At 45.5% G+C, this 132,926-nt stretch overlaps 2 protein-coding genes and 1 long non-coding RNA gene across 5 annotated transcripts; all 3 read left to right on the forward strand.

The window, feature by feature from the left end:
• Positions 1-394: 394 nt before the first annotated feature.
• Positions 395-47,457, forward strand: LOC142584924 (venom serine carboxypeptidase-like). 3 transcript variants are annotated; one of them, XM_075695272.1, is made up of 6 exons: positions 395-529; positions 11,626-11,768; positions 16,606-16,786; positions 29,793-30,144; positions 33,226-33,472; positions 45,660-47,450. In XM_075695272.1, exons 2-6 carry the CDS (start codon positions 11,668-11,670, stop codon positions 46,219-46,221), a joined length of 1,443 nt encoding a protein of 480 aa, XP_075551387.1. In that variant the 5' UTR covers positions 395-529; positions 11,626-11,667; the 3' UTR covers positions 46,222-47,450. The 3 variants fall into 3 exon arrangements, with proteins under 3 accessions (XP_075551387.1, XP_075551389.1, XP_075551388.1); XM_075695273.1 differs by lacking the exon at positions 395-529 and adding an exon at positions 5,672-5,810 and having other exon boundaries at positions 45,660-47,451; XM_075695274.1 differs by lacking the exon at positions 11,626-11,768 and having other exon boundaries at positions 413-529; positions 45,660-47,457.
• A 25,032-nt stretch (positions 47,458-72,489) lies between these two features.
• On the forward strand, positions 72,490-83,452 carry LOC142586212 (uncharacterized). Its single transcript, XM_075697463.1, has 4 exons — positions 72,490-72,690; positions 79,805-79,893; positions 81,632-81,748; positions 83,309-83,452. The coding sequence occupies exons 1-4, from the start codon at positions 72,633-72,635 to the stop codon at positions 83,450-83,452; spliced, it is 408 nt and encodes a 135-aa protein (XP_075553578.1). The 5' UTR covers positions 72,490-72,632.
• A 1,236-nt stretch (positions 83,453-84,688) lies between these two features.
• On the forward strand, positions 84,689-101,373 carry LOC142584260 (uncharacterized). Its single transcript, XR_012828743.1, has 3 exons — positions 84,689-84,749; positions 99,188-99,229; positions 101,321-101,373. It is a non-coding gene; the product is annotated as an uncharacterized LOC142584260 (long non-coding RNA).
• Positions 101,374-132,926: the final 31,553 nt, after the last annotated feature.

Here is a 132,926-nt window from a genome sequence, read left to right on the forward strand (position 1 = left end):
ACCCGAGCTAAAGCTTCCTCTTAAGTCTGATGACCATATGCACAGAGCATACATATATGCAGAGATGTAATTTTTGCTTAAATGTCAAATTGGCACCTATACAAACGTTCTTATGTGTTAAATTATAAGCAATCGGCAAACATTTACCGTGGAAAATTCATAAATTAGGTGTCGAGTGGTATAATATGAGTTGATGAGCTACAAATCGACCGTATACGCAAAGTCGTCCGGTAAGAAAGAAAACACGAGCTATTGAGGCTGGCTGTGACGCTGAGAAGTCACATTGCCCCGAGGAAACTGCGCAGCTGCAGCGCTACTCAAACCATCCAGGGGGCGCCCTTGCTGGATGACGGATAGTGGCAGCTGTGCGATAGGCCTCAACACATCTGCGTAAGGGGTGCGATGCAACCTGCTACACATGCGGAATTTTCCTTCACAGGCAGCGCATGCTCGCTGCTGGCAACAGGCGAGAATGCCGACTCAGTCCGCACAGCTTTTACTGCCGTAGGAAAGGCCAAGCGCATAAAACGTGAGTACCGTTGTTACGCATTAGTTATTGAATATCAGTCTGCTGCTACCGATTCATTCAGTCAAGGCTTCAAATTACGTACTCACTGGCACCCGCTTCGGTCCCATTGCAAGCTCTTTGGAAGTGGCCTTGCATGCGTGTTTTCCAGCGCATACTTCGGTATTTACCTCCGTAAGTCTAGATTTCATTAACTGACCGACTGGATTTATGTTTTCCAAAACAACACGTGGGTTATTAATAGCGCTGTAGAAGAGTACTTCTATTAAATTTGCGTGCGCGGTAATCTTCCAACGTGAAAGGGGAAGAGCCTATACAATTTCACTTCTCTGGGAGGGGTTTCGGGGCTTTTCAAACTACGGTTCCCGGACTCTCCGAAAGATTGTCGAGATGAGCCAATGTAGTCTGTGGCGAGCGTTTGCTGAGAAATCCATACGTTTCAAATACCCCAGCTCAAAAATGCTCTGTTGTTATTAACGGTTTCTACGGACACGCGCGTCCCTCACTAAAAGTCGCAGAAAAATAATTTCGTGCTTACCGCCACTCTGTGTAGTTCAAAATTTGCACCGAGGTCACAACTTATGATCCGAGTTTCTTAATATAACTATTTCCAGCGTTATTTCAATGCTTGATTTACTGAGAAAAATCAGCGAGCTTAGATTCGTCTGCGCCCCTCGCAGTGCGCAATGTTTAGAATATGGCGCCGATGTCACTTCGGCCGTTTGCATTACAGCAAAGCATGGCCTCCGAGATCGGTTTTCATTAATCGCATGGTGGTGTGTGTCAGAGAGGCGCAGACGAAGGCAAATTAGTGACTTTTTTCTTGACAAACCAGGTGAATAACAGCGGCAAGTTGTTATATTGAACGTCTCGGAGCATAATATGCGATTGTGCTGCATAATTTGAGCAAGGACAGAGAAGCTAAACGCAAAATAATTTTTCTGCGATTCTAATAGAAAACGTATACCTCTGTTGGTGGTGTCATTGGTAATCGGGTTTCGGAGGATGTTAGTGTCTTACGAACTGTTACTGCCGCATGGAATCAGTGAAACGCGCGAAGAGGCATCTGAACAGAACGCACACGCTCGCATAGAGAGAAAGAGGAAAGGGAAAAGTCGGGAGGTTAACCAGGATGAGACCGCTTGGCTACATTGAACTGGGAAAGTACCACACTGAGGATCTCTTGGATGTTCCATAGAAACCAACGGGAACGCAGTTAAATCAAATGAAATGTTCATCTCATATTGTGGGTACACATGCAGGAACACAGACAAAAAAGAAAGCTGCGCAAAATTGCCTAACTGCTATGTCGTTTTTGTTTCATCGAAAACCTGGAGTAACCTATGAATTAGCTAATTCATAACCAATTAGGTAATGGCGCCATCCTGCACATCGAAATGTAAACGTATTTGTTATGATGGCAGCGAACCTGGTTTCGCTCATATGTTGTTGTTGTTGTTGTTGTTGTTGTTGTTGTTGTTGTTGTTGTTGTTGACGACTCAGTGGCCCAAGTTGACAAGAGTTTAATGAAAGAGCGGCACATATCCACTGCTATCACGCCACCGCTCGCCAATAACGTAATGCTTCGCATTGCGCAGATGTCAAAACGTAGGTGTTATTTGTTGGTGTGTGCGATACCTAGTGACCCAATACGGCATCAAGGAGGTTCACTGAAGAGCAGCACTATACCTTTGGCATTGGCCCATGAAAACAGCCAGATACCAGATACCTGTTAAACTGAGTTCCACGTGCCCTGGATGGTTCGCATTAAAATACATCATTTCCAATGTTAAAGCCAAAAACAAGTTTTCCTTCACTTCTTAAGTTGAGATACATGAAACTAATACGTTATTTCTGGAAGTTCACAAATTAGAAATGTTCTCTAGTAGGTGCATACGTGGTCTCCCTTGAGTGCCACATTACGTCTAGCACACCAGCATCGCATTCAATCAAGGCCGGCGCCTTCACTAGTAATGCGCCTGTCGTCCGGACTGGCTGTCGTGTGCTTTTACGAAGAGTTCTGGTAGAAAGGCCTTGTTTGTGAATATGGACCGGGATTAATGCGACTTACCTCAATGTCTGTATATGCGTATCTTCCGGAAGTCCTTTGGTATTTGCCGCTAGTCGCACCTTCTTTCTTTCGGCGCGCGTAATGATTGATTAATTAATTAAATGATGGGGTTTTACGTACAAAAACCACGATTTGATTATGAGGCATGGCATAGTGGGGGACTCCGCGAATTCGGACCACCTGGCGCTTTTTAACGTGCTCCTAAATCTAAGCACATGGGTGTTTTCGAATTTGGCCCCCCTCGAAATCCGGCCGCCGTGGCCAGGATTCGATCCCGCGACTTCGTGCCTTAGCAGCCCAACACCATAGCCACTAAGCAACCAGGGCGGGTTCAACGCATGTAATGGCCACGCTTAAGATGACGCTTTAGCTCGAGTGCTCCTATCTAAATACATGTAAAAGGAGAATTCTTTTTTCTCGGCAACCACTGCACCAAATTTGACGAAGTTTGTTGCCTTTAAAAGAAAAACATAAAATCTAGTGACTGTTGGTTTCAAATTTTCGATTTATATGCTTAATTTTTTATTAAAAATTTGCAAAAATCGAAAATTTTCAAGAAAAGAAACTATCAAGTTTACAACCCTGTATCTCAGAAACAAATAAGGATAATACAATTCTGTGAATTGCGACTAATAGTACATCTAAAGCGGACAAAATTGATATGCTATACATGAATTTAAAAAAATTTAATATTATGGAAATACAGCTTTTGCAGCACCTTTGTAAACAACGTTACAAATTCATGTAAGATATAAAATGACATACCAAATTTGTCCGCTTTCAATGTTCTAATGGATGCCGTTTACTGAACTGCGATATCTGTTTTTGATGCAGAGTTATGAATTTGTAAACTTCGTTCTTCTATTTTTTTAGAACGTCCGAATTTTTGTAAATTCTTTTAACAAAATCCAAGACCTAAATCGAAATTCCGCTTCCAACAGTCAAAAGAATTTAACTTTCTATCGCAAATGCAACAAATTTCAGTAACATCGCTCCAGTGGTTATCTCAGAAAAACGTTTTTGAGTTTTACTTGTATTTGAATACGCCGCGTCGAAGTTGGGCCCGAGCTAAAGCTTCCTCTTAAGGCATGAATCACTCCCATTTTTGTTGTTTTTTTCTTCTGTTTACAAAAATTACTAATTACTTTGCATTACGTATATATTATTACATATTCATACGTTACATATGGGTTACTGACGAAGCAATGCGCTCATGAAAAGCATACAGATGCAATATTGACACACCAGTGCAGAGAGTGAAAGGCAAGCGAAGCTGCAAATGTCGTAGATACGACCGCAGTGTTCGCTTCCTAGTCTTTCAGTCCAGTTCAAACTGCATCCACTGTTACTTATATTCATACGCAGGTCCAAAACGCATGTTAGGGAAGTACACTGAACCACAATACCGTTAGTCGCCATCTTCTTTTAAATTGTTTTGTGCTCTCGTCATCTGTTATTCCTGCCCTTCGTATGTGCAAGAATGGAGCGATACTAACGCATGCAAACAGCTGCTTGAAACAAACGTGCGATGGTTGTTTGATGACATATCAAAACGCGGAGCAGCGGAACAAGAGAAGCGAGGATATACTGCTACATGAATAACTCCGTTTGCCGTCTGCGAAAGGAGCCTCGAATACAGCCGTGCGTTCGTTCCCTTTGTGTGTGTGTCTGCATTTGTTTACTTTTTATCACTTCTACTTTGTTCCAGAAGACACAATTTGAGAGAAAAATTCGCTCGTATCGCTCGATTCGCGAGTTCACTCAACAAGGGGAGCAGGTGCACGCAGCGTACTTTGCGAGACGAGAAATTGTGAGATGCCGGTCACTGCATTGCCTCGACTCCAGCTTTTTTTTTCTCTCAATTTCTCTTGCTTTCATTTCTGCGGGCGTCCGCAGGCTGGAGTTCAAGAAACGTGTTGTTATTGGAGAATTCGGAATCCCCCGAGGCAAACAACTCGGCTTTGAAAGCGTCGGGCCCCGCTGACGGTCATGGCCCTTTTCTCGTGCACCCCTCCCCTCCCCCTTCTCGTCCGGAAGGGCCCTCGCCGCTTCAGTCTCCTGCGCTACGCACAGCTGTTGCATGTCGCTGCGGTTCGATGGATTGCCGTCGAAATCGAAGAACAATCGCTCCCTCAGGAGTGCGAACCAACATACTCACTCATACAAACCAGAATGCGCGCGCGCGCACAGAAACACCCGCTTGGAAACGCGGCAGGAGGAGCTATAGCGCAGGTCAGCTTGGAATGGCGTGCCATTCTTTTTCACTGTTCTCGCTGGCTCGTTTTTTTGAGAAAACCATGAAAGCGAATTGCGGAAGACAGATCAGGGATTAACCTTTTGTATGATTACTAACACGAGGAAGTACAGACTGGCCACGATGCCAATCTGTACTTCTTCTGTGACACATTTCCTGAACTGGAGGAAGAACCACGGCTGCTGGCTGTAGAAGAACAATCTAGCGCGAAGTTTTAAGAAATCTGGACTTCCTAACGTTTGAAAAGTGATTTTCGGGAAAGCGCAACCGCGATAAATGGAAAGAGAAAGCAAGAAGAAAGGTAGGGAAGTCAACCACACGATTGTCCTGTTTGCTGAGGATAACAAAAAGGAGTAATGGTAAGATGAAAAGAGAGAGGGGGAACGCTACTAACTGCATGTAAAAGAATGCACAGCTGGACTACAAATGGTCCCTCAGGCCAGTTCATTTGAAAAACTGCACTGTAGTGCGCAATAGCTTCGCAGTCTAGCGGCTGATCTGGCCACTGCCTTGGTATTTTCAAGCCGGAAAGTGTCCAGAAGTCCGGGCTGCTCAACGCGGTCTGCAGAGAGTTCCGCTACACACCGTATCGAGGATGTGTACAAAGCCGGTGCTCTACGGTTTCCTAACATCGACAAGAGTCATTAATAAACAGTGCGCTCAGTCATAAGCGGGCAGGAAGCCTACGAAATAAGTATTTCTTGGGTACAGAAACGGTTATTTCGGACAGGAGAGGCTACAGTCACCACTTCTAGACACTTGGAGAACTCAAGAAAGCTTCTGTCCTTGCACGATGCGCAGATGAAATTCTCTTGCAGCATCCACCATCGCAAAAGTAATTGAAAGCATCTCGATTCCTTCAAGGAGCAGACCGTTTAGCCTTGTCAGCGAAGTCACTGCCAGCGATGCGACCGCGGCCTGGAAGCCACAGCAAGAAGTTGTCGCGCCCTTTTCGCAGAGTATGCGATGGTCCATTTCTCTTATGTCGGCTGCTATCCGCTCGCATGTCCTTTGACGTAAACCAGACTGGACTACCTGAAAAAAAATTTCCCGGGCCCCGACATATGAACCCTTTCTGCGCCAAGTAATGCGTGATGTAGTTCACAGAGGAATGCAGGGCTGCAACTTCTGCCGCAGTAGATGTCCTTATCTGCGGCACTTCGAATATATACATTATCAATTTCGTTTGAACAGCAGCAGCTCAGTTTGCCGGTGAAGCCGTACCTTCAGTATAAATGCACGCTCGGTCTCGTTATTGTTGCGCAGTTATGACAGCGTCAGTTGCATCACATCCAGAAACGAATTAGCGTCCTTCATTGTAATTCCCGGAATAGTGAGGTACATTTGAGAGGAAGATTTAGTTTGGGGCTGACTCCGATTTCTCTACTCAAATACATGTAAAACGCAGTAGTATTTTTGTGAAACAGCTGCTGGACGGCTTTGAATTAAATCGGTTCCACTTGACAAAACTACATTAATAATTCTAAGAAGCAGAACATTGATTTAGGACATCAAAAATATTTTTATGAAACTTGCGGAAAATCCGCATTTCAAAAAAATGGAAGCAAGGAGTTTACATATTCGTAGCTTTGCGCCAAAAACCGATATCGCAGTCGTATAAGCTGTATCTGTTAGAGCATGTCGACCGTACAAATTTGATACATGAAGTTGGGACTTACGTAAAATTGTACAATGCTTACGAGGATTTTGCAGAAATCTTACTGACGAATTAGCGATATACTACAATGCTGTGTGCATCAATTTTGTCCGCTTTAGATGTATTATCTAGTGCGATTCCCAGGATTGTTTTGGTTTTTTATTAATGAGTTATAGAGTTGCAAACTGGGACAATCGAGTTTTCTTAAAATATTACAAGTTTCAAGAATTTAAAGAAAGTATAACATAAACTGAAAATCTACTTCCTACAGTTACTAAATTTAAAATTTTTCCTTTAAACGCAACAAATCTCGTCAAAAACCTCTCGTTGTGGCGATTAAGATTTTTCTTTTCACGTGTACGCAGGGGCTCTCGAGCTAAAGCTTTTGCTTAAAGCTGTCGAATGGATAACGTGAGGTGATGAAGGTATTACCGTCGGTATATAAATTTACTTCATAACACTCTTGATAAGCACTGACTCGTCTTGAAAATGTCGCTCGAGGTCTCTGTGCCGGCCGGCAAGCTGAGTGATAGCCGGCGATTCTTGAAGGGCGGCGAATATGCGCCCTAGAAAAGTCAAAAGCTGCGTGCTTTGGAGTCAGCGTCGGGAAATGGCACTGGTCGCTGGTGCTGTGTTGCACCGAGGTAACACCCAACGCGTGCGCAAGGGCTGTCCCTGTATGCTCTCGAGCTATAGAGAGCACGAATGTTCGTCTTGCATGTATATGACAAATACTGGTTGACTAATTAAGGCATACCAAGAACAGGGCCCGGTATAGCTGAAGGATGTACTTATTTTATTTATACATCGGTACATTAAGGTGCTTTCACATGAGTTCGTTTGGGCATGTACGGTGACCATATCTAAATTTGATCAAAAAACATATATTCTGCTGCCTGAGTGCCGTGAAAGAGGAAATAAGCCCTAGGTTTTCCAGAATAGAAATCTTTCTTCACGAAGAAAATATGGAAGCGCCCTTTCACTCAGAAGCGCTTTTTGATCATTTTGCCGAATCCACGTTTTGGTGAGCACTCAAAGAAGAAAGCGTCGTGGTAACAGCTATAAAATATATTTAGTGATAAAGTACGGGTTAATAGCATTGATTCTAAGTAATTATTACAACGTATGATTGCTATGATGGGGAAGAAAAATGTCGGAATAAATAACTGTAATTCTCAAACCCGAGAGTTTTTGCCCGTATCTGAGAAAAGCTCGGTTGTCAAATTTTGTCACCCTGTTACCGTGAAAGTCGCTGACGTTTGAGGCAAATGTCTACGCCCTAGGTGTAACTAAAAATTTACGAGAAGCCCTCAAGTTTATGCTCATTGCTAAATTAGAACTATTTCAAAAAGCTTCTTTAGAAAGAAGGGCAAACCTCAATTTCCTTTAAAATTTCCCAAATTAACTCTATTGATTTTGGTGTTCCCCTGTGTCACGGGTATAAAAAATGCAAGCTTATCTTCCCATGAGAACTACCAGCATTTTACGATTCCTCTCTTGATGGTACTGCAGTAGGAACCACGTACGTTTCTTTATTCTATTCATCCTATTCTCGACTTCCTCCGACAGCATAAGGTGGCCGATATATGAGGTGATAGCCTAGCAAACCATAAATATTGGGCTAGTTGGCTTTGACCGAACATTATCTACCGTAGCGTTATACACGTAACACAATACGAAGGTAACACACAGAAAACAACTACAATCACAGTTAGTTGTGATGGTAAAGCGCTTTGTCTGCGTGTTACCTTCGCATTCTTTCACGTCTATCGTGCTACAGAGTACATTACGTTCCGTGGTAACAGCCAGAGACTGGTCCCATAAATACTGCAGTTTTAGTGTGGCTGAACTGGTAAATATACATATCTTTTATTTTGACGTACATTGAGGTGAACACAGAACAATAGTGAGAAAAAGATGAAGAGCTACAACATCTTTTCAAGCAACGAGAGCCACTAGTTTTCCAGCGATACACTATTAATTGCACGCTACCCAAAATCACACAGACATATATATTGACACGCAGATCCTTTCCACCAGCTTGGGCAATTGAAGGTCACCACAACTTTCTCCTCACTGTAGAGTGTGCAGCTGAGCAGCGGAGCTCTGACGATGACAGGCTTAGGCAGCGAGGGTTTTGATGCGTCATTTGAGTTATGTTAAAGCAAAACAATGAAAGGTTATAAATGAAAGAAGCGGACATGTAATGTTTAGCCAAAACGGAAGAAGTATGATAAAACGCCGACGAAGAGGCACCAACATCTCCACGAGGCACTAAAGAAAAACGTTTGTTTAGCTGCATTTATAATTACCTTTTTACAAGAGCAAGAAAGCCGCTCTTATTGATATAAGAGCCTTGGCAAGCCAGAAAAGGCGCGCAAAAGAGTAAGTAGTAATAGCAGTAGTTAGTTTGTTAGTGGTAGTAGTATTAGTATTCTTAGTATTATAGTATTAGCAGTAGTCGTAGTAGTAGTAATAGTAGTAGTAGTAGTAGTAGTAGTAGTAGTAGTAGTGGCAGTAGTAGTAGCGGTAGTGGTAGTAGTAGTAGTAGTAGTAGTAAGTGTTAGTGCTACTACTGTTGCTGCTCTTTGTTTTGTTTGACTGTACAAATGCCTACCGTTACTGGGTGCCGCTGGTCATTGATTTTATCGCGACTGGAATATTGCTAAAGCGCTATAGTGGGTCGGCACCGGCGACGCACGAAGCGCACCTTACGCGCCCTCTCTGGTGCTGACGTCAGAGCACGCACCCAGCGCGCGAGCGCAGCTGTTGCGAACCAACGAGCTGGGAGAGGGGAACGCTGGGAGCGGAGGAGCGAGAGAGGGGGAGTGACGTCACATCTGCAAGGCAGATGTTCAGTCTATGCCAGGGAACTGTTTCCTTTTAATCAGCCGTTAAAACATCGCGCCGCCTTCATGTACATGACGTCAGTAGTGACGTCATTACTTTCGCTTTCTACTTCCCTGTTTCCAAGAATTTCGCCAAAGTCGTGCGCACATGGCGGGTCTCTAAAGTCTACAATTCTGTGCGTTGGTGCATTGTAGTGAGTCATTTGTAGTTAATTATAATTGTTCCAGGCTCTTCAGTAACTGAACTCGTAACTAAGCTTATGCTCTATCTAATCTATAATGAAACCCATTAATTTTATACTGTAGCATTTTTCATCTATTCTGATTTGTTTTGAATTTCGTCGCCTGTCGTCTCAGGAGGTGAACCGGAAGTACTGCGCAACAAGAGTGTCACTCGATGCACGTGCCACTAATAAGATGTATTATTTATATTAGGTGCTTATCAGTTTTCATCGGCGTTGCACCCTATAGGAGAGAAGTTTACACATTGCGATATTACCTTTTATCATGAAGTTAGAAAACAATGTTGATGTTCATTCTTTCTCTTCAGTTTAGTTATTTTGTCAAACTTTAAAAATATTAATTAGCATCAGTAAAAGTGCACTCCCATGAATCCGTCTAGAATGTTATCTTTGTTAAAATGGTTTTACTTTGCGCGTTGAAACATTTTTTTTTTCATCCTGCATAAATTTGAATTGGGAAACCCCTAGGCAATCAGTAGGCTCATTCCTTTCCTCCTGCGGGGAAAGACGGTCCCTACAGAGAGACAAAGAGAGCCTGTCTGCGTTACGCAGTTGAAGCCTTCCAGTGAACGAACACGAGTTGTTAAACCCCCGAGAATGCCTTCACGAGGGGCGCAAGCGAGGCGTTCATCTCCGCGGCGGTAGCCGAGTCGGGCACAGGGCCGGGCGAGATTGCTTTTGGTAAGCTTAGAACGGCTCCCACGTAGCCCACTTAACAGCGCCGTACGCCTCGTGCACTGTGTTCAACGCAGCCGGCTCACACGCAAGCTAATTCGCACGCTCCAACGCTTCGCAAGAACCGCAAGCACTAGCGAATTGCTATGGCGAACTCATTATCAGTGTAGGATGGTGTCGAAGAGCAATCGGTGCTTTTGAATCCGGACAAAGTCATCGTGAATTCTGCCTGTAATCCTAGAGCACGTTATCACTTGCCTTACTGAATAAGGATACCGAAAAAGCTGCCTTGTTCACAAAGCATTTTGTACGCTATACAGCCCTTAGCAAGAATGAGCGTCGACATGTGCAGTCGACCCAAACATATTATAAACCATGGGATCATAGAAAAACGATGGACTTCCGAGCTGCCTGTAACGGCTGCCGGTATAACCGTGTATCAAAATGTTGTTCACTCGTACTAGTACAAGCTGGAAATGCGAATACCCTAAGCTGCATTGTGAGGCTGCGGAGGCATTCAGCTTTTTCTCAGATCTCGTGGTCCGTAAGCTTTTGTGGTCGACTGTACGTGCACGTATACGTGCATGTGATAGCAAACATGTTAGCAGTCGTGGCCGGTCAGTGGTAAACTGTTGTTACTGAAGAAAGTAGCTGCTCATTAAGCCTTATAAGGGCACTGCTTCCGATACTATCGTTTGTCCATTCAGCTGCCCCACACCCTTAATTCCTCGTCGAAAAGCGCCCGCTTCTTCGAGCTTACATGCAGCGCACTTTCGGCGCTACGTCGGCAACGCCTGTTTCGCAACGCGATGTGGCCCACATCGCGTTGCGGTTTGTCGACACAGAGGCGCGAATCTAATTTCAGCCCAGACAACGGCGCGTTTATCCAACGTATCACGTCACGTGGTACTCGCGCTAAAATGTACGCGCGTGATTCCCGTCACGCGCAGACATAGCGATTTCATAAACACACAGCGCTGTGCCCGCGTAAGTTTTCAAAGCACGACAGGCGTGAAAACGCTTACGCCTGAAACGGGGAAGAAAATCTCATTTAGAGTAATTTACGGGTGCACTTGTAACATATTTACGAAAGGGTGCACTATACAGCGGCGCAATGGAATATCTCTGGAGTCTTACACGACAAAAAAAAAATTAAGTCGGCCTTCATCTCGGATGTGCCGCAGCAGTCGTAGTAAGCTGAAGCACCAGTATCTGCGTTGACTCACAAAAAAGCACGGGCTCAGATGTTATGTTTGATATATCCGTTGAAATTGCCGCCGTTTAATTTATTCTGTTGATCTGTTTCTTAGCGTCTCCTCGTTTGTTTTCCCCTTTTGTGTTTCATTCGTAGCATTCGCCTTCGTTGCGTGCAAAACCCCAGTGAAACGCGGACATGAATGCCGTAATCCTTCTTCTCTTCGTCATCTGGACCGTACTGTTCACGACGCGCAACATCACACGTCGGAAGGACTCCTTGACGGAAGAAGAAAGGCGGTGAGACTCGTGCTGTGCTTCAACCAGCCTAAAGCGGACTAACCTTCACCTTACGTTCAGCATGGGTGTCTAGGACTGTATGCGAACTTGGTTTCCAACTTTTAGCAAACTCTGGTATAAACATTTTTTTTTAACTTATGACGCTTTTTTTTCTCTCTCTCTCTCTTGATCTCACAGTATTAGTCTTAGTATTGTTACTATTATGAGAAAAGGAGTGGCCATCATCATTAAATGGTGACTAAAATGCAGCTTTTTGCAACTGCCTCCTCGTATAGTTAGGGGGAAAATAGGAAACTAAATGTCCTTTCTTTTTATTTTCATTGCAACAGAAGAAGGCATGTAATCATTGAGATGGTTTATTTTTATGTAAAGATGGTTGAAATAGTATTTTCGCAATATTGTGCAGTATTTGGTACACCTCTAGCAGAAAAAAAAAATGAAGTTGTTGCTGTCACCTTCAACTTACGGCACGTAGCCAGGCAGGAAGGAGGGGGGGAAGAAAGGGGGAGGGCGTGATTGGCCATGGTCAAATGAAGCTATATAAACACGACCAGCCAGCATAGGCAAAGAAAAGAAAGAATACTTTAGGGATAACAAAATTACAATGCCGCGTCTCACCATTAAATTTTTACCTAAACAGGTCTGGTCTGGCACCGTCCCCTTTGTGTCCTACCTGCCCGGGAACCTAAAACATTGATCACTTTCTATTAGCATGCCCTCGATTTCTAAATCAGAGGAAGAAATTATAATTTTTATTCCGAAAATTGGGTATTCCTTTAACTACTCAAAATATCCTCTGCTTCGGGGCTTCTTCTTTGGGCTCTAGCCACTGGGACATCTGCGTTGTCATTTGCGACTATCTCTGTGACACAAAGGCAACCATGTTAATTCGCGAAATCACTAATTGTACAGATAATTAAATCGCTGATTGTGTGTTGGGAATTATTCTAATACTAACCCCCCCACCCCCAAAAAAACATTTGCTGTTTGTATATAATTACAAACATCTTTATTTCTGTATCTGCCACGTAAATCTATTTCTTAATTAACATGAACTTCACCCTGATTTACTTTTCCGTTTAGGTTTTCCTCTCTCCCTTTCCCTTTAACCTCTAACCGCCGGCTCCTTGGCCGATCCCCTGTAGTGGTTAAGCGCCACAAGTGAGGAGCAAGCAAACAAGCAAGCAAGCTTCCGGCCCACTTTTCTTACCGGTTGCCGTATAAGCATCTGTAATGAGCTTCATTTCGTGCAGGAAAAACACGGGCAGCGCGCCCAGGGGCTTCAAACTTAACGTTGCCTGATTTTTTTTTCATCAAGCAACAGCGCCTCAGATTAGCATAATTACATGACTTGTGTTGTACGCTATGACTACATTTAGTTTTCTTTTTTTTAAATATCATACTTAGGCAAACAGAATCATATTTGGGGGTTTAATGTCCTCGTACCGCACAGTAGGTCATGAGGAGCGCGGTAGGGGCTGATTATTCCGAATTAATGCTTACCTCTTGGAGTTCTCTACAGTTCACTCCAAACACGGTATACGAGCGTTTTACATTCCGCCCCTATCGCAATGCAGCCGCCGCGGCTGAGAGTCGAACTCGCGACCTCGTGCTCAGAAATTCAACGACATGGTCAGCGAGCCTCTGCTTCGGGTGCGAATCGATCAGGCTGACTAAAGCCAGACAAGATCTGAATAATGCGGCACCTGCCCGCGCTAATGGTGTCTCACTGACAATAACAAGTGTGGTTAAGGCTGTTAATGAAAATATAAGCGCATTTCACACTCCTATATACAAATGAGTGAGCTTATACTGCTGTGGAGCTGGAAACAACATGCAATATATGACTAAAACATCACAGGAAGAGAAATGAGCAGGCGAGAGAAAAGAAGAGAGAGGAAATACAGACAGGTACCCTGTGCTGGGGAAAGGGTTAAAATGAATAAAAGGTCATAGAAGAAACAAATAAAACATACCATTAGAAAGTTCAAACAACAACGCGATGCTACGCGCTGAAACTTTCAAATTCCGGCGCACAATTCACAAGTCCCCAAAAACTTGATCAGAGCGCTTAAAACCTTGACTGCCGAAGCCCGTCAGGAACCAGTGCCCTACTACTTTTTGCCTTTTAATATATGTAGATTTTTTATTTCTTCATTCATTCACGTTGTAACGGAGACAGTCACAAAGGAGGTGCCCGATCGCCTCCTCGCAGCCGTAGTTGCCGAAAGCAGGACTGTCGGTCATTTCTGTTCGGGAAGAATAGGCGTTCGTGAATGCCACGCTGAGCCATAGGCGGCATAGAAATGTTGCTTCCGCTCGCGGTGTCTGGTGGAAGAAGAAATTTGAGACGCCGATCCAATCTGTGTAGATAATTGTTGGCGAATTCACTCGTTTTCCACAGAGTCTGTGTAAGTTCTCGTGCGAGGGAGTGAAGCCTTTGGTTGCATCTGTTCTCGACAAAGGCATTAATATAACATGAGCACCGTCGTGGGTTGATCGGGCAGCGTCATCCGCACTGTCATTCCTAGAAATTTCGCAGTGGCCTGGTATCCACCGGTAGATGATGTTGTGCCCCTTGCTGATTGCACGATGGTGAAGTAGTCGGGTTTCTCCAACTAACTGCACGTTAGGCCCGCAGTTGAAAGGGTACAGCAGACACTGGAGAGCTCCCTTTGAGTCACAAAATATGAACAAGGTAATTACGTAATGTCGCGTGAAAAAGAAATTGTTTTAATTTTTTTTTAATTATGGGGTTTTACGTGCCAAAACCACCTTCTGATTATGAGGCACGCCGTAGTGGAGGACTCCGGAAATTTCGACCACCTGGGGTTCTTTAACGTGCACCTAAATCTAAGTACACGGGTGTTTTCGCATTTCGCCCCCATCGAAATGCGGCCGCCGTGGCCGGGATTCGATCCCGCGACCTCATGCTCAGCAGCCCAACACCATAGCCACTGAGCAGCCACGGCGGGTAAATTGTTTTGCAGGTTTGTTCTCGCATAAAGCTGTACATGTGAATGAGGCACTTGCACGCATTGCCGTGTGTTTCGCGCCGTTCAGTCTCGTAGGAGAAGGGGCCTAAGTAAGGACATTTCTGTAGAATTATTACAGGTCACACTGCATCAACATTGCAATAGTAACGTTGGCTGGACAATACTGAAATTTTCATTACCGCGAAAACTATTTTACTGTACTTTCCATGACAGGCACGCATGAATGCTTTAATATGCATTCACGGCCCTTTTCTGGAAGAAGCCGAGTTGTGTAGTTTCGGGCGGTTCACGTGAAACCCCACAATTTAATTTAACTTATTTCTAAGAGAATTTGTAGTGAACAGGAGAACATGGCATTTTCACTACTCCGAAGCAAATTGCGAGAGTCTATTCGACCCATATGAAAGTCCTAAACGTTGTTCACTCCGGTAACTGAGCGAGAGAAGCACCCTTGATCCCACGAGGCACGATTTATCGCATATTTCCGGAGAGTGAGTATTCATTTTTCAAGCGTTTTAAAAGGAAACAAAAATAAAAAAAAACAGATAATATGAAGAAAGACTGCACTAATTCAATTGGATGTCAAGCGTATATGTGTGCTTCCGTTAAGAATGTCCCGTCTGGAAATATTTAATGCGAGGTACACTAAAGAGAAGGTTAACTTCAGCTGTATTAGTAAACTACATTACTCGAATAAAAAAAGAAAGAAGCCACCGTTAGTTTATGAGGAGACTGGATTAGCCAAAGCACGTAAAGCAAAGCATTCTTGGTGTGAGGAACCACATACATGTGCGTGCATATGAAGTGTGGTTTTCGAGATATAAATATTAGTATCAAATGCTAGCATTTTATGCGAAGGAATTGTATTTGCAATGGATTATAGGCAGGCTGTATGTTATACACACATATCTTCAAGCAGTACATCAGGCCTATATTATTCGTTTAAACTTTCAGTAGGGATCAGCAGTGTTGCGCTGAACTCGTGGTGCCTGCGATGCGTCGTTTCTTCTAGTGCAACGGCGGATCGAAGCGCGCCAAGCGCTTCAAGGCACTGGTTTTCCTGCGAGCACGGAGGCCTACGGGAAACGATGTTCTATGCCGGTTTCCGAAGTACGATACAGGCCAGATACGTACGAGAAAAAATGCGTGGAACTCTGCATTAAAAAAGTGCAAGAACAGAATTTAAGCGCAAGTGGCGACGCTGCCCTCAATTTTCCGCGATCTTGCAGTGATGTCATGAGTCTCTATGGCACGTGCTCGAGCATGGTTTGGATGGACTGCACTGTGTTTGTTTGAAGGAGCCAAATACCGAAATGAACAAACTTCGCAAACATCTACGGCGCCACGATGGCCTCGATACGATAGAAGGCTTCGGCACTCCTGACGTCGCTCTACGTCAAGGTTCCTATAAGCATTGGCGCAAAATAAAATAATAACGCAACTTTCGTCTTGATTTTGTAGTCTAGTGAACGACCTTTACTTCGAAAATAACGAAACTAGATTTTTGAAAGAAAGCTTTATCAGTACAAACAGATTTAGTGTGGTTTTGGTAGCCTTCATTTATTATGGTACTATCAAATCTTGACCTTATTCGCCACGAATCATGTGCTCCTTAAATTTAGCCCAATCTACTTGGTAGGGTAAACGACTTGCATAGTGGAAGTTGAGCTTGTGCTAAAAAAAAAAAAAACAGGATCCAGTAACGGTCGAATACAAGCACTTTTGGCTGTTTCCCTTTCTTTGCCCGACTTATAAAACCACCTTCCAAAATTACTCAGAAACCTGTCCAAGCCCAAACTCGCCTTCAGATTACTCTTTCCTATTGCCCTTTGCTTTCGTAGGCGATTGGATGAACCGCTCTTCCTGACACCGTTTCTGGATGCAAACGACACCGAAACGGCGCGGCACCTCAGCAGAGTCACTCTCTTTGAAGAAGGTTACGGCGTTGAAGCGCACTCGGGCTACATCACAATTGACAAGACTCTGGGCAGCCACCTTTTCTTCCTACTTACAAAAGCAAAGGTAATACGTGACACGTTTTCTTCTGCGTTTGACTTTAAACCATTTTTATGCTCGCGATACCTGCACACAAAAACTGCATTCACTAAACTGTTCTGGCGCAGTGTGAGCCTTTTCGCAAATCCCTGTGATCGAGCGCCCCCAACTCCTGATACCCATCGGCGGGATAGTCTAATGATCGCCGTGGCGATAGTTAATCATGTACGGTAATCGGGTAAGTAGTATGTCTGTGAAATATGAAACTCGAACGAGAAATTTGGGCTAGCTGATCACAATTAAAGAGGAACTCGATATGACGTCCACCAAATTCAGGCTGGATAACGAAAGGTATACGCACAGGGAAAACGTCGAACTAGGTTTAATTACGTAAGGACGCTGATAACATGCAAGTAATTGGGCTACAGGGAGTGCGCACCTACATTACTGCTTGCGTCAATAGTCGAAGAGGGTCATGTTTTTTCGCACCTGTAGACGAGGTATGAATTGGTTCAGAAAAACTTTTTTTCGCCAGGACACTAAACGGCACGTTGATGCAAATACTACCACCTTCTTTCTTGGTAGAATAGACCAGGAAGATACAATGGACTTAAAAGAATTCCAATTGTTTGCGTGTAAAAGGCTCGACAAATGCATGTTTCCGCGAATGTTGACGAATTCGCATTAACACGCACTACTGAGGCTTTCAGACGCATACAAAGATAATCGTTCAAAGTCGCTTGTATTGAGAAAGGCGGCAGAATTCGCATCGGCACCCCGTCTATTATAAAAAGCTTTATCAAAACAAATTGACGCGTCGTTTAGACGTGCGAAGCCGGGCGTCCTATTTGACTGCAAAGGTGCGCATTGGTAATCTTGTGTTCTCTCCGACCACCGGCTACTGCGACGTTATGAGCACCGCTGCGTAGCAAATGCTATAGTGGAATGTAGTGTTTGTATCGTGTCCATCTCCTTTTATTGCACCGGGATTGGGCGCCGGCAAATCACGTTCCACAATTATTGTTGTCCTTCCAGCCTTTTTTCATTAATGAGTAAACGAGTCACGCTGCATATTTGTGCGATTAATATTCGAGATACAAATAAACCTAATGAATGCAATCTGATATGAACCGATCAACTGAAGAAAAAAGAGATTTCAAGACCGACGCCTCCACGTTTTACGGGAGCTCTGGTGAGTCACTGTTCAAGTTTCTCTTTTACCGCAGCCTCAATCATTCAAAACAGTTTAAAAAACACTGTTTTATGTAAAGAAAGAGCTACATTTTATGAAAAACAGTTACTCGATGCACAGGGTTCTCTTACTGAATAGTTTTAACGGTGTTTTGACCCGCGTTTCCATACGGAGACACCGTGACTTAATCCCTCTTTCTTTACTGCGCCGGCGACACATAAGCACTGCGCAAAATTTTAAAATTATCGAAGCTTTCATGGACTTGTTGCGCCATCTGGTTCACTCTCAAAGAATTACATTTTTGTTTTTTACGTTTTTTTTTTCATTTTCGAGTGGCGGCAACTTTTAAATATGGAACAAAATCTCCGTACGCAATGTTTGACCTGGAAGACGATAGACGCTCTCGTTGCCGTACCTTCGAGCTAAAGTCGTCGGTCTGGCAATTATCTGGCGTCTTCTAGTGGTTGTCCGGATATCAATGACTCTTAGTTTTATCCCAGATCAATATAATTTCGTTTGGGTGAAGCAGATCCGCAGAACCGGCCCGGACTGTTGTTTTCGTATTTGAGAACTTTGTCGGCCCTGCAATTTGGAATTGTTTCTTTCAATGTCCTTCCTCGATAGCTCATCTTAGTCACAATTCTTGCCCTAAAGTACTGAGATCAGTTTTGTGTGAGGCGCGATGCGAAGAACCACTGGCCCCAGCAAGCCCAGTGGCCGTTTTGGCAACGGTGCAAGCACGAGAAATGTGTGTCAGGTGAATGGAGATGTGGTAAGGTCGTAATAATGCGCGTCATCGAGGAACGACGCCTTCCCGACGGGATTGTGTTACTTCTGCCGAGTCCTTGTGCAGGCACACAACATCGGCAACCTCGTGTGCCAGAATAAATCGCCAGCACCAGTGACAGCGTCACGACACAAGAAATATAAAACACAGCGTCTTGGTGTATCCCAGCCACCAGTGAAGCTGTGTGTATACGCGAAGGCACACGATCAGATGACGAACTTGACGCCAAAGTTCTTGTCGGATAATTTTCATTACTCTACCGGCATACGTGCTACTAGGGCTCACAGGGCAGGCAGATTGTAATTTGATTTCTGGAATTAGAAGCCGATGGTTCAAGGCGCGCGTATAAGCGCATATCATGTGTTGTAGGCAGTAAGATAAACTAGCAGAAGAGGCTAATTTGGATGCTTATGGAATAGCGTAAAAGAACTTAGATGCAGTAAATAAATCAATTCGAGCCGTAGTTGAAACCATGGCCTTGCATTTTTTTTCCGGATTTCCTGGAAAAGAAGGAAGGGAGAGGGCAAAAGTGGCTGCCAATTATCTATGCCTGGGCAAGTACCCAAAGAAGTTCAGGCCTAAGAGGTGACGTGCCTCGGCAATTGCCGCCTGAGCTGTGCCCCAAATTTGTCAATGAGACTGTAATGACAGTCGGGTAGCATTGCTGTCACTGGTTATTGACGCAGCCGATAGCGCTAGTCTGGAGGAAGGGGAAATATGCATTTCAGATGGTGTTGAATGCTTGCTAGCCCCAAAAAGTGCTCTGAATATTCATAAGTATGTTAAAGAAACAGCTGAATACCTCAACAAGGATGAGCCTGCTTCGGTAGCTGCAAATAACGAAGGTGGTTTTGTAGGCATGCCTCACGTAGTGCACTGCGAGAAAACGCGTCAAGCTATCGAAAATAATGTCGGTTCAGCCAAAGTTCTTATGGATCAAGGGAAAGATAAAACGGAGCAGCTCTGTGATCAGTTGAATTAACCAGGTCTTCAAAAATGTTAGAGAGCACGAAATTTTTTAATGTTTCTTTATTTCTGCAATATCATGAGAAGCCAATAAACAAAGACACTAAGGACAACATAGGGGAAATTGCTTGTACTTCGTAATTGAATTAAACAAATGATACATTAATGGAAATGAAAGTGTATGAAAAACAAACAGCCGCAGGTCGGATACGAAGCCACGTCTTCGCATTACGCGCGCGATACTCTTACGAATTGAGTTACCGCGGTGGCGTTTTCCCATCCACTTTCTGGGGTATTTATGTTTTACTACTAGAACTAACCCTTGGAGTGTTAGCCAGTGCGAGCACTCGCAAGCATTGGTGGCGGATGTGGAACATCCTTTCTGTCGCAACCGTCACGAGCACGGGATATATTTGGGTGAGAAGCTCAACTAAGACTGAGCTTCTCATCGCTGTCAGAGATTTTATTGAAGAGTCTGAAACTATATCTTCTACTAAATGTGTCCCTCTCTTCATTCACAGTTTTTAAGTATTGCTTGGCTTTTATTTGTGCTCTACTTTTATTGCTTTCATGATCGCACTGTGCAACAAAAGAGCTGTGCATGCATCGTTTTTTTTTTCTTTTTTGTGTTGCCTTCTTTTTATGCGTCTTCATTTTAGCTCAACGTTACAAGCGTATAGCAGCAAGATTCTATGACTCCAAAGTGACGTTGATCTTTGGATATCTTGATTATTGCGTGATTGTTTATAAATCTGGTGATTCCGAGGGATGATATTCTTTTAACTGATGTGAAAAATTTTGAAACTAGCACTAGTTCCCCTCTGAGATGCCTGTTCAGACACGCTTACAGTTTATAGATGTTAAGCTGTGAGCAGGTGTATTGAATGTACCAGTCTCATTTTCTAAAGGGTGTATTAAAATATGATTCGACCCAGTCTAAGGTGAATAAGCGTGGCATCATTATCAAATGCCTGCGTGTGGCCCTCAACAAGTCCTGTGAGCGCTGTCAACAAGCGTCAATGGGCAAATACACGGCGCCTATACGATGACTTTCCTAAGACAACGCTGCACATTTTCTTGAGAGCCTCGTCAAAGAGATTCATTTTGCTGGACGATAGAGCAGTGTTCCCACGTGATCGAAGAAGTGCTCAGTGGCTGTGCCTTGCATTCACCAGCTGCCAGACCGCCTCAAACTGTTGGCTGGTAAATGTTGCGTTCTTGTTGTATCATCGGTGCCGAACGAACTTGCATGAATACGTCGTGTGGTGAATGAAAGAACAGAAATAGAAGCAGTGTGTTCAGAGAAGCACACTGCACTCTTCGTGACATGCCGGATAGGAGTGGTTTACAGTATATCCCTGAGGTGTGGCAAGCTGGCCATACTTGGAGGTGCGTTGGCGCTCAGGGTACACTGTGCAGACGCGAGCGTCAGCAGGGTCGAGACATCTTGCAGACAACTGTAAACGATGCCACTACACGTTTGAAGCCACATATGTACTGGGGTAGTATAAAACGTAGGGGTGTGTCAATATTTAAAATTTCGTGTATGAATCGAATAGTTCTTTAGCTATTCGATTCGTGTTCGATTCTAGAACTTCCTATTCAAAGTTGTAGATTATGCTTTTTGTTTACATATAAGGGACAAAAACGCTTACTGCAGTTTCGAGAGACATGGAGAAGTGAAGCAAATGTAGCCCGAAATATTTCGGACCAATCACTGAGGTCTGATTGCAGAAATGGTATAGAAACAGTTCGGAATAGACTTATGTTATGATCGCCCCATGTCACCCTCCTTCGAGTGAAAATGTACAGGCTGACACCGCTGTGAGGGTGCGAGTGCCCGCGCTCCATACGCGCTCCTTGCAATCGCAGTCAAGATGTCTCGACCACCGCTGCAGCTAGACCACCTGCTCGAACTTTATACACAAGCGTGATCCACAGTGTACATGCCGGCACCAAAGTTAACATATATCACTTAGCGCAAGCAATAATCCTAACTACGCCGAAACAAGATCAACTTCCCCCGCAGGTCCCTCGGTGGAAGGTTGACTCAGCCGATTGGGACCAGTACCGAACTCTTACACACATGGCTTGGTCTGAGATGTCCGGTATAGCCATAGATGACGCTGTTGCATATTTTGCAGTTTTTATACTTGATGCCGCCTGTAACTCAAGCGAGCGGCATGGGTTCCAAGCAGTGTGTTCCCTGGTGGAACGATGCATGTAGGCAAGCACGGAGGAACCAGAACAAAGCGTGGGCGCTGTTTCGCGATTCGCTAACAGCAGAAAACTTGGAAAACTTTAGGCATGTCAAATCCCAGGCAAGGAGAACGCGCCGACAAGCAAGACGAGAGAGTTGGGCAAACTTTATATCAAGCATCAACTCGTATACAGATGAGAGAAAAGTCTGGAATAGAGTGAAGAAAGTTAATGGGCAACAAATGTATTCCTTACCTCTAGTAAATAGCCACGGAGAAACCCTTGAACATCAAGCCATCTCATCTGAAGATCAAGATCGAGCTCCTCACACTACTCCGAAACCTTCCTAAAGTACAAAACGCAAATAGAACGGCAAAAGTTAGAAAGAAAATCTGCTAAAAGTGCGGCGTACAACGAACCATTCTGCATAGCAGAACTGCAGGCAGCACTGAACTGTTGTAATACATCCGCCCCAGGTTCAGACCGCGTAATATACGAGATGTTAAAGCAACTACCATCTGAAACGCAGAAAACCCTCCTTTTCCTTTACAACGTTATATGGTTGTCCGGCGAGATCCCCTCTGTTTGGAAGGAGGCTATTGTAATTCCAATTCTGAAGCACGGGAAGGATCCTTCCTCTGTATCAAGTTACAGACCTATAGCGCTAACAAGTTGCCTCTGCAAAGTATTCGAAAAAATGATTAACTGTCGCGTACTACATATTCTCGAATCAAAAATTCCTCGACCCATACCAGTGCGGATTTGGGGAGGGTTAATCCACCAGTGACCATCTCATACGTATCGATCGAGGCACGTATCCGTGAAGTTTTTGTTCATAAGTAGTTTTTTTATCAGCAATCTTAGATATGGAGAAAGCCTATGATACTACGTGGCGGTTTGGGATATTGAGAGACCTCTCACAGTTAGGTATACAGGGTAATATGTTTAATGTTATTGAAAGTTACCTGTCTAATCGCACATTCCGTGTGCGAGCGGGCAATGTTCTGTCACGGAAATTTGTACAGGAAACTGTAGTGCCGTAGGGCGGGGTGCTCAGCTGCACGCTCTTTTTAGTAAAAATGAATTCTCTTCGTCTACACATACCACGTAACACCTTCTATTCAACATATGTTGACGATGTGCAGATAGGATTTCAATCAAGTTCTCTTGCAATCTGGGAGCGACAGGTCCAGCTTAGCCTTAACAAGGTCTCCAAATGGGCTGATGAGAACGGTTTCAGACTGAACCCACAAAAAAGCACATGTGTCGTTTTCTCTAGAAAAAGAGGCCTGCACCCTGATCCTGAAATTGTCTTGCATGGGGAGCATCTGCCTGTAAATAGGGAACATAAATTTTTAGGCATAATCTTAGACGCGAAATTAACCTTTATACAGCACATAAAGTATCTTAAAAATAAATGTATGAAATCAATGAATATCTTAAAGGTGCTGTCACGCACAACCTGGGGCAGTGATAGAAAATGCCTCATGAACTTGTATAAAAGCCTTATACGCACACGACTAGTCTATGGAGCCATAGTTTACCAGTCGGCTACTCCAACTGCTCTAAACATGCTAGACCCTGTTCACCACTTAGGAATTCGCCTATCAACAGGCGCCTTTAGAACAAGCCCAGTCGAAAGCCTCTATGTTGAATCGGATGAGGGGTCTCTTCATCTGCAGAGAACATATTCGTCTTTCATGTATTTTCTGAGAGTGAACGCAAACAGTGAGCACCCCGCGTATTCCACTATAAACGATTTGTACAGTTCTCAACTTTTTCGCAACCAGCCCACAGTGGCACAACCTTTTTCACTGCGTGTTAGAGACACAGCTGTAGAAACAAGGGTTCCACTGCTTGAATACCACCTTATGCCCCCTGCTATACGACCCCCGCCCTGGCAGTGGCAACCTATACACTGTGATACATCGTTCGTAGCTGTTACAAAGCGCGCGCCTGTCGCGCATATCCGAATGTACTTCCTCAAATTACAGCACAAATACTCTTCTCCTGAATTTTTTACAGACGCATCAAAGTGTTATTCTCGCGTGTCTTACGCAGCAGTCGGTCCATCCTTTTCGGATACCGGTGTTGTGCACCCAAGCACAAGTATCTTCACAGCAGAGGCCTACGCGATATTGGCTGCCGTTAAACACATTAAAGAATTGAATATCCCAAAGGCAGTTATATATACAGACTCTTTGAGCGTCGTAAACGCATTGAAAACTGTCAAGAAATATCAAAACCCTGTAATTGTATCTCTCTATTCAGCATTATGCAACACCTATGCGTCCAAACAGCATATCGTAGTATGCTGGGTGCTGGGGCACCGCGAGATTGAAGGAAACGTGTTGGCTGACCAGTTAGCCACATCCGTCCACGCGAATGCTTCCAACTCTTCCACGACTGTCCCTATAATGGACCTTAAGCCCTCCCTAAGGAAAACGCTCAGGGCTTACTGGCAGTGGTCGTGGGATAAAGAAACAGAAAATAAACTGCATGTTATCAAGCCATATCTTGGCAACTGGCCGCCGGTATCAAAGAACCGCCGCACGGAAGTAACACTTTGCAGACTTAGAATAGGACACACATACAGTACACACGCATACCTCTTGTCCAGTGGTGATCCACCCACATGTGACAAATGTGGTGAGCCACTTACCGTGCTTCACATCCTGATGCAATGCAGGGAATTAGACGCAAATAGGAAAAAGCATTTTCCATTACCACACCGGCAACAAATTCCACTTCATCCTCAAATGATTATAGGTGTAGAACCTCTCTTTAAACATCAATCCCTGTTTCAATTTTTAAAAGCTGTACATAGTTTTCATATTATAGCCCCACGAAATCCGTAGCACAGCCTCTTAACAGAGGTGTCTGCTGCGGTAGTTGCATTAAAAGAACGCACCTGCTTCCCAGCCTTTGGGCTCAAAGGCATTAAGGAGACATATGTACTATTTCTATATTCATGCATTTTAGCCCCATGATCAATTATCATTGGTGCTATACCCAGAAACCACTCCACGTATCACTGTCATAATTTTATACTATATATCATTTTATACTTCTACGATAGCGATTAATTTTAGGCCACGTTACAGCCATGTTACACCCCATCATCGTAACTCACCAATCAGCGCTTAACAAATCATTATCAGTCATGGCGCTCTTTGGCCACACCTGGCCCTTGCGCCACTAAACAACGCACATCCATCCATCCAAACAACGGCTGGCTGCATTTGGCTTAAGATAACATAGAGAACGTGATGGCAGCAGCAAAACGGATGAAAAAATAATTTAATTCAATAATAGCCAAAGGAACAGCCAGCAACGTCAAGCTTCAGAAAGCAGAAGAGTCAAGATCGTGTTCCTGCTGCTCCCCAATTGATACGATGCGGCGAAGGCGTATCTCTGTACCACATTGCAATGCCGTCGACGCCAACTTGCAGTGCCGCGCAGTTGCGCTGACAAGGCGCAGACGCTCCGCTAAGCATTGCAGTTCTCGCAGCGTTGCACTACGTAGGCACGCACAATAATAAGGCGCTGCAGGATTTTTTGCCGGCCGAGACCCGGTCGCTTGCTCCATGCAGCAGCCAGAGAAGCTTGTAGAAAGCAGCAGAAACGAAAAAAAAGGAAGACAAAAGAAAGGGCGGCGTCTATGAGCTTAGGCCCCGGTGGGCCACCTCTACATGTGTGCTGCGCTGTGTGTGCGAAACGACTCACATCAAATCAATTATTTTCGTCCGTTTTATTAAAGACACAAAGGGAGTTGTTGTTCTAGACAACTCGATAAAACCAACGACTTGGGTCTTTCTTTCTTTTTGACAACGGCAGCAGATAAAGTCCGGCATCAACTGAAACGGAGAGCAGTGCAGAAGGGTACACACGGAACGTCAGAAGCTAATTCAGAAAGAAAATCGTGAACTGTGAATGTACGTGGCCTACTGCGATGATTATTAGGAAAAGTGTTTCACACCAGTTAGGTTTATTATACGAAAGCGCATCGTTTGTTTACATATGTTGCACAATTCAGACTAGTTTCACTGTGCTTATAGGTGGACAGATCGCAGAGCATAGCATATCATAGCATATAATAGATTCTAAACGCATAGCTAGTGGCTATGCATTTAGAAGCGATGGAAGTACGTACTGCAGACGATCTTTGCTGTATGTCAAACGCTGGAGGGGAATCTTCCATGATTTTCGCATGCCTCAGGAAATATTTACTTTAACTTTTTTCGTATATGAGCTAAAGAAGTGATTAATAAAGTTTGCTGTTGGTTTATCTAACACCTAAATAAGTGAAAGAATCACTGCAATACGTCTATAAACGATTAGGAACATTCGTATAGAAGAGCAGAACATTGGGCAAGTTGCTTAGACTCATACATGGGGGCAGCGCAAGGGATGAAGACGAGGAACACGTCAGCGCCGTGGTAGTCGTCTCACTTTTTTCGTCTTCATTCCCTGCGCTGCCCCCAACCACGAAACTATAAGCATTCGTTATACAGTGAACTCTCACTTGAGCGAACTTCGAGGCAACCAAAGCAATAGGTCACTTGAACGAAAGTTCACCAAACTGAAAGTTCACCAATCAGAATATTCACTAGAATATGGAACAGCATAGGACACAGCAGGCATCGAGCCAAAAGTGTGAAATGCAATTTCTGGAGCTATGTGCATCAATATATACGAAATTCAAGGCAGCAACATTGCTGCCTACCTCATTACCAAAAAAAAAAAATCTGTGATTTTCATTTGCACTGGTGCTCTTAATGCGCAAGAAGTAACAAAGCTGTTCAGAGATTTTATGTTTTTGTGTACTTCCTCTGGCATAGCGTGTTGCTGAGACACGATGTCTCACAACTTTCCAAGGCAGCCTACACCCTCGGTTAGAATTACAGGATTTGAATCTGCCTCTGCCATTGCATCCTCCTCTTCTTCTTCTTCTTCGAGACGAAGCCTGGAAACAATCTCCAGATCTGATGGTTCGGTACAGTTAACGAGCTCACTGTCACAGTGCACGTAGAATCCGCTGGAGGGGCGATTTAGGGGCGGCGGACATTGGCTTCGTCAGCACTGCAGAGCGGAACTGATCTGAAGCATGAGCCAGGGTCCACTGATCAAGTTCGCTGAGCTGAAATGTTCGCTACTTAAAAATTTGTTTAACTGAAACACTCTTTTTACATTATATACATGGAAAAACTGCCAGAGATTTTCTAAAAGTTCGTTATTCTGAAATATTCGTTAAACCGGCGCTCGTATAGCTAAGAGTTTACTGTATGCAAATCTTAATTTTACAACGTCGTCGTGGTGTTCAATGCAACTCAGTTCAAGGCAAAATCCTAATTATCCGTAATTTTCGAACCCGTGCTTGTCTATACATGCACTGAAGAAAAAATTGCTTTTTTCAGCAAGCCGGCTGAGATGCTCCCGGCGCCGATGCATGTCGGCTGCGCGAGGAGTAATTAAGGCGAAGTGAATTTCTGGCACAGACGCCAGACTACGGAGACAAGACGAATGCTCAAGATTAACCACGGCGCGCAGCAGCCAGCCGTCCCGCGAAACTCGCTAGCAATATACCTCAGCAGCCCGTATCAATGGGGACTCCGCATATACCGTTAACTAATGCACAGCGGCAGGACCGAGAGAGGCCTGCGGGCTGTTGAGAGAGTTCTGTTCGACGTTTCGCGGGGGCAGCACCGTTATTCTTGAGCTGCCATCCCATGGCTGTAGTCGCGCCGGTGCCAAAAATTCACCTCGCGCCATTGGCAAGTGCCGGTTTGCGAACCCCTCAACGTCACCCTCGACCACCGGCTACGGTTTTTTTTTATGAATTTCGACAGTATGGGAAGTTAGGCTACTGCAGCGCCTGCTATCCCCATATCGCAGCTAAAAGAAAAGAATTAAACGAGAGAAGGAGGGAAATCACTGCCCCACCCAACGCCTTTAAAAAAGAAGCATACTTTGGGTATGAAGAGCCTACGTGACCTAAAGTTGCAAATGTATATGCAAATTTTGTTTATTATAGAGTCAGAGCATCATCTGTGATTAGGGGCTACTTCTGCTGAAGCGTTGATGTGAAGGCAAAGCATATGAAAAATCATTAACGTGAAAATTCCATCATGCTGGCTTCAACCACGGCTACACTCCACAATTACACATGTACAGCTTTCAAGGGGCGGGCAGAAAGCTCTATTATTTGCTTTCTCTTGCTCAGACCAACGACTACGCTCGTTTCTTCCCGATCGATTTCCTTATTCTGTCTTCCCAACTGTTTTCAGCTAATGAACTCTGTTGTCAGAGTTGGTGGTAGAGCTGGCGTTAGAGCTGGAACCGGGAGTTGTAACTCACTCGGATCGCGGTTTAAGCCGACGCTGAACATGACGGGAGCTTACGGCGTAATCCCGATCAGGCAGCAGCGTCGCTCTCCGGTCGCCTCCCGCTCGCGGAATTTATCGATCGCGCCGTTACGCCACGGCCTTCTAATTCAACGAAATCCTCTAGAGCAAGTGGATTTCGGCTGACCTCACCGCTCGCACGTTCTCTTCGTCTCGTGCGGAGGAGCGTCGATGCTCGGCTATATCGGTTGGTGTCAGCGTGTTTCGCCTCGGAGAAGGCGCGCTTATAGTTTCTGAAAAATATTAGCTTATGAGGTTTTACGTGCCAAAACCGCGATCTGATTATGAGGCACGCCGTAGTGGGGGACTCGGGAAATCTGAACCGCCTGAGATTCTTTAACGTGCATCTGAATCTAAGTACACGGGTGTTTTCGCATTTAGCCCCCATCAAAATGCAGCAGCCGTGGCCAGGATTCTATCCCGCGACCTTGCGCTTAGCAACCCAACACCACAGCCACCAAGCGACCACGTCGGGTGCTTGTAGTTTCTTGATGCGTGATTTCGGCTGAGAACAACGCGAACGACTTTTGCGCGGTTGAGCTTCAAGAGTACCGCGTATTTATGAACGTCATTAGTGTGATTCCAAGAAGTAACGCCGGCATTCTGACCAAAGCCTCATAGCGGACAACATTACGGCATCAATTGAAGTCATAGCGCTGGATTGAGACGGACAAGAAAGGCTATACTGTACGCAAACTATCAAGTGAATTTTATTTCGTAAAAACATGCTGTTTACGTATACCGGCTCAAACGAGTGGAAATCATCGCACGCGCAACCCAGCACTTTCCAGAGAGGCAGTTTCCTTTCTGCTCGGAGAAATCGACGGAGCGCTGACACAGTTTGCACCTTCTTTTGCCATCAAGCTTGCTTCTACAATCTCCCTCGCACTTTTATCAGCATTTCTAAACACGGCTGCATAATCGACAATCATTAAACAGTGGATTAGGCCCCCAATCATCAATATTATCGCGTCGACGTCAATTGGGCGTACAAGTCACGCCCGTCACAAGAGATTCTCATGAAAGGGTTCGAATTGAGTACGAATTCAACAGTGAAAAACAGCGCAAAAAAACGCAGACAAGGGAGGAACATAGGACAAGCACTGAATGTTTTGATATGAACACAGGACAGCGCTTGTTCTGTGTTCCTCCGTGGCGCTTTCTTTTCGCGCTGTTTTTCAAATATATTCTGGACATCTATTCTGTGCGAAGACAATAAAGAAAAAAAAAGTAGAACGGGTAGAAATGATGTAATGGAAGGGAAGACAGAAAAAAAGGGTTCTTGGAGCACGTAACGTATAGCGAAGGACGAAGACCATGTTGTACATCCAGGACTCTTAAAACAAAGGCGCAGCTTTAGAGCCTCTCACAGCTACATAGGTTGGGACCGGCTTCCAAGATCTTCCTCTCCTACTATTCACGCAGATGTACTTATAGGCCTCGAGGCCAGCCTTTTTAACTAGATTTGTCTGCGTTCTTACGCAGCACTCCTCTCCCGACGAGGCCCCTCTGATTCTCTGGACGTTCGGCGGTCCCGGTGTGTCCTCACTGCTGGGACCATTGCTCTTCAACGGCCCCTTTACTTTAGATGTGCAAGGGCGGCTGGCGGCGGCATCTCCGGCGAGCGGCCAGCTGCAGTCGTTCGCGCACGTCCTCTACCTGGACCATCCGGTCGGCAGTGGGTACAGCTTCGCCGAGCAAGAGGGCGACGACAGGACGTTCGCCAAGAGCATCGACGAAGCCGTCGACGCGATCGATGACTTTCTGCACCAGTTCGAGCTCCTCTTCCCCGAATTTCGGGGCCGGCAGTTTTACTTCGCCGGAGAATCGTACTCGGGTACGTAGCGCATTCTTATTTCACTGCGAGCAGCACTTAGGAAATATAGGAAATGCATTTGTTGTGCTTGCTCGACGCGCTTTGATTCGAGCGCGGCACAGTTTGATGCAAAAACGAAAAGGCAGGCGCCTTCGAATTTAATCACGGATCGCGGCTTTTTGTTTGTTTGTTAGCATCAAATCAATCTAACTTAACCTTCTAGTTATTACACAACGGACGGTCTGCGGAAGTGAAGAGACAGTGTTTGCATTGGACGTTGACAAACGACAATGGTTTGCTGCCTGCCAGGCTCAACATGTGCACCGTACGACACGGCCCAGCCATGCAAAGGCAGGCACTTTGCATTGACTGATATGCAGTGATTTGATTTCACTCTAAGATAACGCATACCAACTACTGGGGATTGGCTAAGAATCAAATCGTGCCCAGTAACATCCATGTTCCGAACAAATTGTAGTATGAGGTAATATGTTATTAATATTTCCTTGCGCAGTAGTGCAGAGGTAAGGACGTACAATGCAGTAATTAGAATAAAACAAATACTTGTTATCAATGATTTCTTGTGATCAAAATGTATATTTTTTAATTGCTCTTATGATTAGAATTGCAGTGCGTCCTCAGTTGGACGTAAACCCATTACCAGGTTGGACGGCTTAAATGAAGCTAACTAGTTTGCACGGCTGAACTAGGAAAGCACAATAAACTTCGCTTAAACGGAACTCGAACTGAGAGAAAAAAATTTCCGTTTATCCGAATTTCGTTTTAGCGAAGGACACAAAAATCAATAACAATTGTATTAGTCTAAAAGCGTATGGTTGTGTTGACGTTACCCTGGTTAAAAAAGATATATAGTTTTTACTACGCTCTACTACTAATATTGTAGCTTTGTTTGTGTAAATTGTGTCCATGCATGAAATGATTCCCAACAATTAAACGCAGCTCTCGCGTCCAAAATTGCGCTGCAGACATTAAGTAGCATCTCTTTCAGTCTAGCCCGACAGCGTAACGCAAATCGGAACACCAATATCAATCTATGCGGCACGAACTTGGCAAATATTTTTTTAACTGTTTTCTCAAAGCAGGTAACAAGGGTTTTGTCTGAGGCCTCTTATTTCTGGTGGTGTGAACGAAGCAGCAGAAGCAGCCTGACTCAGGGCTCAAGGTCCTCCGCCTACTACATAGTGTTATCATCTTCCTCGGGGATCAGTACTTGCCTAGCAGAGTGCTAATGATGAAAACACAGTAGGATCTTCGACATGTTTATTGGCATAACCGTTAACACAGCCGGAGGCCTGATTGAACTTTCTTCCTTTATTAATAGCATCGCCACTAGACATCGTTGTGCAATTTTTCCTATTTCATACGTCGATGAGGTAGGCAGCAATTTTGCTTCAAATTCCGTTTAACCACAGTGAACAAAAATGGGTTGCGTTCAACGAAAGTATGTTAACATTGCAGCTATGGTCGGCACACCAAAGTTTATGCAATTGTTCTCTTTATCGAGCATTCCCGTTTAAGCAAGTTTCGTTTATCTGGAGCACACTGCATTAGACTCGCTGATTTGCTGTGCTGTCGAATTTGTTCTCCCGAGCGGCCTTCAGCCTCTTAATACCGTTTATTTTATTACGATTTTACTTACCCTGTTATTAATTTTTATGGACGCAATAATGTCGATGAGATCTTGTTCTAGGATGCGCTTTCCCCACCGGTCCTACCATTCTACTCTATCATATTTTCCATAAATGTTTACCCCATTGGGATACCTCCTTATCGCCCAGCAATAATCGCCATAAATCTTCGCGCATTTTATGTCTTTAACGTTGTGCTGCCAGTACTTTCAGGCCACGGATGGCAAGCGCTATCAGTGTAACGTAACATTCCTGACAGAAAAGTAGCGAAAGCAGTGTTAAATAAAGGAAGAGCATGCAAGACTGATGAGGACTAGCTATTGCTAGGGAGAGATAGATATATACAAACTTCAATGATATGCTGAAGATGTTGGCCTGGCTGACTGCCGGGATTGCCAGGAGACAAGATAGGCTCCAAAGGGCATAATCCTGTGTAGCCTGGATTTCCGCAGTAGAGGGAGGCTTTTATTTTTCATGCGACATTGTCCGAATACTTTTTTTTTCATTCCGTCGTCACGGCAGAAACAACGCTATCCTTCGAAGTTTTCTACCACACGCACGTTTGTTCATAATCATATTCAAAAGGAAATAAAGAAATTCGCTGAATTGCGTGTTTTAACGACCAGAAGCTGCACAATGGGATGTGAAGGACGTCGTAGTTGAAGACTCCAGAATATTTATGACCCCCTTGGGTTCTTTAACGTGCACCCAAAGCATGGTACACGTGCGTTCTTGCATTCTTTTGATCTGGACGTGGTACCCTGCGACCTTGTGTTACGCGGCTGAAAGCCGTAGCCGGTGAGTCGCTGCGGCTGGTATTCTAAGAGGCAATATTCCAGTCTTGTTACTTTGTCTCTTCCTTGAACCGCTCCTCACATGATCACTGCGCGCAAGTTTGACTACGCGTGCGTTCGTAGACTCAGTCTTGCACGCATACGTCACGGCCATGGCTCGCCATGTATCAGTATCGGCACATGATTCGCTTTGCCAACTCATTTGGAAGGCTTAATGCAGGCTGAAGCTCGTGTGGCCTAAAGAGGCGACTCGGCGATCTTTCTAAAGCTGCTCTGACGAGCGCGAAAGTAGGCGGACAGAACTCGTGTCGGTACGCTTGTGTTGCAGCTCGTCGCTATTTACAGCGGCTAATGCAGACCGACTCGGAAGTGCGTGAGTGTGTCGTCAGACACTTCCGTGGCTCTCCGCGGGATTGAGGCATTTGTTTCGTAGTGCAATAGATAGGACGCTCATTATTGCGCCAATGGAGAAGCATAAAAGATTATACTTGCGCGAGCGCATAATTTGCCTTCTTACACACGTGCGCTCAAGCACATGCGTGCGTACGAAGGCGCCGTAGCCTCCTAACTAATCCTCTAATTTCGACGCCACTGCCTTCTACCAATCCGACAACCTTTTGTGCTTTCTTTTGCTTTCCCTTTTCGCTTGACTCGTGCAGCGAGAGACGCCTTCGGCTACGCCAACCGGTACCACGGTAAGGGGGTCAAGACGAGCCTGAAGTTGGCCGGCATCATGAGCGGTGCCGGTTTCATCGCGCCGCTGCTGAGGGCTGCCAACCCCGCGAAATTCCTGCTCCGGCTCGGGCTCATCGACGTCCACGGAAGGCGGCTGTTGGACGAGAAGTTTAGGCAGATGAAGGAATCAGTTGACGACGAAGAGATCATCGTGGCTCTCTTACTGCTCAGGTTGGTGGCCCGGCCAAGCGAATCTTCTTATTCCCTGTTACCGTCACCAGAGTAAATATTTTTCCCCCTCCCTGTCTTTCCTCTCCCTTGTCTCCTCCTCCTCCTCCCACTACAAAATAATGACTGTCGCCTTTCTAACTTACCTGCCGTGGTAACTGTACTGCCATTAAGTTTGCGCCGCTGCTGTTAGCATGAAGTCCAATGAAACAAAGTTAGCCGCAGACGTAAATGGTTGTTTACTTAAGAAAAGTGGAGAGGAAAGTAATAGTAAGTGAATTCCTGCTCGTCGGTGGTGATGTTGCTGGTGATCTTCCTGCACGCCAGATTAGCCTGGAAGACTTGGCCGGCAATTGCTGCGTGGGAAATCCTGCGTGGCAATTTCCAATTTCCGTGCGGTGATTTTTCCGTCAAATATGTCGGCACGAGTTGATCGATCCCATCTCTCGCAGAAATGACGCTTCGTTGCACACTATCTGCAGTCCTTTTGAGATAACTAACTGTTCTACACATTCCATGATGACAATTATGATGATGGCCTTATACTCGTACCCTCACTGGGGGATTGGCCATGAATTGTGTGCTTAAACATTTACTTAATGTTCTGAAGTATTATCTAGATCAAAACAAACGCAAAAAACAAACAAAACAAGAAAAAGAACATTAAAAAACGTATTCGTTTAGTTGGTTCTGTGTAACCGCGAACGGCACCAAACACGTCCAGCAACTGACGCACCGAAAGATAGTATTATTTCTGATGATAATATTAACCACAATTCAGCACGCGGAATTTCTATAAGTCTTTTTTTTAATAATTTGCATGGGCGACACAACAAAAATTAGTGACCTTGGGATTCTGTTTCTTGGCAGTATGGACACACGGGTGATAACGTCAGACTAGTCCTATGTAAATACAGGTTTAAAGGGGGGACACGGCAGCATAATCTGGTGATCATTACTTCCGACTGTCTTGATGGAGACCGCTGGATTTTCCACGGAAATCTTAGGTGCTGAAATTCTCTTCATGTTGTTATTGATTCAATGATATTACGCTCCACTCAGGGATCCTCGCGTTAATGAATCTGTCATTTCACTTAAATGTAATGTACGGTGGCCTGGTACCTATAATAGTTCTTTTTTAATTCAACTGTGGAGGTACTGCTTTTAGAAACGTCTTTGGAGTTGGTGAATTCGATGAAGCTGTAAGGGAAGTATACAGACAGAAAGCAAATATGTTATAATGACCGCACTGATTGCAAGTGACTTTCCGAAGCGCTAAAATCATTGCCAAAAGCTCGGCTTCAAGAACGGGAGTGAAATTTTGCTGTGTCAAAGGCAATGACGAGCCAAGCGAAAGCGAGAAAATGCCTACGCCCGCCTTATCGGTGTTCCCTGATCCGCCTGTGGATATTGTGTTATTCGTTTGTACGTGTGCAAGGCAATCTTGCAGCAGGTTATTTAAGAACGTGACTGATTGCAACTTAGTGTTTCGGGGAAAAATGTCATCAAATTCTACCTTAATATAATGATTGGATTCGGTTGATGGAATTACCTCTCGAATGTTCACATTCAGGCTAATTGTTCTTCTACAAATACAATCTGTGGAGTGTGAAAACGAGGCCAATGAGCAAGAAAGAAGGAATTTGGACCATTATGAAAGGCGTATTCAGATTATCTAAACGGAAAGCTGTAAAATTTTAGAAATGTTTGAATCGTTAAGCGGACATGGACGCGGAGCATGCCAGAGGCCCATCTGGCCAGAAGTCATCACGGCCGTCAACCGCAAGAAAGCGAGTTGGCTCCCCCGGCGACACCGAGGACACCGAGCTGTGCTCTATGTCGGAAGACGACTCATCCGACGACGGCTTCATACCCGTCTGGAGTAAGAGGGCGAAGAGAAACATCGCCAACACAGCGCCGTTAACTCCTGCGAGTACAACGACTATGAAGTCAAGGCCTGCACGCTGGCCACACGTCATCATCTTTATGCCGGAAGAACCATCAAGCAACCTACAGCTGCTGAACAGCGAAGCCCTGTCCATTTTTCTCGAATGTGCGGTGCCGAATCAAATTAAGGACATCAGAATAAATCCACGCAAGAATATACTCGCCACAGACGTGTGCAAGTCGAGTGCGCTTGCAAAACTTCAATAAATCACGGAGCTAGGCGGAATCAAAATGCGCCCCTTCATCCCGATCGGCAACACACCCAAAGCCGGTGTAATTTACGATATTGACATTGCCATTCCAAATGATGATTTACCTAGCCTCATCAAGCTGGCAAACGAGGGCACGATCATTACGCAAGTGCGCCGCCTTGGGAGTACGCGCTGCGTAAAAGTAATTTTCAAGGGGGATTGTATACCATCCCACGTTAAAGTCGGACATTTTCAACATCCAATTCGACCATTCATCCAGAAGCCGCTTCAATGCCATCAGTGCTTCAGGTTAAGACATGTCAAGGGTGTGTGTCCCAACTCGCTACTGTGTCCCTGCTGCGCTGAACCTCATGCAGAAGAGACCTGCGGCGCCCCAGTTGTGAAGTGCGCCAACTGTAGCGGCCCTCACGCAGCCTCGTCGAAAGACTGTCCCCGCATCAAACGCGCGGTTCCGAAGCAAATGGCCAGAGACAATTCGGCCCAAAGGGAGGTAGCCGAAGTAGCCCGGCATCGGCGTCGACGTCGGCACCATCGTACGTCTTCAAAGAAGGCGCATGCGCGAAGCGTTAGTACCCACTCCACTATGGTACCACTTAGTCGCGCCGCGAAAGGGCCCACCACTTCCACGAGGGAATCAGATAAGACTCTTTCTTCAGAGGAATGCCCTACGCTACCGAGCCGCTCCCTTGCTAAGGAATCTCAGAAGGTCACGGCCCCCCCGGAGCCTTCTCCGGCCACGGATCATTCACCTAAAACAGGTCGTCAAGTCATCTCTGTGCTACGTTCCCTCATGGAGGCCATACGAGCGATATTAGTGGACATGGGGACACCGTCTGCTCGAAGCGCACTTAAAGTGCTGGACGCCTTAAGCCCAGTGCTTGAATCCCTCAACTAGAAAGATGACTACCCATATCCCACCGTTCCGAAAAGAAGTCAGGGCAGCGTCCGTCATCCAGTGGAACGCCAGAGGGCTAAAATCACGAATTTCAGATTTTCGTCATTGCACACCAATGTGTTTCCACTCATCGTCATTTGTGAGCCCAACTTGTCGAAACCAATCAGACTGTCAGGGTACGAATGTATCATGTCATCAACAAATAGTGCGTGCAGCAAAATCATCGTTTTTGTTCGTCATGAACTCACCTATGTTTTGCAACCAACTGCACCCCACGACGACAATATGCATCACAGTTAAAAAGAACAAAATCTCGTTTACTCTTATAGGCGTGTATATATCGCCTTCCAGCAATTTAGACACTAAAAGATTAGCGGATATCTTGAGTGTTTGTCCCGCCTCATGAGTCATCATAAGAGATTACAATGCACACCATCCAGCATGGGGAAGTGCAAGGACAAATTCAAGATAACGAAGATTAGCAATCATCGCCTACAACTATGGCCTTACTCACCTGAACGATTGTGGTCCTGCCTTACTTCCAGGCGTGACATACGGCAGCTGCCTCGACCTTGCTTTCATCTCCAACGCTCTCGCCAGATGTATGAAGTGGTCTCCAGATATTGAGACACATGGGAGAGACCACCTTCCCACCTATCTGAACATCAAAGGCTTGTCGTCTTGATCTGGACCACGGAATACCATTCGGACGATTCATTGGGCCAACATCAAATCTGATATCGAAGATGCGTGCCGCGAGGGCCAACCCTCTGGGTTAGAGCAAACAAATAAAAATACGGTGCAAAACGCCACTCGCATGCTGACGATCTCTTCCACGCGAAGCGACTTCGACATAGAATTAGAGCGACTTCGAGCTCTTCATCGCCGGGCGGAACGTCGATATCAGCGTACAAAATCAATCCATGACCTTAAGGCAGCCAGGAGGGTGCAAAAGAAGATTCAGCGTCGTGTGGTTAGATTAGCGTCGGAAGTTTGGCAACGCTTTGCCAGGTAATCGACCCCCCCAAGCCACTATCACATTTAGAAAACGGTGCAAGGTCCACGTTGCCTTCCGGAACAGCGTTTTCCATTCAAGGCGCTCGCGCTTTTCCAAAGGCGGAAAGACATCGATGTCGCAGAAGACTTTTGTGAACGGATCATAGACCAAGCGACTCATCCAGATTCTCCAGCCCGAGATGACTTCCGCCATTCCCGTGATTGCCGCATAAACCTTCCTTTTATAATGGAGGAGCTCGAGGCGGCTCTAGCTCTCTGCAGGCGCTCATCATCTCCGGGTCCGGATGGTATATCATACTGAGCCTTGTGCTATCTCGGAGAATCCGCACGAATAGAATTGTTGAGTCTTTACAACTCCTCATGGCAGGAGGGAAATGTTGCTGACGAATGGAAAGTAAGCCAACTGGTGCCACTCAGGAAGCAGGGCAAATCCCCGCTAGAGGTCACCTCTTACCGCCCAATAGCACTGGCCAGCTGTGTAGGAAAGATGATGGAAAGGCTGATCCTTGGCTGCCTGGAATGGTACCTTTAACACTACAACATTTATCCGAATTCCATCGCTGGTTTCTGACGTGACCTCTCTTCCATCGACAATGTAGTTGGTCTCGTTTCATATGTCCAGCACGAAAGGTCCCGTAAGCATTTATCTGCAGCTTTATTCTTAGATGTGAAAGGGGCATACGATGACGTATTACATGACGCCCCTCTCGACGCTCTTGTGACAGTTAGCCTAGGTGGTCGAGTCTTTTTGTGGATTGCAAATTACCTATCTGCAAGATCATTCTATGTGTTAACTGACGATGGCCCAACTACGCCACGCTATACCTGAAGGGGCGTTCCTCAAGGCGGTGCTCCCAGCCCGACGCTATTCAACCTCGCTCTTATTGTAGTTGCTGAATACTTGCCAACTACCACCAAAATTTCAGTATACGCAGACGACATCTGCGTCTGGATTTCGGCCGTCACACGTCCTCAGATACGTGCATGGCTTCAAAGAGCAGCTACTTTGACAGCGAGCTACTTGTGTAAGCAAGGTCCCAGCATATCACCAGAAAAATGCGCACTAGTGGCATTTAGTCGCAAACCAATGAGCCTTATGTCATCAATCAATGGGCAGACCATTTCCTATGTCAGAACCCACGAATTTCTTGGTGTAATTATCGACCGAGACCTCTGTTGGAGCCCGCACGTGGCCTACATGAAACGGCGCCTGACAGCAACCTCCCAGTTGTTTAAATACTTGACAGGAAAGACGTGGGGGATGTCAGTAGACGCAATTCTGAGACTCTACAGAGCTCTCTTTCTCGGTTTTTTTAAGATATAGTCTACCTGTACTGAACAACACCTGCAAGACAAATATTCGTGTTCTGCAGACAGCACAAGCTCGAGCACTCAGATTGTGCCTGGGTTTCCCCAGATGCACGTCAACAGAGGCAACTATTGCGATTGCTCGGGACCATCCAATGCAAGCTCACATCCCGGTGGAAGCCCTGAGAACGCACATCAGACATCTTTCGCATGCCCCTTCGCACCACCTTGCAACACTACCTCCAGACAGGCACCAAGCATCATTCTCTAAATCTATCGTCAAGTACAACGACAAACTTCCCTCGGGCTTCACCACTGCATCTAAACCATCGATACCCCCTTGGTGTCTTGTCAGCTGCACAGTCCATCTCAGTGTACCAGGAATCGGGAAAAAGTTTGAGCTGTCGTCGCCAGTTCTGAAACAACTGTCTCTGCTTCTTCTGCACGAGAGGTACGCGGACAGTGTACATATTTATACTCATGGTTCCACAAACATCCAGTGTTCGTCTGGTGCTGTGGTCGTCCCAGCAAGAGCGATTACCATCAGCTTTAGGACTGACCACCCAACGACATCGACATCTGCGGAACTAGCTGCTCTTCGCGCTGCACTTTGTTTCGTCAATCGGGAACCACCTCGACAATGGTCAATCTTCAGTGACTCAAAGGCAGACCTATAAGCTGCGCTATCAGCTCTGCGTCGCGGGCCATTCGAACAGCTCGTGTTCGATTTTAGATGCCTATTCCATACATCACATGAGAAAGGACATCATGTGACGTTTCAGTGGCTGCCAAGTCACTGCGGCGTCATAGGAAATGAAGACGCCGATAAAGCCGCTCGGGCAGCTCTTGAAGACACACATGAAGAGGCCATACCACTTTCACGGTCCGACGCAGCCAGCAGACTTCGATCGCTTGCACGGGAGATCACGCTCTCTCTATGGTGCACACCAAGCAGCCAGACCAACCGGAGCAATCGTCAATACGACCTGCCCTCTTTGATGCATCTCTCTATGCCAACTGGACTCCGCTGAAGTGAGGCCACTCTGCTTTATCGCTTATAGCTAGGGGTGGCTTTCACGAAATCTTACTCATTTCCCATTGGAAAGGCGGACAAAGCTACCTGCAATGCCTGTCTCTGTGAGGAGACGCTGGAACACATTCTGTGTGACTGTCCTGAATATAATGTTCAGAGACAGTCCCTGGCGTCCGTTCTAGTGCACCTGGACAATAAATAGACCATTGTCAGTTGCAACTATCTTCACATATCGCGAGCTTAGTTTAATGCACTGATTGCCTAGTGCCATTCCTATTGCTTATGAATGTGTGCCACGCTCCTTTGCTTTTGGGCACTTGAACATAGGTCAGCAAAATATGCGACTTACACTAACGAAAATTCCACTCCGGCGAGTTCACTCGCATTCCCTAAAATCAAACCCAGAAAGGTCGTATTGGACCACAGATCTCACGAACTCAGACTTTCTCTTGAATTCAACAAATCAATGACAAAAAATACCTTCATACCAGGCTCATATTTAGGGAATGCAGAGCGATTACAAACGCTAATAATTTAAAAATTGGTCTGCGTGAGAGTCGTAAATATACAAGAAATTTCCTTATTTCTCGTTTGTGCTTTTATTGCCGCGAGAATGGCCGCTAGAGGCACATTGCGTGCATTCGCCGGCTTGTTTCACGGTCGGAAAAAGACTTTTAAGTAGCAGGTACAACGGAAAGCTGTATTGACAGTTTTTCATGCTCCTCTACAATTTTCTCATTCACACTTTTCATCCAACTATAAGATTTGAGGAGTTGATTAATTAAGACTAATTATGTAATTAAATGGAATGCAAGAAGTTATCTGAATACCTCCGAGCGACGGCAGGACCTTGGTCCTGTCTAGCTATGTGGCATTTGCATACTTTTAAATTTTGGCGAATGATAGTTGGGGTACCCTGTATACAGTATACTGTGTACCATAAGTACAGATGTGCAATTCCAACAGGGATACTGCTGAGCTGACAACCACACTTGCTTTCAATCACGCTGAACGCGATGCATCAAACACGGCGGATGGAAAAGATCTAAGAGGGAGCGTCACGTGATCATATTGAAGCACATTCATAAAAGTATACAAAAGAAGGCTTATTGTAAATGGGCCCTCACCACGTGATGCGACAGTAATAATTTTTATCCTCTGAGCGCGCTCTATGAGGAACGCGCGACGAGGGTGCCACTAAAGCTTACCGTGTACCACAATATCTTTGATAAAAACCCAATAACCGTGCAGGGCCTACTCCTGTAGACATAGCGCAGACTGGTTCTGGAGAGAACGTTGTGAGGCGGCATTGTAGGAGGCTGGCTTGCCGAGGCTAGCTGCTCGGCATGACGTTCCCTGGTATTTGCGTTTTCCGTCCGTCAACTCACCAAATGTGCACGCGAAAGCTACATCGGCCGACGTTCAATCGAACTACAATTCACGTGAGCAGGGCTAAAATCCGTCTCACCTAATTCTTCTCCAAGGTTGCGCTGGTAACTGAGCATTTGGAATGTACGGGTCGCTACACAGAGGCAACAGTAGTACCAGGCATCATAGGCAATGCCACAAGCGTGGTTAAGCAGCACGACCTGCTGGTCCCTGCCCTGCCCTGATGTCAAGTCATGATGCACAGCAGCCGCCACTTCTTCCGCACGACGAAGTCCAAGCAAAGCAAGGGAAAGTTCGAACGAACGCTGAAGGGTGTGGTAACTGTGCTGACGAAACCTACTACGCTAGAGGAACTCGGACGGCGTCGAACTTGCTCGCTTTTCGCAACAGCGCAGCCCACAGCGCACCTTGTATAACCTCGGCCGCAAGGGAGAAAGGGAGGCTTACATGGCGTGCACTATACTCGCAAGTGTCAGGATGCTTCACGCTTTGCAGCGACCCTTACCCCACAACCGTTCCCAGCCTGCTTAATTCCAAGCCGAGCAAATACATTGAGGGAGAGGGGAAGAGAGAAAGCGGCGCAGGTAGTCGGTATGCAGTGGCGCCGACTTTTGCTACCGGTCCTTGCGAAAGACGCGGGTAAAAGTGGAGGCGCGCATTTGTGAAGAGGAGTGGTGAGTCGCAGTTCCGCCGCAGAGCCAAATATTCACGTGCTTACCTTTTTTTAAGGGGCTCGTGTGACGTATCCAGTACACTATTGCCATCCCTGCCATGAATTTAGCTATGTTTTACAGTGAAGCTCTTAGTGTCTAGTTTCCCGGGATTTTTCGTGGAGTCCTCACATTAAAAAACAGTAACTAAGGACAGGACACTAAGGCAAACCACAAACGGCAGCTGGAAAAGGGGCATTGTGTTTGAGTTTCCACGTAAGAAAATTATGTTTTCTCGTATAACCGAATTACAATCCGATGCTATCATGCCAGCAGCTTGTGTCTAATTCTTACTTTACGAATTTTCAGACGCCTCTTACTTTGAGAAATTCAATTAGTTCAATAATGCCCTTGTGCTACACGGTGGGCCTACAAGGATGAGGATGCATGCTGCACTCGTGCATACATGAGCGCTAAGTATGGACAGCCGGGCTAGTTGGTTATGATTCGCATTATGAAACATCGTTCCAGCACACAATTGAAAAAGGACGAGAAGAGCGTTCTCCGAACACCGGCGTTCGTGTTGTCTTTCTCTTCCCGTCCTTGTTCAATTGTGCGCTGGAACGATGTTTCATAATACATGAGCGTGCGTGTGACGAACGTGCACAGGCAAAATATTCGTCCTTAATGCGTGGGCGCTCTGCCCGTTGCATTTGTCGCACAGCGTGTGGTGCGTGCGCAATCAACATTAAGGCAAACAATAGACAGTTTTGGTTGGGCGTCCGCAGCAAACTCACGGAGGCGTCAGTGCGCGTGCGCAGTATGCAGGAGCGCGCACGGTATCTTGCGTGCACCTGCAGCTTTTCAGAAGCTGCGTAGCGTGCGCTGGGGACTCAGCTGGCTTTGCGGGACGTTCTCGCGTGTCCACGAGAGCGCATTTTTCCATATCGCTCTAGTCGAAGATACGACTCCGGCTTGTGGTTTGACTTCGTGGCGGCTCATATTGGCTGCGCAGTTGCAGAAGGTGTGGCATATGGCGGCACCGAGTAGCGCGCTACTGGCTCCTGCACGTGCAAGCCAGCAATCCCCTTCTCAACTTTTGTGTCCGGCCAGCCATTGTCGTAGAACCTCGCCCGCTGCGTACGTGGGCGGTTGTGGACGCCCAACTAAAACTGCCTAACGTCATAAATGCAGTGCCGCAACCTCCCGGCCGCGGCTGCTCAGGCACACCTCAAAGGGCAGATGAAAAAGAGCTTCGGCTTCCAGTTTCCACGTAAAACAATTGTTTTCTCGTACGTTCGTATTACAACCCTAAGCTATCGTATCTGTAGCTAGCGTGTAAGTCGTACTTTACGCATTGTGTGACGCGATTCACATTTAGGCATTCATTTAATTCATTAAGACACTTGCGCCTGGCGAAGGACCTAGGATAATGAGCATGTACGCTGCGCTACCGCAGAAGTGCATGCGCGCGTGACGTACATCGCGCGGGCTGGTGGTGCTTGCCTCGCGTCGGCAACAGCTTCGCTCTACATCCACTTTCACAGGGTGGCATGGAGGCGGAATTCCTTCTTTGTGTTTAGGTCTCAGGCTCATTCACAACATATATTGATGCCAAAGCGTCAAAGGGCCCTTTGAGCAACATAGCCGGCGCCTGTCATCTAGCACGGCACCTAAACTCGCATTGGCTGCGACGCCACGTCACCAGCTGCGCCTCGACGGAGCCGAGCGAGCGAAAGGGAACACCTGCTCGCCGCGACGCATCGCCTGACAGGCGTCGCCTCGTCGATTGCATGCGGTGTTGGCAGCGCAGGCTGCTGCTGCTTCTTGCTCGCTCGGGCAGCCCGTACCGCTATGGTACCATACTCGCAGCACGAAACTTCAAGGACCATTCTGCGCTGTTCAATTGTACATTAACGCTTTCGCGTTCACAACTCATAAAAAGGGATTAGGTGCCGCCGTATTTTTTTTTTCTTTTTTTTCTTGCTTTGGGCTCATTTGGACTAAGACTCCGCGAACTTTTACTCAGCGGGGCTCACTCGCATTCAGACTCATAGGTCGCTCTGAGTCTGAGTGAGTCGACTCACGGGTGAGTGTTGTATATCAGTGACGAACTGCGAAAACGCCAGATAGGAATTTCTTGTGCCGGGCTTCTCATACATTATATATATATTATTACCCTTGCCCTTGCCTTATTGCCCTTGCCTTATCACCCTTGCCCACAGATGTGTTTATAAGCAGCTGTCACTGTCTTGATGCGGTAACTTGTAACCTAATCTTATAGTTGTTTACCGTCATGCAGGCTGCTGCCCGGTTACTTTGCCATGCAGTAAAGACACGCCATGCCATTCTAAAGGTCTGACTTCCTGGACGCTGCGTGTATCTACTACGACAGTGCCGACCTATGCGCTTGACTAAACCTAAATATTAAGCTGTCGGCAAAGCTCGCGGAGCTACCATCGCTTTCATTACATTGTAGCATGACGCCCACTTTTTGACGTAGGAGTCAAACTCTGCGGTCTTCTAAACAGCGCGTTTCTGCCTTTCAGACGTATTGTACAGGAAAATCTTAGTCGTACTGAGAGTTGTGGCTGAAAGACGTTTCAATTCCGTCCACGCAACAGTATCAAAAAGCCCGATGTGGCAAAAAACAACATTTTATGCAAAGCAAGCAACTGTTTGTAAAAAAAAAAAACTGTTTACATTTGCACAGTTCAGTTTTAACAAATGCAACCGAAGAAAACTAGCTTGAATGGCGTATATATCTTTTTTTTCATATTGGGGTGCAGAGCCTTATAGTTGGAGCCTCACAAATTCTGGCTTTGAACCTACAGCAGTCTCTACAGCAGTTCATTGCACTCGCGCCGTTTTATCTTCGGTGTGGGGTTCGGTGTTTGTTTTCACATTTACTTGCGGCATCGGTTTATTTTACCGGCTTTCTAATATCTGCTGCTTAGGCATCTTATTTCTCCCAGGTTGAAATTCGTTACTAAAAACTCCTTTGAAGTAATGGTGATATAGACGAAGCTTCATAATGACTGGTGTTTTTGACCATCGTACTATAATACAGACAGAAATTCTACAGCATGTCGAACCTTTAATGCTGGTAACCAGATTCCCTGTATCGTGGGAAGCAACAGGAAGGAAGGAAGAAGACTTTATTGGCGTGACCACTCAAGTCCGAGTCGTCCCCGCTTGTAGAGATGGTGCTCAGCGCAAGCGAACCGGTGACGGGTGCCATCGCCCCCTGCTTGTGGCGGAGGCGACGCACCAGGAGGAGCCACAGAGTGCGGCGCATGTTTTTGGTTGGTGCGACCCAGCTCACCTAGGTGTAAGACATGCACGGGGGATGTTGGCACGCCTGACGATGTGGGATAAGGAGAGGGCGCACGGACTCTCTCCCAGTACGAGTTTACCACATTAGGATGCTGCGGCCTACAGACGTGACAGATGGGGTCGCCTGTTCTACACTCACTGTGATAAACAATTGCCCCACTAAGGAGAGTGAGGGTCTCCGATTGTCCGATTACAGGCGCACGTGGAAGGCGCTATGAGGGAGTCGGTAGGAGCATGCGGGATTCGCGGGCCTCTTTGAGTGGAGCGCGGTGTTGCTTGCGGTGCTCAGCCCGTCTTGCTTCCGGCAAGGGGAGTGGCACGCTCTGTATGCCTACGCGAGCTACAGCAATAAATACTCAGTGGTGTCCTCGGCTAACCACATCTCGTTTTTCTCGATTTCCAGGGAGGTGTTCACCAAGACAGAAGAGGACGGACCTTCGCTGTTCGAGTCGCTCACGGGGTTCCGCCACCGAGCGTCGGCGCTTCGTTCCACGGAGCCACCGGAATTCGCGACTTACCGGAAGTACGTCACGAGCGAAGACTTCAAGAGGGCCGTTCACGTGGGCGTCAACGCCACTATGGACCGGCAGCGCAACATCGTGAGCACCACTCTCTACTCGTACGACGCCTTCAAGGACGTCAGGGAGCTCGTGGCGACGGTGTTGGACAAGCAGCGAGTGCTCGTGTATGGCGGGAACATGGACGTCGTCTATCCGGCGGATGACGTCTACGGGTTCCTGCGGTCTCTCCAATGGAAAGGCGAAGAGGATTTGAGGGTAGCGAGGAGAAGGCCGTACGGGAACGCATCAGGCGTAGGAGGTGAAGTGGTGGGCTACAAGATGATTGTCCGCAACTTCACGTATGCGTTGCTCGTGAATGCCGGTCACTACGTGTCACTGGACAGTCGCAGAGCAGTCGTGGATCTCTACAGAGATTTTGTGCACTCCAACACCACTTCTACTTAGCGAATCATTTCGTGACCTCGTCCTAATATGCATACAACATTTTACAAATGCTCGACGAGGTTCTGATGCAACTCGTACCTTCGCGTGATTTTGACCTCCCAGGTGCCCTCGCCCGCCAAAAGAAGGTATCGCTCCGAAAGGTTTGCCTGAATGGGGCTTTCACACATCACATGCGCTAGGCGGGGATCTATCGGCGCCTCTTCGAGCTGCCCGCTCATCTATCCACTAGTGCGAGAGGGACACCCGCTTCACCTTTTATTGATGGGCTCCTGTCTCCAAACAGCCCGTCGACGTCCGTGATAATAGCAGGGTTGTTCATACCATTCGGCATCAATACTTGTACTGCTGCATCCATGGACCATATTATCACTGTTTATTGAACCTCATGCGACAGACAAGCCTTGACAATCATATGTAGCTCTTCTTTTAATGCCAACTAACACGCGAAACAAATGTCTACGCGCTCGTCTCAGCTGCCTAACGACAGAACTTTATTAGAAGAAAAGATTCTGAGACCTGGGCCGACGTGCTCAAGTATGTACAAGGCCACTAAAGCGCTATTGCGTTTCTTAAGGCGATTGGACTACACGACCATCTGTGAATGTCAGCGCACGTTCCACTGCGGCTGTGGGCACAATTTTTTTTATTATGTTTCTGTGCCTATTTCAATTTCACAGGGTGCAGGTTAGTCAACGGAGTGCAACCATGTATAGTCAACCTGCATGCCCTTCGTTGTTCGCCCTTTCTTTCTAGAGATAATAAATCGGTAATCAATGCATACAAGCGTATTGTAGTATCGCCTAAACACAAAAATAAATGTAATATAGACATACAAGCATATCTTGCAGTTACTAATTTAATAAAGTCCTGGCTCCTTATCTCATTTACTAAACAGATCAGGAAATGATTTCTTACTATACTAAGTCCTGTTAATACGTTCCGTTCCCGATCTAGCAGACTTCTACGGACACTATAAGAACGCCAGCAGTCTGTCTGCGACGAGAAAGGATACTGAGAGCTCCTGCTTCAATTACTATCTTCATTATCTGCGATTCGCCATGACAAATCTAAAAGGGGAGAATAACGGCTAGTGGACCACTCGATTCTATCACGTATTAGCTCTTCACGTTCGAATCCTGCACCTGATTACTATCTGCTGAAACTTCTTCGGTAAATAGGAGGTCTCGTCTCACTCACGTAAGAACCGCATTCATCAAGAAAACCGGATTATTAGTTAACGTGCCCTGTATTGCGTGCCGGTTTGAATGAGCTTAACGAAATAGTTACTGTGTACACACGACTGGGACCACGGCTAGCTGTCTTATACGGCACACTTCTCGTCGACGTTAATACAAAGCGTTAGCCTGGTCGGCACACAACATCGTTAGTTTTAGCGTGATTACGTTATAACGGAAAATTGCTGCTTCGTCGGCGACACCTGGCGATGCTGAGCTTAACCAAAATATGGTTTCATTGTTTCCTACGGTTCATGATGTTCCTTGGCACAAATAACAGCTGTATCAAAATGATTATCGTATCCGACAGGGCTAGCTGGAGAAAAAGTTTACCGTGATACTGATGCAAGAGACTTGGCGGGATAAGTGTCTTAAATACACATACAACGTACTACAGCGGATTATTTGAATGCGATATGATGTTTTTCTATTTGCGTCTGAAGGCGCTTTGATGAATTTGTGCATTCCTTACTACATAGGCGCACTGAAAAGGCCGCTGCAAACTTCAAATTAAAAAATATATGGGGTTTTACATGCCAATACCACGAATTTTTTAATTGGGTGATTGCTCTGTTCCATCTAACTATCGTCCTATCTCATTAACTAGCAACATATGTGAACTTCTCGAGCACGTCATACATAAGCCATATATACCTAGAAGACCATGATATCATTTTAAAGTACCAGCATGGTTTTCGCAGGGGTTATTCGTACGATACTCAACTCGCCGGATTTACTAACGATATACTTTCCGCATCGAACGAAGGATTCCAAGTTGACGCAGTGCTTCTTGACTTCTCTAAAGCTTTTGATCACGTTCCTCATCACAGGCTTCTAATCAAATTAACACTTAAATGTTCACCCAAACGTTCTTGCATGGATTAAAGATTTGCTCTCCAACAGACAACAATTCACCTGTGCTAATGGCTGTAACTCTTCTTCTGTTCCTTTAACATCTGGAGTCTCCCAGGGCAGCGCACTTTGTCCCCTACTTTTCTTAATTTTTACTAATGATCTACCTAAATGTATCTCATCTCGAATTCGTTTATTTGCAGATGATTGTGTTATATATCGTAATATTATTAATGACGCTGACCGCCTTTTCCTACAAACTGATCTTGATGCGGTGACTGCTTGGTGCTCCTCGTGGCTAATGTCTTTAAACACGTCTAAAACCAAGATAATGTCATTTACCAACCATTCCACTCGACTTCCTACCGCCTACTTTCTTAATAATGCTAGTGTAGAACTTGTGCCAACTTACAAGTATATTGGCCTTCATATTCAGTGTGATTTCACTTGGCATTACCATATTAACACCGCCTTAGCATCAGCTAACCGAGCATTCGGTCTTCTTAAGCGTAACCTCAAGCACGCACCTTCACACTCAAAAAAACTTGCTTATATCACGCTGATCCGCCCAAAAATTGAATATGCTTCTGCCATATGGGAAGTCTGTGCCTACGAGTTTATAGTAGGCATTGCATTTGGGGCGTACCATCCACTGGATTGGCGTCTCATTTTCTACGTGTATAGGTAGACGTTTCCAAAGGAGTTTCCCAAGTTTTAATAGTTTCGTAATCGCCCCCCGATCCAGCTTCAGATTGTGCATTGGTAGGTTGGTCCGTGCTCCGGGGACTAAACGGGTAATATACAGGATGTTTCAGCTAACCCGGGCAGCGCTTTAAAAAAATGACATGACACGTAGCACAATTCTACTTCTTGCGTTAGATTACAATTAGGGCAGACACTATTTGCCCCCCTCCCCCCCCCCCCAGAAAAAAAAATAGGGAAGTGAATATTTCACAACGCAACCAAATTTTGCTGGTTAGCTTTTAAACTACTTCCTTTACGCCGCATATTGCAATTTACGAATTGTAGCTGGTGACATTTAAAGTCATATCAACTCGCACCAATTCTAGGGACAACACCAGTTTCAAGATATGCATTCCCATATTGGTGACAAAAGAGAGAGAGAGCAAGGACAGGAAAGGCAGGGAGGTCAGCCAGACGTGCACCCGGTTTTCTACCCTACACTGGGCGTGGGAGAAAGGGGAACAGAAAGAGGAAAAAGGGAGAGAGTAAGCACTGGGTGCATGTGGGAGAATGCATAGGGACACTATAAACGGTCTCTTAAGCCGGTGCACTTCAAGTATTGTGCTAGTGCACAAATCGCTTTTCGTGCCAGTGATGGGTGTGGCCACGGTCCGAGTATCTTTGACTCGGAGAATGGTCTTGAGTCCAGTCGCTTTAAAGTTTGGTGACAAAATGCACTGGTGTTCTAGCAGCGTTCGAGTTATGGTGCAGAAAAAGGTATTTTGTTAAAAATGCAAGCGAAACAACAGCTCATTTTTACGGCAATCTGAAAACTGGTGCTAGTTGCTGAACACGTTTCAAGTATAGGTGTGCCTTAAGAAATCGCTGTTTCTTATTAGTACAGCGCAGCACGAGCACTAAATTAATTAGTTCAAAAGTAAATAAGTGGCAATTTTGTTGATTACTCAATGATGTGTACTGATTTCCAGTGTAAGCGATGTGTAGCGCTTCGAGTACTCCAGCTCAATACGCAGACTTTCGCAAAACACCACCCATGATTTCTGAAAGAGCTGTTAAAGTAACACGCCCATTAGGGAAGATATTCAGGCAGAGCTGTATGCGCCGTTGATGATGACCTTGCACCGTGACGCAGCAAAGTGTCTCTGAACTAAAATGGCATGCCCGAGCACATTAGCCAGAAGAGGAATTTCAATATGTGCTCGAAACTGTGTCGCAAACATTGCTCATCGTCTGCGTTTGGCACTAGCACTTGTCATACGGCAGCTGAAGTGCTTGTTTGCGTTCTAATGAGAAGGGGTTACCTCGCGTGGCTTGTGAAGCGCAGCCACGTTTTAGTGCGAGTGTACTTTTCGCACTTGGTGTGAGACACGATTTCAAAGCCGCGTTGTCCCGAGGCCAATTTGCCAGGACCGCAAACCACTAATCGTTTTATAAAAAGTGATAACGACCCAAGAATAAGGATTTGCACTTTTGCAACGGAGCAGACGCCAGTTCCTGCCTATGGAAGACGATGGGACATGTGGGGCCCTCTCATCTTGTGCGCCGTTAGACGCAGCTCTTTCTTTGCCAGCCTCCGTCCACCTCCTGCATACCAATTCCCGATGCATTGTGGTCTCAAGCGTAAGTTTATTGATATATATTTCCTGAACGAATAACAATGGCTCGTTGCCTCTCAAAATATTTTACATGGACATATCCGTTTCTTGTTACCTTGGCAACCAGATCATGCAGCTTTATCTCCACGAACATGGAAAGCGGTGTACTTTCAGATGCACTACAGGGAACCGTGAAGAAAGACTTTCCGTTAGACCCAAATGTAATTAGGCTTACGTCGGACGTCACCGGAATACCGTTGAGGATCTTCAGGCCGAAGTTAATAGAGTGGACAACCACATTCTCGGCCGTCACGTATGCTCAATTCACCGTGACATTGCCCTCTCTCCATCTGGAGCCTTACGCGGAAACATTTGCCATCAGTTCAAAGGAAAACAAAAAAAGAAACGGTCAAAGCACAAATGACAGCCCTCCTGCAGTGCTTTAATCAGACACTCAGTCGTGCTCCGTCTCCTTCAGCTTTTATTTTCACGTTCTCGTTCCTCTGCATGGCCACTGTTTTCGACAGACGACACTTGAAACGGAGCCGCCTGCCTCTCCGTGCAACCTCGGCGCACGACAGCTAGGCTTCCTAGATTCCTGGAGTCGCGGTACCGGAACCACCGAACATCCCGCAAATTGGTACAGACAGCCGCAGCCGCGCTAACTTTTGGCGGACATTCTAGCTTCCCTAAATCCTCAAGAGCGCACGCAGTCCTCCGAGAAGAGCGAGCTTGATTGCGGCCCGAAGGAAACACATATAGACAGATGCCACGCGCTGCACTGCCTTCGCGCACCCCCCCCCCCACCCTTTTCCTTCCGTCTTCGGCGTTTCCCCCTTTCCGCTCCCTCCATTTGCAGAGACAGGGCCAGAGCCCCGCGGATGTGTCTGTGTTGCTTTGCGGCGAAGTAACTCCCGACGGGAGTTGGGTCAACGGCAACAGCCGGCCGCCACGGCGAGCCAATTTCCATTTCGCGAGTGGTACCGCACGAACTCCCCTAGGCACGAGATGGTGAGACCTTTCCCGGTCTTCTTCCCATTGGCTGCGCAATTTACCGCACCCTTCCTCCCGACGAAAAAAGAAAATGCCGCCGATGGTTGCGAGGGGAAGCGAAAGGAAGAAGGCCCGCTGCGGCGCATCGATTCCACCGGGCCGCAGCTCCCACGACTGCCTAGGTTCAATACGGTCGACGCTGTCTCGCCCTTCGCGGCCGGCATCCAACACACTATAGCGGCCGTGCATCCGTTCCTTTTCGCCTCTTCCCGACACGCCGGGGCTCAATTGCACCTCTATTGGAGGCGAAAGATGCTACGGGCTGCGCCACCATCTCTCCCTTTTTGCTCTCCCAAGACGGAGCGCTTTTGTATACGCGTCAGCCTGCGCCGCGTGTGGGCGGTTCGGTTTCCCACCCTTTTCTGTCGTGGCTCCATATAACGGCGAAACCCGACATCGCGTAACTATAGAGCTGCGAATGGAGACTGCATAAGACACTTTTCTAGAATTGATGGAGCGCCTATAGGGGGAAAGCCCGAAGTAAAAGTGACAGCAGCGAAGAACTGGAGCTTCGTGCTGGCTTTTCTTTTTTTTCCTTTGTTAGTTTGTTTGTTTTGTTGCCTGTGCTCTTGCCTCTCTGCGCTGTCAATTGTAGCGGCGCTGAGCCAAATGACGAGTCGCGGTTCCAAGTGTAGATAGGATTACGCTATATAACACGTTCGCGTTATCGAGCTACTACTTCCGCATGCACGGCTAACGTGTATCTAGAGAGGTAGTGCCATGGATACTGCCAACACCCATGCTTAGCCGTCAGCGGGTTCAGGAGCATCGGCACTGCCAAGGAGGAAGAGGAGGAGAAGTAGATTTTAATGAAGAGAAAGGAGGAGAGGTCGGCCTGGACAGCGTGTCTCTAGCCTGCTGCTCCTCACTGGGGAAAAGGGGAAGTGGGAAATACAAGGCAAGGTAAGTGGCAGCTGATTATGCTAAGGTGCAATGAGTTACTATATACACGTTGTCCAATATGCGGATGAGCACTGTAGACACAATACACGCAAGACTAACCTTGTCCATACAAAAATGTTATCGCGCAAACGCATTTCACATTGCCTGCACGTCTCGCAGGTTCTAGAGGTGATCGTCCAAACCAGTCTCACGCAGAAAGTTCAAGGGGGACTTTAGGGTACGTTGGGCACAGTCAACTCTTCTCCACGCGCCCAAAATCTTTTCTTCCGGAAAAGGGCGGGAGTCCAAGCAGTCAACTCTAGAGTTAAGTGTTCTTCGTTCGGCCTCATATTGAGGGCACACGCAAAGTGCTTGAACTATTGTCTCGGGAGTGGGACAGACGCTACAGTCAGGGTCCCGCGTTTGCGTAGAGCTAAGAGCCCGCGCGGCCTTGGGACAGCGCATTTGACACGCAGTCTGGAGTAAAAACACCTGATTCCTCTTGTCTAGACGATTACACTTTATAGGTTCTTGTTGTCATGTTCTTGTGCTGCATGTATATTTATCTAATAGGTCCACAGGAGACATCAAAGGCAGTTATGATTTTTTTTTCACTCAGAACATGCAGTACGCATGGTTAAATCGCTTGTATAAAGAAGGCCTCCTCGTTAAAGAAGATTTACTTGTTATTTCTTTCCTGCTAGTAACGTATCTGGACCAGTACTACGTATGTGTGCTCAATAGCCCTCAGTCGGATGTGGTTCGACGACGTGCCCGCGTAGTGGCTCTTCTCCACACGTTAGATTTTTTCAAACGTCCCGCTCTCCCCCTATGCAGCGGGAACGCTGGGCTTCCCCACCATAACAGCACAGCCCAACACTAGGTCCACTGCTGGTGAACAACATAAAACGCGTCAGCGGAACCAGACAGAAGAGCTCAGCACCATGACTAGGGATCCATTTGGACTAAGACAGCGCCGACTCCGACATACAGTCGTTCAGAAACAGCTTGTCCGTATCTCCTCTCTCTCGACGTAGTAGACCGCAATGTAGACTGTCGCAATGTGTCCCTAATGGTACACCATGGTTTCACCTGAAACATAGTTTTCAAAATGTGGCTGAGTTACAATGTAAGAGCATTCAGGGTTGACTACGGCCAGTGTCTGAAGTGCTCCACTCCTGCGTCTGCAGCGGACGCCCGTCATCAGCTTTGTATGCACCATAGGACAAGGACAGACCGCGAAAGTGTACTTAGGTGGGTGAAGTCTACAAGCGACCAACTTGAAGTCTACGAACGATGGCTCATAGACAACGCATTTTACGAGTTACGTTTTGCAGAATCTTCGTGAAACGGTTCTACATGATTACATGTATTTACGCGCCTACTTTATGCAGCGTGCGAACTCAAGTGAATGAGAAAAAGGGAATCCAGGGGCTCCAAAGTGCGTAGATCGTTTTTCATGATCACCGACGGAAGAAAAGAATCTCATAAAACAACTACCCTCCCCCTCCCGCAGTACAGCTCAGTGGCCGTGACGCTATTGGCGGCGAGGAGTTACGGAGTCGCCATCTGTCGGAAGCGCCAGCCTGGTGTAGTATGAGGGATCACGCGGCGCGCTCCTCATAGGTTTCGCTTACGGTGCTCAATAAAAGACCACGCGGCCGCCCTCCTGGACATTTATGTAGGTACTCTCAAAACGAGGGAAGTTTTTGACTGTCGATATAATAATTTTCGGCAAATTTAAAGCACAGAGTCGTTTACAGACGCTATCTCTTTACCGAATACGTACCACGAACGCAACTACGCGCGGTCGCAGCGATGGAGTCTCCCAAACCGGCTTCTTGCGTGAAAGATAGGCAAACGCTGAAAGTAAACTATGTGAAATGTGTTCTTATAGTAGGCTGTCTGTAAAACCAAATGGAGCATAACAGAATGAAGCCTCAATGCAGCTATCGCACGAGTTCGCAGCGACCGACTGCGCGTCTGCATGCATGTCCGCGCACAATGTTTTGCTTTCGCTGTGAGCGCGTTTTCGCACCGTGCCGTGAGCTTTAGGCCGCAGCATATGAAAATTTGACAGCACACTAGCAGCCACTGTTGCATGTAAGGTGTCAGAACTGTTCAAAAATAATTTCGTTATAGAGACTTCGACGCCTACGGCGACTGTGATGTGCCGTCGCGACGATTCAATCTTTCTTTGTTTTCTACGTTCTTGGACAATTAATTATTATTTTTCAAGTTGCGTCGCACTGTATTTTTATCGGTCTTCTCAGCGTGCGATTTCCCTCTGCTTCTTTTTTGCAAGCCAGTGCATTAATTCATAACACAAACATGACCATATGCCATGCCTTGTTTAAATGTGCGCCTTAGCGCTCCATTTCCGTTCCAGTGAACTTGCCAGTATCTAGCATCAACGAGTTCATAGACCAAACCGTCATGACATTAGCCGGGCAACGGGCGCGAGCGAGCGTCTCAGTGCGCGTTTTCTGCTACTCGCTGAACATCGCAGTCCCGGCGGCGTAGCAGAAATCTTCCTCGCGTCTGGGCTTGCCGCTCACCCGAGTTGTAGACGATGGCAGTCTGCCGGTTCTAAGTTTCGCCAGCCAAGCTTCACGCAGCTCCTTGTCCTGCGGTTACGTGTCAATAAGGCTGACACCGGGCTCCGTTGCGTACGTCCGGCACTGCGGCACCGAGCAGTAGCCAACCATGCTGCACGCCTCCATAGGCAGCCACTACCTATTATAGTGAGTGTAGTCCTTTCAGATGTTGTGAAGTAGACACCCAAGGCGGGAAAGCCTCATCACTTAATCAGAACCGCAGCGCAGGTGGGACTTTAAACTTTCGTTTTCAGGTTGCTTCGGCGCTTCCGAAGCAGACGACGTGGCTGCTGTGTCCACGTGATCCCTCATGCCACGTCACGCCGACGGTGGCGCCAGCCTTTCCAGTGGTGGAGCTCGCCGCGAATACTGCTCACCGCGAGGTCACGTGCTGTGACCCGGCCGCGGCAGCCGCATTTTCTATGAGGCCTAAATGCAAAAACACATTCGTGTACACAAATTTAAGGTCACGTCAAAGAACCGCAGGCGGTCAAAATGATTCCGGAGTCCCCCTATATCACGTACCTCATAATCAGATCATGGTTTGGCACGTACAACTTCCGATTTTTTTTAAACTTTCATCGAAATGCGACCGCCACGGCCAGGATCTAACGCGTGATCTTGATCTTAGCAGCGCCACGCCATTGCCACCAAGCTATGTCGGTGTGTCGTGCCCTTCTTTTATTTTTTGTACTGTTTTCTACGGCGTACAATCCGCACGCCTAAATGTCGCTAACAATATGTCGCCTTGAGGCTAAGTTCTAAACTACATCAACCGCGGACAACAGCGCAGAGGTACAAGCTTACAGCTTGTACCTCTGCGCTTACAGAGCTTATTCTCCGGATCCACCTGTGCTATAGACCTTGCCACAATATATATATATATATATATATATATATATATATATATATATATATATATATATATATGTATATGTGGACTTTTCAGTGAGACCGCGTTCACCTTTCCAGTAGAGCAAACGTCACTTAACAATTATTTCAGTAACAATGCTATCTAGAGTCAGGACCGACACATGTTACAACACGCAAGGCATATGTACCCTGTTGATATGCGACTGTCATTCGGAGCCGGGATGATTTTTGTGTTTCTTGCCTGTCTGCGTTTATTTGCGCTGCAACGAAGATACACTGTGCCTGCCACTTGGTGAAACTTCCTTCTCATATTCATCCTTTTTGTCGCTGCGAAGGCCTTCAGAATCACACCGTAATGCTCTCTCCTAACCGTGTGTGTATATATATATATATATATATATATATATATATATATATATATATATATATATATGGTGACTCCTCGCACATGAGGGTTTGGAATAAGTCAAATAGTTATCTAGAGGGGAGAGGCGAGCTGCATTCATTAACGTGTGAAGGAATTTTAGGCTTTCAAGTTTGCGACGCTCTGCAAGAGGAGTGAGACCAAGTAGAGGAAGAGAGTTAGACGGCAAAAATTCCCTTTCATATCTCCTACAAACAAAACGCACTGCCTTTTTTTGCACTGATTCTAGTTGTTTGACGTCGCAATGTTTGTATGAATCCCATACAATTCAGCCATATTCGAGGATAGGGTAAATGAGGGTTTTATATGTAATAAGTTTTGTTTCTCGAGGAGCAAGAGTACGATGTAAGTAACCTAGTCTTTTAAGGGCCTCGTTACATTTGACATCGATGTGTTTCGACTATGACAAATCGTGTGTTAGTAGGATACCTAAATATTTGTATTCGAAGACTCTATTTAAAGCAATACAGTTAAAGGCTTCCACAAAGAAGGAAGGGGATGAGCGTCGTGTAAAGGACATGGAGACAGTTTTGGAAAAGTCGATATTCATTTGCCACGCTTTGGACCAGTTACAGAAGTCAGCAAAGTAACTGTTAAGGACAACACGATCAGTAAGAGATTTAATTGTATGATATAAAACCCAATCATCTGCAAACAGCCGTATTTTAACTGAGGTGTGTAGGGGGAGATCATTAATATACACCAGGGATAAAAGAGGGCCCAGTACTGAGCCTTGGAAAACCCCTAATGAAATAGGCATCAAGGGTGAGTTAGTAGAGTTGATACATACACATTGCGAACGCTGAGAAAGAAAGTCCCATATCCTGCCAACCAAAGATGCATTCTTTAGTATAGCGACCAGCTTGTGCATAAGTTTAAGGTGTGAGACAGTGTCGAAGGCCTTTGGCAAGTCTATAAAAACAGCATCAATCTGGTCACCTATATCTGAAGAACTGCTGATATCGTGAACGAATTGTGTCAGTTGCATTATAGCGCTAAGGCCACGTCTAAAACCATGCTGGAAACTGCATAAAATTTTTAGTTTCAAGAAATGTCATAATATGTTTAAAGATAATGCGTTCGAGTAATTTACATGAGTGCTGTGAAGGACATTGACCTATAGTTAGATAACAATTGAACGTTGCCCGACTTAAATAAGGGCAAAATTGCAGCAAGTTTCCACGAGGCTGGAACGGTGGCAGTTGAGAGAGATTTTCTAAAGATAATTGTTAGATATCTGCTGCACCAAAGAGAGTATCGAATGAGGAAAAACAGTCGGGATACCGCCAGGACCACACGACTTCTTGATGTCTAAGCTTAGGATTAAGTTAAGCACACCCCCAGTAGACAGTGATATATCGTCGATCGAAGGGTGTAGTTCGGAATGAAAAACAGGGGTTACAGAGTTATCAGTCGTAAAGACAGAGTGGAAGTAGGTGTCAAAAGAAGAAGCTATTTTTTGCTAATCAGAAACTGCAACATTGTTAATTAGTAACGTGTCCAAGGATGACCTAGGTGGTAGGATAGCTTTCCAAAATATTGGGGGATTAGCCAGTATTAATTTCGGCAATGTTACTTTGTAATAAAATTATTTTGCAGCAACGATTTTAGAACAGAGTTCGTTTTTAGCGCTATGGAATTCGATGAATTTTGTTGAGTCACCCGAGCGTTTCGACCGACGTATTCCGCCACACGACTTGATAAATGCAAAAGCGCCCTAGTCATCCAAGGAATTTCAGTGTTTGTTTTCTTTGTTTTTGAAGGAATAAAAAGGTTGATACACTTACTGACAGGATTTCCGAAGAAGCTTGTCAAGGTATTAGTATCCCTAGTGGTACTTATTAGTTCAAACTCATGAAAAGAATCCCATAGGGCGTCCGTTATTGCCAAATCATCCGCGCCGTTAAAGTCAGGAAATGAGCGGTAGATACAGCGGGATTTAGGGACGATGCCATGAACTGAAATTAACACAGCATTGTGCTCAGATATTCCATCAATAACATCGCATTCGTAACCAGTATGAAAAAGAGATGTAGTAAGCAAGACAAGATCAAGGACGGAAGTTGGCCGAGTGAAATCATGAACAATCTGGTGCATGTGCAATGAAATGCACCTGCACCAAATGCAACCTGGTGCAATGAAATGTGGACCAAGTCCCACCCGATAGCTACTTCGTGTCCCCTTACTTTCATAGAAGACCAATCAACACCAGGAACATTAAAATCGCCTAGGCAGATAACGTTGGATGAAGAAGTAGTATGACTATACAAAAATTCGCATAGATTGTGTAAATGCTCAATACTAGAACTAGGGGGACCGTAAACGACCCCTATAATTAAAGACATATTTTCGAGTAGAACTTTACAACACAAAGACTCAGTATCAGCTGGGGCAAAGAGTAGAGAAAAGTGAAGGTGAGATTGAAGAAATAGAGCAACACCGCAGTCTCTCCCGAATTTTCTGTCACGCCGAATCATATTGAAACCGGGGGGGAGGGGGGGGGGTTACCTCAGAATCATGTACACCATCATGTCACCAGGTCTCAGTAACACCGATAATATGTGCCGAGTAAGACGAAACCAAGGAAAGAAATTTATAGAAATTGCTGACAAGGCTTCTTACATTAACGTTTAAAATGGAAAGTTTATTGCCAGTACCATGAAGTCAAGGGGATTTGGTCCTAGCAAGTGTTTCGGCGGGTTTAGTTGAGCCAGCAGATGATTTGACGAGAGTATTGGATGGGCTATCCCAACCGTACCGTACACTGTCTATAAATACATGATCAAATCAAAGTTGGACAGATGAGCCACTATCCCTATGAGAGCAGGATTCTTCCCAGGGCTTCTTGCAAATATTGCGAACATGTGGCGAGGAGTCCTCTGAAACACGAAAACAAGTGTTTTTATGCTTATAGCAATTCGTCCTGAAAACCTTATCCTTATCCTGAAAATCAAGGTTGAAAATCAAGGTTGATATAACGACAGCGGCTCGATGTCTTACTCACGGTGCAGGTATAGGTTTCTGTCTGTGGGAAATTGTAGTGTTTTAAGGCGACTTCTGCAAAGGAAAGCCGATTCCGATTTGCGTGGTGATGACACCTGACACAGGCGCCACGAATGCTGAATAAACTATGACTTCCACGCTAGATCCCCAAAGCAGAAGCTGCGATCTTCGAAACCAAGCCTATTTCACATTCCACGTGTTGTCGCTGCTTGCATCACCAGAAGCTGACAGTACTTTTCAGTTCAGGAAACGGGAAACGGTGTCCCCGAAACACTGAGTGACTTTGTGCGAAAATAAAGTTTCATTTTCTCTACTTCGGTCCGACATTTCGCGAGGCGTGGGCAAGATCTTCCGCTGTGTTTGCGTCTGTTGACAAGCATTCCTAGCGATGCCATTCTTTCTCCTCAGCCCTGCAAATTTACGATCATGCTGCGTTTCTTTCGCTTTTTTTCAAAGTGCCTGCTCTTTCTTTCCCGTTTTCCTCCTCTCACTGCTAGCATTGACAGCTAGAGAAGGTCGTATTTTATATTTAACTCAACTAAGTGGTGAGGGAGAGAATAACGGTTGCACATTTATCTCCCGAAATTAATTTACTTTCCGCCCTTCCCGTGAGCGTACGTCGCTGGCATACGTTAATCCATAGCCTGTCCGCTTTCTTCCTCTTTTTTTTGTATATTTCTCACTGCGTTGCGTTGTTATTTCTGTTGTTGCCCCTAGCGTTTCTGTTGCTATTGCAGCGGCTGCTCCAGCTCCTGATTCTCGTGCTGATATTGTCATTGCTGCTGCTTTAAAGCGAATAGCTTTACACGACTCTTTCGCCTGGGTTTCTTGGTGGTGGGGCTTTCAGCACCGAATCAAAGGCGCCGATGCAAAGGGCACGCGTTCTTGTTCAACCGACTTGCGTGGTGCGTTCAACGCCGGAGGCGGACTATTACAGATCTTTCAGGCCACGTGCTTCCACGCGAGAGCTTTGGGGTGTCCGCAGGTAGAGAGAGAGAGGGAGAGGGAGAGAGAGCGAGAAGGGTCTATGGAGAAAGACAGAAGGGTTTAGAGAGAGAGATAGAGCAGGGCTTAGAGAGAAAGAGAGAAGGATTTAGAGAGAAAGAGAGAGAGACAGGACACGTATGAGGAATTGGCTTATATGTGTAGTCTTCTATACTACTGCCACCGATGTGCCGGTTAACGGCTGGCTTCTGTACGGAATCACGCAGTGAAGCAGCGAACGCTGCCGACAACTGCGCATATCCATTCTCTCGCTGCACGGAGGTCTATGGTAAGAGCGTCGCAAACTGTGGCGAGTGAAATCCGTGGACCAGTATTGTACAGTTAGTTTCATTCGCGCGTTTGTTTCATTTTTGCATTTCTTAGTCGCTGGGCCTTATTTTGCTACTCCCTGAGCGAGTTGGCGATGTGCACCGTGTAGGGATGCGCTAGACGACACGTCCTGTGCGCAAAGCACGCACACCTCGCATCCTTATATATGCATGACTCACAGTTCGTGCTCTTTGGTGCATTCCCGCACAGTCAGTACTTGTTTTCATAATTCTCACATATCTGGGTCTTCGACGCTCTATTTCCGCATGATTAAATTGGTTCTTAAGGGGAAGACTTCGGGGGAAGAGGGGGAGGAGGGGGGGCTCGTTGCCGACCCTGGCTTCCCTATTCAAACAGATGTAAAACGCATAGATGTTTCTTATAAGACAACCACCAGACAGATTTGAGTGAAATTTGTTGCACTTCAGAGAAAAAGTTGAAATTCTAGTGACCGTAACAAGCTAAATTTTCAGTTCTTACTTCAAATTTTTACAGAAATTCCTAAAAATTATTGTGTTTTAGAAAGGTTCAAGCACGAAGTTAAAAAAAATTGGTAACATTGCACTAAAAAGAGATATCTCAGCTCTGTAAATTTCATACGTTAGAGCATCTCCAGTTGACAAATTTAGTGTAAAAAATTATAGCTTACGTGAAATTGTTCTAGTGTTGACAATGGCTTAGCAAAAGTCCTGCTCACCAATATGTTGCGGCAGTACAATAAACCAATTTTGTTCGCTTTAGATGCGTTATTCGATGTAGTTTAAGAAATCGATATATTTCTTTTATTGCTGAAAAGAGAGTTGTCGTGAATGCGATAGTAGAGCTTGCTCTTTTCTTCTTGGAATATTCAAAAACGCATTAAAAAGATCAGACCACCTAAATGAAGAATTGCGCTTCCTAAAGTCACTAAGTTTACGTTTTTTTCTTGAATTCAAGAAACCTCATAAATGTCCTACAGTGTTTGCTGCGAAAAAAAAAACGATTCCTCCGCGCTCTCATTTATTTATATAGGAAGTCCTGATCTAAACATTCCTCTTAAACAACAGCGTAGTTCAGGGTTTGGCAATATCTCCAGAACTATTTCAGAACATCCAGTATGCTGTAGGAATTCCAGCCCACTAGTGCTACACAGATAAAAACACGTGATGACTAGAGAATCAGACCTGTGACCTCTTGTTATAAGCAACAGGGCGCTTCAGATACTCAATGGTGTCCTCGGCTAACGAAATATCGTTTCTCTCGATCTCCAGGGAGGTGTTCAGCAAACAGGGGAGCGCGGACCTTCGCTGTTCCAGTCGCTCACGGGGTTCCGCCACCAAGCGTCTGCGCTTCGCTCCACGGAGCCACCAGAATTCGCGACTTACCGGAAGTACGTCACCAGCGATGACTTCAAGAGGGTCATTCACGTGGGTGTCAACGACACTATGGACCGGCAGCGCAACGCCGTGAGCATCACCCTGTCTGCTCGTGCGACGTCTTCATGGTGGCGACAGTGCTGGACCAGCAGCGAGTGCTCGTGTACGGCGGGAACATGGACGTCGTCTATCCGGCGGATGACGTCTACGGGTTCCTGCGGTCTCTCCAATGGAAAGGCGAAGAGGATTTAAGGGTAGCGAGGAGAAGGCCGTACAGGAACGCATCAGACGTAGGAGCTGAAGTGGTGGGCTACAAGATGATTGTCCGCAGCTTCACGTACGCGTTGCTCTTGAATGCCGGTCACTACGTGTCACCGGACAGTCGCAGAGCAGTCGTGGATCTCTACAGAGATTTTGTGCGCTCCAACACCACTTCTACTTAGCGAACCATTTCGTGACCTCGTCCTAATATGCTTGCAACATTTTACAAACGCTCGACGATGTTCTGATGCATCTCGTACCTCCGTGTGGCTTTGACAGCCCGCAGAAAAACAATAAAAGCTCCCTACATATCCTACCTGGAATAAAAAAAAACGCTTTGAAGCGCATCCTTCCTTTAATAAAACGAATAGCTTTCGGAAAGCCTTCAGCTGTTAGCTTACGTTGATAATCATCGTCGATGGGTTTCAGCACAAGTTTCACTTTAATGCTTGTCTCGGAGCTTAAACTGTCGCAGCAGCCACTAGTGTTTTTGTCAGTACTGAGGCTCTTACTGGCATTGCCGGTGCTATCGTAGCACTTGTTGCTTTAGTGGTTACAACTGCTCTTGCGCCAGTACATGGTTCGAGCCAACGCTAAGAGATAAGAGGAGAAGGAGCATGCACTGCTATGCTAGACTTTTACGTTGTTGAAATTCTACACAGCAATCCTTTTAACACCTATTAAAACGTCAGATTGGCTTTTCATTCATCTTAAATGTTCACATTTTTTTCAGACTCGTATATGAGTGGTATTTTATGTGCTTTCTACGAAAACTAAGGACAAGGTGACGAATGTGTTTTCAGCACTCCCCGAAGTATTGTGGTGCCTCCATGAATTGTTAAAATATTTATTGCAAAAGAAGGTAATTTAAAGTCAGTTGTTTCTTACGACCAAAAATTTAGAACATAATAGTTTTGGTGTTTTAAGGCGTTGTTTTTGTTACTCTATGCTGTATACTGTACTCTGAGGCTGAACGACTTTCAAACTACGGCAAAAGATTCGTCACAATGTTTGCATCTAATGATAATGGGTTATTAAATTGCAGCCTGTCATGGCAATCTAAGGTGCTGTGCCGGCTGCTTAGGACTGGTACTACTATAGCCGAGACATTTGTTGGGATTGGACAGTAGAAGGAGTGCAACGAAAATTTCGGCAACTTGATGGGCGAATTATACACATTCCTAAATCCTAAGCGTGACAACCTGCTGCGGTGCGGTGCCTATAGAGAATCTGTATGATTGCCGCACAATGAAAGCGGATTCAAATCCACCTCGTTGTTCCGTTCGTAGGGTTTATTAACATACGAATTGTTTGCTCTTTTACGCAGCGTATAAAAAAGAAGATGAGACAGCGTCAAAGAAAATACTAGGAGACGATGCGAACTTAAAAAGCGACTATTAATTTCGCTCCTCGTTTGACAAATGTTTTTATTGAAGGAGCTATATTTTCTAGGGCTGCTTATGTTGACGCCTGAAGAATGTTCGCTCCGCTTAAGAAGAATAGTCATCCTTAAGGGTTTTTTTTGCATTTATTACATACGTGTCAAGGAGAGTATGCCCCCATTGTTTGATTCCCACTACTTCTTCTGCCTTAATCGTATGGCAAATATAAAATTTAAATCAGCTGAAGCAAACGAAAAGAATAATATTAAAATATACCCACTACCACAGAAAGTTCAAGTGACCCCATTGTATGCCACGACAAATGGACATTGCGCAGCAAGTTCAAAGTGTCAACACTGCTTGAGTTCAAAGTTCAAGACACTGCTTGATACCTGTTAATCAGTAAGTGCTTTTTTTTTTTGCAAAAGCTTGTACCTATACTACCATACCATTCAAGCTTGCACAACAGAATGCTGCGGTCAATACAATCAAAAGTTTTGGAAAAGTCAGTAAAAAGTGAGCCAGCAATATTACCATTGTGAGTGCAGGATTTAACTTTCTCAGTGAAACAAATCATTGCTAAATCCGAGGAAAGCGCTGCAATTAATGAGAGTTTGCAAGAACAGCCGCGAAATAAAAGCAAAGGGTAAGCACTGCCCTCTCAGTACACGCTAGGTTCCAGTAAGCACCACTGCAGCGCAGGAGGGCGCACGGTTAAATGACTCGTGCGAAACATGCTTTACTCGAGTAATTTTAAGCAATCCTTCTCTCTGTCCAGTTGAGCTGTTCGACATGGCCCCAATATCTTGTTTTGCTTTGTTTGTTTTTGTGAGAGAGGCTTTCTGTCCATAGTGTTCGATTTATCGTTTAGCCTCTTTTTCTATCAGGAGCATAATTAGCGGAGTGCCAGAAAATGGGATCCGTGTGTTCTCTAAGTCCAAGCAAGAGTGCGCAGCACTTTCGGCTCTGCCAATTTTATGCATTGAAAACATTTCGTGCGTGCAGTGCCTAGACGCAGCCTGTTAAATTGACAAGACTCTTGCTAGCTATCAGTAAATTAGGTACCTATGAATCGAGGCGCATAGTACGGTCTACTCTTATTAAAGGGAACGCGAAATTAGTACTCCAGCACTGATAACAACTCAGTTCGCATACGAAAGTCTGGAAAATACTTTTTTTGAGTGTGTGGATAGAATGTCTGTCACATAGAATACTGTTGCAATTGGATGGCTGACATTCAGCGGGAGATTAAATTCCATTTTCGGATGCATTCGAAATAGGTTCAATCCAGCAACGTCCTGAGAACGCTATATAAAGGTCAGCGCTCCTGAAGAATCCGGTACACAAAACCATAAAGCTACGTACAAGAAATTACCAGAGGGAATTCTTGGTCTGCGATCGCTCGCCTGCTATGGTGACGATGGGTAATACATGAATTTGCCTTAGCGCCACGCCTGTGACTTCAGACAATCTTGCCGCGGTGTCTACCATTCCTTATCTCTCTCATTTCCAAGCAGCCATAGGCTTCTAAACATAGTAAAGCCACAAGTATCGGTGCACGTGCCCAACTATTAGTAACTGCTGCGTTTTCCGGCAGTACAAATGAATAATACCTACTTCTCTTTGTCCCACCAGTATTTGGCACACATCCGGAGTGAAAGATGTGAAACGTGTGTAGATTATTGCAGGCACTCGGCAGACAAAAAATAAACGAGCTGTCCAATTATTGTTATTCAACAAAAATAGAATAGTTTACAAAGTGAGTGACCGACATCCAAAAAAATGGGAAAGCAGTTACGGAAAATAGAGACCCACTCTACGAAGTGATATTTCTGTTATTCCTTCCTAAGGTACAAAACGTTGATCTTACAAAAGCAAATTACGAAGGCAACAGTTATTACGTTTTTCTTACGTTACTACGTAAGGTTTTTTTTTTAACAATACTTCTGTACCCTCTTGGCCTTTGCTTAACCTCCTCTTTTTTTTTTCAACACATCATGCCATGCACACCTGGATATAACAAAATGACAAAGACAAAGAAGTCAATTCTTTGTTCTTGTCGTTTCTATATACCCGGGTAGGCACTGATTCTTCATTCTAACGTAGAAGGGTCACACAATTTTTAGTCTTCTTAAATTTTTACCGCAGTAAACTCATGGTTTATTTTGAGTTGCTTTCAAAATGCATCTCAGCCTCAGCCTCAAAGCTTCTTCGATCATCTTCTTCTTGAAGTCCAATATGCTACTAAACATTTTTTTAATGATCATGACTGTAGTGGCGTCTGCTCATGCTATCCGTTCCTCCATGTGTTTGTTAGCACGAAAGCAACAGCCTCTCTGTTGAAATTCATTAGTCCCATTTTCTTTGAAAGCCAGTAGCTTCGGCCATGCGGTTTGGCCAGTTTAACTGTCAAAGGATACTGCACTGAGGCGAAGAAGAAGAAGAACGTGCTCCACCATCGGCGTTGTCCACCGGCAGGAACGGATCAAGCTCAGTCATGGGTAAGAGCGACAGAGAGCCGCTCGGGTTTCGTAATGCTTTCGATACGTACTATAGGGAAGCACCGCGTTCTTTAGCAGTTAAATATTTTTTGTGGAAGAAATAAGACAGACAAGAAAGACGCTGGGTTTGGAGCTGAGGTTTGCTGGAGCAATACCACCGTGGTGAAGGAGAGAAGGAAACAGAAAGCGGAATGAACCGCGCACGCATGTCAACTCAAACCACGAGTGAGGAAATCCGCTCCATTGTCCGAGAAGTGACGCGGAATAAATACTAGTGCAATTATTATTTTCTCGCATGCAGAAGCCTTTCTAACTGGAAGAATCAGATTCATTACCACAGTCGCAGTTTTCGAAGAGAGACATGAGCGGGAGAACTTGTTTTTGATTTGCCTTCTGTCTTGCACACAACTACGCAGCTTTAGTAAACCTCAGTTGTAAGTTAACTTGCAACGTTTCTTACATAGAGGGTGTTTCAGCGAAGATGTTCAAAAATCTTTAAAAGTTGCCTGTGGCAGCTATCACAGTTCTAGTTCATGCGCTGGCCTACTCGAAGCGGCGGACAGCACTTGCACAAAAAACTGAGATCCAAAATTGAGTAATTAATGAAACATTCACTGATTAAGTTTTTAACTAATTACATTATGGTCTAATTGCAATTTACAAATTATAGCCGTGGAGTTCGCAAGGCCGATCCTCTTGGAACGAATGCTCAGGACGACACCAGTTACGAGATATAAATTCCCGAACTTTGCGGAGAAATTCATTGGCGTTCAAGTTAATTGGTTAACGAAACGTCGTTTCATGCACTGAAGCACACAAGTAACTGGAACGCCAAGGCAAAGTTCGGAAAGTTCCGCAAAGTTCGGGAATTTATTTCTCGTAAATGGTGTCGTCCTGAGAATTCGTTCCAAGTGGATCCGCCTTGCGAAGTGCACTGCTAGAATATGTAAATTGCAATGTCATAAGATAGTTAGCAAAAAGTTAATTAATGAATTACTGTAAATTACCCAATTTTGCGTATCAATCTTCTTGCAAGTGGTGTCCGCCGCTTCGAATAGACCAGCTCATAAACTAAAATTGAGCTATCTGCCACATGCAACCTTTAAAAAACTTTTGAAAGTGTTCGCTGTATATTTAGCACATTTAACTCACGTGCGGATGTTCGCTGCATAGGCCTGCGTGCGTTGTTGTGCGCGTGTGCCTCTTCATTGTTAAAACGGAAATTGCGCTCGATGTGCTGCGCCGGAGATGGCGGTACGTTGACAGGAAATGCCACATATCTCTTTTGGAAGCAGTGTCCGCAGAGCTATGTGCAGTCGGCACCTGTTTTTACTTGCGACAGTGCATTTTTCCCGCTTCTCAGAGCCGCACTCTGCATAGAAAGAACTTACACGTAATTCCATAACATTTATATATGATACACATCTCCCTGAACAATGAAAACCCCTGCCCAAACGGGCGGACTAATCTGAACACATAATCTTTCCCCACTCCCGTCGTATCTAAATTAAAATTTATTAATTTGCTATGCACTTACATCAGCAGCGTTATTAGTCTATGTCATTTAGAGAATGAGTGGCGTGGATATAAATGTATTCCCAGGTGTCTGGAAATAGAGTTTTTGGGAATAGAGAATTTGAAACTTTTAGGCCTTCAATTATTGTACTGAGAACGTACTTTTAGCAACTGAAACTTGCAGAAACGAAAATCTTTCATGCTCCATCTCGCAAGTGGTTTGTAGCGCAGCTGAAGATAAGAGGAGCACACAGGCAATGCCATTGCACAGCGAAAGACAGTTCCGGGCGTAAATGTCTGATTAACGATGGGATTGAAGAGCTTTGTTTTTGCTTTCGTACATGAGACGCTACAGCGATACGTGACGTGTTACGAGCTTCGCGCATGCACGTCGTATGCCACGAATCCAACAGCATCTGGGCAGACGACCAGGCGTGGATGAATGCATCTCAGGGGTAGTCGGCCTTCCTATTGGCTAGGGAGCCTAGCAGCTTCCACAGTGCTGCAAACGACTTGTGAGATGGAGCATAAACAGGCGTTCTCCTTGCAATTGAATGTGTTTGTATATCGTGTTAAACCAGCAGCTTCTGGGCTCTACAGTAGAGATAACTATATTGCAAACTGTTACTTAGTGCTACTAGTACGAAGTATCCCGTAATACTACTACTAGGTGACCAAGCTTTATGGCATCGGCTAATATTCTAATTCGCGCAATAATTGTCTATACGATTGAAAAAAAAAAGGAGCGGGGGCATGTAGCAATTGCGTAACTGAAGGCCGCCAGTGCTCAAAGAATTTCCCTCAGCTACAAACTATGTGCCTTGCGCGAATTATTGATGTGTGCCCAAAACCTGGAGCAGAGTGACATTGCGATTCTCGTTAATGTGCTTCAATTGTGAGTGTTTAACGTACGTACACAGCACAGCGAGTTATGAAGGACGTATTAACGGAGTGCTTCGTAGTAAGTTTGACCACCTGGAATTCTTTAACGTGCGCCAAGATCTCTGCATACGAGCTTTTTTTTTTCATTTCCACCTCATTTAAATGTGGCCGGCAGTGGCCGAAAAACAAACTCTCGCAGTCCGCAGTGGCATGCCATAGCCACTGAGCAACAGTGGTCAAGTAAATTAACTTTTCAAATACGGAATTTAATGACATGTTGTATTTCAGGAATTGAAGTCACAGTGCACCGTTTGCTTATAAACTTTGTCTTGCACCTGTTTTCGAGAATTAGTTCTTTAAAATCTGCAGTGAAAAGCATTTGTTTTTCCGTCAGTGTGTTTCGAAGCTGGTGGATAAGTACAAATTTTCTATCAAGATGTTCCCCTTCCAGTGCTGACATCAATTCTGAAATTACAGTATGCTTCCTATAGTCAATAACTAAAGGATAATTGTTCTACTTTTGTTATCACTACTCGTATTGACAATTATCGCCATAATTATGCTGATGCCCAATGTTGTGATGGTCGGTGAGCAAAAAATCTTTTCACATCGAATCCTCTACTTTTATTAATCGGAAACTGACGTCCCAGAAACACGTGGTCTAAGCAAAAGCATCGTTTCTCATTCTTTCTTTTTTTTCTTGAACGGGAAGGTTATTCTCGTAATTTAGAACGGGCATTTCGCGAGCTTGTACAGAAATCAGCTTATGTAATTACAACAAAATTCTAGAAGAAGTCATGGAATGAATGCAGGAGGACGAGAAGAAACTGCTGAAGACTACGACAGCATATAAAACAAAATTTATATCGCGTTTTCTATCCTGTATTTTGGTTGTCTGCATGTTTCATGCAATAGTGACCTCTATATAGGGGTCTGCACTTCAGCGAGTGCATTCTAATGAACTCAAGTGACCTGCATCCTTTTCTGTTCCTATTTTTTTATAGCGTCGCTAACCACGACACAAGGGTTCGTCACCGTGGCCATTATTTACGCCGTGAGTATCAACAGCTCAGACGAAGTCGCCAGTCACATGCGTTCATGGTTTTCTTACACACAATACGAACTCTGCCCGGTACTCGAGAAGCACGAGTAAAGTTCCGCACCCCTTAAGCTTAAGCCGCGTGCAAGCAGCGTTCTCGTGTATTTCTAGCAGGGAGACACCTGGCGTACGAGCCCACTTTACGCCGCGCGATAACCGTGCTTGCTTTAAAACGCGGCCGAAACGTGCGCCACCCAGCTACCGAATAAAGCGCACAAGAACTGTGTAGTACGAAACCCAGGCCCAATAACAAAGGCAAACTCGATATATTTTCACTGATAAGCACAGCATTACGCGAAACTGTCTGCATTGTGATACCCATGACTCGTGCCAAAAGCTTTTCTAAGGAATATTACAGTAGGCGTCTGTGAGATAAAACCTATTGATTGAACTTATGCAACAGGCAAAGAATTCATTCCCCACATAGAAGTTCGGCAAAATAAACGTATGGCGCGACACGGAAAACAACCAGGACCCTTTCAGCAGATGTATATCCAGCCGCAGTATATGCTTATTGAACGCCGCGATGAAAGGTCCGCTTACTACTTTTGATAGATAAACACTGACAAAATTACCTTCTATAGCTTTGAAGTCCTAAAACACAAATTAAAATGAACAGTAGTGTCCCCCACGTGCATAGCGCATGCAGAGTGACAGATGACGTCAGTATGGTGATTCTGTTGTGTCAAGTAGGTGCTAACACCCAAGCGATGGCGGCACGAAAATGCTTTGGAAATACACTACGTACGTACGCTGTCTGCACAGTGACTACATGGCATTCCTCTGTTCAACGGGGGCAATGTTCTGGACATTATCGAATTAGGAGAAGGCTTTAACTTAAGAGGAAAATATAGCCTCCTCTTAAGAGCAAGCTCTAGCTGAGGTAAATGAATTTGATCGTGTTTGTTAGATATGAAAGCAAAAGTTAAAATCTAGTGACTACGAGACGAATTTTTTTCCCCTTTAGGTCGTCAATCTTCATTTTCATCATATATTCAAGAAAAGAAAGCTCAAGTGCCAAGTTCTGAACACTGTAACGAAGTAATCAGTAATGATATCAGAATTTAGGTAACCTGCGCCTGCCAAAGACATGTAGAGCAGGCAAAGTTTAGGTACGGTACAGTGCTTCCAAATATATCCCGAATTTGTGACTAAGACTACTAGAAAACCCTCGTTAAGCATCGCTAAACTTTGACGTAAGCTTAAAATTACACATCAAAGTTATCCGCTTGAGATGTTCTAACAGATGCCGTCTACGAAATTGCGATGCCTGTTTTTCATGCAGAGTTGCGTGAGTTTGTGCATTTTTTGTTGTTGTTGTTTTCTTTTTTTTTCAAGCTTACCAATTTTAGCCAATTTTCGTAAAGCTATAAGGTCAGAAATCAAAATCTTCCTTCCTTTAGTTACTAGAACTTAGATTTGTTTCTCAGATACAACAAATGTCCTTCAAATCGCACCCAGTGTTGTCTGATCAGAGCATGTCTGTGTTTTGCATGCATTTGAGTCTAAGGACATTGCAGTTGGCCCCGAGGTAAGTCACGTACCGCAAGATTGAGCGTTAGAACAGTACAGAGCCCTCTGATCTGTCTTCATCTCCATCTCCATCTGCAGCGCTGTATATATATATATATATATATATATATATATATATATATACAAGAACCTCCTGGCTGCACGTCAGTGCTGTTGGCTTAATTTAAGCGAGAAGAAATGCATACCATTTTCATAAGTCGCTTTCTAGTTGCATGGTCTAATGTAAAATTAAATACATTGGAATGCAAGAAGCTCGGATGGCGGGAAAATAAATCGAGCTTCATCTATTTATTTTGAGCTGCAATCACTCGAGGAATCGATGAGCAGTCACTGATTAACTTAAAGCATACTCGGACTGAAGCTGCTCCAGCCGTTATTCTGCACGCCATACAAAAAAAAAAAAAGACATTTCATTCAAGGCACTCCGGGCGGTATGGAAAGAAATGATTGAGACAAAGAGAGAGAGAGAGAGAAAAGCAAGCTGGTCCACGCAATACTTCCATACTGCTTTCAATATGAAACAGCTCGTGTTGGGCAACCGGAATAGATGTTTCTTTTTCTTTTAATAAATGGTACACGTGTTCTCGTCTCGCTTTCGGCTTGTCTTTATTTTACGTTGTTCCATTTACGTTGCATTTTTTTTTGCTTCCTTACGAAACTCAGTAGTAAAAAAATTTAAAAGGAGTAAACGATAACCAAGAAGCGTTCGATTTAGGAAAAGCTAGTAAGCGCCGAGGAAAGATTGCGACAACAGCCGTCTCTCCACTGTCACGACACAAATTCCTGTCGTATTTTAGCCAAATACACTTTCGCAACGCCATTAAGACTGTTGCAAGACAGGAAGAACTTTCACAACATGAGATTTGCGCCTGCCGGCTTAAACTTCTGCCCTTATATTGCAACCATCTCACCAAGCACTCAAGTTGCAGCCGTAATTTTTACCTTAAGCCGTGTCGTGTGACATGGACTATGGAAGCTACGATATATATATATATATATATATATATGTGTGTGTGTGTGTGTGTGTGTGTGTGTGTGTGTGTGTGTGTGTGTGTGTGTGTGTGTGTGTGTGTGTGTGTGTGTGTGTGTGTGTGTGTGTGTGTGTGTGTGTGTGTTTGTGTGTGTACATTATAACTTGCGAGCACTGTTTGAACACGGAATGTCGCCAACGTTTCGACAAGGGAACTTGTCAGGCCCTGATGACGGCAAGCCCACTTGTCGAAACGTTGACTCCAGCGACACTCCATGTTCTAGGAACACATTCCGTGCACTGAGGAATGATCTGCCAACCACGTGATCACGTTCTCTCCGCGCTTGCGCTTGGCGCAGCTGGTCAACACTCTGGGCATCATGGAGGTGATCATCGTCAGCGCCGTACCGACCGTCGAGGACCAACCGTTTCCGAGAGGTGAGCATTCTTACAAAAACACGCTCCGTGTTTTCAAACGACGCTCCACAACGCAAGGTGCACGTAGGGTGTCCCAGCCAACGTTAGCCAAGCTGTTCAACGAAATTAAAGAACACGGTGCAAAGTACGATCTTAAGAGGAAGCTGTAGCTCGGCTCCAACTCCGGCACCGCCTATTTATGTAAAACGTAGAAATGCTTTTCTGAGATAACCCCTGGGCCAATTTTAATGGAATTTGTGGAATCTGAGAGGAAAAGATCAATGCTAGTGACTGTTGGAAGCGGAATATTGATTTATGGCCTCAATCTGTTTGTAGGAATGTTTATATAATTGTGTGTTTAAATATATGCAAGCCCGATGATTTCAATTTTTTTCCTCTGCATTAAAAACAGATATCACCGTTCTATCAATTGCATTCATCAGAACATCCAAAGTGCACAAACTTGATTTATTAATGTAAGGCTTACATGAATCTGTTACAATTTTTACGAAGGTCTTGCAAAAGTGTTACTCACATGTTAGTGACTTAATTGAGAGCCATGTATAATACACCAACTTTGTCCGCTTTAGATGTGCTATTAGATGCAATTTACAGAATTGTATTTATTGCTGAGTTACAGAGTTGTAAGCTTGATAGTATCGTTTTCTGAAAATTTGCTATTTTTGACCATTATTATTGAAAAATATCAACGGCCAAAATACATATTTCGCTTCAAACAGTGACCAGATTTTAGCTTTCTTTCTATTAAATGCAACAAATCTCATCAAACAATGTGCAGTGGCTGCCAAGGAAAATGATTTCCTCTTTCTCATGTATTTAGATAGGATCCTCCAAGCTAAAGCTTCCTCTTAAGTCCTGCTATGGTCGGTTGTCACACCTTTGATGAATGGCCACCGTAGGTTTTATTATTGTATGTTCCACCGTATCTTCTTTAACTTACTGTTCCGTTATATAGCTTGGCTAACATAGTAAGACGCCTACAATGACGAAATTTCTGCTCAATCCGTTACTTTCAATGATAATCTCCTACAGAACAAAAGACGAATTCTTTTGAAGGCTTTCTTGTCGAGTTACTCCAAATTTTCCGTATCAGGTACGTTTCCTTCGCTTGTTTTTCGAAATCTTTCGTCCTTGATATCGTGTCACCGAGAGAGTTAGCCCGCCGTCCTCTCTCAGAGTGTTTACAACTTTGAGACTCATTCTCAATATTGTACGCGTGCTGTCGTCCATTTCCTTGCAGTCTCTTTCTGTGTTGCTTTTGTCTGTCAGGACGGTTAAAACGGCAAATCAGTGAGCCGTCTTCCAATAAATCAGGCGGGAAACAGGAAGTGCCAGGATAGGGAGACGCACTGCGCTCTGCTTCCCCGTACAGCTGCCACCGGTCATCAGCGTCAAGGTGTCTCACCACCTAAGTACGTTGCGCATCGAAGTAGTATTTCGCTGTGACGTCAGCGCCGGCTCATTTTAAGCAGAGTAGGAGACCCTGTCAATCTTACTCCATGCCGTAATCACTCGGGATGCCGGTTCACCGAGGTCGACAACTGGAAAGAGCAGCGGAAGTGCCATTTAAGGGCACTAGGAGTGATAAGGAGGCCTACCTAATTAATACACAGAAAAGTACACTCGGGGTTCTTTCTTTTTGTATAGCCGAATTGAGCTCACTCATGACGCTATCTGTCGATATTTGCAGCAATCTCGTTCGTGTTCGGCGTAACGTGGTTATCACTGATATATCGGACCATCTTGAAATCAAAAGGAAAGTTAGAGGTGTGTCACATTTATAACAGCAGGTATTCGGACAATTGTAAGGGAGCACGGATAAGTGAGCCGCCTGCGCCGAGCGAATAGAGGGGCCCTTATATGACCGGCCAGCGCCACGTTGAAAGCCGTGTTGTTTTGAGAAAGCATGGATTAGGTCATAAAAACGGGCACGATGCTCTGCAGACGCGTACTCGAGGCTTGGCCTGGAGAAAGTCTCCACTAAGGCGACGGAAACGTCAAAGCGTCTCGTTAATGCGATGAAAGGGGAGTGTGCACTCGCAGAAGCCACCTCAATCACTCTGGCGCAACGGCACCGCCCCCTCCGGTTTTCGCGAATCGCGGCCGCCCGCACTGGGGAGTTAGGGGGCACTGCAATGAAACTTGGCCGTTCGGCCCATGATGCGACTCACTGTAAGCTTTACTATTCGAAATACCCACGTTGAGGCAAGCACGTGGCGTACAGTACATGCTAGTAGCTGTACTGAACCGGGGGCGTTGAGTCGACAAAAAAGGATAAATGAGCAGCTTGTGCGTTCGCCGGTTTAATACCAGCGAAATCACGCTCACATTCTCATCGAGAACTAGTGCCGTTTGCGGAAACCGTTCGACCATGGTCCCAGTGAATGCTCCGGAGCTTACCTGGTGATCTATCCTTAGGAAACAAATTAATTGCATGTCATAATAGTAAAGCAACGTCGCAGTATTGTGTCCTTTAAAATGTGGCATCTTGTGAATAATTGATTGATTGAATATTGATTGATTGATTGATTGATTGATTGATTGATTGATTGATTGATTGATTGATTGATTGATTGATTGATTGATTGATTGATTGATTGATTGATTGATTGACTGCAAAATCACACGGGTACTTTTCCAATAACAAATAATCTGGACTAAACCTGTGAGTCTAGAGGATTTAGCACGGTATACATAATGTCCACCAAACTTTCTTTTGGGCGATCGTGTAGCGCTCTGTGTCAAAATGCGAGAAAGAGAAGTACATCTCCTATCACATAGCCGGCAGTTCCGTCGTGTTCAAAGATGCTGGAGGACAGTTTTTACGATGGTTGTTGTGACCGGTCCCCCGTGTGAATAAGTAAGCGCGCCATTCACGACCCCGCGCACCGTGTCTATAAAGCACTCAGCGCCAGCGTGTCCTGAGATGCTGCAACTTTGACCAAGCCGTTGGGATCGCCCAGTTGTCCCACTCTCATCGATTTTGCACGACATTCTAGTGAATCGGCCTGCCTTGAACTGCTGCTCGCCGGAAGTGCTTCGTGCGTACGCTGGGGTGGGCGTGTGTGCGTGCACAAAGACAAAAATGCATGAACAGCCGCTTAAAGAGAAAAATAGGTAATTAAGTTATGCCACTACGCTTCTACAGAGACCACTCTTACTTTTTTTAGGAAGCTTGGTAAACCTGACAAAACAAAAAAGGAACGCGAGAACGAAAAAAGAGTGCCGATGCTGCCCTGAAGTTCCCGCGCCAACTCGCAGTGACATCACAGATTTCGACGGCGTCGGCTCGTGCATAGTTTACTCTTTTTCGGCAAATGTGGGACTGAGGTTAGCAAGTCTCGAGAGCGTTTTACTGCGCCACAACAGTCTGAATACGAGAAAATGCATCAAAATATATGACGTCACACTGACCTATTGGCATTGCAGTCTATAGGCGCGAAATTTAGAAATATAATAATAAAATGTGTCCTTCATTTGCTTTTCTCTCTTCCAGACTCTAGTAATCAGGCGCTTAACGCAAAATTAACATGAATCGAGTTTGTAAGGAATACTTTATCACTCTGAACTGGCTTAGTGTTTCTTCTTAGTGTCCCTTTAAATGAAGAGAGAAACAAATACGACGCAACAACTAGCTTAATAGTCTCTCCGAGGGCAATGTAAGAATCTTGCCAAGTGCCGTTAGACTTGAGTCCACACCATTCTGTTAATCGGAGCACACGGTATTTTTTGTTGTTTTTCTGCTATCTCCGATCCATGCGCCGTCCTAGACATCACATTAAAAGTTCTAGCCACGCTCTGTCAGGCTGCGGAAAAGCGTCTAACTGCATGCTCTACTTTCCGTCCGCCAAAAGAGAGCTGTGAATTAGCGTGTATTCGCACAGATGAAAGGGTAAAACGGCAGAGCTGAGTGTCCCTTTAGGTGCAGATCTTGCTTGTATATACGTCATGGCGAGGGGACAGGAAACGTATGCCATCATGTGATCGTTAACGGTTTCTGGTGTTTCCTCTCCGACCACTACACTTTTTTTAGCCAGGCGACGGTGTTATATGAAAAATCACCCGGTCATACGGTAATCCTCTCCGGCTGACAAAATGAAGCAGCTGCAGTGCAGAAGGTTACTGTATGACCGTACGGCTGTCTTATACGAAATCGGAGTAGTGATAAAACACTTCGTATTATTAGTTTTGACCTCACCGCTCCGAAATGTATACCTAGCCGAGCGATGGACGTTTTCGTCTGACGAAATGCCGCAGTAGCTGAGCAGGCGCGTATCGATTGTTCTCGAAAGGCATCGGGTGTTTTCGTGCGGTAGTACAACAGCGTTTAATTATTCTGCAGGAACAGAAGGCCCACAAGAAATTGCCGTTTACTAAACAGATGGCTGCGTTGGTATCGCGGCTACCATCACCGAGCCTATATGCCTGATGGCGCCAGTCCAGTCTCTTCTTCCACCACGGGGCTCTATGAGCACTGTCCATTATATACAATTATATTGCCCGAGCGTTCTCGGCCACCGCTTCAACGCATGCAGCCGTGCTGCTGTACGGGTTATACCGTAATGTGTTGGCGAAGCCGCATATAGTGCAGGTGCTGCGCCCGCGAACAATTTGCCAAGCTGCAACTACGATTCGCGCCATGACCTTCCCGGACGTACTTGGTCACCTGAGGCTGAAAATAACGCTAGCCACCGCGGTTGGCTTCGCAGTTATGGTGTTGCGCTGCTAAGCACGAGGTCGCGGCGCCAAATCCTGGCCGCGGCGACCGAATTTCGATAAGCGACGCGAAATGAAAAGACGCCTGTGTATCAGGCATTGGGGGCACGTTAGAGATCTCTGGTGCTCGAAATTAATCCGGACTAATCCGCTAAGGCGCGCCTGATAATCAAATAGCGGTTTTGTTATGTAAAACCCCAGGATTCATCCAGAAATTATTGCTAGCGTATCACGAATGACGGTGCGCTATAATGTTCTCGGGCCTATGCCACGCAGCAGAGATAATCGAGACAGCGCATGGAAGGTATCCGTTGTCTTTAACCTAGTCGCCGTGATACTGAGAAGCAGGCAAGAACGGCGCTTGTAGCGAGATCTTTTGAGGCGCTGATTAGCCAGAATACAAGAGAAGTGCTCACGTGGTACATTTCGCTACTCGGTTAGAAAACAGAGGAAAGGCTTTACGACGGTGGGTTCGCTTGTAAACTCTTGCAGTCTAGTGGATGACTTAAATTGTCTACCGTTGCCTGCGCACTTCAGTTGGACATACCCCAAAGCTGTTGCCATCAGCCCTCTCGTGTTACGGAAATGTACTACTACGTCTGACAGCTATCCTCCGCTCACTGAAGTATCTGATGCATAAATGATCAGCTTAAGCTCTGAGGGGGGGGGGGGGGGGGGAACGCGCAGCTTAATAAAAATAAGCAAAGCGGCGCGCATACCGATTACTATCCTAATAATAGCAAGGCGGGCTCAGTGACTAGGCGAATAGCAGTATGGTAGTTGCAGGCACAACCTTTCTCAAGATAAAAGAGCAATGCATAATCCGCGATCTCAACGTCGGTATCGATTCCCATATGACACCGTTTGTCACTGTTCCTGCTCGGGTCTCGCTGGGTGAATACCTTCGCATTTCATTAGAATGTGCTAAGTTGTCTCCAGATTTTTGATGCAGCAGACGCAAACCTCATCCTGTTTCGAATATTTTCTCCAGTATGCTTTTGTCCTTATAGGCAACCAAATGCAGCCTCAAATATCAAGGCAATTCCCTTTTTGTTATCATACACACTTTCCCTTCTAATTGCTTTCTTCCCATTCTTGTAAATCTTCATGGCCCTTGTTGTTTCGATCATTTAAATCCTATTTACTGTCTCCCTTTCTCTCACTTCCTTTTTCATGACTCCTGGTCGCGGATTTACATATTCAATTACCCTGTACTTGGTTGCCAGCTTTCTTGACATCTCGTTCTCTTCTGCGTTTACGCTTTTGAGCTACACATAAGGCGCCCATTTGTTTTCATCCATGGTAATTCCTTAATCCATGTTTGTCTGATAGCAGCGCCCTTTTTGGAACGAGCGATGCACCATATGCACTACAGCGGGTCCAACACCACCGTCCCTCCAGCGGCGTACAAAAATGCTCAGTGCAGATCTAATCCTACTCTGCAAAATCACCTCGAGCTTTCCATGCAGTAACACTCCACATCAGGTCTTGATTTCCCTGAGAGGCTGCTATCTTTCAAGCTGCAGCCACTGCAACCAGAGGATTTACTGAGGTGTATTAAACTAAACTTGTTTCTACTTCCAACCTCACTGGAAAAACACAAATCTCAATAATACTTTAATATGTCCTAAATACTACTACGTCTGCATTGTTTTATATATTTTGGATTTATCGCTGCTGCTGCGCCGTCAGTGTTGCATTTGCTTTCGCTTAGGTGTCGATGTTCACTTTCATCCCTTGCGCAACATGCGCCCATGTTATCAGATTGCTGCAACATCGCGAGTGTCGCAGCTTATCACCAGATGGTCCCGCCGGTATCATATACATGATGACCGCCTTTTCAATTTATAGCGCACGACCGCATACTAACGAGGACCGACTGCAAGTCGCGCGATTTAAACATAAACGTTGTTTGCCGCTATCGCCGTGGTCAACTTGCTCCAATTGTATGTCAGCTAGGTGCTCACAAATTGGCGAAGACAAACAGTTGCGTTTTGAAAAGCAGTGCGTCACACATCGCTGGGCTCCCTACTTACCTCTGACCGTGCGTAACAATACACACCAATGAACGTTGATACCTGCACGTTTGAAGATGACTAGAACCCACAAGTAAAGAAAACAAAGATATCAGGAAAATATTGAAAGTAAGCTACAGAGAAGTATAATGAAGGCAGGCTGCTTTCTTGTTATTGTTAAGATTGATGGACTGTGTGCTGAAACACGCGAGGCCCCTCTTGTATAGCGCCGTAGCACCGTATATACCGTATACCGTACACCGGTATACACCGTATAGCGCGTATAGCACCGGTGCCGTAGGAAATTATTTAGCCCACTTAGCCACTGTAATGCCACTTGTGGTTCTCCTTTCACGAGAGACTCTCTTTCTCTTCTCGCTCAGTGGGCCTGCTGTACGCGTACACGTTCAAGGGTTTGGAGGCATCCTTCAACTGCTTCTCGGCCATGATACTGCTCTTCGGCGCCGTCGGTGTGAGTGGCGATCGCCTCATTGGCACCCTCCTCGGAAATGCCCTGATACAGTCTTACAGTGTATACTGAGATTGCATACAGTTTTACAGAGATTGAATACGCTACAGCGCAGTTGCCAAGAATACTGACGCTTACCACGTGACACGCATATTTCTCCGTTTGAAGTAATATAAGAAGCACACGTATGCAGCTCGACAGAAGCAGTGACGAAGTATCGACGAAGCTGTCAGACTCTCGCAGCGCACCCTCTGGAACCTATTCCGCGACACACGCTGATTATGTGATGTATTCTTGTTTATACAGCCGCCTACACTGAATAACCGTGCTCTAATTAACAGGAAAAATAAACTACTTCAAATTATGAAAAGCAATGTTCAATTCCCATATCTACTCGCGGCGGGTTTGAACTATATTTGCAAAACATATCATGCCAAAATTTTTATTCTTTTGGTAACAGGTGTAGCTCACTTTAATTTTACCCCTTCGAAAATTTAAAGTCATGTGCTGTGCTTTTGTTACGTTTTTTTTTGTGCTTCTCTTAACAGGCCCACAAATTTCATATTTTTTAACATAAATGCTGCTCAGTAATTCCTGTATTCTCGCTGTTTCCCTTCAGTTCGTCGTTTAGCTTTTTACGGCCTCTCGTTTTTACTCTCTCGGCGATCTCTGCCGTTCGCTCGATTTAATAGTAAATTAGAAATTACAAAGCCCGTAATGCGCCAGCAACATGCATGTGCTGAGTTGTTGCCGTTGGTAAAAAAATATTAAGGTTCTTTGTCTCTCGTCATAAATAAAAAAAAATGTAAACGTGTTGCAGTTTTCCCTTCAATATGCCGTAGTTGCGATACGCACAGTTCGGTATTTCCTAGGTTAAGGTAAATATTGGAAATGGCGCAAAATAAACTGCTTTCGAGAGGCACGGTTTTCTGCACTTCCTCTTTTGAGATCACGTATTTATCTCATTTTCACTGCTACCATTATTGCCCCACACACTATATCGCGCTTAGTCAGCTCGTGAAATTACGCTGCTTTTTGCACTAGCCTATCGCCGACGTATTGCTGGCACCATTCATTGGGGTGTCAACGTTTGATAATCAACGCTTCATGTTCGAGGCTGTCTGAGGCGCTTACTTTTCTTCAATGTCTTTGTGTCATCTGTGGAAGGAACAATTATTATTACGGAGTAGTTATTATACCAACAATAACCTAACGCGACACCGCGAGTGCATGTATAGGAAACACCGACGTACGTCGCTTTAAAGTTGAGTAAACCAAATTATGAGGTTGACAACACATTACAGTGTGTTATGAAAGGTGCCGTAATTAAAGATTAATCTGTTACCTCCTGAGGGTTTCTTAGCGCGTACTCAAAACATTTTTTACCCTAGCATTTTCCTTTTTTCTTTTTTTTCGTTTTTTCATTGTGTCCCCCAGCTGAATGCGGGCGCCGCTGTGCGATAATCGCACCCTCGACCTCGTGCTCATCAGCAAAACGCCGTAGCCACAGAGCCACCACAGCTGACCACTGTTCAGTTATCTGCACTTAATCAAAAACATTAGAACGGGTTCATAGTGCAGTTTTTCTTGTAGCGCAAAAAGCACAAGGACGTAGAAGAGAAAACAGACGCACATATGTTACACCAACAAGCCCAAATACTGATGGTCTTCATACTGTCACTCAGCGTCGGCGTCCCTGTGATTCATGAGCTGACTAATCCGACTCGCGTGGCGCGCGCAGAGGATCAAGCCCGCGCTGACGGTGTTCCTCTACTGGAACGTCTTCTCGACCATCACCTGCCTGCCGCTCAACATCGGCCTCTTCCACACGAAGTCCGGCGACGAACAATACTCGCTGGTAAGGCGCGGCCGGAAAGAGTAGCTTTTGCAAGGCGCCATAGTGGCACAGCTTTTTCTTCTTTGTCCAATTTTCTATTTATTTTTGCGGAAAATGTTTAGGTGGGGCTATCGCAGAGACAGAACATTTTATATATCTTTCTTTTTAATAGAACGCAGGTTGAAAGTTAACATGTTTGTTCAAACTACCTTATACGTGCTGCACCAGCAAATACAAGGCAACCAGACGGGTTATCTTTAATTTACCAAAAGGACTCGTTCGAGTTTACAAAGAGCTGTCTATTCATGGGTAAAATCTTCAGAATATGCCTTACGGAAATAGAAAGCGTCCCCCTCGCTACCCACCCCCCGGAGCCTTGCGCACGACGAAAGACGACACGCTTCCTCCCTGCAAGCCTCCCTTGCGTCGCGAGATTGAGCCGCCGATTGCCGGCTCACCCGCGCACGATTTCGCTCGCACATACAGCATACGGCGCGCGGCGACAATGTTGTATCTATTGGACTTGACACGGAACCTCGTGGCGACGGCGGCGACGACGGCAGAAATACACCTGGTGTGTCCATGCAATTGCTATCGCAATAAAACCGTGCAGTTGAACAACGTGCCGCGCAGCGCACGTGAAGTGACTTACTTCGACCGATGTACGCTGGCTTTCGGCCAACGGCTGACTTTAAACGCATTTTTACTCGACAAAGCGCGCGAAATACATTTAAGAAGTCATTATTGCCGCGTGCGAACCATCGTGCCCAACAAACAGGTGTGTAACTGACACGCTTTAAATCTCTCCAAACACTATGGCGGGCACATTGGCCACTGTAACACTGATAGACTGAAAGAACGTTTTCAAGCGTACGCGTGAAGAGTGGCCGTCAGCCCATTGCAGCCGACGTGTGTGCTTGCCTTCGTTAAAGAAATGCGCCATTCTCAGTAGATACAGAGATCGCCTAATGCGAGAAATTAGTGAGGCCGAAGACACGTCGGTGCTCACAAGATGTCCATGTCGGCACCAAATCAACTGCTTTGCACGAGCTATGATTTCTTAGGCATGGGCGTTAACAGCCCATCTTTTTGGTAAAGCTACTTAGCTATGATGCTCGATGGTTGCTTGGGTTGAATAATGGTCTCTCATGTGCTGTATTGCGCGCTTTGTCAAATAAAACTTGCTGGATGCCAGCGCGGCGTGACATCCTCTCAGCCTCTTCGTTCAGTGTTTGCCACGCTGTGCAGTGAATTGCGATCGGTTAAATGTGGGAAATAAATCGTATAAATCGCGCAGCGGAAAGCTCTCTGAGTGTGGTCTCGTATCGAGAGGTTCGTCGCTAAAACCTTCCAATTCCCGAGCGCAGCGCAACCTTTCTCCGTTCCCCTCTTTCCTCCCCAGATAAGCGCAGTCGAGGTAGTAATTCGGGCAACGTTCACGTTGTAGTCTCTCTCTTTTTTTTTTTTGAAGCTCGACGACAGAGGCGAGAGGGGAAAACACTTAAATAAGAACAGCTAGGGTGCTTGTCCCGTTTCACTTGGGTCTTTTTACCCTCATTTCTGTGTCGTTGCGTTTCAAAGGACTTCAAGCAGCGCAATCGCTTCGCGCTGCAATTTGCTGGCGGTCTCGTCCGTGAAGCGAGAGGATGCGCAGCGCACCATGACGAGACGGCCTGCGGACAACCAGCAACAAGGTCACGACGATCGTTGCGTGGTCTTACGTGATAAGCCTTCGAAGCCCCGCACGACGCCCCTAAACAGTCACGAGTCCATTACCCGCTGTTACGAGTCGGGACAAATTCCCCGGTGTCGCTGCTAGAGAACGCGCTGTAATATAGCTATAGCCCGAGCCCAGCGTCGACTAAGAACGCGTGGCCCTTCCTGGAATAAGCGGCGGATGGCCGCATAAAAGAAACGCGGCGATAATGGCTTTAAATAAGGTATTATAGCCGCTTACGCTTGCAATTTCCCCTCGACAAGGGCTTGAAGTTCGGCCCTACATGGCTGTGTCCCAATAACGGCTTCGCCGAACGCGCACATAAATTCCCTTTATGCGGCAACTTCGCGCCTCAAATACGCGCAGGCTATCGGTTCTGCTCCTGACGTGCAAGCCGCCCAAAACCGCCACTACGGTTCTATTAAGGTAACAGCCATAACGAGGCCAGCAGACAAGAAAATGAAAGCGCAGGGGAAATTAACTGCTTTTGTTTCTTTCTTTTGTATCATAGAAACAATTATGAACGAACATTGCGTTCGCAAAATGCCTCATGTAGGCCTCAGTCAAAGAAAGTGAAATGAAACGGGGAGCAACAAAGAAACGCAGGTCCAAACCATATTTTTCGTATCCACGTGGAGCTTTTATTGAGGTGGTTAATAAAATGCTTCGCTTTAATGCGCCTTGGGGCCGGCGGGAGGCCAACCCAGAACCTTTGCATGACGTTCAATGCGCTTTGCAAAGGGAGCAACGGAAACGGCGCGTGTTGTCTGCCTAACCACTTTCTTGGTTCTTTATGTAGACTTCTTCGATAACCAACCCATTTGAGTGTTAGCCAGCGCGACTCCAGCCATGAGGGCTTTTCCTTTACTTACATTACCCCTTTCATTCAACGTACTAGGAATGTAAGGCTTATTACAAATTCAATGTTAGTCCGTAACTAATTCTAAAGTGAAATAGTAAACTTACTTGGCGCGATATATTGCTTAATAAATAAAACAAATAATTTTTTTCAGTGCTTCCGTTGACTTCATTGTCTGGTAGTTTCATTTGGTTTCCACTAAAAATGAAACTCCTCGGTTTCCTTTATCTTTTGGTGATGTGTAGATAGCTGCCATAGTCACTCGTTACGACTCACTAGCTTCGCCACACAGCTTGTTATGCTTTGACATCGCTTGCTCAGCATCTCATTGTCTACTGATGTGAAGGTTGCTTCGCTTATCGATGCTCTTTATCCTTTACTGACAGGTCAGGAGGGTCAATATCAGGCGGAATATGACGACAACTACTGCTCCACCGGACTCTTTTGTAAGTGTTTGCGCTCTTTGACATCACTTTATTATCTCTCTAGTTTAGCCGAAGACTACTGTACTTATAGAGAGAGGAGAAACTAAATGGCAAAACACGACAGCGCGCGTGACGGTAAACCACTAATAACAAAAAAAAACATTTTGTGACGTACTGCCGTTTTGTTATCATCGACGAAATGCAATGTACCAAAGGTATCACCGTCCATAAATAGAGTTTTGCTGTTGAAACTCTGCCGGAAATATTCGATAATTGAGTTATTCTTTTCAATAACCACTTATCCGTAACGAGAACTCAAGGGGCAACTAAATAAACTTTCGACTGTATCGACACCAAAGATGAGAGCGTATAAGAACTTTGAGCAAGATTACGAATAAATCACGTTTCTCGATGCAATGGAGTGAATTATTTGTGGCCACATTCAGAAAGCACAGTTCATGACGCGAAGATATGTGCCGAAGGAATGAAAAAGTATAATCCCCATGAATCCCTGGATCACGCGTCAAATCCTGCAGATGAAACTTCGGGCTAAGCGCTTTCCGGCTAAGCGCTTATCAAACTCAAGAGCGTAGAAAAGCGAATCAGGCTATCTTCATGGTTCATGGTTCATGGTTATATTGCGCTCAGTTTTACAAACACGATACTAAGGAAGGACAGGACGTGGACGGACGAAGCGCAAACTACCAACTGTTTGATACTGTTAAAGAACGCGCTTATATACAAGGAGATATGGTGCGGGGGGGGGGGGGCTACATATAAAAAGATATGACAAGGTGACGACATGTGATTATGGTTTGGGTCAGGCATACATCCTTCACATGCACCCGTTCGCCCTGGCGAACTCGACCTCAGCTTTGATAAGCGCGATGGACGGAGTGCTTACGCACGTCTCTTTTTCTTTAGCTATCGCAAGCGCCTCCCATATTTCTCGCTCCGTTTTTGTTTTTGATGTTCCGATGACTGTGGTGCTTTCTATTAGCGGAGAGCATTTGCACTGTTTGCAATGTGCGGCCAAGTTGCTAGGTGCTGTCAGAAGCTGGCACGTGTATTTGTGCTCCCGTAACCTATCGTTTAGACAACGTCCAGTTTGCCCAATGTATACTTTCCCGCAGTCTAGTGGGATTTGGTAAACAACTGAAGTAGCGCATTCCACGTACTTTTTTGCGTGCTTAGTCTGACAGACCGTACCACTGGGGTTGGCCTCTTTGGATCCTGCGTTCACCTTCTTGCACATGCCTTTTAGTTTTTGCGGGGCGGAGAACAGAACTTGAACGTCATGGCGTTGGGCTGTCTTTTTTATCCGATGTGACAAGCCATGGATGTAAGGCAACACCACGCGTTTTTTCAATTTTTTCTGTGTTTTCTGCCTTTTCCTGTTGGCTCTGATTTCGGGCAACAAGTTTTCACAGATTTGCACCACCATGCTGTTCGGGTACCCACTGTTTCTCAAGCGGCTTACTTGCAGATCGATGCTCTCCCTCACCGCATGGTGGCATGATTTTTCAATTGCTTGACTGATGCAAGCCTTGGCGATGCCTCTTTTAATGATTTTAGAATGGCAAGAGTCGTACCTCAGGATTTCTTTTTCTCCTCTAGTTTTGTAGCACCAGCACATGTGGGAGCCTCTGATCCTAATGTTTATATCAAGGTACTGCAATCGACCTTCGGTAGGAGTCTCGTACGTGAACTCTAAACCTTCATGTGCTTTTTTGAACATGCTGATGACAGTTTCTACGCTACATGGATCGGTTTGGTTTTCTTTCATGCACACCAAATAATCGTCAACATATCTGAAACAGGTAGTTATGTTCGTGTCTCCAAACAAGGCGGCAAGTTTCCTGTCTCCCACACTCAAAAATAAGTCGGAAAGCACGGGAGCTATACAAGAACCAATAGCGATTCCATCCTTCTGCTCATACACACTGTCACCATATTCGATAAACGCACCATGTAGATACAGTTTTAACAAGTTCACAAAACTAGAAATACTGCACTTGCACACGTCCTGAAATTTGGTGTAGCCCAACGTGTCGATGGCTTCTTCTACTGCTAGTACCACCGCTTGCCTCGGGACACTGTAGAACAGGTCCTTCACGTGCGCTATCTTGCATTCTCACGAGAATGCTATCTTGCATTCTCTATACACTGAATTGAGGTCTTAAATTACGTCCGCTAGTACCACTTCCTTAACGTCAAAAAAAGAAATATTTGTCGAAATCTTTGGACGTATGTTTTACTGTTCAAAGAACCACTGGCAAAAATAAACCGTCGCGATGCTTTCATCACGACTTGCGATGTCATTGCAGAATCGTTCACTGAATAGTTTTCATCGTTTCTTTCTTTTTAGTTTTTTTTTCTCTTCCTTTTTTGTGCTTTTTTTAGCAGCAGCTAACAGACTATGCAACTTCGAGGAACGAGTTTTCATACTCCAAATATCGTAACTGAGCAAAGGACTTTTTCAGCTCTGCGTAACTAAGCATAAAGAAGTGTGCCGGCCCAGACGACATAGCGAATAACTTTTTCTAGAGATATGTAGGATGGGGTGCAATGTAAATTTTCATTATATACGAAGCAAAGGTTATCCCCATTCAAACAAATGTGTCTAATCACCGTCCGACATCTCTCGTACACTGCTTTCAAAGTATTGGAACATTTCATTTATTCAAACACTCGAGCTCCTTACTAAAAGATGGTCATTTTCTTTTTCGGAAGCCAACATGGACTTAAACGTGTCCTCTCCAGTGCGACTCAATTATTCCACACGACTAATGAGTTTGCAGCGGTACTGGACAAGGGAGATTAAACGGATACATTATTTGTTGATTTTCAAAGAGCGTTTGACCAAGTAACTCATTCAAAATTAGTAATAAAACATCGATGTGCAATCCAAAACAAACCGACACTTGAGCGGCTTGGCCTCTTACTTAACTAAATAACGTTCATTACTATATTCGCATAGGTTAATCTAAGTCGTTGCACATGCCCTTTCCAAAGATTGTGGGATTTTACGTGCCAAGAACACGATATGGTTATCAGTGACGCCATAATGAGAGACTCCAGACTGGTTTCGGCCACTTAGGGTTCTAGAAATGCACGGTACACGCGCGTTTTTTGCATTTTGCCCCCATCGGGATCGAATCCCGGCCGCCATGGCTGGGATTCGGTCCCGCACCCTCCGGCATGTCCTTTCTAGAATTCCGCAAGGAATAGTCTTTGTTTCGCTCCTCTTCTTACTTTATTGAAAAGAGCCTATTTATGATTCAGTAATACTAATTATTATTATTATTGTTGTTGTTGTTGTTGTTGTTGTTGTTGTTGTTGTTGCACAAAGTTACAAAGAAAACAGCGTTGTCGTGTTTGCTTGCTTGTTTGTTTGTTTGTCTTGCGGGTGATTGTGCATTATACCGAAATATTAAATGAGCACAAGACGCAGATACTTCCGCAGAACACTTTACGAGTGCTTATTTTTCGTCTCAAAGGTTGCAAATGAGTCCTAACGTTTCGAAAAGTGCCCAGATGACAGTCGCGTGGAAGAAACGCCCACTGGTGCATACTCACTCAATTCACAATTGCTCAAATAACAAACAGTCGGCAAGAATACAAGAGTCTCGGTGCGACTATTACACGTGCGGTTACACGGAACTGTCGCATTAGAAATATAGCTTCCGCTACACTAAAGAGACTGCGGTTACCTAAGCACCACCTACAGCAACGCACTGTCAAAACGAAACCGGTATCATACACGTCATTAGTCAGACCCTTGCTAAATATGCTGACATCGATGGATACTCATAGTCAAAAATAAATATTGCTTGTCGCAAAAGTATGCAGAATAAAGTTGTTCGTTTCATATAGAACGCCCACTTCCGGCAGATATCGGCAGCCGATCTCAGAACGTTGGGAGTCGACATCCGGACTTCCAGCGCTCGAGTAGTGGGAAAAATCACGCATCTTGCAAATAATTTTTAACATTATCAACAATCAGTCAAAGCGTCAGTTCGCCACTTATATGGAATTTAAGAAATACCCAGAACAAAAGAAAAACAAGAAAAAATGTATTTGCACGAGCTCGAGTCTTCGTGTCTTCTTCGAACAACAGCCGAGTGGAATGCCTTGGCGCACAATGTCGGCAACTCACCTACCGTGGACGCATTTTTCTGTTTTGCATAAGCATCTATAATAACTTGCTTAACGTGATTGTTGTTATCTTACATCGCACATTCGCCGCGTATGTCTAAGCGCCTTGCCCTTTTTTTGTGCGTTAACACTCTCATGGTACTTCAGGCACGTTCCAAAGGCCAACTATGTATGCATGTTTGTATTTAACCATTTTCGTGCCTACCTGCATTACGTAAGACGGTTGCGTGACCAACTTGGCTCACTGAGTATGTGGCAGTGTGTACATACGCGCCGCTCTCCAACGAATCTCATACACGCCGACATGGACCACTGTAGATCCGGGACTGGGTTAGGCCCCGCTGTTCCAAGAAACAAATCGAATTCGATTTGTAGCAATGGGTATGCGCCGCTCTTTCTTGTGCTGGTCTTCAGTGAACCTTTTTAATGCCAGCTTGCAACATTCGGTATGTGTCGTTCTTTAGTGAGCGTCTTTGACGCCAACTTGAGTAACTACGTATGTGCAACTGATAATGCGCCACTCTGCAATGACAAACAAATATCCCTTAAAATTAACCGATGCGGAGCGGAATCGAGCCCACGCCACAAGGGTTCCTCAGAGACAGCAACCCGACGATTTAGCAGGCTTCACCACAAAACACTGGGTGTGCGGCGCTTTCAGCGACGGTCTTACATGTTTTACTGAGCTGCTGCACGAATGCTCTGGATATGTGCCGCTCTTCAATGAATCTCACGCCAACTTTGGTCACCGAGTATGTGTCACTGAGTGTGCGGCAAGCGAGGGGACAATTCACAGCGTTCGCAGGTACCGGCGCGCCATGCTTCTCGTCTCGAAGGCCACGCGCGGGCTTCTCGGCCGCTCCACTAGATGGCGTATCGAGTCCAGAAAGAAGCGCGATAGATGAGCCCGATTGCCGCTATGATACCTTTCTCAGCGGCGGCGTTAGATGGCGCCGAGTGATCTTGGGGAAGCGCGAAAGAGGACTCTTGCTGCAGTATACGCCCCATATGCGTAGCTCCTTTCGACGATGACAATACGCTGTGTCGCTCTATTGATTCGATGCCAAACGCATTGCCGTCGACAGTCATCATGAGATGGGTTCTGCCATGTTTTTTTTCTTTCTTTTTGCATTTATGTAGCGCAACGCTTTTTCGTGTATCAATGCGTCATGTGTAGTGAACCTTGCATGGCAAGAACACCTTGCATTTTCACATGGCAGACTGTACATGTTGTGTACGTAACATTTTCGTTACTTTTGTGGCTTCACAGGCCTTGATTGGGGAAGTTACGCTTCATTTTAGCAGTCCGTTCATGGCTGGCAAGAAAAAGCTGGGAGTATTGCAATGAAATAAAATAAAATAAGTGAATCCCATCACTGCGATTCTCGATCCTCCGGCGTTCTGCCGCAGAATCCTTTCGCCTTAGTTGCAACCAATCTCACGTTGAAACGAATGAGAAAAAATAAACATACATACATACATACATACATACATACATACATACATACATACATGCATACATACATACATACATACATACATACATACATACATACATACATACATACATACATACATACATACATGCATACATGCATACATACATGCATACATGCATACATACATACATACATGCATGCATACATGCATACATACATACATACATACATACATACATACATACATACATACATACATACATACATACATACATACATACATACATACATACATACATACATACATACATACATACATATCTAGTAAGTAAGCAAACGTCTGGAGCATGCAGTCCCATAAAAGTCGCAAACTCACTTTCATACGTTCCTCCGAGAGCCGCTCTTCATAAGAACGCGTTCCTCAAATTAAGCGTGCAAAAAAATACGGGCTGGGATAGCGCATGTATACAGTGTGTTGCCCTTAAACCACGCCGGGTCAAACCACGCCGTCTCCGCACGGCTGGGAAGAAACACCTCGTGGAACGGAGCCGTATACGGCCGCAAAAAGAGGAAGTGGGCGGCGATCACTTTCGATTCTCGAAACCAGGGGGCCAACTCAGTGATGCGCGAAACCCTGCTTCCACCCCAACCAACCAACCATCTCCGCTCTTCCCGTCTTCACTCTAAAGAGCAGATATAAAAATGCTCCGTATTTTCGCACGTATAAGGCGTCCTTGATAACGCTGCCTAAGCACTCACAGCTCTTAGGAAACAAGTTTTCTGCACTGTGCAAGCGACTAACCTTGTGAATCACATGGAAGCTTGCAACATTGAAAATCTTGTGGAATATTTCATCTTGAGTGCTCTTTCTCGTTTTCTGAAAGAAAATGGTTCTTTTTTTATGTGATGGTGCGGTAGTTTTGCGCTGTCAAGCCATAACGAAAAGAGAAGAGAGAGTTATCCAAGCTTGATTTTCCAGCTTTATTCTCTTCCCCCTTCTATATGTTTCAAAAACGAATCTCGTTCTTCAAACGACAACTTTACACAAAAAAGTGAATACTTCTCAAAGTTATACAGACGAAATGGTTCACAGATTTATGGAATACGGGAGGGATAGACGAAGTTTTTCTCGATTAAATAACGGTAGCAGTGGAGCAAGCAAACTACTTTGGAAACTTCTCTCGCTCTCTCTCTCTCTTCTATACCTCCCTTCTTTTAACCTTTTCCATTGCTTCAATTGTGTTAGAGTCAGATGTTTCGACAGGAACTTGGGTGGTGAATCTATTGTGAACGCACACTGCCATGTTAAAAGTTCTGGCTGCACGCGTTTCCGAACCACGTCCTTCCTCGTTTGAAACACGTTGTTCCCCCAACGTGCGTCCGCGGTCAAAGCTCGTTTGAATTGCAGCGGCATTGAGAACCTGTGCGCTTCGCCGCTCGGATGTCATGCATGCGCGCGCACAATCCATCTGCGGCAGCTCAGCGACGAAGTATTTAGCTCACTGTTGCCCGGAACAGAAGGACTAAGGGCCACAACTTGTGACATTGTGTTCAACCAGAGTGACGTAACAACGATGTCAACTTCATGCACGGTGCTTTTTAACAGTTCTCGTCATTGAGAGTCGGCCAAACATAACATATACTCCCTCAGCGCTCCTTCAACACTACCGTCATTCAACCTGCCCAAGCCCGCCTACGTTGAATAACAGCGCCAGCTGCCCCCGTCTAAATCTGGAATAAATCCCGCTGTGCCATTGTCAGATCAAATAACTAACTACGTTTCGGGACTTCTAGTGAACTCAAACAGTTCGACTGCTTTAGCCCTAATTCTCTACTGGGCGTTCATTTCTTGGCACAGGTACAGCCCAATTCCAGATCGACGTACTGTCACATGGTGGAAGAACTTGTTTCGTTCTGCAGTAACGTTTGACTAAAACCAAGAACCCCAGGAAATAATTGTAAGAGGGTTACAGTAAAGCGCTGTTTGCTTTTGGCGATGAACAACTTCATTATCAATACACTGCTGTCCGCAAATAATAGAGTTTTAATTGGTCCAACGACCAGACCATTTAAGTCAGATCGACGTTGTTACATATTGAATGGCCTTTTATAGGTAAAAAAGTGACAAATATGATGTCCCTACAAGACTAAGAAATGTAGATTTCTTTTGTTTATTTTTGGTGGTTTGGACACGTCGTGATGGCTCAGTGGCTACAACGCGTATTGCTACTGAGAACAAGGCCACGGGTTCGACCCCCTCCCGCCCCACCCTCGACGGGAAAGCGCTAACCTCTTCCATGCTAACGTTACGGAACACCCTGAGGCCAGAACTAATCAAAAGCCCTCTCTACGTAGCACAACGCTCAAAGGTTAAAGAGCAGAACAAATTTGGCATTTTTTTTTGTGTGTTATTGTGGGGACCATAAACGCGAAAATACGGCACGTGCACAGGGAGTCGTGTGACACCCAAGCAAAAGAAGATAAACGAGCGAAGCACGAACGTTTATAGGGAATACTAAAACATTTTACGGCGTCTCTCGTTTCTTTACGAGTGCAGAGTCGGCAAAATGCGGCGCGGTGTACATATAAGGCGGATCGTTTAAGAAGGCCCGGATTTCTCGTTGCGTGCACTAGCTGCCGAGAGGCTGGGGAATAACAGTTCTTTCTAACATTTTTTTTATTATTTTTCATCCTCCTCTTTCCCTGAGAGTCTTTGGTACCACTGAATATTCCAAGAGGTTTTAATTAAGGAACGGGAAAGGAACTTGACTCGGCGGGCGGTTTACTGCCCGCCCGGCGCCGGCGCGAGTTTTGCCGATTCTTCACGCCTCGTTAGGAAACAGGGGCGCCTGGCGACCCGGCACGGCCGTAAATCTTTATCCCGTTCTTGCTACGCGCTGGTGGGCTAGCTTTCGCGCATTTATCTTTTGCTGAGCTCTGCAACCGAATGCCTACCCTCCCCACCTTTTTTTTTTTCTACCTAACATGACCTCATTTTTTTTTCTCTCCAAGCCTTGCGCGGAGCTTCGAGTGCGTCTAAGAATAAAATGAAGCAGAAAGAAGGAAATTAGAGAAGTTGCCGTTGGAAACTCCGAGATGTGTACTTCGTTTCAGTGGCTTCCTCTTGCTCTTTAGACGCCGGGGGCCAAAGTTGGCAGTGCGTGATGCCTCCGCAACATTCTTCCTTTTTTTTTTTTCTTCTTGCACACTCGGCATGCTCGGCTGAGCCTTTCGAAGGTGCTCGGCGAAGGAAGCAGTGGCCGTGTACTCTTCGCGGCGTTTGACTGCTGCCCTAAGACGACGACTTCGCAACAAAGTACACTGCGGGGTAAAGTTTGTCGGAATCGGGGAATAGCCGGGGTGTACGGGCTCCGGGTGTGGAAATCAGCTAGACAGCTTCTTTGGCGCGTCAGATTAAGCACCGCGTACGGCTCTAGCTTCGGCGTTTGGCTTAGCGCTTCAGTGGTTTCCCGAGTGGTTCGCGCTTGCGACAGTCGTGAAATAGCAATGGTGTTTGGGAACTTTTTCGGTAAGGGAAATGTTTCCTGGACGCCAATGGAGCCTTGTTAGAGTATAGGCTTGGTTGAGCTGGGATCTGCGACAAAATGTTCCGTTGTTTACTACCGCCTCCGCCTGAGAACTTCCGAGGACGACTGCCGAAAGACGGCATAAAAATGTCTTGACCCGAACTGCATGCGTTTTCGCCGCTTCACGTTATGACAATCTTTTCGGCTGGCGAATTGTGGTTTGCTTGCGTGGCAGTTAAAAAAAGTGTTTTAACAAATCTAGCCATATGTAGTGACACACTCGCGTCACTATCCAAAGGGCGGCAGGATCGCTGGGAGGAAATGTACGGAACAATAAAAATAGGTTAGAGCGCATGGCGGCAGGCATCACGAAGTACGGCGGGCAGCTTACCGCTGTAATTCAAACAAAAGAAGTCTACAATCATTGCAGTCTTCCGGTACTAAGGTACGGGCCATAAACCCGGGGGATTTACGGAGGATCTTGAGAAGTTGGGGTACACGCCACGATCGATAGAAGCAAAAGTGGTAGGCGTAATGTTAAGAGACTGAAAGGCAGCGCTGTCAATTAGAGACCAAACGGTGGACAGCCGTTATCCTAGTTGAGAATAATAGATAAAAATGGGAGTTCGACATGCCAAGCGATGGATAGAGCAGGTAACCCGTGTTCTTTTAGAGTTACGAAATGCGTACCAAGAGATGGTATTGAAGGAATAGTTCTGAGGAAACCCGCAATTCGTCCCGGACCAGGACGAATTTTTGTTCAATTGTGAGGCTCTTCTTTCGAGGAACCCGTATGGGTTTCCTTTGTAGCAATCGCTACGAATGGGTGGACGTCTGATTTTCCCTTTATCAAGCGAAGAGAAGCACAGTAGAGAACGGTAGAGGATTTAGGGGTTTGATGAAGTTAAATTCTCAGGCACAACATGTGGTTGGCTGGCGCAAGACAGGGGGAAAGGCTATTGCACGGACGTCCACGGAAGAGGCCTTCGTGCTACAGTAGACAGAAAAATATAATGATGATGGCCAAGATCTCTTCGTTATGCAGTCATACTTAAACGTGTCCGTATGCGAGTTCAGCTATTTCACATATGTTTCGCGAATGTTGTTTGCAGGATTCATACTGACTCGATAAGAGTATCATATTATTTGCACAGTAGCATTTACATTCACTATAGATTATTTCTATAGACACGTTGAAGCACTCTGGCAGCTGTTCAAAGCAAAAGTTAGTGAACAAAATTACTTGTACTTCCCTTTGAAGGAACCGTATGTGGTGACTCGAACGCGCCGTGATATTCCAGATACCCATAAAAGCAAAGCTATTTCACTCTGCAAAGAAATCACGAAGCTCCAAGCGCTGGTCTGCCCATAAAATAGCTGCTACATCGTATGCTAACGGTCTCGGCACGGATAAATTCAATTTATTTCACCCTACACTCCCAATTTTGTTAAGAAAAATTCCCAGGTGTTCTTGGCTATTGCCTAGGAGATGCGAAGGGGAAAGCCTTGTAAAGCCTACTGTAAATCACCTTAATCCACCTTAATCGCGTCAATCCACCCTAATATTCCTTAATACATCTCAATCCACCCCAGTCCACCTTAATCCTTCATCTACCTAATGCACCTTAATCCATTCTAATCAATCCTAATCCACCCAATCCGATCACTAATCAATCTTTATGTACCTTAATCCTTCAAATTCCACCGTTATCCACCTTAATCCACACTAATCCTCGTTATTTCGCCTTAATACTTCTTAATACAACTCAATATACCCTAATTCACCTTAATACATTGATCAATCATGAATTAACTTTGCTAATCATTAATTATCTCTCATACACGACTGGACATGTTTTGGTTCGCTTCTGGCCTTCCTTGGTTCCCGTGATAGTTTCTGTACCTCACAACGTGACCTTGAAGCATAGGCTTAAGGCTTTGGCCCTAATAATGCAAAACAGTTTTGGAGCGCAGTAAAGCAGAAAAATGAAATAGCCATACGCCTCGTTGATGAGTCTGGTAATCCAGCTCCAAAGCATCTCTGTGCCTCATTACTTAACGAAACGTTGGCTCTCCCTTTCTCTGACTAACATTATTGATTATCTGTACACGGACAATTTTAGCTATTTTTTCTATTGGATACCATCACTTTTGAGGCTAGCGTTAGAGCGGCCATCAGTAATAAATTGAAACGGTTGCCTTCTTGTGGTATCGACAGAAATAACTCTAAATTCCTTCACAATAAGTAAGAATATAGTTCTATCTGATTAGGATGCATTTTTACCAAATCTCTTCAGTATAGCCAGCTGGCCAAAGACTAGAAAACTTCTTCAAAAGTCTGTCGACAGGCATAACCCCCGTAACTGTCGCCAGATTTCTGTTACGTCCGCTCCTTGTAAACTAATAAAGCATGTTATTTAAACCCATCTGTTAACTTCTTGAATTCAAATAGCTTCTTCCACAGCTCCCAACATGTCTTTCATAAGTTCTTTTTCATATGAAACGCATCTTCTCGTATTTACTAATCATTTGCACGTGGCCCTTGACACAGGGGTCGCGATTGACTGCATCTTCTTCGACCTTGCAAAAGCATTCGATAAGGTTAACCATCAGCTGCTTTTACTACAGCTACACCTCTTGCGTATTGATTATCGGTTGCTCCAGTGAACAGAATTATTCTTCTAACCACACACAGGTTCTTTCCACTTATGATACTGATTCTCCTGAGGTACCCATACGTTCAGACATACCCCAGGTTTCTGTTCTTGGCCCACAACTTTTTTTTTCAATTCATATCAATGATTTACCTGATAATATACATCAATCTATTTGTCTTTTTGTGAACGATTGCATTATCTACCGGAAATGTACTAATGATGCCGACGTCAAATCTTTTCAAAGAGACCTTAATAATATTAAGCATTGTTGTGACCTCTAGAAATTGAAACTTAAATTTTTTTAAATATAAAACAAAGAGAGTTTCCCATAACCACCCGTATTTTTTAACTCAATTCTGCTTAAATCTATTCGGTCTTAGAACCATCTTGGCGCATGCATTACAATCTCTGTCATGGGCTGATCACATTGACTACGTAACGTCCAAATCAAATCGCAAACTCGGTTACCTAAAACGTAGATTTTTTTTCCTTGAACCAGTGTCGTTAAAGAAACAGTATATATCACTTACGTCCGTCCTGTGCTGAAATACGCTTCATCGTATGGGCCCTGGCCAGGGAACATATAATAAGCTCGAAGCAGTTCAAAATCTTTCAGCGTGTTTCATACTGTCGAACTACCATCGAACGTCTAGTCTAACCGCCACAAAAAATAGCCTTAAATCTCCCCTTCCCTTGTCATTCGCAGATTATTCTCTCGCCTCTGCCTTTTCCAAAATATCTATTATCACAATCACTTACTTAAATCGTGCTAAATACAGCCCTCTCCTTTCATACATTCGCCCCTTTATTGCAAAGTTAATTTTCCTCGAGGAAACGTCGCAACATATTCGCATTCATTTCTACCCAAAACTTGCCGTGACTGTAATCAAATGCCCGCCTCTACCACCAGTACTACTAACCCTGACACATTCCGTGAAGGACTTAACAGGTCATTTTGAAGTCTTATTTGGTATTTTCTTGTCTCTGTATTTTTATTTCTTTTGTGCGTGTATGCTTACATAGCGTAATGACCTGTGTGTTACCATCTTCGTGATTCCATGTACCTTATGACACCGTAATATTATATTTTCTTCTCATCTTTTGTTGTAATTGTTGCTTTTTCTGATTTTTTTGTTTTATACAAAACGCTCCTTATCAAATTTGTAAGTGTCCTTTCTGTACCCCTCCCCTCTAAAAAATTAAATAAATAAAAACATGCGGCTATTGTGCTGAATGCGTAACATTTTCGGAGTCGTATATCTTCGATCAAGAAAGCTTCTTAGAACGTAGTAATTTAAGAGTAGGAACATGGCGCTAGCTCAAGGAAACGTCGCCTGTGCTTCATCATAAAAGAATACGTGGTCATAAGTCTACTATCGCCAATTTTACAATTGTATATCACCCCCGTGCAGCTTTGGGCCGCTAGCTCGCGGTGGCCCGAAGAAATCCACTATGCTTTTACATTTCTCTTTCTTCGACATATAGATATAATGCTTTTGAGGTTGGCTCTGCTTGCGTCCTACAGCTTTTCTTGTGCAAAGTCCGAAGACCTCGTTTTCCGGTAGACCAGCCTTCAAGTATAGCGAAGGACAATACGTTCGAAGAGCCTAGAGCACCAGTATTACGCCACCGTTTATTCCAGCAAAGAAGACGACGAAGTCTTGTGACACGCGCCTTCGATCTCGGCACATCATTTTTCTTTCTCTTGCCGAAAGCTATTTCTTTACTCCTATCAACATCTTAAAGTACCCACTTTTTTTTATTAACAACTGGATTTTCTAATTGGACTTTATCAAGCGTCTTCCGTTTTGTCTAGGATATATTAACACCCAATTGTCTTTTTTTTTATTACTTTCAATGTGAGTCATATTTTCTACAAAAAAAGAAGAAGCTACAAGTTGGCCAAGATGGATTTTAGTGCCACGGCACCTAATGTTGCTGAGAATGGCCGGAGCGCCATTCTAGGTTATTAAAAATTTACTGCTCATTGGTCGCAGTGTTTTGACCATGGCTGCAGCGTTCTTTTTTTTTTTTTTGCTTGAGCATGATAGAATGCTGGAGAGGTGGAGAGCACATTTCTAGTTGGTTCATGTACGTCAGCAGACGCCTTTTAGGACACAGACGTCTAGCCAGGATCGACTGGAAAACTCTGAGGGGACGGGCTGAACATAGCGCCAACACTCAAGTTTGGCTCAGTTTTTGTTTGCATTTTAGTCGTCTCAGACGTCGCGTAGGCGATGGTTGTGCCGCTTCAAGGTCGCCAGTTAGATTCTAGACAGAGGCTGTTGCGTTTGGACGGGTGTTGAACGCAGAAACGGTCCTGCATTGAGATTCTTGGATGCTTTAAAGAGCACCAAATCGTTCAAGCCAATTCACAGCACCCAAGCTTCAGTGTGTTTTTCATAGCCAAGTGGTAGGCTCGGGACGCTGGATTTGTCTCCTCAGTGACTGTTATCGCTTTCAAATGAGAAATGCCTACAGTCATTACGCTCGAGCGTTGGCTGAAAGTTAGCAGAACCTACCTTCCCGCTACTTATCGAACTTGTCGATCTTTTGGCAGCTCAATCATAGTTAGCGCCGCTGGAAATATTTGTTGTGGAATGAAGTGAGTGTTCCAAAAGGTGTTTTCTTGTTTGTTTTTTCTACGCTGAATGATGCATTCTGGTATTTTCTTACAGGACCTGACATCCATCGCCCGCTTTTTCTCTCAACTTGCAACGGTAAGTTTCGAAAAAAAATTGACTTAAGCGAGTAGTCCCAATGCGAGTAGTACGTTGTCCATGTTTGTCAGACATTAAAGGATTGCTTGCACAAAGCATGGATGACGAGAGAGGGAACAGTATTTATCTTCATGTTAGAAACGGCGAACCGTAATTGACTTAGAATCTTTTACCGATAGAAACTGTCCTCCTCATGACGTCATCAATCGAATGTTCAAAAATATTCCACAACACATTTGCACATAAATACTTCGCCCCTCCCCCCGACCGCCGATTTCGGCTGTTTACCTGGATCACATGACCACCGTGATGTCGCACACTCGATTTTTACAACGCAATAATCTTTTTTTTTTCTGATAGAACGTTGAAGTTCGAAAGCGTAAGCGTAAGTGTAGGTTAGGGAATATTAAATTGTTTATAGCTCTCTGAATCCTACAAATATTACGTCCTCTCTAGTAAGGTCCGAGGGGTACGCGCATTATACTACTCTTCAAGCGGTTTGCACCCTTTGGGGCTTATCTTGTTCCACAGCAACAGTCTTCATCTGCTTTGCTCGCGTTTCCTTTTTTGAAAACCCTGCGCTCGCTACTTTCCTGTTGAGAATGCTCTGTCACGCCGATAACGCGCATGCCGTTCGTAACCTGGTAGTACCGGGCGCGCTGCGTTAAAGTAAGGAAATGCGGGCAAGATAGATGATTACTGTTGCGGGACAAAATAAGCCCCAAAGGGTGCAACTCTTTAATAGTGTTTAACATGTATCCCTAAACTTCAATAACAGTAGGCGTCAAAATCGAGTCTCAGAACTCTCAGTCAACGTTTGACATGTGTAATTGTCCTCGTCAAGGTCGCCTTGCGTTAATGAACAAGTGTATGCCCCAGGCAAATACAGAAAAATCGAAGGCATCTTACTGTCGCACATCCATGGCATGCAAATGATCAACAATGTCCTTCTGCGTGAATTGAACAGGTTCTCGAAAAGCGACATCAATCCATAAAAAACTAAAACTAAGCGAGTGAACCATATTATTTTGGTGTATGTTGAAGAAATGCCTAGGAATAGATATGTTCATGTCGTTCAAAAAACGTACCGTGTAATTCTTTACGCCCATTGTTGAGAACTTGTACTTTATTGTGATTGATATATTTCTTCATTTTTGTTGTTGTTGATACACCGATTGCGTTCCCGTTTTCTCGATTCTGCCAGTATTCGAAAGGGGGCGAGGAACCCTTCAAGCAGTTATCGGACGGCTGTTCTGTCGCCTGCTTTCCCGTCCTAATGTGACGAACAAATAAATAAAGAAAAGAAAAAATACAAAGAAAGAAAGTAACAAAGAAATGTTAGCTCCAGGATGAGGCTTATTTGGCTCGATAATTGTTGATCACTTCAGGAATTTTTCTTCCTGTGATCTTGCTCAAGTTTAGCGTGCACACCGCTTTAAAGCACTCTTTATTCTATGTTGTGTTTCGTTTTTTTATTTTCTCTTCATTCATAATTCATAGTTCATAATTTGCAGGTTTATTGTGTTACTTTACGCTCTCTTGGAGTGAACTTCACTCGCTTACTTCATGGTGAAGACTGACTAATCCTTGTCCTTTCTTCTCTCTTTAAATCCGTTTTCCCTTTTCCCCCGTGCAGAATAGCAAACCTGGCTTTTTCTGGTTAACCTCCCTGCGTTTCCTGTGTCTTTGTCTCTTTATCTCTCCCAGTTTGCAAGTGTGCTTCTCTGTATTGCTTGCTTTCTCGACTATTGGTGACACTAGAGTGTCACTTCAACATGGAAACCTCGTCTGCATCTTCCTTTTCTCAAAACACAATAATTGGGCACATAGGGCTGATTGCAAAATCCACTATGCCTTTAGCTGGGCAAACTGCCTTGCAGGAAGTAGGCTTTTTCTCAAGAATGGTACATATGCGGCAAAGCACGCTCTTCAGGGGTGCTGTTCATGCTTCTTGAAAATTGGCATCAAAATGGATGGTATCACAGATTGATTGATTCATTGATTGGTTGATTGATTGATTGATTGATTGATTGATTGATTGATTGATTCCCTGACAATGCGCTGACGCGTGTGCACTTGTGTCGCCCTCAGGTGGAGTATTTCTACGCCAGGATGGGCATCACCGTCATAGCGGCCATCGTTAAGGTGAGCTTGTAATTTTGTTAAGGTGCTCTGCACTGTCTCCCTATAAAGAGGACGCAACGAAGTATGAGCTTTGCGATAAAGACGCTAGCCACTGTGGCTCAATGGCTTTGTGATCCTGCTGCTCACGGCAGGGTTGCCTCGCCATGGCACTTTCAGCTGGCATCGCGCTGAACTTCCCACACCTCGCCTTTGCATTAAAATTGAGAGGACGCTTAAGCTTCCCCTTTAAAAGTGGAACGCCATGGCATTCACCCCTGACTGCTTCTCACGTTTCCCGGCAACTACAGCGTATGTAACCGCAATGTTTACCGGGAAATGCTCGCGGCGAACACTATGCACGTAGGCGGGCTTTCTGGTACAAACGCGGCCTCTTGCATAGGTTGCGATGCGGCGGAGACGAGCGCCATCTGGAAGCGTTTCAAGGAAACGGGCGCGCCGCTCCGTGGACTCCGAGATATTCACGCGCCGGCGCGCGCAAATAGCGGACGCCGTGGCCGGTCTATGAATTGTAGAAATGCTAGAAAAGTTTTCGCGTATTATAATTATGTTTTCTCATATATTCAAATTACAGTCCGACGCTATCATGCTTGTAGGTGCGGTGTAATCGCACTCTACACTTTTTCTGCGTACTTTAGCTTGAGAAATACAAATAGCTCAGTAGCTTCCTTGCGCCACATGGAGGGCCTGGGTATGGTTAGTTCGAAAACCATTTTGCCAAAATGACGGCCAACGCTGGACGTCGATTGCCGACGCGGAATTTTCTGCGACACGGTACGCTTAACACTATCGCGTTAAAATTGTCTCCTGCACTATTCCTGCATATTGCGATAGTACCGGATGAGGCGGCTTTGTTACATCAACCTTTCGCTTTCTTTTTCTCTCCGACGTGTAGGCATGGCGAAGATTTTCGCAACTGTATGATAACAACCTTGCTGTAGTAGGCGGGAACAAATGTGAAAAACAAGGAGCGGTAAACGAATTCAGTAAAATCGTAATCCGTTGAGCTACAGGAGCGAACAGAGTTAAAATGAGGAAGGGACATGGACCCTGAACAAACTGAGACATTTACTTGTCAACAATAAGCAGAATGAGCTGTTGATCACGCTTTACGTTTTGCTGGATTACAGGGCTACGCGGTACAATGAAATATGTGTGGGTTCATTTATGTGAACGTGTAAACATTGAACGCTGATAAAGCTAAAAACACGACAACGCACACCAACGGGCCAGTTGTGAGAAGTTCATAATTTAATTTATAAAACAGAGCTAGTCGAGATTTTCATCTAACGGCTAAAAGAAAAGGAAGCTCCGGGGGAGGGGGGCTAAGTGCGAGTCATTATGATGCATTCATCATACATTGATCAAATAAATTGGACTGTATGAGGCTAAATGCAGCTTGTGGTTTACTGGGAATCAGTATTTAATTAAACAGGTAGATGTTATTCATGTATATAACCCATGATCACTGCCAGATCCGACTTATGCGGGTGACGTATGGGGGATATAAAAGAAGCTTGCCACGAAGCTTGCGAATAACGTGGGGAGAATAAGTCAGGACTTATAGGCGTAAAGCACAGTGACGGAAAGAGTGCGGTAGGGCTCAAACATCAAACGGCTGTAGTTGTAGTTACTATTAGGCATAAGAAGCAGAGTCGGGCAAGTCATGTAATGCATAAGACTGATAACCGATGTTCTATTAGAGCTTCAGAGAGCGTGCCAAGGCAAGAGACATGCAGTCATGAATGAAAAAGAACTGGATGGTAGAGTAGGAAATTTGCTGGCCTAGGACCATCTCAGCTGGCCTAATACAGCACTAATCAGAGACTGCTGGGAGAGGTTTTCTTCCTGCTTAGACAGCTGGTGATGAGTAAAATGAACTTTTATTGATTTCGGTATTCGGCTTCTGCACTCAACGCGTCACCGTAATCGCTCGACGTAGTACCTCATCCCGGTAATTATAATTTTCGCGACGGCATGATGAGCGCCAACCGGTTTCTAGCCTGCGACGTTGCGTTCTGAAGAGCTGACGCCAACTTCAGGCAACTGCGCCACCATGACGTCAACGAAGTGCGAGAAGCAGGCATGCATTATGTCACGAAGCAAGCAGTGCCTGTGAAACGCGTGCTTCATCGCACGAAGCAGTCCAACAACAACCACCGAGTTTAAAGTCATTAGTTAGACGAAACCGCTGCTTCGACGGCACACGTACAGGATATTGTAAAGAGTAAAAAAAAAAGGCGTTCTTATCGCGTGCGGACGAAAATATTTTCTCTAGCTAGTATTACATAAAACACTTATTTCCGTCTTCATAAACGAAATTCGACTCAAAGCACTACTACATTCTGGAAGGAGGGATGGGTAGATGCTATGAGCGTCCCCTTCGAAACGGGTGGTGAATTGCGCCAGCAAGCTCTAGTTGCCTAATGTTTTACCAATATTTTTTACCAATACTTACTATAACTAATAAGTGGAAATATTCAGCTTCGTCGTGCTGTTAGGACGTGCGTCGTTAGCAGAGGCCCCTCAGTGTCATAGTTGTCGTGCCTGTGGTGTGTAGTGACCCATCAAAGAGTGCTATGCGTCATCGAATAACTACGCTCCCTAGCACATGCTCCAACAGCGCAATAGCTAATATAGTCACGTGGACTTTAAAAACATGTGCAGCCAATTTACTATTTTACATGTAAAACATATGTGGGAAATATAACACGTGTTTTTATAAAGGTCCAGGAATAAAAAAAAATAACACAAATCGGCCGACTTCGTTTCGTGAGAACTGCGCTAAGTACGTATTACGATATGAAACACACGAAGATGATGGAGCAGTGACGTATACAACAAGCACAGAGCATTGAATACGTGCGTGCTCCTTCGTCTTTGTATGTTTCTTGTCCCAATACTCGGCGCAGTTCCCGCATCGTTCTTCGCTCTACCAGCTCTTGGCGGCGTGGGCCGTTTATAACGGTTAGTTTGCGGAGTGCGAAAGAAAGGGGGTCGCCGCTTCCGACGCCTTCTTCCGAGTGCAGCTGAATGCTTGAATCGCTGCAAAAGGAAACTGGGTCAGTGGTAACTCTGTTGAGTGTATAGGATAACATACTGCACACATGAAGCAAGACGTGGCATGGTGCGTCTGAAAAATTATCCTGTGATACTACGCGATATCGGCGTATGCTGCAGTAGCGATAAGTAGCGATAAGGGGAAACGTGAGCTCGCGTGTTGTGCAGGCCATTCCCTTTAGCAGATGCATGATCGTTTGTCAACGATGAATTAGTAATAACCTTATTAGCATTCTTAGAATGCTTCATACGGTGACAATGTGTCCCTTTCGGACTATGTACCTAACCGTCTTCAGGCAAATTTGGGTCACTGGGTAGTCCATGGTCAATTGGGTACAGTGTATGAGGCTCAATGGCGTAATCATCAATTTATTTTGGGGGATATTTCCCGCCGGCCGTTACCACTCCTTCCCCCTCCTTCACATCTCTCTCTCTCTCTCTCTCTATCTATATATATATATATATATATATATATATATATATATATATATATGACAAAAGCTTTTCATTGCTAAGACGTGCAGCCACTTCGCACCAAGTCATTCTATCATACCTATGCCATCTTTAAAAATTATGATATTTAAGGAAGGCTATAACATTTCGTTTACAAATGGATGCTCTTGTATAACGCATGTTGACGACCTAGTTGGTGCATGACGAAGGCAAGACATCGCACCGTCCTGTGTCTTTTTGTTTAGCACTGTTTGTTTCTCCAAGCATTTATATAAGCAGCAGCGTTTGCAAACCTATAGTAAACAACGTAACCCATCCAGGCCCACCCTTTGCAGATATATTCTGTGCATGCGCGAGAGATGTATTTTCCAACCACAATATTCTCGTCCGCAGACTAGCGCAACAATGTATTCTTACCATTGAGCACTTTCGCCTTTACCATTCCAAATCGCACTACTGAATCTTCTAGGTTTCGGTGTTGTAAAATGAACTTGAATTGCAACAATGCATTTCCTTGGCTGCTATGTGAGTTCGAGAACCATGTTTCCAGAAATTTAGTGCTGGAATATTCCCAGTGGTGCACTTTGTAGGCGCATCTGGTGACAGGCGCAAAGCAACGGCTGGTCGTTCTTCAGAAAACAACAACAATGTCCTCATTCTTTCAACAAAGATAAAAGTGCAGCTGCTGCAGACAGCTTTCTGCATGCTTGTCGATTTTCCCTTCAATAAAGTTTTTTCTCTCTCTCCGCTTTCGTAATTACTATGTGCCTGTCATAGGCATACGTGCAGCGACACGGATCTACTTGTGTGTTCCCTTCGAAAACGTATCGACACCGGCCGTCGACGAAGCTAAGGCGCCCGAAAATTTCTGGAATCTTACTATATACAATCCGTCGGCCGTCGGCTACTTACTATATACTTATGTCTTTTATATACTTATATATATATATATATATATATATATATATATATATATATATATATATATATATATATATATATATATATATATATATATATATATATATACACATATATTATATAGTTATATCTTACTATATACAAGCCCGTCGGCTTGCGCCTCTTGAAGTTGGCTCTCTTAATTGTCTGCTCGCCCTATTGACGCTCACTAGCCTGTGTATACCCTGCATGGGAGGCGAAATGTCTGAGTAAATTGCCCTGAAATTCACTACTGTAATTGTTGTAAGTATAAACAGGCCCTCTGTACTTTGATGCTCCCCACTGTGTGCTTTCTACAATTTTGTTGCCTCTTTATTGCACCATCCCACTTTCTGGCCGATGTTCTGGCGTCAGCCATCTACAGTGCGACCAGCGAAGTTCTCTTTCTTCCAACGAGCGCAAATTTAGTCCATTTTTCCACAATCAGACGCGAGCTGACACGGGCGTGTAGTACGCAGCACCTTTCGTCTATTTGTTGTTTGCGCGACTGCTCGGATGTTTTGTGCCTGCGCGTGTGAGAGGGAAATGCCCCCTTGACAAACTCCCTTCCCCTACCATCGGACCGCCGCTCGAGAGAGAGAGAGAGAGAGTAAAACATCTTTATTAATAATATTTGAATGGCGAGAGCAGTGTGGGAGGAACCCTCAGTCCAGGATCCCTAAGATGTTTCGAGCCCGTTGTATCACAGCTCGGAGGACCTCGGGAGGTCCGTCGCGGAGGGCATCGTCCCACAGCTCTTTGTTGCGTAGGGGGTAAAGGAGAGTTGGCAAGGGAGGAAAGAGGTTTGCAGTGCACTCAATCGTGACGTAGAAGATTGTGGGCGAGCTGCCACAACCAGGCCAAAGATCTGCATAACAGTGTGGGTAGAATTTATTGAGAGAGACAAGCTCGACTTGCTTTCACATTCAACCTCCCCCTTTCATCCATGTCACTCTTTCTGAGCCCGTCTCCTGAAACTTTCTCTTCCATGGGAAAGGGAGGTGGGGGAGTTCGCCAGATAATTTCAAGAGGGGAGGGGTCGACCATCAACTGACTGACTGCATTTCTTTTAAGCTCAGAACACCAGGGTAAACTGGGTGAAAGTTTTTAATTACCCCTAGTCCATTTTTTATCAGTATGCCGAACTCGGTGACCGATAAGCTAATAAACAATATCATAGCTCAGTGGCCAGACCTTCATGTATATATAGTTCTGACTGTGCTCACTGCTTATGCATATCCGCAGACTGCCTATTAAATATTCAAAAGAACCGATGCTTGCCGAGAAGCAGCAAGAACAACAGATACATTTTACTGGCACTGAGAACAATGTTATCGACAGATTGCTGGCATATAACGATTGTCACGACGAATGACACAGTACTGAGGCGGCAAGAGCTATCTGTTGCCGCGCGAAGTACGTAGATAGAAAAAAAAAAACGAACGCGGCCATCGAGTCAATAAGTCAATCAAACACGGCACCGTCTTCACTCACCGAGGTAAGGCTAAACTAAGGCCTAGCGTAAGTTATCACAAGCAGTAACGTTCCTGCAGCGCTTTCATTTGAAAGCGTGGCATCGCACGCGAGCGATGATTCAATCAGAAAGCGAAAACGTCCCTTTTTCTGCATTTACTCAGCACGTCGTCGGCCATCACGAAGGGGAAGCCAGAAGGCGCTCAGCAACGGCGCGGTCACGTGTTCTAAGATGATGGCGCACTTGCAGCGGTACTGTAGACGGGTCTATAGTCACTCAGCGAGTGGTTGATTTCCACCACGAACCCAATTCGCGCAACGCCCTCGCACGCTGGCCAGTAACAGTCTCCTTCAAACCTACTCATATTGCTAACAGCGTAACTTTATCTTTTTACAGCGACGCAGCTTAGGGGAGATTGACAGCCCTTTACGGTGCAGCGGCGAAGGCTGCGGACATGCAGCGTCGTACTCAGTATCAAATGTTAATCAAAGAATAGCCAGAATCCCAAACCTTCTTACTCTGAAGAGTAATTATTTCAAAATAATAGTTGCCTCGCCCGTATACGCCCCATTAGAACAGATTACAACATATTAGCACCTTTTTCTTCTTTATTTTAGTCAGTAAGCCGAATTTCTTTTTATTTCACGCCGCATTTCACCGGCTTCAAGTTACACGCCAGCTAGGAGTTTGCACGGCTGCGGTGGTGAAAGGCCGACAGCATGCGTTCTGCAACGCCTCCTGCGTGTGAACCGAACAGTCAGCAAACAGACCCCCTATAGTGCTTCCGAATAAGATGAGAAGACGCTCGTATGGGTTCGCTGTCTTTGATGTATCAGTTGCTCGGACCGGCATCTATCAGCGAAGTTTTCTTGTTTTTTTTTCTTTTTTTGTGCGTGTGCACACATTGGTGCAGGCGTACGTGTTGTTCGTGTACATCGGCTTCTACAGGGATCTCCACAACGTGCCTTACAACTACATGCTCCAGGAGTGAACTGGACGCGCTGCGCGGCCACCTGAAAAGGATCTCTGTGGGCGTGGCATTGCTGCTTGCCGTTTCCTTCTTCCTTTTCTTCCCCCCCCCCCTTTTTTTTGTTCCTTTTCTTTTAACTCACTTCGCCCGTTCGTCCGACCCGCCATTGGTCGCTCGAACACGATTTACCACTTATAAAGCTGAGCCTTCTGCTCGGTGGCAAATCTCTGTCCGTGAGATTTCTCGATCACTCCCCAACATCGACGTTAACCCGCTAAAAGGCGTAAAGTACATACGTCGTACTTCCCACGAAGCTATACTATTCAGTCGTTCCTTTTTTTCTTAGTTTAGTACTCGTGTTGTGCCGTTCATGCACAAAAAAACTTAGTACGTTTATAGCGAAGCTGGCGAAAGTGCGCTGCTTGCGACACAAATACAGCTCTTTGCGTGACCGAACGTCTCCCTGCAAAGTTCGTAGTAAAGCCGTAGTGAGCGAATCCAAAAACTCATATTCCTAATATCGTAGTTGTTTTTGCCGATCTCCCAATAGCCTCAACCGGCGTTTAACGTGTCTCTCCCGCTCTTTAACAGTTATCGTGTCACGACACGAACACATGGTGTATTGATCTTAGGTCCTATAGTCTAAATTTCTGTGCGCGCATATGATAAGCCGTATAATATACGTCTAATTTCTTCTAAAGTTAATAAAAATTGCACTTTGGAGCAATGTGTTTGCGCAAAGTAAGACATGCGCCGTTACTCCGGGGCGCTTATGCTGCATTTGCGCTAAACTGCACGCTTTTGCCTTTACAAGTCCTCAATGTGGCGCATTTCCAATATTCTCTCAAGTCACCGCCATATCACTTGCCGGGGTCTCCTCGCTATGATGATCACCTTTATTCACCTCCGTAAAGTTATTTTTCATTTTCTTTTTCTTTCTTTCTTATTTAGAGATTCGGGCAGCCATAGAAGAAAGCCGTGGTGCGTGGAGAGGGCTAAAAGAATCGGAAGCCGCGTATCTCAGCTCCTAGGTAGGCGGAGCTGCTCGGAATCCCTCTCTGTTTTCACGTCCGCTACGACGTATACGCACTTTCATTTAGGGCGCCCAGCGAACCGAGCCGCCGCGGTGCCAAACGGATTTACTATCGATGCGGCCGCGGTATATGCCACCTTTTCTCCCGATATCACGCCGTCTCGTCGAAAAAAAAATAGATAAATCGAGTAAATGAAAGCTTGCTGACTCGAAATATGGCGGCCAGCTGACAAATGTGAGTCCGCGGGCTCAGCGTTACGTAATTCGCGGGAACCACCAGGCCCGCTGGACCGCGTCCTGCGATCACGATGTGGAACCGACGCCGTGTGACCGCGTTCGGCGCCGCGGCTTTGTCGCTTTCGTAACGCCTGTTCTTCTCCCGCTGCCCGTCCCGGTCCTGTCCGCCGGCCGGTATACGCGGATTAGGCGACGGCCCGAAATATGGCTCCGCGATTCTTCGCTGTCGTCGCCCGTTACCGCAATTCGGCGATGCGTTTCCAAGGCCTGTCACACGGTCAGAACTTCATTGCCTCGGCCGAATGGTGCCGCATATCAGAGCGAAACTTTCTCTGCGAACAGTCCTGAAATTTGCTTGCGGTGGCTGCCGCTGTCTTGCAGAATAGCTCGGCACAGGACAGCACGCATGGACCGAGAACGGCGTGTATATTGACACGTGCACTTATTTATCATTTTCTCGGGGACTGCATTTAACACACTGACAACTTGAAGTTATCAAGCGCACGACGCGCCTGAATGATTGTAAGTTACTGAAATGTTAACGTTGGTTCTATGCGCTGTCTGTTGTCACTGAAGCTTGCGTGTTCTGATGGTATGCACGACGCGAATTGTGTAGTACTTTATGGAAGACACGCGGACACCTGCGATTAATCTGGAAACTTCGATGATTCGTGTATAAAAGCCGATGCGCTTGACTGACAGATTAGATTTTAGACGATCGCCGACTGTGTTCGCCGCTATCATTGCGCTTTGAGTGCAACTTGCTTTTGTGGGCACAGGTTCGCCCAATAAAAAGTTGTTTAAGCTATTGACAGTTTTGGCTGCTGTCTTTCTTTCGCCGTCACTGCTACGTGACAATATACCGGGCAATCGTTTTTTAAGCTTTACGGTATTTGTGGCAGATAGCATAGGAATTCTGGCAAATAGCGTAATTCAATAGTGCTTGAGGTGGAAAGAAATTGCACGCCAAATCAAAACACATACTCAGATAATTAACGAAAATTCACTAATTAACTTTCTGATTAACCTCGCGGCACGTCTCGCAATTTACAAATTGGAGCCGGTGAGTCTGCAAAGCATGTACACTTGAAATTAATTTTCAAGTGTGCGATGAAGTACGTGGGCGTTCTGTTCACTTTTGTGTTTCAATGTATAAAACCGTATCGTGTTAAAAAAGAAAGTGGAATTAACAACAGTGCTATTTAACGCTAATTTGACGGCGCATATCCGAAAGCCGTGATACACTCAAAATTCGTTCCATATGGCTATGCCTTGAAAACTGACAGGCTACAATTCGTAAATTGCCTTGGATAAATGAGACTGCTACCGGCGGCGGACCGCACGTGGCCTTAGGTGAATGCGAAACCATTGCCGCTTCTACACTGCTACTGTGCGATGAGCTGTCTGGAATGCAACTGGGTGAACGCTAACGCACTGCACTCCATTCATGCTGCAAAGTGTGGAATGGAAAAAGGAACATTTGTGCAGTAGTCGGCTGCAAATATGATTGGGATATTAAGGAACGAAATGAACCTGTGTGGCCAAGTTCACAGAACACTGCTACACAAGTACTGCATGTGCTGCCGGCCCTTCGCGATGAACGGCTTTTGTCGAGGATAAAAAATTTCCTCATCCGCCAGCGATGTACCGCTCACCTCTAGGGTAACGACTTCAGCTCCGAAACTTTAGCAAGAGTGAGTAGTACTCCTTCCGCAGTGACAAAGGGAGTAGCGCCGTTTCCTGGTATAGTAAGTTTCTCGCACGTTATCGACACATATCCACCCCAACACACAAACAAACTTACACCCACTTTATTGCCCACGTATCAAAAGTAACTTCATGGAATCACTGCGCTGACGCACGAGTGATGAGTACACTGACAGCATATGAGTGTTCGAAGCTGGACGTTTCGTAACGGCCCAAAGATTAGGCCAGTGACTAGCGATGATAGGTATTTGCTACAAGTTATTGCAGCATAGTACAGAACATCTACGTACCAAGCCTTAACTGTACGCGGCAAAAACAAATCTACCGCAACTGAGCACGCTCGCAAGCGATCAGGCAGAAAAACTATCGGATAGTGATCGCACAGCAGAAACTTATCGATTCAGAAACATGACAAGCCACTGCGTCGAAGCAATTGACAAATAAAAAAGTTGCAGTTTCGCCCGAAAGGCGAAGCGTCGACTGCAACAGCAAATTAGTGGACAACTACACTAAGTAAAGAGAGTAGTTTTATTGGCTGCATAAAGTTGTAAACGTAGGCATACTAAGTAAATTACCAACTATGGTGTCGCGTGCGCACGGGCAAACATAAGCTCATCTCAGCCGATGACCTCGCAACCAAGCTGTCAAAACGCTGGAGTGAGTAAGCGCGGCAACAGGCAGCAAGTCAATTGTAACCTTGGTGAATCTGTCACTTCAACGCGAACGAAACGTCGAAAGCGCAGCGCATGCGAAGCCACCGGCACTACGCGCTCTCTGCAAACATCGCAGATCGATGAGGCCCGCGTGGGCGCGCACTTTGGCCACGTCGCGGATCGCTTTCAAGGTACTACGGCCGCACGGCCGTGCTGTAAGCAGCAGCCGCCGGAGAACGCCCCCTCTCCCTAGCCACACCCTCGTGCCTCGCGCGCGATAAGAGAGGGCACGCTTCCAGCCAGCCTTCCTCGCTCGCGCACTGGAGATAGGGCGATATAGCCGCGTTCACCGGTTCTCCTTCGCGCGCTTTCGCTCACACAGACAGCATACGGCGCTCAACGACTATTTCATCAACCTTGGACTTTATACGGAACCTCACGGCGACGGCGATGGTGATGCCGACAGTGACGCCAGCGGCAGAAATGCGCCTAGAGTGTCCATATGATTGCTATCGCAATAAAAAAAAAGAACGAAGAGCAAAATACACTATAATCCTGATTTAACTCGGAAGCTTGGAATACATTTCTAGCCACGCTTCTAGTAGCAGCACCTTATACGCTGCTCGCACCATTTGCACAAGACTTAATAAGCTCCGAAAGCGCTTACAAGTCCTCTGAAGCTGTTACCAATGGTTCGTGCCGTCCACCCAGTCACCGTCTACGATATCCGCCAATGCAGAGGTTTGCTGAGCAGCGCCGGCGTCGTGCGCATGCATTCCAAACACAGAGGCGACGGAGGCAGCTGAGGCAAGCAATGGACGCGTCACCACGTGAACAAACATGGCGGCGCCTGTGGAAAACTGTCTATAGTAAATGCTTTCGAAGGTAATTAGTGTACTTTCATCAATTAGTTGATTATGTGTTTAGATTTCTCGTGCAAATAATATCCGCCTCTGAATGATCTCCCACCACCATAAATGTGTCAGGGCACCGGCTCTGAATCCTCTACGGAATAACGCAACGATACAACAAACGCCTATATCTTCACAGAAAAAAATATATGCGCCTTCGAGTGCATAATTCTTTTAATAAAGCGATTTGATTTATTTGGCTCTTTCTCCAATTTTAATGTGAGTTGCTTTATTTGGCCCTTTCAACCATTTTTGGTTAGACTTTCTCTGTTCAGAGTACGTGTTTTATTTATTTATTTATTTATTTATTTATTTAGTTATTTATTTATCTATTTTATAATGGGGGAATTTGGAATCTACTCCTTTTATAAAACAGACGCTCTCTTAGCGAACAGACAAAGGCAGGGAACAGCCCAAAAGCCTCGAGCTTCTGAATGGTCATCATCATCTTGCATGAGCTGCACACTAATCTGCTTTTCCAAGTATCGATAATATTCTTCAATACTTCATTTCCCCTCCGTAAAAGAGCCATCCTGGCGATTGAGGGACGGGACACGACAGCAGGGTCATAGTAGGGCTTTAGCCTGTCTATATGCACGATCTCACGCCCTCGGCGTCGTTGATCTGAAGACGGTTCAAGCAGCTCGATGACGTAATTTACCGGCGAAGTTTACTTGGTAAGGGCCGTGGTACTTGGAAACAAGTTTCGACGACTGACCGGGGCTGGTTTACGGGATTCGGGAGCTATACAAGGGAGTCGGAGGTATAAGACACTGGAGCCTTCGAGACAGTGCGATGGTGTTCCTGGCGTTACTGATCAGCAGTGGTGAGAGCCAGCAATCTGGCGACACCCTTCAGCGTATTTAGCGGCTTCAGAGACTGTCGTCGACTCACTCACGTCAGGATGGTACGGAAGGATGGTGTCTAGCGCGCACGAGGGCTCATGTCCGTAAAGTAAGAAGTATGGAGAGAATCCAGCGGTGGTCTGCTCAGCGGTATTATGGGCGCATGTCACAAAGGCAAGAACACGGTCCCAATTTGAGTGGTCGGAAGCGACGTACGTTGCCAGCATTTCACTCAATGTTCGATTAAATCTTTCTACCAAACCATTCGTTTGAGCATGATAGGCAGTGGTAGTTCGGTGAACAACGTGGCATTGCTTCAGAACCGCTTCGACAACGTCCGACAGAACGACACGCCCTCGGTCGCTAAGCAGCTCACCTGGTGCACCATGCCGTAGAGTGATGTGTTTTAAAATGAAGGAGGCAACGTTACTTGCCGGTGCAGATGGCAACGGCGAAGTCTCTGCATATCACCTAAGATAGTCGATGGCAACGGTTACCCAGCGGTTGCCAGCAGGAGTGATGCGAAGAGAACTGTACAAGTCGATGCCGACGCGGTAAAAAGGACGCGCAGAACAAGGCAATGACTGTAGAGGAGCGGTTGAAAGGCAGGGAGGCTTCTTACGGCGCTGGCAAGCGAGACCAGAACGGATGCAGCGGCGAACGAAGTGGTACATTCCGCACCAATTGTAGCGGAGGCGAAGGCAGGTGTAAGTTTTCAATACTACGGAATGTGCGCACTGTGGGTCAGCGTGGAAGGCGGCGCATATGTCAGAGCGCAGATGACGGAAAATTACCAAGAGCCACTTGCGTCCTTCGGAAAGGTAGTTGCGACAGTATAACAAACCGTCGCGAAGAATGAAGTGGGGTGTTTGATGGAGCATTTCCCGCGAGACAGAACGCAGTGTGGGTTGAACCTACAAGTCGGTAACTGAAGCAAGCCAGGGGTCCTTCCTTTGCTTCTGAAGCACGTCGGTGATGGCTAAGGAGGACACGTCGTATGGAGACACAGGCGGGGTCACGACACCAGGTGGGAGAGGTGAGTGGGACAGAGCGTCCGCGTCAGAATGTTCGCGTCCCGATTGGTAAATGACGCGAATGTCGTACTCCTGGAGCCGTAATGCCCAACGGGCGAGTCGACCAGATGGGTCTTTCAAGGAGGAATTCCAACGTAACGCATGATGATTTATAACCACGTTGAATAAGCGGCCGTAAAGGTAAGGGCAAAACTGTCCTATGGCCCATAAAATGTCTAGGCATTTTTTTCCGTAACAGAGTAATTGGCTTCCGCTTTAGTGAGCGCACGGCTGGCGTAAGCAATGACGTACTCGTGAAATCCAGGTTTACTCTGGGCAAGCACAGCGCCGATGCCAACCCCGCTAGGTCGGGGCAAATGGGTCGAAATGTCGCAGGATCGGAGATGACGTAAGTAGGTGGCGCAGTGTGGCGAATGAATCGTCACATGCTGGTGACCATGCCGAAATGTCGCGGTCGCTGCAGAGAAGCTTACTCAAAGGTGCTATGGTGGAGGCAAAGTTACGAATGAAACGACGAAAATATGAAAAAAGGCCGAGGAAGCTGCGAAGTTCTTTCATTGCGGCCAGTTTGGCGAACTCGGAAACGGCACACAGTTTTGACTGTATCCGGAAGGATGTCATCTCGGGAGTCGACATGGCCAAGAATAAGCAGCTTCCGAGCACGAAAGCAACATTTCTTTAAATTTAGTTGTAGGCCAGCGGAACTGAGGCAAGTGAAAATAGCTTCTGGGCGTTCGATGTGTGTCTTGAAATTATGCGAAAAGATCACATATCGTTCAGGTAACATGGGCATGTCTGCCGCTTGAGGCCGCGGAGGTTGTTATCGATCGTGCGATCAAAAGTGGCAGGCGCGTTGCAGAGTCCTAATGGCATCACATTGAATTCATATAAGCCATCGGGAGCAACAAGGCCTGTTTTAGGGCATTCGGACTCAGCCATAGGGACTTGGCAGTAGCTGAAGCGCAGGTCTAACGAAGAAAAGAGTTCGGCTCCTTGTAAGCAATCCAAGGCGTCTTATTTGCGAGGCAGTGGATAGACGTCCTTGCGCGTGATGTTGTTCAGCCGGCGGTAGCAAACGCAGAACCTTATTGAGCCGTCCTTTTTGTTTACGAGAACAACCGGTGAGGCGCATTTGAGGGCTGTATGACGCCGAGCTGAAGCATGTCATCAACTTGTTCTGCGGTGACGCGCCGCTCAGAGGCTGACACACGATATGGGCGCTGACGTAAAGGAGCATGGGGACCAGTGTCGATGTGGCGAGCTACGGCTATAATATGCCCCAAAGGAGGTTGTAATTAATCGAAGCTGGTGCGAAAGCGTTCAAGTAAGGAGATGAGCTGTGCATGTTGCTGCTGCGTAAGATAGGCGTCGACGCATCGAGAAAGGGTGTCAGTAAAGGATGGGGGAGATGGTAGAACAGAATCATCAATCGTGCCAATCTGAAGAGAAGACGGTGGGTTCGTCAACACTGGCAAGCCACTCTCCGCGCAGTAACGCTTAGGGGCAGGGAAATGGATTGGAAACATAGACGTCAGTGGAAATATCGTCAATTGTCAGTACGGCGAAGGGAACCAAAAAGCACTTGCGACGGAAAGCGGTTTCAGAAGGAGTAAAAAGTACGGTTGAGCCAGTAGGGACATCAGAAGGGATACCAGAGTGTGTGTGTGTGTGAGGGGGGGAGGGGATGAGACAGAGTTATCGCAGTGTCAACGGCAACCAAGACTTTTGCAGACATATGCGGCGAGTCGACGAAAGCGAGGTCACACAACGGCGAAAACTCGACTTCCGCGCGAACGCAGTCGATGATGGCATGGTAAGCGGAAAGGGAGACCAAGCCCAGTATTACATCGTGGGAGCATTGCGAAAGCACAACAAACTTGACGGTGTACAAAACATCTTGAGTAACGAAGCGCCTTGTGCACACCGCGAAAGGTCGGATTCGTTACGAGGTTGCAGTGCCCAATGTAAAGTCAGAAAGCAGCGTAGTTACTTTTCGGAGTTAACGGCAAAGTTTTTCGGTCATTACAGACACAGCAGCTCCCGTGTCAACAAGGGTTAGAACAGGAACTTCTTCGACGCAGACGGCAACAACATTGGAAAGGCACAAACAAGGTCTTGAAGAGTTCGAAAGCTGCGCAGTTCTTGCCCCCGGAACTGCGACTTTAGTTTTCCTCAGGGACAGGCTGAGGAAGTCGCAGCATTGGTGAAAGGAAACGGCGACGTGGTGAAGGTGACCGACGTGCGCTGAAGGTTCGGAAAGTCGAAGAAGAGGAGTCAGCAGGAGGACCATACGGAGGATTCTGAGGTGTCGATGCAAAACAATAGTTATTTGGTCGAAAGTATTCACGAGAGAGAAGTCCATGGCCAGCGGCAAAACCGCGCGACGTAGCCTGGAATTCCGCACGAGTAACATATGGGGCGGTTGTCAGGGGTGCACCACAGGTTTTGAGAACGAGGCGCCGGTGGTGAGCTAGGACGGACAGCCTGGTGCGCAGGTTGAGGCGACGCAAGAAAGGTGCGCGTTGGCACGTGGGAGTTGGCGACGAGCACAGGCCGAGGTGTGACTACGGCTTCGGCTTAGGTGCTCGGAGGCATAGGCGTGACGACGTATACCGCATAGTTGAGCGGAGCAGTCACCGGTAGCGCAGGGGCTGAGGGTAGCACCTCAGAAATTTGTTCGTGAACGACGCGCTGTATCGTAGCGTAGATGGGGCAGTACCAAGGGTACAAGGCACAAGGTACAGCTGGCGCGCAACCTCCTCGCACACGAACTGCTTAATTTCGTTAAGCAAAACGGAGGCGTCTCCCGCAAGGTCAGCGGGTGCTAAAGCTAAAATTGTTTCTTCGTGCAAGCAGAAACCGCGAGTGGAGTCGCGTTGCTTCCGGAGCTCGTCATAGCTCTGACACGGTTGTATAACGTCGGCTACCCTTTGCGGGCTCCTAGCGACAAGCACCTGAAATGCATCGTCCTCAACACCTTTCAATATGTGTTTGATCTTGTCAGCCTCTGTCATTGATGGGCTGACACAATAGCGAAGGCCGACCCCATCTTCAATGTAGCTTATGTAGGTCTCGCCACGTTGTCGAGCTCGTCGGCTCAAGCGGTGGTCGGCACGCTACTGGCGAACGGCTGGACGACCGAATAGCTCCACGAGTTTCGTCCTGAAGGCCAACCAGGTGGTAAGGTCAGTCTCGTGGTTTTCGGAACCACTGATTGGCGACGTCAGTCAAGTAAAATATGACATTGTTGAGCTTTTTCGTCTGGTCCCATTTGTTGTGCTTGCTTACCCGGTCGTATATGACTCAAGCCAATCCTCCACGTCCTAGTCGTCGGCTCCACTGAACAAAGCAGTGTCGCGTTGCCGAACGGTGCCGGAACCGACAGCAGTCGGAGGCTGGGAAGCAACCGCCGGCTCTTTGTCCATGGCCATCACAGAAAGAGGAGGCAAGGTACGGCTGCAGAGATCCTGGGTTGTAGGGAACCAGCAAATTCCACTAAATATAATAGGGGCATTTGGAACATACTCCTTTTATAAAACACCCACCGCCGTAGTCAGCGAACCGACAAAGGTAGGGAACAGCGCCAAAGCATCGACTGGATAGGATAGAATAGGATATCCTTCTTCGATGGCGCATACCCACTGCGAGGGATCGTCCAAGACTTGGTTTGGTTTGGTTTGGATTGGTTTGGTTTGGTGCCTGTAGATATAGCACAACCCACCACGGGGATTGGCCATGAATCGGGCGGCAGTGGGTCGAAAAATAATAAATGCCTAAATAGGATTGTTCTTAGTGAAAATGAGATATTAAATGAATTCTAATCGTTAATAATAATTTTCATGGTATAGTTTCCTAAAATTAGCAGTTAATATTCTTGGTTTCTTGTTGTGGAAAATAAAACAGTAAAATTAGCATGGAATTCTCCTTGTTTCCATTACAAAATTATATATGGCATCACATACGTTCCTATTACAGTGCCCCCAGAGACAGAATGATAGGTAGCGTAATGGCTAATCCAAGTTGGTGGAAGGGACCTTCTAGAAGTCGTTTTCTATGCACATTCAACCTACGACACTCTACAAAGAAATGATCCATAGTTTCGGGTTCATTGCAGTAAAAACGTTTAGGAGAAGGTGCCAAACCAGACCTATGGAAATAGAAATTAAGCCGTGGTATTTGGCAACGCATACGCGAAAATTAAACTTCAAATTTTCTTGTTGCACACCATTCGCTGTGCCAAGAAAATCTAAGGTGATGAAAATCGACGTTATCTAATACATATGATTTGGGATATTCTTCTTGAATGGAATTTTTTTTTAATCTTGCAGAAGTGACGTATGCCGAAGGTTTTAGGAAACTCAGTATCGGGACTTTAAGAGATGCCGCTGCTAGTGCATCTACTGACTCATTTAAAGTGAGCCCCACGTGCCCTGGCACCCATACCAGATGGATGAGGCTTAAATGTTGGGGAATGAATGAATGAAATTCTCGGAGAATGATACTTGAATTGGGCATAGATAAAGCGAAGCAAACAGACAAGGAGTCGGTTAAGATTACGGCTGAAGAAATAGATGTGGGAAGTTTACGTAGAGCTAGGATGATCGCCAATAACTCTGCTTGAAATATTGGCGTAAAGTCGGGTAGTCGAAGTAAGAAAGACCAATTTATTGATGTCGAAAAAATGCCCACTCCGGCCGTCTCTTCACTGACAGAAGCATCTGTGGCTATTACTGCATTTATTTGGAAGTTTTCAAAGGTGGTCATTTAATAAACCTCTTAAGTATCGAATAGGCGTGGCTTCTCAACCGTCATCTTCTTCTTGCATGAACGGCCCACACTGCTTCTCCAAGTATCGATAATATTGTTCAGTCCAACTTATTTATTTATTTATTTATTTATTTATTTATTTGTTTGTTTGTTTGTTTGTTTGTTTGCTTGTTTGTTTGTTTGTTTGTTTGTTTGTTTATTTATTGCCCAGTTAATTTTTCCGGGCTTGACACATCGGTTGCTTTATTATGTCGCTTCCTGCATAGGACAAAATTAACTTCACTTTTAGATTTATATTGATGACGGTGCCATATAGGTCAATAGATTGCGCTAATCGGTCTGGCTGGGGGCATTTCTTTTTTTTTTTCTTTTTTTTTTTTGCAAGGCGCTGGGAGAGAGCAGACGACTGGCGATTCCATCGGCACTGGCGTGAACTACTGCGCGCAAGTGGTCAATAATACGCATGTGATTATCAATGCCTTCATTTATTGTCACTCCTGATTTAAGTTTATTGGTGTTCTCTTACATAGAAAGCGTGTTCTTGTGTATCTCAGCGTCTTCAAATAACGAAGCTAAATGAAGCAGCGCCCTGGATTACATATTGCAAAGGTGTGTTCAACCAAAGTGTACATCTTTTCTTGCCATGACCAATTGCATCCCGCCTATTTACTGGCGTTAACGCACCAACAGCGACACAAAAGTGTTTTGATGTCTTCTTTTCAAGAGCAAAGACTTGCAAAACCTATGGAAAACACGGGGAATGTGGGAGATGGAAATTCAAGACGCGAGCGTACTGCGCCTTGAAGAAGACAAGTCCACTTGTCGAAACGTTGGCTCCTGCATTCACCTTGTTCACGTTTTGCTCATCGTCTTGCAAAACCTATAGTATTTTAGTTCTTGCCGCAAGGTGTCGCTACCTCTTTAAGATTCATCTCCCGGTAATCCCTCATACACCGAAGCGATACCAACTCTACAAGTTTGCCCCAAAATATAAGGAGGGAGGGGTACCTTCTTTCCCACTTGCTGAAGGTGGTGGTATCTTGTTTCCATCTGCTTTCTAAGAATAGCCTCCTATATTTTTTTCAATGTCAGCTCCACGACGGCTAAACCGAAAATCACTGAGAGGGTGCCACTTTCTCAATAGCTATAACTTTTTCCCCAGAGGAGTACATTTATTTATTTATTTATTTATTTATTTATTTATTTATTTATTTATTTATTTATTTATTTATTTATAGATACTGCAACCCCGACTTGGGGTTTTAGCAGAGCGGGTTGGGTTTCGTTGGGTTTTGCAAGTTGGCAAACAGCTGTAAGAACAAAAAAAGATGCAAGGAAGGAAAGTAGATATTTTGGCAATGAAACACAATGCTTCATTGGAATCAAATGCATAATAAACATAGCACGACATGCGAGACAAATCATTGCTTGAGGTGCACAGCAGAAACGTTTAAGGATGGTTGTGAAACGACTTCATTAGTAACTTTATTCCATTGAGTTATTGTCCTAGGAAAACAAACGAATAATTAAAAATGTTATTCCTATGGAGAACGGAGTTATTGTCACGGCGGGTCTCTGCCTTGTGCCATATCCTCTAGAGAATAAAAGTACGTACGATATGTCTATCTTATAATAACGTTTAACTAACTGAAACAAAAATTTCAGACTCAAAACATGATTTCTTCGCGTTCGCGCTGGTAGGTTGGCTTTTGCTAATAAAGATGTGATTGAAGTTCGCCCAAAGTTGTTGTAAATAAATCTTACCGCTCTCTTTTGTATTTCTTCAGTTTGTTTAACATGTTTTTGAGTGTAAGGGTACCACATTATAGATGCGTAATCTAAAGTTGGTTAAACAATTGCCCTAAACGCAATAACGCGAAAAGCGGGAGTAGAAAGTATGAGAGCTCTTCTTAGGCAGAAGAGTTTATGGTTAGATTAGCTAATTACTGCGTTTATGTGTTTCGATCGGCAAAGGTAATGTGAAATCCAAAGACCAATTCAATATATTTGTAGTGTTCCACTTTCAATAGGAAAACATTACAAGCTGAGTATATGAAATGAAGAGGGTAGCGTTTATGGGAAATTTTCATAAAAACAGTCTTCAAAATTAACAGACATTTGGCCATTTATCTCACCAACGAATAATCCTTTGAAGTGCCTCGTTCAAATGAACTTGATCTAGCTGACTTTCGATTTCCGAGTAAAGAATGCAATCGTCTGCATACACATTAACGTTTACGGGTATTTCATGTATTATATAATTTATAAATAGAAGAAACAAAAGGGGCCCGAGCACAGAGCCCTGAGGGACACCAGAGTCAACTGGTACTGTTTGAGAACTGTGATCACTGACGGAAAGATTGTTTTTGATTTGAGAGATAAGCACAAATCCAATTTACAAGCATAGAGGTTTTAGATATATTTAATTTAATGAATAACTTACTGTGAGATACTTTACCAAAATCTTTAGCGAAATCCATAAAAATTGCGTCAATATGTTTCCCGGAATTTATAGCTTGACAGAAATCGTGTATGGTAGTTATTGAGCGCAAATAGAAAACCCTTTCCTGATTCCATGTTGAGAACTTGACAAAATGTTATACGTATCTCAAAATTCCGAAATATGCTTATATATTATATGTTAAAGAATTTTCCATAAGTTGAAATTTGTGAAATCCGGCGATAATTAGTAAGGCAATGTCTATTTCCGCTCTTTTGAAAGGGCTTAATTGACTCTGGCATTTCCCCATTCATCTGGAACTCGGCCCTCACTCAAAGATTTATAGAATAAATTGTCAGATCCTTTGACGCCCACTGTGCATAACACTTTAAGAACTCATTCTGTATTCCATCCTGCCCAGTAGATTTCTTTACATCAAGTTCCAGAAGTAAATTAAAAAACTCCCTGCTCACTAATCGTATTGTCAGTTACAGGTGGAAACGATACATCGAAAATTTCGAGGACTCCGTTATCCTTCGTGAAGACAGACTTAAAGCGATCATTGAATGCATTATAAATAACAAAAGAGTCGCTAGTTTATATACCATTCATTTCAAAAACATCACTGGTCACAGTATTTGGGGAAATCCGACTCCAGAACCTCTCGGCAGACAACGATATGAAGTTCGGAAGCTGCTTTTCGTAATAGCATTCCTTGTCACCCAATGCATTTGTCTTGACATGAGCAGAAGGTTCAATTATTCGTTGCAGGATATCACCTCTGTCCTTGGAATTGTGTTCTTTATTTTTAACCGTTTTATTCGTCTTTGCAACTGCAATGTCTGCCGAGAAATCCAGAGGTTATTTCCTTTCGATTTCCTTACAACCCGTGGAACCAGTCGTTCAATGCACTCTTTATGAGGTCCTTTAAACGATTCCATAAACAATGAACATCAGCAGTACTACTTGAGAAAGAATCATATCCGAATGAAAGCAAACCAATATTGAAATACCATCAGCACTTGAGAAGTTAGGGAACCAGACCCTCTTACTTAATTCTTACTTAAAACAACATCTGAAACAGTAGGTATCACAGCCTGATGATCACATATATTCCGGGAAGGACATCACAGCTGGCTTGTGCAGCAATTGCGCCACTTATAAAAAAAGAGGTCTAATATTGAACTAGAATTTTCCTGAATTCAGGTGAATTCATCGACAATTTTCAATAGGTAAAAAATGCAATATCAATCATTTTTTCACCTATTTTGTCATTAGGCTGTTTCAAAGATAAAGAAGGCAAATTAATATGCAGTAAATTAATATCCCCGCACAAAATAATCTGATCTCCAGGCATTACATGTGCAACAATATAGTTATTTAATTCATCAAGAACATCAGTGGAAATGCTGAGTGGCCGATAGACAGCCCCGATGACGTACCTCATCTTTCCGTAATACGCGTTGAAAAATATACCTTCAACGTTATGTATGTCCGGCATATTTAACATTTCAAGCGATTGTCAAAAAAAAAAAATACTCGCCACTCCATCACCTGTACTGCCGCGGTCATTCCTGTACACGCGGTACAGCCCCGTGGAACAAATTCACTGTCATGTATTGTATCGTACAACCAAGTTTCTCCTAGGACGTAATATGAGGATCATAGGCTAGCGAGATAACTGCCAATTCAGCAGTTTTACTAATCACACTCTTAAAGTCTGCATTTAAAATTTTCTGTGTTGAGGGCTGCATTTGTTTCGTGATTTTTCATTCTTCCTTATTTTAACACGTGAATTTTTTTTTGCATCCCAACCAAACAAGTTGTCTACTCTCCGTCGATTGTAAAGAAGTTTTTCTTTAGCACCATCATCTATCTCTCGTTCAGAACTTTTCGAAAGGTTCTTGCCTTTTTCACAAACCCTGAATGAAAAAATCTTCAAATATGGATAACGCAGATTCCTTTAACTAGTACAAAATCTTTAAGGTAGAAATATTCTCACTATAAGGATAACAACTTAAGTATAAGGTGTCTGCCTGTTTTTAATTACTTGGCGAAGCCTGTCGCACCTTTCAACAGCGGTCGTTGTTATACCTAATTTATTTTCAAGAATTTGTTATACTTTCTTGGAGCATCTGCGGGGTTTCCTTGTTTCGCTCTTTAAGGTAGTAAATGATCAAGTTACTTCTGCAACTACGATTTTGAAAATCATCTACTTTGTCCTCGAGGGATGCTAATTCATACGCACTTGAGTTATCGTCTCGTTCATTTTTTTTTACTTGTTTAGGCAGTAGGCTACATTTATTCATGTGACGCTTAAAGGGACACTAAAGGTTACCAGAAACTCAAGTTAAAGTGGTAGAGCAATGTTCTAGAACGTCTAAGGCGTCAATATAATCGCGAACAGAGCTTTAGTAACCGAGATATTGAGGTAAATGCATGACACGATTTGAGACCCCCCAGCGACATTCCGGTACTAGCCCGATGACGAAAGGACTCCTCATAATTTGTGTTACTAATACTCAACTACTCGTATTAAAAATATCATTTCATTCGATTATAAGACGGAAAAAAATGCTACTTGTCTACGTCTATTCGATTCTAAGAAAAAATAACATTTTGACGTTACCCTTCAGTAATATGGGTGTTCGAAAGGTTTCGTTTTCGCTCGACTCTGCGCGCTCGACTCTGCGCCGCGCACGCTTTGGAGTTTCAGTAGTTTCGTTATCGCGTCGTGCGGTGAGGGTTCTGCTGGCTCGCGAAACTTTCATTTGGAACAAGCAGCGAGAATGCCACGTCCATGTGATGTCGTGGGAAGCCCTCGTTGCTTTCCCGCTCCGGAGAGCCGGTGTCGAGGCCGCCGTCGTAGTACGCAACGACGCCGGCAGTGCGAGCCCTCAGCAGCAGGTCGCGCTCGTCGGTGCTCAAATCGCTGAAGTTGAGCCCACCATCGCGAGCCAATCTGTCGGTGTCAGGGTCCATTGCGACGAGCGTCAAAGTTAGCGTCATAGAATGAAGTACCAGCTTATGGGCGTCTTGCGCTGGAGTTTGAGGTATAGTAGCGGCGCCTGGTGGCGGTGCGGGAAACGACATCTGGGTCGTGCCAGCTTGGGTCGTATTGAGCCCTGGCTGTGGCGAAGCACGTTTCTAGGCCGAGTTTTGCGTCGATTCGCACATTTTTATGCCCTGTTGCGAGTGCTAAAAGGCTCGTCGCTTCTCATAGACCACGCCGACCACGCTGCGAGCTCGCCGCAGCCTATAGTTTAACGAAAACGGACTCTCCGTGTGCCGTGGGACGTAATGTGGGACGTAATTTTTTTCTCCTTCCGCTAGCCATCATACTCCCGCTTTCGCTCTGCTGTCGGCTCCGTCTTGGCTCTGTTTCTGGCCGCGCGTTCGCGTTTTGCGCAGAAAAGCCGTAGCGCCGTCTGCGGACGCCGTTCTACTCACCGATGGCGCAACGTCACTATGAGACCATGATGTCAGTTCTCCTGGATTGGAGGGCGGGCGATTTGAACTGCGCTAGAGCTACGCGGACGCTTCAGAACGCATTTTCTCTTAAAATAAGTCTCTCCTTGGCACGAAACAAGCGTTTCGAGGTTTCTGTGATGATATTTCAACAGTCCACGTTGACTTAATAGTAACCTTTAGTGTCCCTTTAATGGCATCAATACGTTCGGTTAGCGTGCCGAATTTCTCTGCGATGTCTCTTTGATTGGCCTGTGTATCTTCAATAGCTGCTTTCATTGTTTTCTGGCCAGCGAGCAACTCAGATAGCATTGCTTTCTCCGTGAGATGACCAGGATCAGCTTCATCATCACCGCAAGCCAACAGTTCAACAGGGATGGGTGCGACGCAAGCAATAAGAAGTTTAGCTAGGACATAGTGGGCAAGGCAGCAGCAACAAACGATTATAATCACGATAACATGGAGCAGGGAGGTACATACTCCTACATCGCAAGGCAAAGCTGGTTACCGAGCATGTTGCCTCCTTTGCTGCTACCGTGGCTATACTGTCGTGAATCGGTGCAAAATGTAGATTTAAAGGCTGCAAAGTAGGAACCGACGTCACTCAGTGATAGTCCCACGCTGACGTTTGACAAAGGGGGACGTTATTTCCTCTGTCAAGCAGTGGTTGTGCGGTGCCGATGATAGCCTGCCAGGAGGAGGCCAGCTAGTTCGAACGATGTCATCGTCTCGTGCCACCTCCGGAAAGCTGTTGCACACTGCAGGCCTAGCTCCGAGAACGAGCGTCATGGCCTGTATCTTAAGGCAAAGCGAGTTACTGAGCACGTTGTCTCCTTTGCTGGTGCCATGCCCACTCTATAGATTTATGCAGGAAAAATGACAACCATTCCACTCTGTGAACTTCGGATGGAATGACAGCGAAAGGCGACGACAGTCAAAGCTCTCAAACGAAAAGCAAAGTGTTTTCGCTGCCATTCCATCTTCACAGAGTGGAATGGTTGTCATTTTTTGCGTTGCGAGTGTCTGGCGTCGTTCTCGTTCGGAGGTTCCTGGCTCGCGACTGTTGTTTTCGTTCAGCATCGCGGAAACGGTCTTCGTCAGCGATCGTTTCGCGCCGGCGCCGTTTACATTCTTGTTGCTGTTCCCTCCGGCGCTCTTCGTAAGCATGTTGCTCTTCGGGTGTACGAAATATACGTGTCCGCCCTGTCGATAACGCAGCTGTTTTAAGCACCGATACCTCTCTTGCTTATGTACCGCAATAAGCTTGTCGTCACGCTATGGTTCACGGCGAGCGTTCTAATCTGTTCCTCATTTTGACATCTACGCCGCCGCACTGCATCCGTATAGATTTGTTAGAAATCGCCAAGTCCGTTTCTGTTGCCGGACACCGAAAAAACTACGGAAGGTTGGTCACATACAGCTTTCGCTGTAAGAGGCAGGCGCATAGCTATAAGCGGGTGTGCATTTTCAGAAGGCAGAATTAGTACCGAAGATGATGCCACCGTCTTCGTCGTCTCCTTCTCGAGACACGTTCTTCGTTCTCTTCCCCGCAACGTTACCCTATAGGTAAGGTAGCATCGTTCCGGTGCAGCTTATGGAGCATCACTCTTTGTAGGTGCATAGGGCTTGAGTCTGACAGTGGGAACAACATCGCTGCTTATGACTGGAGGCATTGAAGACTCGCCTGCCGGTGCAATCTTGTACGTCACGTCACTCAGTGGCGCAAGATGTTTTACGGACCAGAGTAACGAGATAGGAGATTTTCGGACAATTCCACACGACAGGAACACAGGAGAACCAGGGTAAAATGGGCTTGTGGTTGCCGACGATTGTAACGCCACTTTTGGTAACCTTGCGAGACAGCAAGGTGATCACGAATGATTTGTTGGGATGGGGCGGCCAGGACAATATCATCATGGGTGTAAGTGTTTGGGGACTGCAATTCGGAGGGAAGTAACGTGTCAATGGGCAATGTAGGGTCACTCCCAAACAAAATGTAGAATAGTGAGAATCCGGCGGTGGTCGTTACAGCACGAATTATAAGCAAAGGGGATGCATGACAAAGCGACGTTCTAGTCACGGTGATTGTCGAAAGGCCCATTAAAAGCATTTCAGTTACCACGCGCTTGAGGCGTTAGGTGAGGCCATTCGTTTGAGGACGGTACGCGGTAGCGACTTGGTTCTCGGTAGCGCAGGAGTGGACATCATCGACGACCTTCGATAGGAAATAACAGCCACAATGCGTAAGTAACTGGTGTGGGGCGCCATGGCATAGGATTACATCGTGAAGTAGAAAGTCGGCGACATCTGTAGCCCAACTGGTTGGAATTGCTCGCGTGATGGCATATCTTGCTGCATAATGTGTTGCCACTGGAGTCCACTTAATTCTTCCGGTAGAAATAGGAAAAGGGTCAAGCAGGTCGAGCCCCGCATGTAAACATGGCTCCGTGCGGACGGCAATAGGTTGAAGGAAACCAACAGGAGGCAGTGCAGGCGTCTTTCGGTGGTGACACAGATCGCAAGCAGCGACATAACGGCGCACAAGGTGATTAAGTCCGGGCCAGAAGAAGCGGCGTCTCACGCGGTTGAGTTACACCCAGATGTCCAGCGGTAGGAGCGTCATGTAGCTTTTCAGCTCACGACGGATCTGCTTTAGAATGACTAGCAGGAGCTAGGGTCCATCAGAGTGAATGCTGCGACGATACAAAGCCCCATCGTGCAAGGTGAAGATCCCATCCGGAAGGAAGGGTCACTGGGCGCGGGGCTTAGAACAAGTCGAAGATGGACTGAACGCAAATGTCTTAGTCACGATCTGTGACATCCGGTTGATTCACAGGTTGGCGGGACAGGCAGTCAGCGTCTTGATGCAGATGTCCTGATTTATACGCGATGGAAAAGACGTATTCTTGCAGACGCCATGCCCAACGAGCAAAGCGTTCTGTTGGATCTTTCAAAGAGCAGAGCCAACAATCTGCGTGGGGATCAGTTACTACGCTTAAACTGCGACCGAACAGGTACAGTAGAAACTTCGCGACCGTTGAAACGAGCGCAAGGCATTCACGCTCAGTGATGGAGCGATAGAGCGATTTCGTTCGGGCACAGAAAAAGCGCGGCTGGCGTTAGCGATGACACAGTCTTGACCCCTTTGACGCTGGGCTAGAACGGCGCCGAGGCCATGACCACTTGCGTCTGTGCGTACTTCAGTGGTAGCCAAAGTGTCAAAATGAGACAAAATTGGCGAAGCTGTAGGCCACTCAGTAAGGACAGCAAGGGCTTAGGCTTGCCGTGGTTCCAAAAAAAAAAAGACGCATCCTTCTTGAGAAGGTCGGTGAAGGGTTGAGCGACATCGGCAAATATTTTCACAATTAAAGTGACAGAAATATGAGCATAAGCCGATAAAATTTTGCACGTCCTTTGCTGAACATGAAACAAGAAAAAGTGCGCACAGTGCGAACTTTCTCCGAGTCAGGTTGTATGCCTGCAGTGTTTACGAGATGTCCGAACGCAGTAATTTCACAGTGGCCTAAACGGCACTTAGATGAGTTCAGCTGGAGGCCAGCACCGCGAAAGAGAAAAAGGACGGTAGCGAGGTGCTCAGGGCGACTTTTAAAGGTCGGTTAAAACGCAATCACATAGTCAAAATAACAAAGACATGTTGATCACTTCAAGCTGCGCAGAAGAGGGTCAATCATGCACTCGAATGTAGCTGGGGCGTTGCATAAATCAAAGGGAATGACTTTGAATTGGTGAACACCGTCTGTTGTGAAGAGAGCGGTGCTCTCACGGACCATCTCATCTACGCCAATCTGCCAATAACCCGAACGCAGGTCAGATGGCGGAAAATATTGCGATCCATGAAAGAATCAAGGGCAACATGCAGTGGCGTAGCTAGGTCGTCTGGCACCCAGGGCCCATAGGTCTTCCGTCACCCCACTCCCCGGGTGTAGCCGGCGGAAAGAGAGCTGTTTTCAGACGTATATGACACCCCCCCCTCACTGGCCCCTTGCACCCGGGGCCCACGGCCCCCCGGCCCCCCCTGTTGCTACGCCACTGGCAACATGCATGCGAGTCAGTGGACACACATCTTTCTTTTATCTTGTTCAGGGGACCGTAGTCGATGCAGAAGCGGCAAGAAATGTCTTTTTCCTTTACCAAGAGAACCGGGGTTACCCAAGGACTACTGTAAGGCTCAATAATGTCCTTGTCCGCCATCTTGTCGACATCTTTCTGTACGATGGCCCGCTCCGCTGCGCAGACGCAATAAGGTCGCCTATGAATGAGGCTGGCATTACCGGTGTTGATGCAATGGATGACTACAGATGCCTGTCAAAGAGGGCAGTGGTCCAAATAAAAATTATCTCTATAAGAAAAGAGAAGGCAACGAAGAGTTTCCGTTTGCTCAGAAGGAAGATCAAGAACAATCATTTTACGAATTGCAGCATATGCGAAGCTGGCGAAAGAGAGGTCGACAAGGGCCCGCTGCTGCTGGGGAAGGCTGTTTCAGGGGTCAAGGAAGAAATTTGGAATTCTTCTAAAGGTGGTGGTATGCGTCATGGCAATGCTGTGGAGAAGCACGTGCGTTGAAAATCCAAAATTGAAGGTGGGCAGGCAAGTACAACTCTCAAGGATTCAGGTTATGGGGTTCGGAAGCGCAATACTTCGTGACAGAACCAGGTCAGTGAGCGGGGATACGAAGTACTCCCCATCAGGAATGGGGGGACAAGGAGTCAGGAGGACATTCGTGGCGTCCTGAGGAGACAGACGGCTGAACTCGGCAGGACATAAGCGGTGTGGTGTACTAGAAGTCGCGCCGGTAGGAAGCAGCAGATCCAACTGTATACAACACCGGCAGACCATTCAATTTGGGTGGAATGTTTCGAAAGAAATTCAAGGTCCAGAATGAAGTCATGCGAGTACTGCTCGAGGATATTAAATAAAACAATAGTGTAGTGGCCACAAATGGTCACACGAGCTGTGCGCATTCTGATGACAGGGGAAGTACTGCCGTCGGCGATTCGTACTGTACAGGCCCGGTACCGCGGGTGTCAGAACTTCTCTGGGCCTTCGGCGAAAAGCAGCACTCATTACTGACAGCTGCGCTCCTATGTCGACGAGAGATGTGATGGGAACACCATTTACTTCAATGTCCAGTAGACTTCCACGTGTAGGCAGGGACAGAAGAGGATTTATTGGCACGTCGTAGTTGTTGCGTCACCTGCGGAAGCTGCTCCGCCTAGATTCTCGAAATGTAGCGACCGGTTGTACATGGGCACGAACAGCGACGGAGGAGAGGCGAACGGGGCTGACGACCTTGCGAAGACAGAAAGCGGCTAGACATCGGCGGAGCGCGGTCGACATTATTGCTAATTTCCGAGTCACCGTGTAAGGCGAGAAAGTACGGGGGGCCGGCAGTTGACGGTAGTCGCTCCGGAATGACTATCGAGGAGGCGGCGAAGCATTATAGTTACTTTGGTAAAATGCTTTTTTTTTTTTCAATTTTCGCGCGTCCCTTGTCCGCGCAAGCTCTCGCCTGCGTTCTAACTGCGCATCGGTAAGGTCAAATCAAAACGCACCAAGCGCCTTAACGCGCTCGCCTGCCCGCCAGGAGTTCTTAACTCCAATGACTGCTCAGCGGCGTTCAATAGGACATTAACGATTTTTATTTTATACACTCATGACGTGACGCCACCTCTTCCCCATTGGCTGCATTGACACGTGCCCAGTGACGCACAGACTAGGCACACCTAGTCATGGAGCCGTCATGGCTCCATGACTAGGTGTGCATGGAGCCATGACCGTCATGGAGCCGTCGTGGCGTACGATAATTAAAAAAAAAAAAAAGAAAGAAAGAAAGCCGTCGTGGCGCCCGGGAAGCGTGCTTGTCGCGACTCCGGCAGGCCCGGGTTCGATTCCCACCTTGACAGAAATATTGTACATCTTCTTTTCGAAGTCATTCATTTACTTTGTTTACAGGAACCTGCCTGAAAAATATGCCATCATTCTGAGCTTTTTTGGCATGTTTTCTTTTTTTAATTCTTTGCGCCGTCGCCCATTTTTGGTGCCACCATTCGGTCACACCGCCGACTACGACTGATTTTCGCGTAATGGGGCATATAATGCTTTTGCATTAATGAAGAATTTGGAGAAACCCTTTCTTTTTGTGTTTTGTATGCTGATGTCCCGACTGCCAATTCGGCTCATTTAGAAGGGGTACATTTGCTTTCTGGAATGCATCGGTTTTGCCTTTTCTCTACGCGTGAGTCGCTTCACGGTCTGTTTATTTTGCTTTTACTTTTTGGCACGAAACTGTTTTTGCACCATGTATATACACTCTAGATAATGAAAAATAAAACCATCACTTTAATTTGGCTCTGGTCCGAAGCAAGTTTCTGGCATGAAATATAGCTGCGCGTGCACTCTTTCAGTGCGGTGCAAGCAGAGCCAGGATTTGGAACATTCCACGTCTATTCCATTGCTTTTCGTGTGTGGTCAGAGCGGTGCTTCGGCCGCATTATCATGGGGCCTTTTGTTAGCAATGAGATCAGTAAGCCTTGAGAGATGGATAATAAGTGTGACGGAGAAATGAGAGGAAGGAATAGTTGAGAAGTCTCAAAACCTGCTGTCGGTGCTCCTTCCGTACCATTATCAAGGTGATGCGCTGTCTCTTTGGGTTGGCGACAGGCAAAGCAGTTGCTTTCTTTCGGTTTATTTGCGGGTGCTGCTTTATGGTGCAGGCCGGAGCGCAGTGACGTGGTATTTTTCATTTTTCGTGTGATTTATTTGCCAGTCCGAAAAAATTGTACGCAGTTAGTATGTTGCTGAAAACAGCGCAGTTAGATGGGATTTGGAGGTGCCTACAAATGCCTCATTGACACTTTGATCATTATGAAAGTACTTCTTGGGTTAGATAATTAATTAGAATTACCAAATTAAATCTCAGTAACGAAAAAGTTACTGGCGGCTACTCGACTGTACAGGAAACAAAATACACTAGGTTTTCTCCGAGTAACGCAGTTGCTCTTTATTTAGGTCCTGGTGCATGATAGTAGGGACACCCTGTATAATTCACTCAGTAACCGAAATAAGGTCAAGCCAAATTCACTCGAAATCAGAATCAACAGCAGGCATGCGCAGCAGCGCTTATACTCGGTCTCAGAAAAAACAAGAGGTGCTGCAGTTTCTCAGAAAAGGCGGAGCAGTATTACTGGTAGCGAAGTATAAAACAATTTCACAAAGGTAGACTACAACCCCGACAGATGCCAGATTCTAGGTGGTACGAGAGGACTGACGCTGTGAAATTGAATTGTCTCCTACTATGAGGTCTTGTTGACCCTTTTTGCGGTGATCCCGTGGGCGCTGCCACGTTTGATCACATCCTGATGTGTCCATTGCTTGCCTCAACTGCCTCCATGTTTACAGTGGGCATGCATGACACTGGTGCACCTTAGCAAACCTCTGTTTCGGGAGATATCGCAGACGGTGACTGGGTGGACGACGTGAAGCTTTGGCCACGGCTTCAAAGAACATGCAAAAGCGCTTTCGGAGCTGATTAAGCTATGTCCAA

Source organism: Dermacentor variabilis, chromosome 6, assembly GCF_050947875.1.
Source record: "Dermacentor variabilis isolate Ectoservices chromosome 6, ASM5094787v1, whole genome shotgun sequence".
In the NCBI taxonomy this organism is placed as follows: domain Eukaryota; kingdom Metazoa; phylum Arthropoda; class Arachnida; order Ixodida; family Ixodidae; genus Dermacentor; species Dermacentor variabilis.

Bases quoted from the DNA above. Each gene is read 5' to 3' on its own strand.
- LOC142584924 (XM_075695272.1), top strand. From the start codon at position 11,668: ATGAATGCCGTAATCCTTCTTCTCTTCGTCATCTGGACCGTACTGTTC. The intron at 11,769-16,605 runs GTGAGACTCGTG...TTGCTTTCGTAG, and splicing joins TTGACGGAAGAAGAAAGGCG to GCGATTGGATGAACCGCTCT. The intron at 33,473-45,659 runs GTTGGTGGCCCG...CTCGATTTCCAG, and splicing joins GTGGCTCTCTTACTGCTCAG to GGAGGTGTTCACCAAGACAG.
- LOC142586212 (XM_075697463.1), top strand. From the start codon at position 72,633: ATGGAGGTGATCATCGTCAGCGCCGTACCGACCGTCGAGGACCAACCG. The intron at 79,894-81,631 runs GTGAGTGGCGAT...TGGCGCGCGCAG, and splicing joins TGCTCTTCGGCGCCGTCGGT to AGGATCAAGCCCGCGCTGAC. The intron at 81,749-83,308 runs GTAAGGCGCGGC...TGCGTTTCAAAG, and splicing joins GCGACGAACAATACTCGCTG to GACTTCAAGCAGCGCAATCG.